The 125,106-nt window shown below is 32.9% G+C and overlaps 3 protein-coding genes and 1 pseudogene across 19 annotated transcripts; 3 read left to right on the forward strand and 1 right to left on the reverse strand.

Annotated features, from left to right (window-relative positions):
- The first annotated feature begins 17,275 nt into the window (after positions 1-17,275).
- On the forward strand, positions 17,276-34,730 carry LOC143234014 (hypoxanthine-guanine phosphoribosyltransferase-like; annotated as a pseudogene). The gene is made up of 8 exons (XR_013018472.1): positions 17,276-17,441; positions 18,655-18,761; positions 19,359-19,541; positions 20,082-20,147; positions 21,020-21,120; positions 26,652-26,698; positions 29,789-29,865; positions 32,833-34,730. The product of XR_013018472.1 is annotated as a hypoxanthine-guanine phosphoribosyltransferase-like (transcript).
- Positions 34,731-44,225: 9,495 nt separating this feature from the next.
- Rassf (Ras association family member) lies at positions 44,226-83,477 on the forward strand. Of its 5 annotated transcripts, none has more exons than XM_076471027.1 (10): positions 44,226-44,277; positions 45,324-45,418; positions 49,294-49,430; positions 50,563-50,638; positions 52,894-53,043; positions 58,133-58,534; positions 62,978-63,131; positions 71,225-71,346; positions 75,203-75,300; positions 77,987-83,477. In XM_076471027.1, exons 1-10 carry the CDS (start codon positions 44,241-44,243, stop codon positions 78,051-78,053), a joined length of 1,338 nt encoding a protein of 445 aa, XP_076327142.1. In that variant the 5' UTR covers positions 44,226-44,240; the 3' UTR covers positions 78,054-83,477. The 5 variants fall into 5 exon arrangements, with proteins under 5 accessions (XP_076327142.1, XP_076327141.1, XP_076327144.1 ...); XM_076471026.1 differs by lacking the exon at positions 44,226-44,277 and adding an exon at positions 44,324-44,624; XM_076471029.1 differs by lacking the exon at positions 44,226-44,277 and adding an exon at positions 44,587-44,714 and having other exon boundaries at positions 45,324-45,438.
- Positions 83,478-84,503: 1,026 nt separating this feature from the next.
- Positions 84,504-97,638, forward strand: LOC143234028 (general transcription factor II-I repeat domain-containing protein 2-like). 5 transcript variants are annotated; one of them, XR_013018478.1, is made up of 4 exons: positions 84,505-84,543; positions 97,040-97,106; positions 97,204-97,438; positions 97,479-97,638. XR_013018478.1 is itself a non-coding variant. In XM_076471042.1 (2 exons), the coding sequence occupies exon 2, from the start codon at positions 88,179-88,181 to the stop codon at positions 88,755-88,757; it is 579 nt and encodes a 192-aa protein (XP_076327157.1). In that variant the 5' UTR covers positions 84,504-84,543; positions 87,826-88,178; the 3' UTR covers positions 88,758-91,005. The 5 variants fall into 5 exon arrangements, 1 of the variants encoding a protein (XP_076327157.1); XR_013018475.1 differs by having other exon boundaries at positions 97,204-97,638; XR_013018477.1 differs by having other exon boundaries at positions 84,510-84,543; positions 97,427-97,638.
- LOC143234024 (uncharacterized) lies at positions 90,978-119,593 on the reverse strand. Of its 8 annotated transcripts, none has more exons than XM_076471032.1 (5): positions 119,421-119,593; positions 118,007-118,067; positions 107,805-109,214; positions 95,002-96,352; positions 90,978-91,356 (listed from the first exon to the last, which is right to left on the reverse strand). In XM_076471032.1, the coding sequence occupies exons 3-5, from the start codon at positions 109,194-109,196 to the stop codon at positions 90,995-90,997; spliced, it is 3,105 nt and encodes a 1,034-aa protein (XP_076327147.1). In that variant the 5' UTR covers positions 109,197-109,214; positions 118,007-118,067; positions 119,421-119,593; the 3' UTR covers positions 90,978-90,994. The 8 variants fall into 8 exon arrangements, with proteins under 8 accessions (XP_076327147.1, XP_076327149.1, XP_076327148.1 ...); XM_076471034.1 differs by lacking the exon at positions 119,421-119,593 and adding an exon at positions 118,971-119,387; XM_076471033.1 differs by lacking the exon at positions 119,421-119,593 and adding an exon at positions 118,938-119,387.
- Between the last annotated feature and the right edge of the window lie 5,513 nt (positions 119,594-125,106).

Here is a 125,106-nt window from a genome sequence, read left to right on the forward strand (position 1 = left end):
ACTTACCACAGTATAAATTAAAGTTACCATTTCCCTGATTTTAAAAACAGGAGGCTTTAAGAAGTTGCACAGAAATGTTTGAGAGAAGATTTGGGCACTAATTCAAATAAGATTGAATACTAACGAAGATTTCTTTTGATGGGTGAAGAAGTATTCTCGATTATAATATTTTTTAAGCATGCAGGTCCGGCATGGCCAAGTGGGTTAAGGCGTTCGACTCGTAATGTCAGGGTTGCGGGTTTGAATCCCCGTCGCACCAAACATGCTCGCCCTTTCAGCCGTGGAGGCGTTAAAATGACAGTCAATCCCACTATTTGATGGTATAAGAGTAGCCGAAGAGTTGGCGGTGAGTGGTAATGACTAGCTGTCTTCCCTCTAGTCTTACACTACTAAATTAAGGATGGCTAGCGCAGAATCCCTCGTGTAGCTTTGCGCGATATTTCAAAAAAGGAAACAAATAAACTCAAGCGTGTATTGAGTACTAAAATTATTTTATGATTCTTATGAAGTTGTATGTGTTAGAAAAAGAAAAGAGAAAAATTACACACGTTTTTGAGAAACGAAATGCTTACATTAATAACATTTTATATAGGAAAGTATATAAAATGCATAAAAGAAATGTATTTTCACTCCTGTTACTCTAAATTAATGTAAAGAAATTTAAATCGATTCTCAAGTACATTTCTTGCATAATAATTCTATATACGTTCTCTTATATGTTTTAGTTACATTTTAAAAGAAGGAACAATTATAATCGTAAATATTACATGTTAAAATGAGGCTTACATAGAGGGTATTATAGGTCATTTTCTAAACTCTAGAAGCAATTATAAACTTAAGTCACTTTCTCATAACAGTTATGTCCCTAGATGCTTAAATCATTGATAGTTCTACACAAATAATAAGTTATATTGTTTTTGAAATATTTACAATTGAAAAAATTAATCTTATTTCACAAGTGAGTTAATTTTCTAAACTTATTTTTAGTTTAATGGAACATTAATTAATTCTGTCGCTTCTTGGAAACACAGTAGTTTGGGCACTTGACTCGCAATCTGGAATCGAAACCCCATCCATCAAACACGCTTGTCCTTTCAGCCATGAGGACGTTATAATATTACGGTGAATTACACTATTCATTAATAAAAAATTAGCTCAAGAGTTTGCATTAGATAGTGGTGAGCAGTAGTCTTTCACCGCTAAATTAGGAACGGTTAGCGCAGATTGTCCTCGTATAGCTTTAAGCGAAATTCAAAACCAGCTAATTTCTTGGATATATATATATACATTATTTCAAAATTATTTACAAAAAATATAATAAATTTCAACCATTAAACAAATGCTTTAATTCTAAATACGTTTCTTAAGCACGAAACAAGTAAAAAACACACACATAACAAACATCATAACAAAAGAAAGCGAAAATCGTGAATGTTCAATACTGAAGAAAATAGTTATGAGGAAGATCCAGCAAACCGAGAATTTCCTGAGATAAACACACACTGGAGGATATCCAGCTCTGATTCGTTTAAAATAAACATCTAAGAGGATTAACCTCAAAGAGCATAGCTACTTCCAACACAAAAACAACGATAAGAGAGAGCACTGTCGACATCAATTTTTTTAATCGGTAAATTTATGTAGTAATTAATACACATTATTCTCCAAGTTATCCATTTAGTTTTTACAATCACATTTTCTCACTTCTATTGCTTTTAACATACTGCATCATTTCTATGCAGTCAAGTGTAAGGAATATTAGTTGGAATCGGGAAAGGTGAGAAAACAGCCTGTCTTTCGTCAATTTCTAAGAAATTATGGGATTACAGTACTCTAAGTCATTAGCAGATAATTTTAATGAGAGAACATAGTGATCATCTTTCCTAATTCAATTGGTATGGAGACTACAATACTTTTTTATGGTTACAAAATGTTATAATCTAACACGTGGAAAGCAGTACAGGGCCTGAAAAGAAAAAGCCAACATAGCATCAATTGGAAAAAGGAATTCAAAGAGAAAAAGAAGACCCGGAGATGTAAGAGAGAGAACAAATAAACTGAGAGAGGTGAATGAATGAAGTAACGTGCTGACAGTAAAAAGCAAACGCTACTTTTGAATCTAAGTATTAGTGAGCGTCGGTAATAAAGAGTAATTTATCATGTTTATATTGGTATGAACCAATTCCTGATAGGAATAAATATAATCTAAATAAATTTGATTGGCATAAAAAAGGAAAGCGAAGTTCAAGTATAGCACGATCATTACATTCTTTAGTAAAATTGGAGTAAAAGAATCTGTGCAGCTACGTTTATAAGATGTCGTTTTCCTGTGTTTTATGAATAATATTCCACTCTTGTAATGTTGAAACACAAGGCTTTAGCAACAACAATTTATCTCGCTCCATTTTTCCCTGATTTACAACGCTAAAATCAGGGGTTCGATTCCCCTCGGTGAGCTCAGTAGATAATCCGATGTGGCTTTGCTATAAAAAAAAAAAACACACACCCCCCTATTTCCCAGTAAATTCGTTTCTTTTTCCATGTTTATATAGAAAAAGGAATGAAACAATGTGAAACTCTCACCTGAGATATACACTGCTGGCCAAAATCTTAAAGCCAATGAACATAAAGAAAAAATATGTATTTTGCGTTGTTAGACTCAACCACTTATTTGAGTAGAGCTTCGAGAGATGAAAATAAGAAAAGGGGAAATAAAAATTAAAAACTTTTCAGCATTTAATGAGAAAAATGTGAACACTATAAAATTAGCCTAAATACTAGCTGGTCAAAAGCTTAAGACCATACCAAAAAGAAGTCCTAAACAGGGTAGGAAATGCCCAACAAGAGGTTTCAGTAATGAGTTGCACGACCGTCATTGTGAATAACTTTAAACATTCGCTGTGTCATGGTTGATATAAACGTTTGCAGAAGGCCGGCTGGAATGTTATTCCAAGTGGTAAAGATGGCTTCACGAAGATCATGCACTGTTTGGAATTGACGTCAACTTCTATAGACTTCCCTTGCCATCCACCCCCAAACATTTTCAATGGGGTTCAGTTCGGGCGAACACGCTGGATGGTCCAAAAGAATCACGTTATTCGCCATGAAAAAGTTCTTTGTCCTGCAGGCATTGTGGATTGCAGCGTTGTCCTGCTGAAAGATCCAGTAATTTCCACACAATCGAGGGCCTTCAGTCAATAAGAATGCTCTCTCCAAAATGCCAATGTAGCCAGCTGCTGTTTGACACCCCTGTATAACCTGAAGCTCCATTGTTCCATGGAAGGAAAAAGCACCTCAGATCATGATGGAACCTCCTCCACTGTGTCGTGTAGAAAATGTCTCCGGTGGAATATCCTTATCGTGCCAGTAACGCTGGAAGCCATCTGGACTATCCAGGTTAAATGTTTTCTCATCAGAGAACAAAACCTTCGTCCACTTTTCTATGTCTCATATTTTGTGCTTCTCAGCAACGTTTAACCAAGCTGTTTCGTGGTGTGGAAGGAGGCGTGGTCTTTGAAGACGTTTACGGTTTTTAAAGCCTTTCTCTTGTAGATACCGTCTTATTGTTCTTGAGGTGCATTCTGCGTTCGTAAGGGCCTTAACCTGGTTCGACGATCGGCTGGTATCTTGTCTGACACCCCGTCGAATTCTCTTGCTCAACGCCGGCGAAAGTTTCTTGGTCCGACTACTTGAAATTCACTTTCCAAATCCCTCAGGATCTTTTAAGAAATTTGCAAAAACAGTTTTACTACGCCCGATCATACCAGCGATGGCACGTTGAGAGAGGCCTTGCTTTTGCAGCTCAACAATTCTGCCACGTAAAATTCTGTCATCCTTTTAGCTTTTGCCATGTTTTTACCCAATGTAACACTCAGTGGAAGATGTTGACAACGTTAATGCTTGAACACAAATTACTAAATTTCGTTACGTGTTTACTGATTAACGTTTCGTTTCAGTATGGTCTTAAACTTTTGACCAGCTAGTATTTAGGCCAATTTCATATTGTTCACATCTTCCATATTAAATACTAAAATGTTTTTAATTTTTATTTTCCCTTTTTTTATTTTCATCTTTCGAAGCCCTACTCAAATAAGTGGTTGAGTCTAGCAACGCAAAATGCATATTTTTTCTTTATGTTCATTGGCCTTAAGTTTTTGCCAGCAATGTATGTGACTATTTCTATATTTTCAAGATATCTATCAATTTACACTTGACTGTGAATATAATTATATATATAGTTTAATATAGTCAAATGAAGCATATATAAGTATATTCGTGCTTTCTTATTAAATTGCATTTTCTCTAGATTTCTCTATGTAAATAGATCATAACTAGTCAATGACAAAATCCTTATATTCTGATAACAACTCATATATTTGTTCATTTGTTTTGAATGAGTTTTAGTTATTGTAAACAGAGAACGATTTGGCATTCGAAGATTTTGGGTTTTGGTTTCCTTTAAAAGCAAACGCCATAAGGCATCAAAGGTTTATACTGACTTGTGACGAATATCAGATTCATCACAGGGAGCATTTGAACAAAAGCAAAGATACAAATTTAAAAGCATATGGCAAGTTAGACAAAAGCCTATGAATCCAAAGATGAATTTACATTGTTTTCTGAATATTTCTTATCGTTTCTGTGTATTAGAAGAACAAAAAGTGAGTGAACGATAATAGCAAAAATCCAAAAAATGTATATACGCAATGAAACGAATAAAGTTAATTTAAACGTGATATTTTGTATACCAATCATACGATAGTTGTCAAGTTCAGCACAAAGTAAAGTCCTCGCTGTAGGTGTGATGTAGGAAGCGTATTATATCACTCATTGATTAACGACTCGGCTGAATAGCTAATTGTGAAGGGGAGGCAGGCATGGGAGTTTCCTCACAGCAAAGAGAAACCGATATTTCTAGCCATATTTATTTTCCCTTAGTCTTGCAACAGATTTTAGTAAACAAATGAAACGCATATTAGAGGCGAGAAGCAAAAATCACAAAGCATGTCCAGTTTCATTCTTGATCTAAATGTGTACCTGTATTGAGGTTAGTTCTACTGATTCATGGAACAAACATTGACCAATAACGAAGTCTAGATTGTTGCAGATTTGTTTAAGCCATACGTCGTTATTACTTTGGCTTGTCAAGTTGTGGGTAAGTCGATAGGACTGATCTTCGAGAAATGCTTCTCAATGGCAGCTAAGAGTGCGTTATGAAAGTGACAGTCAATCCAATTATGTATTAGGGTTCAAGAAACAATTAAAGATTTTGCAGAGGCGGGTGCTGCTGGCTAACAACTTACCCTGATTAAAATTATGAACAGCTGTTTCAAAATCGCTCCCAGTACCACAGAAGCACGTCTGCCGACTCCCACCACTACAATCCAGGTTTCGATACCCGTGGTGGGCAAAGCACAGACAGACCATCGTGTAGTTTTGTGCTTAATTCCAAACAAACCAAAAATGCTAAGGTTTTCACAAAGCAGCGAGGCTATCTGCGCCAAACGTCCGGTAAAAAAGGTAAAAATAAAGTAAACGTAGTAAAATTCATAAAAGGAGATGAAGGTAAAACAAAACAGCGTTTAAAAAACATAAGTAGCATAAAACCAATGTTGACATCTAGTCTACAAAGTTAAGAGAGAAAACACAGCAAGAGAAGTTGTAAAGGACTTTCTGTAGCACAATGGTAATTATCATAACCCGCCAGGTGGGATGCTTTGGTAAGGAACGAAGTTACGAAGAATATATCTTTAGCATAGAACATCGATCCGCTCGCCAACTGGTGGTAAAGAGGACATGGAGGATGTTCAGTGCTCTTGTACATTTGACCCATAGCTGCTTAATGTGCGGTATAAAGGTCAGCTTACGGTCAAAGATAAGCCCCAAGAACTTAGTCTCAGAAACCACAGGCAGCACAACTTCACCAATACGGAGTTCAGGATCAGGGTGAATACCCCGTTGGCGGCAAAAGTGCATGCAAATGGTTTTAGAGAGAGAGAAGGTAAAGCCGTTTGCTGTGGTCCACTTCATTAAACAATTGAGGACATTCTGTAGCTGCCGCTCAATATACCTCATGTTTGACGATTGACATAAGATGTGAAAGTCGTCGACATGAAGCCCATTTGCAACGGCGAGAGGAAGTTGTTCAGTGATGGCATTAATTTTTAAACTGAAAAGTGTGACACTCACAGTACAGCCCTGAGGGACTCCAAGTTCCTGTAGAAAAGAACGGGAAAGTGTCGAACCCACACGAACTTGGAATATCCTGTCCATTAAAAAATTTAATAAAAATGGGTAAATGGCCACGTAACCCATATATATGGAGGTCTTGCAAAATGCCATACCTCCATGTTGTGTCATAAACCTTCTCAATGTCAAAGAATATTGATACAAGATGTTGTCGTTTGAGAAGGGCGTCTCTGATTGATGTTTCAAGTCGAATCAGGTGGTCCATGGTGGAGTGCTGTCGTCGGAATCCACATTGGGTGGGCGAGAGGAGGTTGCTTGATTCGAGGAACAAAACAAAATGAGCATTAACCATCCTCTCTAAGGATGGACAGAGACAGCTTGTCAAAATAATTGGACGGTAGTTTGAAGGAATCTTGGGATCTTTCCCAGGCTTAGATAAAGGTAAGATAATAGCCTGGAGGCAGGCATTAGGAAAAACATTCTCCTGCCAGATCCAGTTAAAAACAATTAGAAGAATATCAAGAGAAGCAAGATATAGATGGCACAGCATGTTATAGTGGACATCATCTGGTCCAACAGATGCACCGCCAGACCAATGAAGGGCCAGTTTCAGTTCCACCAGTGTAAAGGGACGATTATAGTCATAGAGAAAATCAGTTCGAAAGGAAAGAGGTGATCGCTCTGTCCGAGTCTTGATGGCCAAGAAGGTGGAGGAGCAAGCAGAAGTGCTAGATGCCCGGCAAAAGCTTTCACATAGTGTATCGGGGATGCTCCGGATGTCAGCTACTTCTTGGCCATCAGAGAGTAAGATCGAGAGAGGGACAGAAGTGTAGTGCCCACTGACCTTTCGAACCATGTCTCATATTACTTTGGAACTGGTGGTAAAAGATATGCCAGTTGTGAACTTAATTCAAGATTCCTTCTGGCTTTGACGTCTTACCCACCTAGCATGAGCACGGGCTCGCTGGAAAGCGATGCGGTTTGAAAGTGTGGGATATCTACGGAAAGTATCCCAGTCCCGTTTTTGAGCCTTCCGTGCCATGTGGCAAATAGGATTCCACCACGGACGAGGATATAGTGGAAAATGTGTTGAGGTTTTAGGAATACATTGAGCAGCTGCTTGTATAATACAATCAGTTACTTCTGCCGCATAGTCGTCTATGAATGGCTGACAGATGATGGCAGGATCAAGTTCTAGGAGAGCAGTGAAAGTGGACCAGTCTGCCTGATCCAGCTTCCACCGGGGCACGTGGGTTGGGTAGCATCGACCACGACCAGTCTCTCTCAAAAGTATAAAAATGATCACTGCCTCGTGGATTATTGTCATCTGTCCATGGAAAATGGGAGAATAATGAAGAGGAGCAAACTAAGAGATCAATAGCAGTAAAGGACTGACTAGGTGTGTGGAAATAAGTAGAAAAACCACTATTGAAAAGAGAAAGATTGTGATCAGAGAGCATATGCTCTACAGAGCGACCCTTCCTATCAATATCAGCACTTCTCCAGAGGGGATGATGTCCATTAAAGTCCCTCAGGATTAGAAAGGGAGAAAGAGAGACGACAACTGTTCAATGAAAGCATCAAGGTCTGTTGATCAAATGTCTCTCCAGGTGGCAGGTAGAGAGAACAAAGAATGATGGTATAACCCAAGGAAACACGGATGGCTACGGTCTCCAAGGGTGTGCTGAGTGACAAAGACAGGGTGGGCACATGCTGATCAACCAACAGTGCCACCCTCCATGTACTCATCCATCACACAGCCTGTTATTTCTGTACAGAGAAAACTGCCGAAAGGTGACTGTATTTGCAGGTTTCAGAAATGTTTCCTGTAAGGAAAGACAAACAGGATTGTAGGAATCAATCAGTGTTTTGATGTCATCCAGATTAGATCGTAAACCTCAACAGTTCCATTGTATCAAGGTGGCCATTTTTAATGACGTGTCGGTGATTTGGCTGGAGAACCCTTCTGTTTATGACCACGTCTTTTTTCCTTACTGTCCTTATTCGAGGGAGGTCTATCAATCTCCATGGATCCTGCCCTGGGTCGTTTGGGTAGGTCTTTGTTGTTTGAAGGGGATTCCAGTGATTGAGGTCGCGAACGAATGACTGTTTTGCATCTTGGGGTGAGAGAAAAAGATGTATTCGAAGAAATGTCTGTGCCTGGAACCAAAGGATGTGGATCTTGGGGTTTGTTGGAATGTGTGGGAGGAACAGAGATGGGTGTAGAAGTTGATTCATCAACTTTTTAACCATGGAGGTCAAAAGACTTTTCATTTGTTTTGAGAACGATTCTCTTGGAGGCATCGAGAAATTTGTTTACATTCCCACTGGAGTTGTGGAACGAAGTGCAGCAGCATATGTTCGAGTAGAAGTGGAGTGGAGTAGAGTGTAACTCCACCTTTGCGAGTGGAGATGCGCCTCACTGCAAAAACTCCTTGAGGGGAGAAACCAGCGAGAATCTCTGACTCGAGGATGTTCTTCAAATCCCTCTCAACAATAACTCATCGTGATGAATTCGAAGTAGCATGAGGTGTAACCTCAATAGGAATATCCCCAATTGCCTTTGAATTCAAGAGGAGTTCACTGTGTTGGGATGTGATGTTTCATTTAATATGTCTTTAGATCAAAGCTTCTTTACTGACTTTGAAGAACCAACAAGTCCCTTCAGTTCCTTCTAAATAAAAAAGGGGGACATTTGCCCTAAAAATTTTCTGAAAGAGAATTTAGGATGAGAAAATGAGGTACAACTGGTGGTGCAGACGTTGAAGATTGCTGATCCGAGTCTTCAAGACGTGGTTGTTTACCTAGTGACTGCTTTTTCACTATTTTATTCAAATTGTTAGTAGGAGGATCCATAGGAAAAAATGAAAATTCCGGTGCCCACTGACCCCACCCACCATGGAGCCCTACGAGAGGACGCGCTACAATGTTAATCAAGGACACTGCAGCAACGCCAGGGTTTTGTGAGCACTATATCCAAAATTCAGCATCAGATACAATGTCCACAACACCCGTTGAGAACTTCCAACACTGGTACTTGGTTGATCCTAGCCCGAGTGGACCAGTCGATTGACCCAAGGGGGGCCACTCAAAGGCCGCCCGTGTATAGGAATTCAAGGCCAAAGTGGTGTGTTAGGGTTGGATCCCTCAACCACCAGGATCCTCTAGACCCCTTCACGGGTCGCCACGCACGGCAAACACGTGTGTGGATGTTTAGATCCAAGAGGAGGTAACCTGAAAGAACAGAACCTTCCCTGGGAGGTCCCCTCACCACGTACAGGAATCCACACCGAGGGGCCTATAGAAGGAAGCCAATAATGAGAAACCATTCGTTGGGAAAATATTGTATTAATAACAGCTTAATTATGAACTTAAATGGTTTAAAATATTGGTATAGGCTGAGCTGTCATTTGATACCGTTTCCAAAAAAAATTGTTTTACTATTTTACATGTTTGTGTAAATTTCTTTGTCTCTTTTCCATTGATTTTTTTACTAATTTGTTTATTTCCCATATTTCCAAGAAACACACCTATGATGTTAATATTTGTGAAGTATTAGAATTAAAATGCTTAAATGTTCATAAGAATATTGTAATAATTGGATAGCATTACGGAATCGTGACGCTGTAGAATAAGGATCATAAGTTCATGTACGAATATACTTTGTCGGTCCTGCATATCCAGGTAGTTAAGGCACTCGAGTCGTAATTTGAGGGTCACAGGTTCGAACATCCCCATCGCACCAGACATGCTCGCCCTTTCAGCCGAGGGGACGTTATAATGTGACGCCAATCTCACTATTCGTTGGTAAAAGAGTAGCCCAAGAGCTGGCGGAGGGTGGTGATATTGAGAAATTTTGAAGGTGGTATTAAACGAGCGATTTTTATGGCCGCTATTTGTTTTTCATCACGATCCCTATTCTTGAGTACTACCGTTCTTAATGACTACATCTTACGATCAAAAGTATGCTGAAAACTAGTTGTAACTGTAAATAAAGTTGCATTAGCTTCACATACTGTCCTAAAAACTTAAGATATGGTTTATCCGACTAAAAAGTAAAATTCGCTTCTCGTATTTTCAATAATCTGTGAACTGAAAATGAATTAGATAATAATAACTGACAAAAATCTATATTTCAAGCTATTTAACAGAAATATTAAGAAAAGATGAGTTTCTTTTAAATAATCAAGAGCTTTTTCATTAATTTTGCATGCGAGCAGTAGATTCATATCTTGTGCTACGTTCTTATCTGAGCATACTATAATCCCTAGTTCGAAACTATAAAATATCACAAAGCGTTTTAATACCTTATGTTAGACAATTTCAGAGATAACTATTAGCTGCCAACACTCCAGACTTGAAAGGTTTATTTCACACACTCACAAAATCAAACATATCTGCTATGAATCTGTATTTTGATAAAATCTGTTATTTTATTTTTCATAAAAAAGCAATTTTGATGAATTTACATTTCCCAAGACAGATTTAACGAATGTTTTAAAAACGTAAACGTAGATAAACGCTGTTTCATACAAGTACACGTATCTATCTTTTCATCATTCTGTTTAATAACGTCGTGTATTAAAGCAACTGAAATATTACGCGTGATAATCACCCAAAAATTCATAAATAGTATAATAGGTGTTTTAACAGGTGTAAGGATTGGTGTACGTTTATTATTGGTATTCCGTTTAGCAGGGGCGTAGATTTTTTTACACTCGATGGGGCGGATGATTTTTGCAACCACATATGTGGACTGTTCAATTTGCAAATTGGTAATCTCTGATTACGTGAACCTGAAAGCTGTAAACATGCAGTCACAGAGTAATCTTGTTGCCACAATACTTCAAGGTTTCCATGTAGGTTTGTAGAAGTGAGGTGTTGTGAACAGTTTTCAAAATGTTAATAGAATAAAGACAAAGCGTCACAAATTAACTGCCACATGAATTTATTCCTGCACACTACACAGTATAAAAGATGGCCATTATACTTGACAAGGTTACTAATAACTTTCATTGCATGAATTACGTTTTCAAATATTAATAAAATTAGTAATTATCCTTGGTAAGTTTATATCTACTGAAAAAACTGTTTATGTTGTTTGATAAAAATAATTAAAATGTCTTTGCAAACTCTTGAAAATTACACATCAATACAATGTAGCGCATAATTATTCATACTTTTCATTGAAGTAAGATTCATTTAGTTCTCTAGTCTCCATGTTTCCAAACGTAGACCTCCTTTGTGATGATCTGTTTATGAATTCTTTCATAAATTCTTCTATATTTATCTTGTCGACCTCATCTTTGTGCGTGTGACAAACTGTCACATGGTTGAGGCGGCACTGATACATAGTTGACCTTAACCACGTTTTCAACCGTCTTAATGCCGAAAAGCTGCGTTCACATTCGCAGCTGGATACTGGACATAAAAGCAAAATTTTCATGAGAAGAAACACTTCACTAAACATCTGCTGGCTTGTTTCATGCATTTTACAGTAAGCATCCTTCACATCTTTCAGAGATACTGCTTTTGTTGTTCCTTTGAACATGGGCAACTGAAACTCGAGCCTTTGTGCAGAGATTTCTGGATAGAAGTTTATAACCGAGTTGTCAATCTTGCCAGATGTGATAATGTTCTCAAGTGCCAGATATTTCCTCAAGTCATTGTTGTCTGCATTGAATCTAGTGGTCAGATGTTATATGACTGTGTCCACAAATTCAAAATATTGGCTTCTGTAGTAATCTCTAGCTGTTGCAGAATGGTATGCTGAGCCATCACCTGTGATTCTTCTGGGGGGTCTGCGAATGCGTGGTAGTTCAATAGGCACTAGATCAAGGGAAGTTACCTTTTTTTCAGTTTCATCAAATATCTTGTTGTAATTTTCCTCTGTTCGCAATACCCGCAATTGTTCAACTGTCATTGCAGATGTTTCACTCATGCCAGATACTGTCGCTGATTTTGCTTGGAATGCCCGGTTTAGTTCCTCTAATGCAGCTAATGGATGCTGAGCCATCAACAATCCTAAAACTGTCTTTTCTTTGTCAAATCTGTCCAGCAGACCTCGTGCTTTCACTGCTACATGTGATTTTTATTTGCTAATTCAGACAAAGAATCAACAATGTCACTGTAGTGATCATTAGCACATGCAATTGCAGTTAGATGGCACGATCAGCGTGTTGGACACAGTGGGCGGATGTATTTAACTGGACCATTGTTGTTGTCTGATGATACAATATTTTCAAAAATTGTCTTGTATTTGCCTGGCCTCTGAAACAAGACACCAATCAATGTACCCACTGGATAGAATCTCGAACACATTCACAAGCTTCAACTGCATGTTTCATTATTAAATTAGCCTTGTGTGCTCCGAAGTGAACAAACAAAGCTGACAGTTGCTTCACTTTTATATTTGCCTGGCATCCACTGTACGCACCATTCATGTTAGCGGCTCAATCATAAGTTTGTGCTCTTAATCCTGACAGTGGTAAATTGAGTCTAGTCAGTACATCGAGTATAATCGAGAATATTGTTTCACCAGTTGTATTGGAAACACTGTACAAACCAAGAAATGTCTCAAGGACGTCAAGGTTCTCATCTACTTATCGCACACATATTTCTTCCTGTTCGGCACCTGTAACATCTTGAGTGCCATCAACCATTAATGCAAAGATTTTACTTTACTGCACTTCGTGTGCTGTGTTCCTTAGTATTTGATGGCTGATCATCTCCATTATTTCATTCTGAGCCTGGGGTGATGTGAATGTGGTTTTATTTGACAAGGAGTCCGTCAAATCAAGATCTTCCTCTTCCAGGAGCTTCATTAACTGCAGGAAGATCCCCTCCGTATCAGTATGTCCATGTAATGCTAAACCTTGACGCATTAAGAAACGTAAACTTCTGAATATTTTGGCTAGACTTCTTTTGCATTCTTTCTGCTGCTTCTTTTTTACATCATGTAGCTGGACAGTCACTGGAGTTACATCAAGTGAACCTTCTGGAGATATAGTGAATCTGTGCTGAGAGGAGGATTGGTGTTCGTTGAATTTCTGTTTTCCAGTTGCAAAAACCGGTGGATTTGAAGGTATACCCCGCTGGTGTCTCCAATTTCCCTGTAAAAAGACATCTATTTTTCGCCCTGGCACAATGAAAGCATATGACTTTTTGAGTCTGATTGTCGAAGTGCAGCCATGGAAACTCATTAAACCACTTGCCCTGAAAGTTGATATTTTGATATTTTGCTTTCTGTCGTGGTATTAGTTGTGCGTCTGGATGATATGGCTTTCCACACTGTATCTGTGGAGTGTCAAATTTTCCATTACTGCACAAACTTGTTTCACAACTATCTGGTGGTTCATGATGTGCAATAGTTGCACAAGCACTTTCAAACTCGTTCTCTGATGAACATGGTATTTCCTCTGTATGGCAATTTTCTATTCCTTTGCTTGAGGTTGTTGGGTTATCTGCATCTGCATTGTCACTTGTAGTACTAGTAACTGGCTTGCAGAACTGTCTAATATCGGAAAGTTTTAGATGCTTGCTTGTCATAATTGGAATCTGTTTCCCAGATGACTCAAAAGGCTAAAATACAGTCTTTATTGAAAAACTCTAACGTACAACGAACGAAGATAGAACATAATGGAAGTTGGACTGAACTGTACAATATATTTAAGTCGAACGCGCGAACCTCACAGTGACTACCGAGCCGACTGACCGCCTGGGCATCGCTAGGACAATAATGTGTGCCAGTTACAACACAAGTAATTGCAAGTTTCTCGAAAAATACTTAAACAATACCAAATATATTATATTCCTTTAAAAGCTTATCAAAAGGCAAACACGTTGTAATATAATGTCTATAAGCACATCTATTAAATAAAAACACCTAAACAAAAACTAGCAATACACTTCGAGTAAAGGCTTCAGGCCGTTGAAATCGCTCCTTTTGTGTTCTAATTATACAAGAAAATATAATATTTTTACTATCTATGATAAGAGAATATATTGTTCTTTTACCATAAAGCTCCAGCACTTTATTAGAGAGTGGTGATAATCTGATATTTCATGGATTAATGAGGGCCACAAACACAGGTTTAATGAGCCCTGTTGTAAAATCGAGGCTCAGACTAAAGGGAGCGGAGGGGGGTGATGTGGGGCGCGTCTGGATCCGAGCGGCCCGAACCTGTCGTTAACTGTACACTAAACGTACACTGTGGTCAGCGGCTTCGACAGTTAAGGAGAGTAAGGCGTTCGATAATAAAACCGGCTAGACATGCATAAGAACAAATGGCGTAGGAAAACCGCACAATATACACATAAGATTGATGCAGCTACAAGCTACAAATGGCCTGCCAGATCTAGATCACAGGAGTTTACGCTTGGGAGTAATATTTTCGAATTTCATGCTCTGTTCAATCTGTTGTGATGAAAATTTTACTTTATCTTACACTACGTACAAGACAAAGGTAGATTCTGTGATAGTGCTTGCAAGCCTTGCATGTATACTTAGGCCTACTGACTGATACTTACGAACTATCGCTTAGACCGAAAAGCTTAGAAGCACGCCTATATTAAAGATGTACATTTCTGCTACTAAAAAAAGCCTACATCTAGGCCTAATTATGTAATTCGATTGGTAAGAACACGAGAATCACAAGAACAAACACACAATTTGTAGGCCTGTGATGCAATAAAACAATTCAACAGATTAAACTGTAGGGGGGATGATTGTATGCACCACAACTCCCACCTAAAATGAAGGGGAATGTATCCCCCATCCACCCAGGATCTACGCCCCTGCAGTGTTTAGTCTGTTTTCGTGAAATCCATTGACAATTTTCGGATAGGTCGTCGTTTATAGGGAAAACTTCCTCACTTCGGCCCAACATGGCCAAGTGGTTAAAGCGAATCCTTATTGCACCAAATATGTTCGCTCTTTTAGCTTACATTACAAAGTGTTACCTTTTTGCCTTGAAAAATAAGTTGTTTTTTTACATTGTTAAACTAATTAAATAATGCATATAGAGTTCAAACTATACTTGTTGCAATAAAGCAACAGATAGGTCAAGGTTTCGTGACGAACCTACATCCGGAGAGCTAAGGATAAACGATTTTATCAGTGGAGCATAATCACAGCTTCGGTGATGATTCGGTTAGGGTGTAGGAAGGTGTCCATCTGAACGAGGATGCTAATACTTAATGGCATACTAATGTGCAATTAAACAAAGTTGCAGAATATTTCATGCTTGCAACGAAACCGAATGTTATTCTTCTGAAGGTTGATACCCAGTGTCATGATACAAGGATTGTGAAGGGTTACCTTGGACAAAACACCACGTAGATTATAGACTGATCATCAAAACGACTTGACTTATATCACATACAACACTCTTATGACATTCTTCGGTGAAAAGCACGTTAATGTCTTAAATTACTGAAGAATGCGACGTCAATTCAAATTCGTCAAAAAATATGATCCACGGGCAGAAACTTTATCAATATAGGAATGGTATATTCCTTATCAAATACATATTCTGCCAAATACGACTCTTGAAGTTCAGCTGATTCAGCCGCGTTCTAACTCTAACAACTTTCAGTTTGAGAGTTATAAATATTATCAATGAAACTGGTTCATTAAATATGTTTAGTGTAACATACCATGGTTTTTTATTCAAGTGTTTATTTAGCTGTCGCAAGAAATAAGCTTCAAAGTGATGCTCGGTTAATGTTTTCGAATAGTTTATTTATTATAAGTTACAAAACTAAGAACAAATTAGTGGTGGGTTGTAATGACTACTTGTCTTCCCTCTAGTCTTACACTGCTAATTTAGGGACGGCTAGCGCAGATATCCCTTGAGTAGCTTTGCGCGAAATTCAAAAAACAAAGCAAACAAACAAAGTCATAGTGAAAAGCCGAATTTTTTTTTGCGTCTATGGGCCTGATACCCGAATCTTTAAAGCACCGGCAACGTCTCTGTAAATAATTTTGTTATAAATCCTTGTTTTACTTCTTTTTCGGAACAAAAGCTTAAAGTGATTTATGTTGGTATTAAATTAATAGATAATACTAAATATTTAATCATAAAAAGTCGTGTTAGGCTTTATTTGTGCAAAATGGCCAATTTTACGCTTTCTTCGTAAAAGACAATTCACACAAAGTTAAGTATCTGCAAAAATGTTTAACATGATTAGTATATTTTGAATAGTATGTTTAGGGTAAACTAGGATAGGACATACTTGAAGTAAATCGTAATAAACGTGAACAAAGTTTTCGGACGCTTGGAGTTGTTCGCTATTGCATTTCGTTTAAAATCATTTTCATATTCTGGCACGCCCTTGATTAACAGTTGATTTATTGCATTACCCAATTTTGAAGAAACTTTAAGAGAATAAATCAAGATTTTTTTTGTTCATCCTTTGTATAAGTCTAATGATAAAAATAATTTATTCTAATGAAAGATTACTATTATTATGTAAATAACCACATCGTTTTGTCAGAATTTATGACTGACTTGCCTTCCTTTTTAAATTGTAATTATACAAGCATTAAACAAACTTTTATTAAATATTTAAATAAAACTGTATATGACTGTTGTTTAAGGCGGGCCGGCATGGCCAGGTGGTTAAGGCACTCGACTCATAATCTAAATTAGGGACGGCTAGCGCAGAAAGCCCTCGAGTAGCTTTGCGCAAAATAAGAAAACAACAACAAACAACTGTTACATAGGAATACTCAAATTTCAGAAAGGAATTATTTTGTTGGAGGTGTCCAAAATGTTTATTCATTACTTGGTACAACAAATATGCAACACGCAAAGACGCTTCATAACACTGACAGAGCTTTATTATGCAAAGTCAGTTAAAATGACTCCGTTAAAATAAAATTTTGCACTTGCGACTAAACTGAGAAAATCCTCATAAAATTAAATTATTTTTTTTCACCTGAAGTAAAATAAATCTTACTGTGGACAGTTATAGCTTGTAATACTAGAGCGTAAAATGAGCCCACGCTTTATTGTGTCAGTGGCGCTGTTATCGGAGAAAATTTCACCGGAAAAATGAAATGTTGGTGATGAGTGAGAGCCGTTGTCGTGGTAAACTAATAATTGAGTCGTTTTTATAACTTTCACTGGGTTTCAGGAATTTGTGGAAGTTATCATCCAGTCAGTATACATAATACTGGACAAGTGTGGGTTTGATAAACTGTCAATTTCAAGCACGTGGTCGAGATGTCGAAAGAAACATTCATCGTGGTAAGAACTTAAGAAGTTTGTTAAAAAGTTAAAGCCAATAAAATTAATTACATACGCAATTTTTTTCTGTTGTATTTCTTACATATATACAAGGCGTAAGGTCTTGGTTGAATAACGGCGGTCTAATGGTATTTTTATAGTTTTACATAGTTACTGCTGATTTTAGAAACTGTGTGTTAAATAATAAGAGCAATTCTCGGTTATCCAAATCCCATTTGGCAATGTTATAAAATTACCGATAACACAACTGGATTCATACACACCCGCACACACACCAGTAAGGCAGAGTCCACGTCTGCATTGGTCATACTTATTTATTTTGCTGACTATATTTCGCTGCTATGGAATTGATGCAATTGATCGAGCAAATTAAATTGCCACGAATGAAAGTGTTTATGAGTTTCCGAAACAACTCGTATCTCACGCAGCGTTGCTTCAACATGCCCTAGGTGCAACCGCGTTCATGTGACGCCAGTACCCGGCAAAAGACGCACTTGACGTTTGATGCACTACTGCAACAAATTTTATAATGGTACATTGTACCACATTAATAATAATAAATATTTTCAATATGGAGGTTAGTTATCTGGTTTCTACCACTAAAGAACAAGAAAGAGCAGTTTTTAATCGAGTTCTCTAACGATAAGGCCGTGAACCGTGATAAATTTAGGGATCTTGATAACCGGGGATTGCTATAATAGTCACCATAGCAACAATTAGCACGTCGCGTTAACTTTATGTGGAAATTTTTATTGGATATTAGTTTTAAGATGCAAAACACATTTTTATAGAAAGTGAATGACTACTTGATTACCTCCACGAGAACGTGAAAAAAGGAAAATTATTATTGCTAGTAATGACTAAAACCAGTGGTTTATTCAAAAGAAGTTACTTATTGAAATACACAAATCTTATTGAAAATACAATTTCTTTTTCAATTTTTTAAGCTAGTTAATAAAACAAGTACGTATAAATTATTTAAAAACCATAAAAATGTGTCGCATACACTTGAAGAAAACGAAAAACTTGTTACACATGGATTTAACATTTGTTTATATTATTAAAATTAAGTGTATTAATCTTCAAGTTATGTAACACATTTTTGTGGCTTGTGAATTCCTTACATTTTACATACTTAAACAGTAACGACTTTTATATCATTCATCACTGAAACTTTGGAAACATTTATAAATTCTTTTTTTTTTTTACATAGATTCCTGATGACTTTAATGGATTTAATCTTCATTCTTTCTGTATCCCAAAACATTATGAAGATTCTCTAGAGACAGTGATAATACCGCATGGAATCATTCATGACAGGTATGCTTATCAGTATGTTTGTTTTGTTTTCACTTTCATAAATAATGATCATCTATAGCTTTAAAATTTCCATAAAATATTTTTAAAATTGAAAACTTAGGCTATCACAAACTGTGACAGGTGCTCATTCAATTATAAAAAAATTAGAAAAGTATAGTATTGGAACCTGTGGAAAAAAAACTACAACTTGTAGAAGGAGGAGACTATTTATATTTAGTTTTGTTCTGTGTCAAGATCTTTAAGCTTTTGATGCATGTAAATAAACACTTTCAAGTCCCTTTCAGTTCACTTAGTAAATTTCAGTATGTTACAAGATAACCTCTGAAGCAGACTTGAAACTTTCAGATTATAAGTTTGCATACAACAAGTGAAAATCAGAAGCATGATTAACAATCCAAAACATAACACTTCATTGTAATGTCAAAACTCTGATGTATTTTTGCTATTACTTATTTTTTTCCCTAAGTGTATTTTTATACCTAGAGATCTATCCTGAAGTTGTGCAATGAGTAATAAATATCTACACAAGAACTAGTGGCAAGTGTAATCAGAATGCTGTTTTCAGAAATCATTTGTTGTTGTTTTTGTCTTTTTTAGAATTGAACGACTGGCAAAAGATATTTCTTTTGAAATTGGGCAAGAGCCTTTAGTAGCCCTTTGTGTTCTTAAAGGTGGTTACAAGTTTTTACTGACTTGTTAGACAAAGTGAATCTATACAACCAATATTCTTCATGTTCAGTCCCAATTGCTCTGGATTTTATTCAGCTTAAAAGTTATGAGGTAACTTGTGTTTGATGTTGTATTTGTACATTATCTGTTTGTTATTTGATTTAAAGGAAACACAGTTATATGTTATTAGATTAAGAGTATTGATCAAATAAATATTGCTATATATTTGACCCCTATTTGAACATTTTAAATTAATGCATTGTGATTGTAATAAATTTATTGTAGTTAAAATGGATCCACTTAAATTAAATTTAAATTATGTATTCTTGAGTTAAACTTGGTTCATGTAGATTTATATGCTGGCATATGTGTTGATATGCAGTTTTTTCTAATCTGGATTTTTTTTTTTAACTTTTAAAAATTTTATATAGAAGTATACAGTCTAGAAAACATGTCTTTTTATATCTGTGTATCTATATATGTTTGCTTTTTTAGTGTTTTGAGTAACCTTAATGATGCAATAATGTGTTGATTTCCATACAAAATCAGCTAAAATATACTTGAGAAATCATATACAAGCTGTAGCATCTTTTTTTTTTTTTACATTTATGTCATCAGTTTTTTTTATTTTGACTGCTAATGGATATATAGGATGACAAGTCTACTGGTGTAGTTCAAGTTATTGGAATTCAAGATTTATGGACATTGAAAGGAAAGGTTAGTTTAATATTTTGTATTTGTCTTAATAAATTTAATGTTTTAGGATAATGTTTTTAATATAAAAATTTAGAATACATGATGAGCAGATTAATTAACTAGTTGCACTTGTGGGATCAGTTCAGTAAGAATATGGAAATTATTGGAATGGATGGTTTACACTGAAGTAGGAATGGGCCTGGTATGTTTACAGCTATTAACTCAGCTGTGAGGGAAGTTTTAAACTACAAGTAGATAATGGTGAGAGTAAGGAAAAATGAAACAAAATTGAGATGTAGATTAAAGTTTAACATAGGAAATCAGTATAAGAATAGGCTTAATTTTTACAATTACAGTGCTAGAAATATAAGAAATAAAATAGATGACTTCAGGGAACTGGTAAGTATCCAAGATTTTGATATAATGGGAATAACTGAACTGTGGTTAAATGTAGACAATTTTGATGACAGAAATTTCTTTGAAGTACATGGTTATAGGTTATTTATTACGGACAGGGTAGTAAATAGTTTTAGTTTGGCTTAGAGGATGGGACAGCCAAGATGGTTTCTTGTTGTCCCTAAACTTTAGGTTGCTATTAATTTGAGCTGTGTTGATGTTTAAACAGCTTAATATATATATATATTTTTTGCATCTTTTTAATAAATCTCAGTGGAATGTATGAAATTGTACATGTTTGTCTAAGAAACATTTCTAATTGTCTTAAGTTAGTAACTAAGTTTAGTTCCTTAGTTTTTAAATTGTGCATGTTGTATATATTCATGAGAGGTTTAATTGTCTGTATTACTTTTTTGGTGTTAATTATATAAACTACAACTGGAGATGTAGAACATGTTTAAAAAACAGTTGCAAAAAATTGTTAATTTTATTTATAGAATGTGTTGGTAGTAGAAGACATTATAGATACTGGCCAAACCATGATGAAACTCCTTAAACTGCTTGAAACTTACCAACCCAAAACTGTGAAGGTAGCCAGGTAAAGGCTAGATTTTTTTAACACTAAATTGCTGTAGAAAAAAAAAAGAGCAATGGGTTATATTTACCAAATTTTAAATCAATGTTGGGCCATACCATTATAAATATATTACTGTAATGGCTTTCATGATAATGCAATATCTTAACTTTTCCAGAAATTTAAACATGTTTGATTGTGAAAAACTTTTATATTTCCATTATTAAGATATATGTGTATCTGTCTGTCTGTTTGTGTGTATTTGAAGTACCATTTCATACTTAGAACATTACCACATCTATTTTTTTTCAATTTATTTGGCATTTGTATTTATTGAAAATCTGGTGGTTGAAATACCTGTGCTAGAAATCAGTGTTAAAAGTTAATAGTAATACTGTATTATTGGTTTCAATAGTTAGTCCTACCATATGAAGAAAAAAAACACACACACACACACACACACACACACATATATATACAGCAATGTATATATTGCTGAATTTTTAAAAAAAAATATAGCCAAGGAAAAACTTGTAAAGATGCAGACCCATCATTTTAAGTCCACATTTGGCAATTAGGCATAGTATGTGATGTGATAATGTAATATTGCATGACACATTATATCATTATGATGAAGTGTGCAGTTGTTTGGTGAGTCATCTCAGTATGACATTAACCCAAAGATAGTATAAGATGAAATGAGGAACTGTTTGACATCAAGTTGCATTATTATTATTGTGCATGTAATCATATGCAGTCATTCCAATACGATCTTAGCCCAAGGACGCTGTATATTATGTCATTAAGTTGGTACTATTACATATTATAATTTATCTCGGACGAGTCACTGATTTGTTTTGTCATGTACAATATGTATTATGATTTTAAATAGCAAGAAATTTTAATTTAAAAGTTAACTAAATGTTAATATGTATCAAATTTATGACACTTGCCAACAAGATTGATATACAGTTTTCTTTTTTAACATGAATATATTTTAATATATGAATAACAACACAGCTTATAGTAATTGTTATTACAAATAGTTATTATAAACAATGGTTTATATGCAAGAGTTTTACAAACTTAGAAACAATACTGTGTCTTATATCTGGTCTGGAATTGGATCTTTTATCGACATTTACAGAGAGTGAATCAGTTCTTTGTTGATACACCTGCACACTTCTCTTGACAGCTAGCTAGCGTGAAGCACACATAAGCTTTCACCAATGACAGTATCTAATGTCCTTGTAAAAATGCTAACATCTAAAGTTAATTCACTGAAGTCAAACAGTTTGTAATGTTCAAAACCTATAATTGTTCTTGCCAAACCCTGTAGTGTTCCAATTATTAAGTGTTAATTCCAATTATAGCTTCTGAGGCTTGTAGCATACTAACTGTAGTAACCAACAATATTAATACTATAACTATCTCTTTGTCCATAAATTTATAAACTTTCAGGCAAGATTCTACAAAGTTCACCTGGCGACAATACTTACAATCACTAGTATTTTACATACATCATACAGTATTGATTCTTATGTTCAAAAATCTTCTACAAATTTAGAGAATAAGTGAGACTTGTACAATACACATTTAACAATATATGTTTCATGCAATTAAACTGAAGCAAATGTAGATATTAAAATAAATGTATAACAGTAAATTTGTTACAGTACATCTAACCATGTAATAATGCATTCCACTCTAATCTTAGTCAAATGACTCTGTACAATATAATGAGGTCATTAAGGTAGTGTGTGTTCTCTTGTAACAAACCATTCCCCTATATCTTTAGCCCAGGGACATTGTACTCTTAAGGTGGTGCATGTCTTAGCTTTCAAAAGAAAATGAAGTCTTTCTGCAAATGTGTTTATAATTGTATAATAACTGATAACAAGCTGAACCCATTAATTTAATTTATATTGGTAATTGAAATCTTTGTATGTAATGTGACTTAGTCTTGAAAGTTAAAAATCATTACATAATCATCAATTGGCCATTCAAAATGTAAGTAAGCATAATGTACATATTGTTTTTAAGCAGTTTTGATTCAGAAATACGTTTTGTATTGAATTATTTTCAGACATTTTATGTGTTACAGAATGTTTAGTCTGCATATCGTTTCTAAACAAGGTGGACGTAATTCGTGACTCTGTAAAATGTGGCATGTAAACTACTTCTGCTTCTAGCTGACCCCTTTATAAGAAGGGATCAGGTCATGGCTTGATTGATGATGACATATTAACCTTATGTTCCTGAGTGAACCTCTGACCTGTCACAGGTTGGATTAATTAGGAATTTGTAAATTTAACTTTTTCATTGCCCATAGTCTTCTGAATTTCCTAACATTATAGCACCCTCAGGATTATCGTGAACTGCACGTCTGACCTAACGACTGCAGCCCAAGGTGTCTAAAACTCAGTGTGTAAGATTGAAGATATGTACATCTTCTGTACCATCTGCTGATGATTTAAAGTGCACTTACCATAGTGATAGAAATTAAATTCTGGAAGAATCCTGAAGAAATACCTTTTCAAACACCTAAACAGCCTGCACATTATGCAAGATTACCAGACTGTAAATATTGTACATATCCTTCAATATTATATAAACTGTGCCTTTTTATTTAAATTTTTTTTTCTTACTTATCAATTTCTTTGCATTTAGTTCCAAATTGTAATTAGTTTAATCTGTGTTTCATTTTTGTCTGTATTGTTTAAATTTTGTTTGTATGTTATACATATGGTACATTTTAATATATGTAACTTTTGTAGGTTGTGGAATATCAGTTGTGTCACCAGTTTTAATTTTGATTGTTTATAACAACTCTGTTTGTACTGAATATTTAAATTTAATTAAATGTTAATATGTATCAAATTTATAATAATTGCCAACAAGGTTTATATACAGTTTTATTTTTTAACATAAATATATTTTAATATACAAACAAAAAATAATTTATAATAACAGTTAAACCATAATTTGTAATAACTACTAGTAATATGTATAAGAGTTATACAAACTTGCAAACAAAACTGAGTTTTATATCCAGTCTAGAACTGAATATTTTATTGACAATCCAGGTTCATTAAAAGCAAATTAATTCTGAGTTGATATTGTCACACACTTAAGCTGACTTTTAACCAAAGATGAAATTTAATTTTCTCATAGAAATGCTGATGTCTGAAGTAATTTACTGAAGTTGAATAGTTTGTAATGTTCAAAATTTATAAATATTCTACAAATTCTGTAGATTTTCTGATTAATTGGAGTTAATCACAATTATGTCTTTCTTGGTCTACAGCTTACCAATAATAATACTCATATACTTGTCTCTTGGTGCATCAGTTTTTATATACCAATAACGCAAGTTTCTTGAATTTTCAACAATGATTGATCACACTAGCATTTTCTTAAAACAAGTATTGTTGATTCTTACAGTTAAAAATTTACAAATTTCAAGAACAACTGGGACTTGTGCAATACATAGTCAAGAATATATGTCACATGCGAAAAAAGAAAACTATACAGAAACAAGCATAGGCACCAAAATAAATGTACAATGATAAATCCATTACATATACCATTGGTTTTTGGTATACAACAATTTAGTTTTTTGTCTGAATTTAAATTAAAAATTGGAATTATCTTTGTAATGTGCAGACATAAATTTAAAATATTATTAATTATTCTCCTAACCCTACAGGCCTGTTAGTTTAGATACTTTTGAATAAACTTATGGTGTCCTTGTTAATTTTGTTTGTGCTTTTCTTTGCTGTCTGTGTTTGATTTATTCTGTGTTATCTGGCTGCAAACAGTGAAAGATGATAAAAATGTGTGATATCTTGAGCTCATGTACTCACATTTCTCCTTCTTTCTTTTCTTTTTAACCATGTGAAGTTGGAAAAATTAAGGTTAACCTGAACAGACAAGTATACCCCAATGTAATTTATGTCTTATTTCTGCTAGTACCTCAGAAAAACCTGGGCATGTTACATTCTGACCCACCATATAATTTCTTCCCTGATGATGAATATGTGTTTTATGTCTGCTTTTATTTAAAGTATATTTTTTAATGTATTTATATACATGTATTATTTTGTTTCCTTCCATACAAAAATTAAACCTAAACATATACATACACACAAGTTCTGGTTTTCAGTCATGCTAAACATAACTAGTTCTAAAACCGTGTTGTATAGAAAATGAATGTTAAAATAAATTTTATACTTAGCAAATAACAGCCACCTTTAAAGTTTAGTGCCTACTCCATTTTCAGTGATTTTTCATGTTAATATTTGTTAGAAAGTTAAAAATTAAGTCAAATAGGTATATGTTTGACATTAGTTATGATAAGTTTATGGATGTTTTTGTTGTGTTATCTATAAATTTTGAACAATATTTCATTAGTATGGTATTTTCTTAATATTTCTTGAGTATAAACATATTGTCTAAATTTATTACTTTTCCATACAGTTGACTTAAGTCAGGGAAGCAGCATTGACTTTTTTCTTACATTACTCATCTCCCAATATAAATTGATTAAATTGAAAGAGCTAATACATTGTAGCTTAAACCATAATGAAAAACTTCATTTTGGATTTGCTTTTGTGTGGATTACTGGGAATTAGAGGATTTGGTTCAGATATTTAAAATTTTGTACTTAATGTGAATTATTTTAGAAATTTCTTGGATAGATATATAAATGTGTATATGAAGGACTATATCAAAGATTATGAGAAGAAGTGATATCATTTGGCTGATCTGCCTTTTTTTAACATCTTATTTTTCTTAAGTGAGTACAAGGTTAGAAAAATGAGCCATGAATTTAGACTCATTACGTCAGTTATTGCAAATTTAAATCACCAGAAAACTCAGCTTAGCAGAGCAGTATTAGATTTGTGTAAAACTATTCATTCTTTTTGTGAGAAGAATATTGCTTTCAAATATGTGTTTACAAGATGTATGTCATTTGGAAAAATGTTCTCTCATAAATTTAAAGTTGTTTCATTTGTGAGTGATATAAATTCTTAGTCTGTGTGATAGAAGGGTTTCTTTCATGGATAAAGAGTTTTGATTTGAGTAAAATTTTCAACTTGTTATACAAAATATACTGCATGCTGTGATAAAAATATTTTGTTCAACATGTTATCATCAGATAGGTGTGTTTGGTTATGGGCAGCATGAATTATTTGCACAAGTTGTATCTGTGTTCAACTATTTAGTATGTTTATAGAATTAAAGCTCTCATGGACATTAAAAAATTAATAAAAGTTAAGTATAATATATACAGGTGAATGTTATATTAACAAGTAAAAAAAGTAATATGCAAACATATAGCATATAAGTTTTATATTATAGAAACCTTATCCACTGGTGCACATGCATCTAATTTCCAATCTGTTAAGTATTTCTACCATAAATGTTCATAATGATTTAAAGTTTCATTTGAAATATAGTATATATATATATATATATATATATGTGTGTGTGTGTGTGTGTGTGTGTGTATGTATGGATGTACACTGGTCCTTATTAGGTTTTTTTTTTAGTTTAGTGGTTAAGAGAACAGAGCACTCATCAGGATATAGACCTGACTGTGAGTAATTGCTTTTCTTTATCATTTCTGAAAATATTCTAATTCATATTAATTTTCTTCTCCTTTGTTTGAATGTTTTTTAATTATACCTAATTTTTGTATATGTTGCTCCTTCCAAATAGGAAGCCCCCCAGTAGCACAGTGGCATGCCTATGGACTTGCATGCTAGAACCTAGGTTTTGATACCTATAGTGGGCAGAGCCCAGCTAGCATATTGTGTAGCTTTGTGCTTAATTTCAAACAAATAAACAATCCAAAGAAAGCTAAAGACAAAACATTGAACAAGTATTAAAATAAGCTTTTCTGGACATATTGATTCTTATTTTTTATTACCAAAAACGTATGGCTGTTTTCTTGTATACTCCTATTAATTAGTGATCAAAAATATAATTTTTTTCAGTTCTTATGTGATCTTAATACTTTGTCATTGTAAATTTTAGTATTAGCATATCTATCAACCAACTAATTGCTTATAAAGATTTTTTATAATCTATTGAAATAAAGAACTATTGGGCATTAGTTCAATTAATCATTTTTTAACTGATCATTTTCATTTCTCCAGTACTGGTATTTGTGACACTGAAGTCACAATTGTGTACATTTTACTGTTGTGTCATCATTACGATTGTGAGTAACAGCACAGTTTTAGAAATTTGTTTTCTAAGAGTTTATCCCTGCCATTGGATGGTGTCTCAGGTGATGGTGACACTGTCCAACTTGATTATGTTTTCAGCTTTTTAAGGGGTATAGGCCCTTTTAATTCTATTTAAGTTTCTTTTCTATCTGATTATCATTTAGGTTTTAGCTTGATATTCTTTAATTTTTTATAGTCTTTAACTTCTGATGTTTTTGCTGATTGTTTGGTTCAAATAGCCCAGTCGCTTTATGCCAACAAAATTCCAAACAATAATTCAATTAATCATAATTGAGAAAAATGAAAATTATTACACCCTGTATTCAACAGTAATTAAAAACATTATCTTTTTCTATAACTGAGAAAAATAAGTATTATAACTTATTTGTGTGAATTTATTGAACTGTGCTTTATTCGTCTTTTAACACTGACCCACCAGTTGTGTTTGTACATTAAGTTTCAATTTATGCACAAGTTACCCAAGCAGAAAATTTCCAAATTATTTTTCCCATACTGTAAATTAATATTTACTCCAAGAAACACATAGCAATTGCTCTAAGACTGAAATCAAAGCTAATATACATTTTTTTTTGCACACTTCTAAAGAAAGGTACAATTTAAAATAAAATAAAAATTGGTATATTGATAAACATTTTATTTGGTATATGCAGCACAGATATTTTTATTAGAATGGTGAGAGTTAACCACATTTTTGAGATACATTTGTGAGCACATTTTTCCTCCAAGTAGTGAAGTCAAAAGTTAAGTTCTGTACAGGTCCATTTTTTACTACTATTTGTCAATGAATGAAATAAAATGTACTGGATTGCAGTAAGATCAAATTCAATTCATAAGGAAATCTGTCATCCCTTTATAAGATAAGCTTTAAAACAAATGAATGGTCTTTAGATGGGAAAAATATTTCTAAGCATTTCAACAAATATAATTAATAAACCTCTGAAAAATAAGTAGAAATCTTAATTTTTTGATGTTAAAATTTTGAAATCCATACAGGAAATAAAATTTTAACTGTTAATTTTCAGCTAAAATATAAAGTACATGTGTACACATGTATGTGTGTGTGTGTGTGTGTGTGTATATATTAATGTATCTTAGGACGGCTGGTTTGGGCATAAACACTTACTAATAAAGCAGAGAACAACATTTCAACCCTCTTAAGTGACCTAAGAAGGTTGTAATGTTGTTCTCTGCTTTATTAGTAAGTGTTAATGCCCATACCAGCCATCCTGAGATACATGTTTATATATATATTAGTATTTTCATTATACCTGTTGTCTAGATGGTATTTAAATAGAACAAAATGTATTTGAAATACATTTATGTAATGAAGCGTAGTTGCAATGATAAAATTTCTATACTACAAACATTTTTATTGCATTCAAGTTTAAGCTTCTAAAGAGTGATAATATTTTAATAAACACTGATAATCACTTGTAATTTGTAGTGATAATTTAATTTTGCAGCCTACAGAAATGCTTTACAAGTAATTACAGTGTATCGTTCCTGTAGAAATCACATTGTAACTTCAAGAGTTAATGTACAAGTTAGTTTAAAGCAATCTTTTCTAATGTGTGTATCACATGTTAATGTGCAGTGTGCTGCAAAATAATTCCATTTTCCTGTATCCATTTAAAAAAACAAACAATGACAATAAAATATGTTAGAATGTAATAATACAATTGTATGTCATTTTATATACTATAGGCTGCTTTTCATGTGTTTGTGTGTGAGGCTTCATTTTCACTTTACTGTGGGCATTGCAGTTAGTGGTGTGCTACAGTTTCTTTTTTTTGTAGTTTCCACATGTGCCTTTGAAGAAAAATATTTGGGAAGCACTCATTTAGGGAATAGTAGTATATAATTTAGTTTTTTTTTTACTTTTATAAGATTCCAATCTGCACAGACATTAGATATGCTCAGTCATACTTATGAAAACAGTTTACAGCACACAACACTTTCTGACAAGTTTTAAGCATTTCTGTATGTTTGATGTAATGAAATATAACAAGTAGAAAAAAACAATTGTAACCACAAATGCTATATGAAACACTTGTCCTTGCTTCTGTGTGGGATGAAAGAGTTGAAAGAGTCAAGTATAAGCCAGATGAACTGACTAGATAATCTAAGAATTGTATCATCACTTTTCCTTTCATTAGCACTTGATACTTAAGTAATAAACAGAAACCCCCAAATTGTAAGTGAACTGGCAAAGGAACATCCCTAAACATTTATTATAAAGACCTAAATAAACTCTATTTGTCTTAGCATTATACCCATTACTTTTGATATAAAAAAAACAAACAAAAAACTTAGCCTACACATATATAGAGGAATAACCAACCATATGATCTTAATTATATTGTTTCTTTGAAAAGTAAAGTAACTTTTACTGTATATATATATTTTGTTGTCTTTTTTTTTTTTTTTTCTAATAGACTGTGGGTTTGAAGTCCCAGCCAAGTTTATTGTGGGATATTCTATTGACTATAATGAGCATTTTAGGGACCTCAATGTAAGTATAATGTCTTTTTGTTGTTTTTTTTATGTAAATTGTTTTTGGGATGAAGTTAAATGAATATTGATGAATGCAGTTGTGTTGTGAACTGTACTTTTATCATTGTAAGTATTGTTTTGAACTAAAATGCAATTTGTGTAATAATTTTACAAGTGTTGACCATGAGCTTGGATTTAAGATAATGGTCAAATGGCAGACTTTCCATAGAAGTGGACTTTTACTGAAAATCATGATTTTAATTTTTTTTAGGAAATGTTCCTCGTGTTCAGTCATACTAGAAGCATTTTGAATTTCCGTATGATATGTCATCTACGTTAAAAATGCAAGACATTTTAGCTTCTGGATTGGTTTGTCATCCATTTTAAAAAAAAGGGAATAAATAGATTGATTTGTACACATGAATAACTAATCCACATTGCAGGTTTACAGATGACAACTATCAGAAAATTAGCTTCAAATTATATAAATGCTTTACATTAATATTACTTTCAAGAAGATTTGTCAGGCCACTGTAACAAAATGTCTTCTTTTGATAATGATAAAGACTCAAAAAATGGTTTTTGATAATTTCAGTCTTTAGACATTGTTCTAGTATAAAGGAGTAATCATGATATGTTAGGTAAATTTACCAGTGTAGTGGTTTGTCATTACATCTATGAGTCATGGTTCAACTTGGAACATGTTTAGGAAGTGTATATTTAGTTGTTTGTGAATTCCTAGCCATTTTACATTGTAATGCAATCATATGACCTTAAGGATTTATGGCATTTTCAAAAGAAGCACATTCATATAGTAACATTATCAAATAATGTTGAGCTAAAAGACATAACATCTTTAGAAAAGAGACAAAGAAGTGAAGAAAAAACATAGTGCTTAGGGCAGTAACAAGCCCAAAATCCCACACACACCAATCTGAGACAAAGTGTAGGTTCTGGTTACAAATAAAAAACCCTCCATCTCAGTAAGCCATGTGATAAAGCTATTCATACTCACTGGTCCTGTTAAAAACATAATAAATTACAATTTAAATAACTGAAGACTGACAATGCCAAAACTTTCCAGCCTGCAGCTGTACTTTAAACTCAATGGATGTCTTTATAAGAGAGGCAGGTAATAAATTTGGAATGCAAGAAATCCTCTGTTGTATTACTGATATGAAATTCCTTGATAAAACTGTGATGGCCTTTTGTGCTTTTGGTCTGTTTAAGCATGATCTTGAAATGCTATGGTCATGTAAAGTGTCTAGGGTCTATGGAAACTTCATATTCCTTTGGAAAAGCTTAAGATAGCAAACAGCAGTGTTCAGTACAGTTTTCTGATAACTATATGTAATCATATATCTTGATTTATAATGTCTGTTAACATTTAACTTGTTCTTATTAATTCATATCATTTAAATTAAGTATAACTTAATCAAGCAGTTGAAAGTGTAAATATAACTTTCAAAACACAAAGCCTATAAAGAAGTATTTTGCAGTAACAAAAGCACTTTTCAAGTAAACTATGTTTTGCCATATTATCGTCTATTCCATGAGACTTAGAGCTTACCACCTAACAAGACATTTTTTGTTGCTAATGAATTACCTCAACTAGAATGAATTGATTTTTCAGAAAAAAATGAAATAGAAAGTCTATAATCTGAGTGCTTTCAAAAGGTGGACCTTTCTTCTTCAGGAGCAAACTGAGAGTCTTCAGAATTATCTTTATATCTTAATGGTTCTTAGTAGTCTTATGGTTAAGTAATGTTAATGGTTCTTAGTAATTTTATGGTTAATTAATGTTGATGGTTCCTAGTAGTTTTATGGTTAATTAATGTTAATGGTTCTTAGTAGTTTTATGGTTAATTAATGCATTATCTCCCTCTGCATTTTACTTTGCCTTAAATTTTGTTCATTCAGAAATTTAAAATCATTGGATTGTTTCTATCATTATCTGTATACTTCCCACCATTTGGTGCATTTTTAACCAAGTAATTAACAAATAAAGAACATTTTTCTTGAGGTAATTAAGGATTCATTTGGTAAGTATTTAATTGACTATGTTGTTCTTTTAGACCTCCAGAACATCAATATTAATTTTGTGCTGTTTCTAGACATGTTTAAAAAGTATTTATGTTTTTGCCCTACTGCGTGTGCTCTCTAGCCAGCTTAATTTCCTTTTCTAACTTGCTCGAAAAGTTGGTTATGTAATGGGTTACTTCATCTCTCCCCTTTCCTCCTACTAGACTACTGAACAGAGAACTTTCTACTTCTAAAACTATTCCACTTGGAAGATGTGGACAGATTTATGAATGAAAATCTTAAAAACATTTTCTATGTTATGCACTTCTATTACATTATAAACTTCTATTTATACTGATTCCATCTTACTGTGATATCTCTCTGCGATGGCCTTAGTTCATTGTCCAGCCAGAGGTACATTAGTACATTTCAAATGTACATTTTTAAAGTAAAAAGGAAAAGAAAATGTTAATTATCATTGAACAAATCAAGTTCATTTCTTCATTTCCTCCACTCCCGGGTAGGCTTGGCATGGCCAGGTGGGTTAAGGTGTTCGACTCATAATCCTATGGTCATGGGTTTGAATCCCTGCTGCACCAACCATGCCTGCCCTTTCAGCCATGGGGGCATTATAATGTGATGATCAATCCCACTATTCATTGGTAAAAGAGTATCCCAAGAGTTGGCGGTGGGTGGTGATGACTAGCTGCCTTCCCTTTCTGGTCTTACACTGCAAAATTAGGGATGGCTAGTGCAGATAACCCTCGTGTAGCTTTGGGTGAAATTTAAAAAAAAAAAAAAATCATTCTTTGGCATGTTTTTCATATCTTGTACATTGATATTGTAATATTCTTTTGAACATGAATACAAGTCTTTATTTAATTATATTATTTTTGTGTTTCACAAAAGATTTGTTTGAGGTAAACATGCTTATGAAATAGATCATTTGTTTTTTCTTTTACAGCATATTTGTGTAATTAATGATTATGGAAAAAAGAAATATGGATCAGCAGCTGTCAAGAACAATCTAAGATACAGTGTTTGAAGATAAAACCAGTGATGCTATAAATGTATTAGATGAATAATAGTATTACATAATTATGGCTTTGTGAATTGTTTTAAAATTTAAATATGTAAGTGAGCATTCTAGATATTCAGGAGCAAAAACAGTATACTGGTAAAAATGTTGATCTTTGTTTCATTTTTAGAAGCAGATCAGCAAAAAGTGGAAAAAAATAATATGTTGCATCTTGAATATTTGCAAAACACCAAAATCAAAAAATAATAATGCATTTTGATAAATGTGTGGCAAAGAATTAGTCAAATTTGCTTTTCTGCATCCATATTAATTTAAGTTATATATAGAAATGCTTATGTCAGAAAGTAAGATATTGTATATAAGAACACTTACAGAGCACTTGTAAATCATTAGAATGTGTATCTGTTTCAGTTTACACTTTGAAACATACCAAACTACTAAGCAAAATGCTAATGTACACCAAAGGAGTTAGGCTAAAATGTCTTCTGTTTTTTGTTGTTTTTTTCATGTTAACGAATAAAGCTAAATTTAAACTCTTGCATGTATATAATGATTGCAGGCAAGTACTTTTTATTAGCTTCATTCTCATTTGAATATAAATTGCAAATCATAAAATGGAATGTTTTTCTCATAAATGAAGGAACATGGTTTTTTGCAACATAAACTTAGCATTTTCAAGTGCAAGACTGAGAAAATTATGTGTATCACACACATATTACAACTTGCTTGTAAGAATCAATCAGTGAGAAGTGATTATTTGATGGGACACAGTCATTCACTTCATCTGTGTGTAGATCCAGTTTTTAAACATGTTAGAAATCTAGGATATTTATTGATGTTGAAGTTTTCATATTCTATTTGAAGTCGCTTATGATTTTTCTGATTGCAGGGTTTATTATTATGTAAGTTTGTGTTTTCATAAAATTTCCATGATTAAAAAATGTCTAGGAACAAGGAATGGTTTTTAACAAGTGATCACCTAAATTTCATGTTGACATCTAGTTTGTATTTTTTACACAATGAACCCAAGATTTATTTTATCCAAAAAAGCAAGACCCATATAAAGAAACAAAGTGCAAGGTACAGTGCCACTGAAATCTATGTCACATATGTTGTTCTTTTTTTTTCACAAGTGTTAAGAATATGTTTTACATGTCACAATGATTGTTTTAACTATTAAGTATGGACTTATTTAATAGTAGAGATTAACAAGTCCATCCATGATGATGAGAAACCCACTTTGAGTAAAAATGTTTTCTAAAGATGGTTGGTTGGATATTAAAACTTTAGTTAAAATGAAGTACAAAACAACATTTTGATCTTCTTAGGTTAACAAAGAGAGTTTGCAACAGAATACAGAGATCAATAAGGTTTCCAAATAATTTATACATTAAAGAAAAACAAGAAAAAACTCCCTATTAAATACCTAAGTAGAAACTGACCATTCAAAGTTTTGGTTACAAGATAGTAAGTGGATATATACTAATAATATGCTAAACAGATTGCAACATTTTGGTATAATGAATCAATAATTTATAAATCAGTAACTTTTTCATTTGTTGTCTACCTGTTCATATCAGTAGGGCTTAGATGGTTTGGACCATCAGTACAAGATTTCTCCAATGAACTTGACTGGTTCATGGGCATCCATATTTTATATTCCAATTAATATGACTCCAGGGGCTCGGGAGTATCTCTGCAGACTTACAATGTTAGAAACCTGGTTTCAATACCTGTGGTGGGCAGAGCACAGATAGCCTATTATTTAGTTTTGTACTCAATTGCAAACAACAATCAATAAATGTATAAAGATTTTTTACAAATGGTAAACATCCTGCATATACTTAAGTATCTTTCAACACAACAGATGATGCTACATATTGAATATACATGCATAGTTTCTAAAGATAAAGTATATATTTTATAAAGGTATAACCAAAAAAAGTAGACAAACAAAAGTGTTATAAAGTTATATATTTTAAAATGTAGGGATCCTGCTACAAAATTAATAAAACAAGAATTAAAATCATAATCACAGATTTCTAAAATTTAATATTTACTTTGGCAGCTTTATAACTTATCTGTAGAACAAAATAAAGATTACATTTTATGAATTTGTAATTGTGGTTTTAATTATTGTAAAAGTTATAGCTATCAGGATTATATGGCTACACCAAAAGTTTATAGATGTTGCGTTTGATCCATGAACGTGTAAAAACTGAACAAATAAATTGGAAAAAAAAAATTTTAACAGAAGGTAGGGATTATCTGTAGAATTGGTTTAAGTACTATCCAAAACAAAATAAATGCTGCAATAGAAAAGTAGACAAATAAAGTTTTACTAGTTGGATAAATTTTAAAGTAGGGATTGAAAGAACTATTACATATTATTGTTATCAGAAAATAAAATGCAAACATCATAGTATTATGACTAAAACAAACTGAGATATAAGAGTTCTTATTTTAATGTAATATTTGTACACCAAGTGAATATATCTGTGTAATGTAACACCATTAGTATGGCTATTGTATTAGATTTGAAATATATGAATGGGTGTATTGTATGGCTAGTTTCCTGAAAAGTTATTTCAAAAGCACAATTGACAAATGTCACAAATTTTGATACATCCTGGGAAAAGTTTGTATTAATTCCGTCCAATAATGTGCTTAAATATTTTTTATAAAAATAAGAATTTAATTGTTGTTTAATAATGCAAACAAGTTTACTAGTATCAGTAAGATTTTAATACATAAGTGTCATCTGTTACATGTAAAGAGTGCATGATGATACACTGTGGTTTTTAATTTTTCTTCATTGATAAAGATATTAGAATAGTTATTTAGCAGTCTTGAGTCAATACCTTTACAGTATCTCTATAAATACTCTTTTTAGTATTAATATTAAGAATTTGTAAGTTGTTTTTTTTAGATCTTAACATGACTTCAACATTTCATTAGGTTGAATAAAGTTGTTAATAAGAAATAGAGTGATATTTGAGCAAAATGTGTTGAAAGATAAATATTTTGCTGAGTATATAAAAACTTTACTTGCATTGCTTAACATAGAACTGAAACCATATGAATTAAAAATTAAGGCAATTGTATACACTCTAACAAAACAGCAATGGTCACTTGTAGGATAAATAAAACCATAATACATGTTGCACATTGGAAACAGCAAAAGGTATTTAGAATTATACAGCAAAAATAATAATAATAAACCATGTATCAGATTTAAACTTGTTGGAAGTATAGTATGTGTTAAAACTGGAGATTAAGACTAGTTGTAATTTTTTCAATCCACAGTATTTTACATCTAAGTTGAGAATTATTACTTGTAGTTGTGAAAAGATGAAACTTTTTTTCTTCAAAGTTGGAAATAAATTATGTTAAGAGCATTTTCCCAAGTGTGTTACAAGTTATTTTAAATCTCTCATTTAATTTGGAGTGACCTAAAAGTGGTAGGCTGTTGAATGGCTGTCTTCTTTCTTCTCTCTCTAATCAAAACAAGGACAGCTATTGAAGATAGTCCTTGTGTAGCTCTGTTCAAATATGATATGAAATATATTATCAATCTTAAATACTTGTTTAACTGTCAATTTAGTTAATGAAGAAATTAAAGTAATCTATCTGTTAAAACATAAACTGTGTGAAGTAACAGAATATAAAACCATCTGTGAGTTAATGTTATCAGTTTATTTCCCTAAAATCTCCAGTTAGTATCAACAGTCCCACATCATTAGTAATGTCAGGTAATCAAATGATATTTGAAAATTGACTTTACATTTATATCTGTAAGAGGATAGTGTATACTTATGGTCTGGTTTTACATGTTAGCATATTATTTTTTGAACCTTGGTGTTGAATTTAACACTAGATGTGTCCCTCAAATGCAGGAAAAAAACGGGTGTTTTGGATGGTGAGACAAGAAATGTCTACATTTGGTAATTTAAAAATACATTTACAGGTAAAGCAGATGTGTCTCATGAAACATATTGTGATTCAGAATATATATTGCACTTGACTACAAATGTTTTCTACATGGAGTTAGAATCAAAGATGGAAGACTTTATGAATGGTCTATGCAACCTTAAAAGTCTTGCAGGATCAGCAGCCTTCAGGATCTGACCTAATATTTGTGAGCAATATGTTCTTATGAAAATATTCTGTTCAAATTTTCCATACCAAATATTCTAACTAAATCACCATAGCTTGTTATTGTGACTGTCACCTCAGGAGATGATTCTTTACCAAAGGCTTAGCTATTAGCCATTCTTGTCGTATTCATCGTTTCTTTTTTACATTCGGGTTTGTATGCACTTCTGCCACTTTTTCACTGTAGATGAGGCTTCTGCCTCTTTTGTAAGTTAAATAACTAGCAGCTGATACTCCATCATGAAATATCCATATACACTGCACTTACTGCAGATGGAACATTTAGCAATATTTTACTTGCAAATCAGTTTTGGACTAAGTTTTATGTCATATTTTTGTAGGCTATCAGGACTTATGCAGCATCTGCATGAATTACATCGGTGGTTCCCAAACAGTGTACTGCAAAGTCATTCTAGGTGTGCCACACAATTTTGTAAATGTATGGCATCAAATATGCTTTTTCATGACTGTGTAAAATAATCAAGTTTAATATAGGCCAATGTGACATTATTAAATTAACACAGGGCACCAAAGAATAGTAAATGGGAATTTGTATATGTGCAGTGACACTCTCATGGCCTTTTTTTGGGTGAGCGGCCAGACTAGTGTGCCATGAAGTTAACATTACTTTTTTTGTGTGCTGTGAGGACAAAAGTTTGAAACCCACTGTGTTAGATATAATGTTGCTGTGATATACAACTTAGAGAAGTAAAAATCATTTTCCAGTTGTTAGGTAAATGTTGGTTGGAAGAGATGTACAAAAGTTTCATAACTCAATCAGTTTTTAACAGATACTATATCTGTAAACTGAAATCATTTTCAGTAGAAATAAATTATATTCTGTGTACAAAACCAGAATCTAAATGCTTATTTGCGATTTTCTACAAAATTATTCCCTGTCAAACATCCAAATTGGTATTTATTGGAAATCATGCATTTGGAATGTGTGAAAATCCAATGTTTTACTGCAAAGTCATGCATATTTTACATACATTTTACTTTTATATTTTTACACAGTTGTGAAGGTTGTGCATGTTGACATAGGTTTTCCACGTTCTTTATTACATATCTGTATGTCTCACGTTCCCCCTTAATATCAATAACTTTGATGAAATTGCATGAGCTTACAAGTCTGAATTTTTTTTGAAATATTTGAAATAGGGTTTTTATTTTTGTACTTGATTCATTACATAATGAAAAATGTATGAACCTGCAATGTTGTTTTAATTTTACATGAATTTAAAATGTAATGGTAGTTGTAAAGTATGGTACATACATTTTTCAGTATAAATGTAGATTGTATGACTTACATTATTACATTAAATAACAGTTATAAATGTGCTTGTTTTGCAGTTTTTAATTCATTGTATGTCAGTGTTTATGTTATTCAAAACCATCACAATTTTCAAATGAATAAGTTATTTTATATGGATTTGAGAAAGCTTATGTCAAATTGTTTATGGACTCATTTTATGTGCCCTAAGTTTGTGATGAATGACATTTTAATCATGCTGAAGCTGTGTACAATGATGAACTCAGCACAGAACCTAAAATGTCATCTACATCAGAATCCCACTGTCATAATTAGATTCAATTTCAATAAAACATAATTTGCCAAAAGTGAAAACATGTTTTACTGCAGCAAAAGAATGGTTTTTGAACAACGCACTTTAATATCTTTTTTTTTTCTTCTGTGGTGACATGTGATACCTAAATAAATAATTCTGTTTGTTTTGTTATGTTAAAAGTTTATTTAATTTAGACTTGATAATTTTAATGTGTCTGCATGTCATGGGTAGGTCTCTGTGTTTGCTGGGAATTCTCCATAATTGTTGAGATATATATTAGCCTTTAACAAATGTAAAAACCTCTAGACCCATGGTGTGCAAACTGAAAGTAAACATTTAAAGTAAAGTTAAAAGTTATTGTTTGAACGTTATGACTATTAAGTAATGTGATAGTAACAATTAAAATGGGAATATGACATGTATGATATATACACAAGGAGAAGGGAGGGGTCATTAAAAAAGTTTGGATTTTAATGAAAGAAAGCCCATGTTTTCTTAACTCATTCACTCCAAATATCCCACACATTTCCCAGCCACAGTGAGAAGGTTAAATAGGACAGATGCATATAAAAAAACTCAGTTTTTATATGAAAAGAATTTTAATTTTTTAGTATGCTGGTCATAAGCTTTTGTAACAACTATAATTTGAAATTCTCAAACTCTAAATACTGCTAGAAATAAATAAGAAATATGACATCACAAAAATTAAGTGTTAGCCCCTCTTCCTCCAGTTATACTTCTTAGTATATACATTCAGTTTCAAGGTCTGCAAAATAAATGTTCAATGTTATATTAACACAGAAGAACATCAAGATATAATTACCATTTTTTGGCACACCCTCTAATACTGGATATAGATAACTGTACTATACACTGTATTGTCTATTTTGTGAATATAATTCATACATATATTATATATGTAATTCTTTACTCCATACTGTATGCTGATTTTTATTTATAATGTTAGATTTTGTTTCAGTTTATTTTTTCTGCAAATAATAAAAAAATATGAAGTTATCTTCATACATGAAACTTGTTTGCATTTTAGCTTTTGATTAAAATTCTAGTATCACAACTTCCTGCTTTTGCAAGTAATATTTATATATGTTTATTTACCAATTATTTGATTTTTTATCATTAAATCTACTTTTTGTTTCTTTTATTTCTTAAAAGTTTAATATGTAGTGCAGTGTTTGAAACTTGCATCGTATGTTCTTAGTAAATTGAAGATAGTAATTATTTTTCATACTAGAATGTAATAAATGTATGTATGTAACTGACAGTTTGGAAAATATAGATTAAAATATTGGAACTTACTGAAAGTGTGTATAAAGCTGCTAAGAAACACCATATCCAGTAATGTTACTTAGTTATGTTAAAAGTGGATATCTGAAAACCAAAGAAATTCCTTTGAAGCAAAATTAATTAGTCATTGGTTAAAATGCCTGCTTATACTAACCAAAACACAAAAATGTTAATTTTGATATATTTTTCTTTTCTTTTCTTTACATTTAACACTTTTAATTCACTGTTATAAATATGCTAAAAGTGTATGAAAGCATTTGACTTTGAATAATACAACAGTCATTAACTACTGTGATAATATGAGAAGCTTGGTGATTAATTTCTCTTATATTTGTAAACCAAATTTTTATTATGTTTTTAATGAGTTTAATAAATTGCTCTTTCAGTAAAGAAAACTACAATAATATATAGTTTTTATAATTACAAGTTGCAGAAAATCTAACTGGAATTCACACATCCCATGAAAAGGAAGTCTGGTAATACAGATACACTAAATTGTCAAAAGTATGTGGACACCCATTGATAAAAGGTGTATAAAATTAAGCATGCAGCCATGCAATCTCCATAGACAAACATTGGCAGTAGAATCGGTTGTACTGAAGAGCTCAGTGATTTTCAATGTGGCACTGTCATAGGATGCCCCATTTTCAACAAGTCGGTTCATCAAATTTCTGCCCTCGTCAACTGTAAATGCTGTTATTATAAAGTGGAAATGTTTGGGAGCAACAACAGCTCAGCCATGAAGCAGTAGGCCACACAAGATCACTGAATAGGACAGGCAAATGCTGAAGCTTATAGTGTATAAAAATTGTTTGTCAACAGTTGCGACTCTCACTACCAAGTTTCAAACTGCCTCTGGAAGCAATGTCACTGTTCATTGGGAGCTTCATAAAATGGGTTTCCATGGCCAAGTGTCCGCACACATGCCTAAGATCTCCATGCTCAATACCACATGTTAGCTGGAGTGGTGTAAAGCACATTGCCATTGGACTCTGGAGCAGTGGAAATGTGTTTTCTGGAGTGATGAATCATGCTTCACCATCTGGCAGTCTGACAGATGAATCTGGGTTTGACAGATGCCAGAAGAATGCTACCTGCCTGAATGCGTAGTGCCAACTGTAAAGTTTTGTGGTGGAGGAATAATGGTCTGGGACTGTTTTTAATGGCTTGGGCTAGGCTCTTTAGTTCCATTCAAGGGAAATCTTAATGCTGCAGCATACAATGAGATTTTAGACAATTGTGTGCTTCCAACTTTGTAGCAACAGTTTGGGGAAGGCACTTTTCGTTTCAGCATGACAAAACCCCTGTGCACAAAGCAAAATCTGTAAAGACATGGTTTCCTGAGGTTGGTGTAGAAGAACTTGATTGACTTGCACTGAGCCCTGACCTTAACCTCATCAAACACCTTTGGGATGAATTGGAACACCGACTGCAAGCCAGGCATTCTCGCTCAACCTCACTAATGCTCTTGTGGCTGAATAGGAGCAAATCCTCACAAGTGTGTTCCAACATCTAGTGAAAAGCCTTTCCAGAAGAGTGGATGCTGTTATAGCAGCTAAGGGGGGACTAACTCTATATTAGTGGCTGCAGTTTTGAATGAGATGTTCAACAAGCACATATGGGTTTGATGGTTGGGTGTCAACATACTTTTGGTCATGTAGTGTAGTTCTGAGCACAGAAAACAAAGTTAATGGAAATTTTTCATTCAGTCTTGTTTACACTTGCACATGAAGAAAAAAAAGAAACACATTTAATTCTTTATTAACTTTGAATATACTCTTAGTTTATTATTTAACAATTAATACTGTGAGTATATCATAAAATTTATTTGTACACATTTAAGTTACACTATAAGAAATTAACTTTTTCTTTGCCTTTCAGTACATGTAAGTTGCGTCTTAAGAGTCAAAGACATTTGCGGTGCATTGCACCTTCATTAGTTCTGGAAATAAACTGATATTATTAAGTCCTTAAATCAAAGCAGCTTGAATGAGGGGTATAATTACATGTTATCTTTGTTATTACTATTATGGCTGAAAGAAAAATGCTTCAGATTATCATTGGAAAATCCTTTTGACGTAATAGATAAACTTTATCTGACACAACATACTGTTTCATTATATAAATATTGGCTTGTTTTACAAAAAATGGATATCTATAATAACTTCTCTCACTCAAAAAGCATACATTGTTCATGTAACGAAACTGGAGTTTCTAGTTTAGAGAAGAATGATATGAAACTGATAATAAAACTGCCTATGACCTTTATACAATAATATTAAATAACTTGCAAAACTGAAAATAAAACTCGAGTATTTATAGTTTAATATAATGCATGGATTTACTTAAAGGAAGAACAATAGAACTTGAAATATGACACAGTGACAAGCCCAAAAAACTTTTAAAAAATGAGTAAGTAAGTTCCTGGTAACTCAACTGTAAATCTATTTACTTATCATACTAAAATTCTTACTTAAATCTCTGCAGGGGGCAGATAATCGTTTATTTAACTTTGTGCTTAAACCAACAAAATATAAATAATATAATTAACAATGTGCATATATATATATATGTGTGTATATATATAGAGAGATACATTTATTTAATATAAACAAATTACAAAATCGTAAAAGTTCCAATTAGTATGAATTATTTTACAAGATAATTGGAAAGCATTTATCTTGGTTTTAAAAACTGCCAAATATGGCCTGGTGGTTATTGATCAGACCTATTGTACTCATAACAGACACAGGAATATGTGAAAGCGTGTTAAAGTTATGGTAGGCATAAGGGCCTCTGTTGTTATGCAGCATTGTCCAACAGGTCAAGGTAAGGTACTTGCACTCTCCTTCTCTGCTGTGAAAAACAGTACCTTGTAATGTGTAGTGAAGAATAACCTCATGTCTAGTATTAAATGCATCACTCAAGAAGTTAATGAACAAGCTGAATACCACTCAACTCTATATCGTATAATCTTGATAAAAGCTGAGATTATATAACTGTTGCACACTTTTGTAAAGCATACGGTGCTTTTTAATGTAAGTGACATTTTAAATACATGTTGGAAGGGTTTGCTCCATGTTTGGATGTGTTTGCCCAATACTTTTAGTAATAAGCATTTGTAAAGCTAAAGTATTTCTGGTTCACCTATATAATAACATTTTCCAAAATCGTTTTCATACATAGACATTTCTTCTCGCAAGAAGTTGAGAAACTGCATCATTTTTCTTTAACGGAAGAATGTGATGACGTACTCATTGCTCCTAAGGTGAACTTTCACCAACATGTTTTTCAGTTTGTCCAACTTTCACATGTCCTATACGCAGATACCAGTAATTCAACAATAGAACTTATTGGCTACTTCAGGAAAATCATTTTAGCAAATAGTAACTCACAATGATCCTCAGACCAAAATATATTGTCTCATTGAGATTCATTTAACCTGTTCACCAGTATTGCCAAAGAAGTTACAAAAGACTTGGAAAAGATAACTGATATTATATTTGATGACAGGAAACCCACTTTTAGAAAATTGAACTTAGAGGCAGCTGAAAAGGGTATTGTGTGTTTGTTTTGGAATTTCGCGCAAAGCTACACTAGGGTTATCTCCGCTAGCCGTCCCTAATTTAGCAGGGTAAAACTAAAGGGAAGAAAGCTAGTCATCACCACCCACCGCTAACTCTTAGGCTATTCTTTTATCAACAAATAGTGGGATTGACCGTCACATTATAATGCCCCCACGGCCGAAAGGGTGAACATGTTTGGTGCAACAGGAATTCGAACCCGCTACCCTCAGAATACGAGTCGAACGCCTTAACCCATCTGGCCACGCCGGGCCATGAAATGGGTAATGAAATGTACTATTGCAAACAACTAATATACAACGTTTGGACAACCTTATTATGTTATGATCGATATTATTAAAATCGCTGTAATCACATGGGTAACTTGATGTTAAAACTATTTTGCAGAGAGATTCTACTATCTAACAAAAGATTGATTTGATGAAGGAAATATGTGCAGTATTTAACACTGAAATTCATTGTAATACTTTATACATATGTTTCCTTTAAAAATAAAAATTTAATATAGTGTTTCCCATCAGAAATATATCTAATATAATGAAATAACGTGATTTAAGAAGTGCATTTCAATTTTATAGTATTTGTTTACTTTTCTCGCAAAGGATGTTGGGTTACTAACAAAACAAATAGTTTAGTTTCACGCGTTAAATGACGGAATTTACTGTTGCAATAACATACAAAACAAACATATTTCATGTTAAATAGCAAATAAATGTAAAACATGTACGTTTTATATGTAACTTTTGTCGACAGATCCGGTAAACATTTTACTATATATCTTTTAAACAACTCGTATCCCAGCAACCACTGCTATGGGAGGGGTTAGGAAGTTTTTGGTTTTTATAAATTGTGTGTTTTTTTGGATTGGCGTTATACAATGGTGCTTATGTTCCGATAGTAACAAAAAATTAACATTAAATATTAAGTCTATCGTGTTTTGAAGTGAACTGAAATTTGAATAGGAAATAAAGAACAGGATTATAGTTTTGTAATAAGTACATGTAATAAGGAAACCGGAAGAAACAGCGATAACAGTGTGATCTGATACAATAGTGTGAATGTAGAATGTGGAATTGTCATAAGTGCGGAAAGCCAGTGTTCTTTGGTATATATTTGAATTTGCGATGCCATATCAATACTAATAAATACTAGTAATAATTAATAATATTTTAATAATAATGTTACATTAATTACAGTAAGTATATGTATTCAAAGTAAATACTGTCACTAAGATATATTACTTATGTAATTAATAGTATTTAGTGTAAGAAAGTTTGTGTTGATTAATTTAACTTAAAGAAATTATTATTAGCTCAGGAGTTATCTTGGTCACGTTAGTATCCTGATAATATAAAAGTGATAGTAATGGTATTAGTAGTACTAGAAGTATTACTATTGTCTGTACTTCAGTAGCACTAACACAATGACACTACATTACAATAGTATTAATATCTACTTAAGCTACTATTATTACTAATATTGTAATAGCGAGTACTCAAGTAGACTGTTTTATAATACTTTATCAAATGATAGCAAAAATCTCAGCTTAAACTTAACGAATTTAAATTATTTAACTTAGATAGTCAGTCCTTAGTGACTTAACTGTAGGCTGTAGTAACAACATTAACATTCTGATTTGATACTAATGCAGTAGTCAGAAGTAACAAGGCTTAACTTTGAAGATTTGGCCATTGAAAGGGTGAAATTTGGTAATTTTTGCAATTAATAGCATAAAAGTGTGTAATGCTGTATAAAATGTGTGCTTTATATGATTTAAAATTCAAGATGAAGACCATTTTTTCAGCTGAAAGACTGATATCAGTGGGTTACGACTGGCATCCAGAGTGCCTAAGGTGTGAAGAGTGTGGAAAAAGATTGAGACCAGGACAGCATCTGGAGGTCAGTATGAAAAGCAGAAGGTACTTTGAGATGGATGTTTAGTATTTGAATCTTGTTTACAACATTAGTATACATATGATAGAAACAGTTATATGTAATGAAATGTATTCTTTGTGTTACAAAGATTTGAACCTGTGATGCTGAGTATGTATTTGTGTTTTGAAATTAATATTATTTTGCTTGAATTTGCAAGATAAGAGTCAGACAACTCTTCTTGTAGACATAGACAACACAGTATTCCCCTAAATCAGAACACGTGCCACTTGTCTGTGAACTTACAACCTCACTGTTATTCTTAGGTTCTAAAATTTAAGTTATCATTGTATGAGAATTAAGGGTACACAGTAGGAATTTTTAAGGACACCCTGGAGATGTGTTGTTTTCCTTATTAAAAAGTGCTACTAATAATGAACAGTTATACCTAGTTGATGGAACATAATTGTGTCAGAAATGTTTTTCAAGTTGCTTTCACATTAAACAAGCTATTATTATAATTCTACAAAACGTTTTAAGTTACTTATATATATGTAAATTATCTGTGCTTACCCTGGAACATAACGAGTAACTACTTTCACTGGCTTATTAATATTAATACCATAAGAAGTAGTTTGGAGGTTATGTTACATTGGTAAAGTAATCTTGAGAATATTTTATTACCCATCAATTATTAAAATGAAACTGTAAATGGCTTTTTTTTTTTTAATTCCCTTTTATCCATAGACTTACAACAGTGACCCATGAGCAACGTGAAGAAATGTAAAAATAGTCATTCACTGGGTTATAATAAGTGTGGCTGGCACTTCATTAGCTATCCATGGATGGAAGGTGTATTAATGTGATAGATAAATTCCATGCTAGTACTAGTAACCCAGTGTATTGTTTTTAAAGGAATGCACAACTGAAATAATTGGGATTTTTGTAATTCTCCATTCTTGACACATCAGGATAACAATGCAACAGTTAAGGTAACAGGCAATCATAGACTTATAACAGCTATAAAACTAGTTGTTGGGAAAGGAAATGTAGTGTATACTTTAAACAACATATTACCTAATGATTAGCTCAGAAGTGATTGAAACATTGTTATAAAGGTCAGAGAAACCCAAAATAATCAACTCAAAGAGCTGCATCTATGGGCTTTTATGTAAAAGATATAAAACTAGGTTATATTAAGATTACTTAAAGGAGTGAGGTAATCACTAGAAAGATATTAATGTAATGAATATAATAGGAGTGTAATGTAACATTTAGAATGTTAAGAAATTTGCCCAAACCAGCTCTTGAACTTGTAATTATTAATCAGTACTAATGTTTTAAGACCAGTCTTATACTAACTGAATTGGTTTGGTTCAAGTTCCAAAGCAGCCAGTGTTTTAGTGTGACTGGTGGCATTTTAATTATATGTATTTTATATATGTAATTTGATTTGTAAATACATACTTAAAATTATTTTGAGGTTAATTTTACATAGGATTTTTTTTCACTCTTGTTACACATATGTAAAACTATTTTCTGCAAGTTTCATTAATAAAATTGATACATATTGAAGACAGTTTTGTGCTGAGAAATTAAAACAAGTCTTACATTTCTTAACTTTGTATTGTTTCATACTTTATATTTCTATTGATGTTTAGGTATAAAAACTGAGAAAGAATCACTTTTTCAACATATGATAATTCAGTTGCTACTGTGAAATTAGGTTTTGGGATAGTTTGTAGACTTACTAGTTTAGTTAACCCTTACTGACCTAGGTTGTTGATATCCTATGATTTATAAAATATCAATTCTAAAATATTTTTGAGTAAACATTGTTGAAGTGGAGTTAATTTTTTTTCTTTTCTTACTAAACTGTTGAGTGCATACTTCACACCTGAAAAATGATCACATGCCTGAAAAAAAGGTTAATGGAACCTAAGGAAATTGGTATGAATTGAGAGATCTGATTCAAACTTAATTCAGATGAGATTTACTAACCTTCTTATTTTTTACATCATTGTATAGTTAATAGTAGCTTCACCTTTGGAGGCTATTAGATGTGATAGAATGAAAAATCATTTGTTACATGTCTCCCAGGAGAGTTTCCATGATACTGTTTTTGTTGACTTAGTGAAATGTTGGTTCAGTGATGAATTTTCGTTGTAGGAGATTCTGTGTTGATTGGTTGAGATAGTTGCTGCTTTTGGAGTCTGGTGTTCTTGGTGCTTTTTTTCTGAAAAAAAGATAACAAAATATGATTTGGAGCATGAAGTTTAGTAATTTTTACCTTATCGATTACATGTGTGTTCTGTATTATAACCATCATATTTAACATAACATTAAAATGCCAATAAAATCTTAAACACTAACAACAAGCATCTTTTTATCAGGTTCTAGTGTTCTTAAAGCAAGTTGTATGGGTTAACTAGTTTAAAGTGTAACTGTACACATTTGTTTTATAATTTCATGTCTATATTTTATAATATATGCTACAATGGACTTGCATAACCCATACTCTCATTGAGTATCACTACACATGAAGTTTGTCCTGTAGCATAAGAAACAAATATCTAAACACTTATTTCACAACATAGGCTGTTGTAGAGAATAATCCATCCAAGTAGTACAGTATCATCTGGTCTGGTCTGTTTATAACATCATTGTGGTAAGCAGTACAGTATTATCTGGTCTATTTGTTTATAACATCATTGTGGTAAGCTTTTAAGCACATCTCAGCCATAAACAAGTGTTCTCTGTGATGACTGCTTGTAATGTCCTATTTTATAGAAACCTAAATTTGTAATTGTTGTAAATAATCAGTTTTCTGGGATTTTAATACAAAACTTCCTATAGGATTTGTGTTGGGATCTGTTGCACCCATGGTGACTCACAATGTACATTTTCAGTTTTCTTTACATTGAATTTGAGGTATATTTATCATATATTGATAAGGATAATGACTTGAATATAAGAGTATAAGAAAAATTTTGGCATTTGTCTGATACACTGTTTGTATAAGGAATAGTATAATACTAGTTATTTGTATACTGATGAACAATGTAATCTTTAGATTTCTCAACATATGTAATGTTATTCACATTACATGTTAACCCTAACAAAAGTTATAATGCATTTGGCTTTTGGAAATTTTCAATTCAGAGCTTACTATAATGGTAATTCTGTACTGTGGTCCAGTAGGACTCCAAGTGTTTACAACATAACCTTTCAAAGGTGTGTTGGTGTGGGTGAATGTTAAGTGTAATTTCTTTCACTCTATAACTACATGTACTGAAAACTAATTGTTTTGTATAATGTAGCATTTTCTTATTTAAACTCAACTGGTTATTTTCTATCTGTTATTAAAATTTTTAACAGTTTTATTGAAGTCCTTGTAGATTTTGCTATTAAATGGTCATTATACTTATTAAAGAATTGAATAAGCCTTATGAAGTTTTTATTGTAGGAAATATGTAAGTAACTGGAATATACTACAGATTTTAGAGATAGATAAGAATGCTCACTTTATGATAAATACAAGTGCATATAGTTTTGTGATGTTTTTGTAGATTTTGAATAATGAAATTTTCATTTAAAATTATTTACTGTTTCCTGGACTAAATAAACATGATTTAAGTATAGTCTGAGCATACAACATTATTAATATGTTGTTACAATTTTGCCAGAATGTTATACATGTAGAAAGTGGCTATTGAATTTGAGGGGGGAAGTGTTACATTGTTTAATAATCAAATGAAGTTGTTACCAAAGTTTTTATTGTGGTGAGTTATTAGTTGAAGTTGAACTTTTTATAAACAACAAAAACATTTAGTATATACAAACACAACATAATCATATAGATGTTGTTGAAATGTATATTCAGTCCCTTTTTTGTATTTCAGCATAAAGGTGTTCCTTACTGTCACATTCCTTGCTATAGTGCTTTATTTGGACCAGCTCTGTTTGGTCATGGATCTCGGGTAGAGTCTCACTCTAGTTTTGGACAAGTAGAAAATAAACAAGGAATGTGTGTTTCGAGGTAAACCATGACTGCTATATATTACGTAAATAATGTTTCAAATGCGATCATTAACTTTAGAACTTTGATCTTAGTGATATTGGTAAAAGATAGTTACTGTGTTTGAATTAACAGTATTTGGATATTATTTTACTGTTTGAATTGTAAAGTATGTTTGTGTGTGTGAACATTATCGTTATTTCATATGTACGTATATACATTCACTAGTCTAAGTTGTTGTTTTTTCCTGACAGAAAATTACTTTTTTCCTGTTTTTAATTTTTAAATAACTAATAATGATTAATTGTCACTTGAAAATTAAAAAATTACCAGAGATTTCTAAGATTATTGACTAAAGAGAAAAATAGGTGATTTTCAAAGGTTTTAGTAGTTTACTTAAATACCGATGATATTGTTTTAAAACAATTCTTCTCTGAAAATAAACTGATTCATTAAACACAAAGTATCATTCCATCACTTTTTTATCTTTTAATATCATATTTTGTAGTGCATCTGATATCTAACCCATTTACTGCAGCTGTTCTAAATGCACTGAATTTTTGCCAACTATATAAAGTATACAACACATGCACATCTAACTGTTGAAGGTGGCCCTTACCTTGTACAGTCAAACAATCAGCAATGCATTAAGTACTATTACAGAAATTAAGATTAAATACACTTTTGTTTCATATTTTTTAAGGTTATAGATGTTTTGATAAAATTACAAATTACCACCGTTTAATACTTAGTGAGACTCTATAGCCACTAAAATATTATCTTCAAAACAAAATAAATAAAGGTTGTCACTGAAGTGTACAATGGGTAAAAGAATGAATACATCTTCTTTCTGTCTTAAAATAAGAATTCCAGTGTGTATTCTGTCATGTAGTGTAATATTTGATTACAAAGAGAAACATTACATATAAAATGGAAGATAAAAGATAACTAGTAAGTTTTTTATTGAGTTAGGGAAAATGAGTAAATTTAAAGTATAGTAATATTTTTGAGTGAAACTTTAAACAATTTGGATATATTTTTGTGTGTGAAATGTGACAGATTTTGTTGTTTTTCTTTTCAATATAAATAAATTGTTTTATATATTAATTTGTAATTGTACCCTTTTAAGTTAAAATGCAAATTTTCTTTCTAGGACACACTTGCAGGCAAAGTTAAGAGTTTACAATAATGTTTATGAAGGGAGAAGTGGAGAAATTAGAAGTAGAGAAGTAAGGAATTTTTAAATCATTGGAACACTTGTATAAAATAGTGATACAAATTAAACTGTCTGAAAATTAAATATGCCAGAACTAAAATTTTACAGAAATATCTTATGTGAAATGAATGTGACTCTTAGATATTTGAGAATTATCAGAAAAAAACCATAATCAGTATTTAATAAAAGATCTAGAAGTTGGTTTCAAAATTAAACAATTTTAAACTAATTATATTGAACATTGCTCAATTGGTATCTAAGAGAGAGAGTGCCCTCAATACTTGAGATGGGTGGTTAGGGTTATGTGTGTTAATTAATTACATTCAGTTAATCATTTTGTGCAATGTTCCTTAAACAATGATACATACAAGCCAAAAAAGAAAAGTTGGTGGTGGGTGCTGCCAGTCAGTTTCCTTCCCTTTAATTAGTATTTCAAAATTAATGATAGTGGCAGATAGCATCAATTAATGTGTAAATAACCTAGTCCAAGGTCATACAGGGTCTCTCTGGCTACTCAAATAAAAAATATTATGGTTCTTAAAACTAGCAGAATAGAGACAAGAATTCTTTCCAAATATTATTTAGGCTTAGGGCCCCACTATACTTTAACCTTGCCCTGGTAGCTTTACCATATTAAAGTCAGGATGAGTAAGCTTCATGAAAATAAAGCCCAAGAATTCCCCAATGAACCTTTCCGTCACATAATACCGCTGAACAAAGACTAACTTATAAAGTCTAAAATTGGACAGCCCATTATGTAGCTTTGTGCTTAACAACAAATAAACATGATGGCAATATTCTGATTTCTTAGATAGTTGGAATAATTGAAAATAGGAATGATTGAAAAGTGTTATTTCAATTAATTATTTTTGTGATAGTCCATTTCACTGTAATTTTGATTTATTGATTACTTTTGTAAAAAATTAATTGGTAGTTAGAATAACTGAAAACAGTAATAATTTGAAACATTAACCTCAATTAATTGAGGAGTTGATGTAACCACTGCTCATAAGTAGTCAACTGTATAACACAGTTCTGCTTGGAACACTACAGACATCTATATATAATCCAAAAATAAAATAAAAAACATTTCATTCCAAAGTTATATACAATTTGAAAATTAGGCTTCTGAACATTCACGACACTGTTTGTGTTTTGTTTTGTTAATATTAATGACTTTAATATTTATAATAAGGAACTAAGAAAACTTAAATCCTAGATTCAGACTATTTATAGTATTGTCAAAATTACAATATCATTATGGTGTGAATGCCTTTCAGAAGCTTGGGAAGTATGATGTAATTAATTATATTTGTCATAAGATATTATGTTAGGCTTATTGTATTTTAATGCTACTTTCCTAATCTAGTCCTTTATGGATTTTCAAGAATTATAAGAGTATAAAATAATTGTATTTCAACTATACCATATCCATCATATCTATTACCGATGATGCATTCCACTCAATGCTGAGCCCTGCAGCCAGCTTGGATGCAATGAGCACAGTAATAGTCTAAATATTATTTGCATAGGCCGTTTCTTACAATAACCTTTATGGTGTGAATGTCTTTTAGAAGTTGGTGATGCATGACATAATTAATTACTTGTCATAAGTCATTATGTTAGACCTGTTATATTATGCTTCTAAAAATGCATTCACACTATGTGTTTATTGTATCGCAGTCAGCCAGAAAAGCTCTGGATTACGTGAAATGTATTGTCAATGATGGCTATGATGAACATAGTGTGATTGAAATGCTATTATTATATACTGTTCTAATTCTTGAACTAGATTAAGAAGGTTGTGTTAAAATATAATGGGCCTAACATAGTGTTATATAATTAATTACATCACTTTTATGAAACTGTTTGTTGTTCAAGTGTCTGATTATTAAAAGTTCAAAATATAGTTGGTGAAGCTCAGGTTTTAGTTATCTAGAGATTTGATAAAATATTGTTTGTATGGAAAGGGCATTCACTGAATATAATGTATGGCAACTTACAAAAATTCTGGGTTGCATTGTAAACTATGATCTGTATTTTCATGAAGTAAATATGTTAACAATTTTTATTGTAAGATAAATATATATTAACCGAATTTAAGTAAGAAATTTTTTAATTAGAATGATGCATGTACAATACTATAGAAAGAATTTGTTTCTTATATCCAGTTAAGTATAATGTGTGTGTTAAAAATTATAGTGTTCTAGCTAAGATAATCCTAAATGTTGAACAGTTATGGTATCAGTGTTTTGTTCATTATTTCAGAGAAATGGTCGTCTTATCTTGGAAGGTATTCTTCGAATATCATGGGGAGTTAGTAAAGCCATACATCTAAAAGAAGACCATGATGATAGGATGCCTGTGAGAAAGAGGAATAGTTTCCGTCATTCAGGTGGAAATGAGAATCTTTCACAGGTAATTTTATATCTTCAGTAATCTTGTAATTAAACATTCATGAGATTTAGTTGTTCAGTTATGTTAGAAATTGGGTATGTATCATTTTTTAAGCCACAAATATGTGGCTCTACCTGAGAATGTTGTAAGATACATACGGGTATTCAAAACAGTTTATTTCAGTGTAACGTGGTGTTAGTTTAAGGATAGAAAAAAACACTAGTGTAAGTTCTCTGTGATGTGAAAAAGTACATTAGAACCTTCTTTTAATATTTATCCAAGTTGTTTAAAAAATTAAATATTTGCTTTTTTCTTTTAAATGTATATTATTAGTTGTTCTGTGACCAGTGTTGTTAATTCAGTGGTTGAAGTAAAAATAAACCATAATAAATATTCTTTTCATAAATATCAATGTTTTTGGTTTTTTCACAACCAATTATAAACATGAAATAAATAAATTTGAATTTTATCACCAGAATGATTGACACATTATTGTGGGAGAAGATGGAATGTAATCAGTTTTCTAACATCTGAATTTAGTATTTTTATTTCAATAAAAGGCATAATAAACCATTGCCAGCTCATTTTCTCATTACCAAATCTTCAAAAGCAGTTTTTAAATAAAAAAATTCTGTATTATTTTTTGCACTGCAGTGTTATGTTGTATGAGAACAACTAGTCATCAGAGTGACAAATACTTGAAACAAGCAATACTGATGCTATAATTGGGACATGTATTATTTTGAAGTACAAATATGTGGGACAGTCAGTTTAATTTATTACTTCTGGTTTTTTGTTAATAAACAATATTCATATACCAAATCCATTAGCTTGTAGCTTTCTGTTGTACAAATAATTATGTGAATTTTATTCTAATTTAAAGTGTCTGAATGTCAAATCTTATATTAATACCCATATAAAGTTGGTCTTAATAAAGAGGAGCTGCATATTTTGTTCATAAGTGATCAAATAAATATTTCTACAGAAATATGATTCAAAAGTGATGATGAAACAAGGAGAAATGTATTTGCACATGTTCTGAAAGATATATATTTTTAAGCTTCAGAACAACTGAAATTAATTTTTTTTTTTTTTTCAATTTACAGTATTTTTTGAAGAGAGACACTAAATGTATAAATTTTAGCATTTATCTTGGCTCTTTTTGCTACAATATTTTTAACAAGATTTAAAATGTTTTGAAGTTTGGCGTACACATAAGTGAATGTTTTTACTGTTAAAACAAATATTGCTAACATTAGTTGCATCCACCAAGTTGGAATTACCAGCATTAAATCCTGAGGAACATATGAAAATGTTAAACTGGTAGAGATCTAGCTATTTATATTTACTAATATTAAATTTTTAGCTTACTAATTGCCTTTGACACACCCATTCTATGGCTGAGAGTGAAATTTTAAATATAGTGTCATATGTTGGTCACCTATAAGCTTGAACTATGTATCTCATCAAGTTTAATGCTAACTATACCACTTGATACCTTGTGTGTTTTTTTTACATTTCAAGAATACTACTTTAAATTATTTCCAAGTGTTTGTAGGTATGTTGCTCACTAGTAATGATAACTCTAGTCTCTAGCTTAACCCTTTCATCTGTGCCAAAATTTAAGTAAAAATTATAATTCTAACTATTATCATAATTGCTTATTCAAAAATATTTTAGAATTAATATTCTGTCATTTTTCTAACATTTATTTAATATAATTCATAAAATGAAATGAAAAATTCTTCCTAAGTTACATTTCTGCACAGCTTTGAGAAGTCTTGGTTGTGAAAAGTGCACTTACAGGGTTTTTGTTAATTTTTTCTGTCCATTTTAAGTCATAAATGTGTAATTTGCTAGAAGCTACCATCCCTTAAGAATAGAATTATACATGTTTTTGTTTCTCACATGGTTTTCCTTCTCTTTTTTCTGCTCTTATTTCTGCTACACTTTTTTATGATTTTACATCATGTCAGTTAAACCGCTAATAAATCAGTCTCTGCATTGATAATAGTTACAGGCAAATGTTTAGTACCAATTGGTGGAGCACATAATCAACTTTTTGTGTCAATGTATGTAAAGTGAATAAAATGATGCAAGAGTATTTATGCTTTAATAGGACAGTATTTGTTTTGTTTGTAGTTAGACACAAAGCTGCACAATGGGCTATCTGTGCTCTGCTCACCATGGGTATCAGAACCAAGGTTCAAGCAGTATAATTTTTGTGTCAATGTAAAGTGAGTAAAATGATGCAAGAAGTATTTATGCTTTTGTAGGACAGTATTTGTATTGTTTGTAGTTAGACACAAAGCTGCACAATGGGCTATCTGTGCTCTGCTCACCGTGGGTATCAGAACCCAGGTTCAAGCACTATAATTTGGAGACATACAGCTGTGCCACTGAGTAACATGGGAAAGTGATAATTTGTAGGTCCTGCTGAGAAGAAAAATGAATTCTTATGGGAATTTTTAGAAGATTTTGTAACAAACCACAGACCTTGGAAATTTGTATTTTTTTTTCAAATGTACTTTTCTGCTAAAAATGTCATTATGTTGCTTTGTACTTGTTTGTAAACTATAGCTTGACAAAAATTAAACACATAATTTCAACTAAATTTCTTATTTGAATGAGTTAACTTAGTAGTAATTAGAAACTTTAATTATATTGATTATATAAAAATAATCAACTAATCATAATTTCAGTTAACAGTAACAATTGGAATTGGTAATTGTAATTAGTTGATTTTATTATAATTTTGATTAATTGGTTAGTTTGTGTGATACTAATTTGTATAATTAATGTTTATAGGTAATTTATTAAGTTGCACTGCTCTAGACCTGATCGTATTTTGAAAGGTCAAGTCTTAGCCACTGATAAATCTTTGTACGTTGTTTTTTTCCATATTTAAATGGGAGTGATGACTACTGCAATCAGCAAAATAAATGTGTTAATGAAAATCAATCAAATTGATTGGATATATCAAATGGAACATTTTGACAAACTATGGAAATATTTAAATTCTTAGATGACATATTTTTAATATGTAAAAAACAAAAAGGAACTTGCAACAAAATTTTGGAAATTTCAAGAATTGATAATTGAAAATTATCAAATTATAATTATTTAGTAAATAATATCCAAGTTTTATATAACTTGGTTAAATTTATATTTCTATTGTGAGAAGGAAAAAATCAAAGGATATTAATGATGTATGCTTGGTCCAAAAATGTGTTTGCTTAACAACTGCATGCACTTACTGCATTGTCTTTAGACACCTAAGTATGAAAATTTACTTTGAATTTTAAACATTATTGAAGTTAAGGCTTTTAGTATCACACTCATATTTCTTACATTTAGTTCCCTTGGTTTAATCTGTTATAGTATTTGATGTAATATCAATAATAATAATAGCTTGAGAATGAACACCTAATAAAACATGAGGCCAGTAATAAATAAGTTAAGACCTAAGATCTACTTCATTGTCTGTAACTGGCAGCATTATAGCAGTAAATAAAATCTACTGTTACACTTCATATCTGGATCCACCATTTTTATCATCAATTGTGAGGCTTGTAGATCATTTTTAGCATTTAGTTGAACCAGCTCCAAAACAGTACCTAGGATTTACAGCTCTACTTTGTTTTATTGGTTCAGCTGTATTCTGGTAGAACATGAGATATAAAATTAAATTTTATTGATATTGGTTATCATTAATGAAATAAAACTTGTAGCCTGTTTGCTCTGTTTTTACTCTATGCCATTTTATCAAAATCTATTGATATTGAGATGTGAATTAGGTTTTTAACACATTTTAATACTTTTTTTTTCCATTTTACGTGTAGTTTATAGTTTTATTACACTTGTAAAGGTTTCATGAAATATTGTACACTGTATTTACTGTATCCTGTTAATCATTCAGATAAGCTGGTACTGAAATTGACACAAAATTGTTTCTAAAATTCAAAAATATCAAAATAAAATTCAAAAAAAAAAAAAAGGAAAAGAAAGAAAAATCAAATTTCAACTACAACCAGTTCAAATATACAAGTTGAAATATCCTTAGGATTATACATGTAATGACATATTTCTACTAGTGTACACTCTAAACAGTGTAAAATGGAACATACACAGAATTAGGTTTAAAACTAGCAATTATACACCACGTGATCTTTTATATCAGGGTGATGCTTAGATTTTTGTTTAATTATTAGTTAATGCAAAGAGTTAAGGAAATGGTGTTTTAACTTGAATGTCTTTTTTCTCATTATTTAAAGTGTGTCGTTCTTTTTTACATATTTAAAAAAAAATTGTATGCCTGTGTATATATATTTAAAATTGAATTATTGGTCGAGATGGATGATGTGAAAACATTTTTCTCACAAATATTTATCAAATAAGTACTGCTAGTATTTTACTGTGATACAACAATAGTATTTTTAACTAATGTTATTAATCTTTAAAGAGAGACCACTTTAGTAACATACGAATATCACTATTTCAAGTTTCATGGTTTGCATATCTATAGGAATATGTCCTATAATTATTTTTGCATAGCAGTAGTAGTAGAACTCACAATAAAACTAATCAATACATTTATCAGTATTATAGTAATGTTCATCAATATTTATCAGTTCACTAGGACTTAAGGGATTAGCACAAGTTTGGGAAATGTATTGGTCATTTGAAATATCATTGGAAATGCTTTAATATGCTCATTTCTTTTGAGTTATTGATAGTTACACTGGTTAGAATCAAATGCTGTGGAATCAGTTATATTGAAAAAGTGCTTAAATGTTCAGACACTTTATTAGGTATATGCAACTGGCTTTAAGTTCATATGATAATATAGGTTTTCCATTAGGATCAGTAAAGACGCTGACACGTGGTATTTCATTAACTTTTTATCAGTGCCTAATTTCATTATTTTGAGACTTTGCTTGCTAAACCTTTATTTATAAATAAAATGATGTACAATAATTTCTGGTTTGTTTGTTTGTTTGTCATGAATTTCAATAATACTATGTTTCATTGAAAATTTTTTATGTTACTTTGTTAATGTGCATTAACTTGTGATAATGTATGAAATGATGCTGTGTTTTTCCTTCTTCAGAAGATGGATGACCTTCTTGACTTAGTAGGAAGTGACAGTTTTGACTGGTTGAATAACACAAGTGATAAAGTGAGCTGTGATTTTAGTGAAGTGTTGAAAAATCTTCCTCACAAGATATCTTTTCAGTTCTCCAACATGAGCAATAATGACGAAGAAAGTTCTTCACATGAGATTGGAAGAGTTTACAAAACCCTTCCAGCAGGATTAATGAAAGAAACGAAACTGAATTGTTGTTCTGGAGAAAGTGATGGAAGCACTGAGTCTAATAATTTGAGGACAGATCTAAATGACCTTTTATTAGATACAGAACTTGAAAATGTACCTCTGAGAAGGAACTTGAAGTCATCACGAGCTAAGATTAGACGTCGTTGCTCAATTAATGGTCATTTTTATAATCGAGAGGTAAATCACTACATTTACTTGTAAATTATAGATATGTAAAAAAAAATTGTTTTTGTTACTGATGTTTACTATACAAAAACTACATGTTTTTGTTTAGAAAATAGTTGTACATGAATGTAGCCTAGTGTTTCTTTACAATGAAATTGTTCTCTACCATTTGTATACATTAGGTGAATTTTCACCTAGAGATGAACACTGCTTAATAAATCACACTAGATGCACAACTTTATTATGCACACATTTATTTACAAGTATGTGGCATAAAAGTCCAGATTCAAGTCAACCAGTTGAGTCGTGGTTTACTCACAAAAGATTCATTTATAACAATGTGATTCTATACCTTAATTGATTAGTAATTAACTTGAAGATATCCCAGGAGTGGATATTCTAAATGTTAGAATCAGCATGTCATTAAAACTAACAAATATGCCATTATAAAGTGTATTAGTTCATATTTAATTACTTTATAGACTGTTGAAATAATCAAAATAAAATATTCATACAACATTAAATGTTACTTATTTGTAACATGTGGGTATGTCACACACACACACACACACACAAAGAGCTTATTATCACATATTTATAAATGTATATTTCCACACACAATAAACATGATAAATATAACAGATACTGTAAAAGATGGTGATCTGTGCTCACTAATGGTATATTTGAAAATAACAAGTGTGGTGGCTAGGCACTCTTTCTTTATTTGTGAAGGAGCAGTTTTTTTGTTTGCATAGTAATAGCTTATTCAGTTGGATGGCTTATATTTTCATATAATTTCTGAGTGCTGTAACAATTTCAGTCTTACTAGCAGGATACACAGAATTTGTCAGAACTGTGTTACTTAAGTATATGCTCTTTAATTAACTAAATTCTTCATCACATTGTTTAATTTGAAGTGAGCCTTGTTGGTGTCTTTTGTTTGCCAATCTGATAAGAGATACTGCAGTGGTGGAATATTTAAGTTTTTTTTTCCTGGGATTAAACTTGCCCATCTTCTACAACATGGCCCAAAATTATAACTTTAGTATATTCAATTTTCCAGTTATTTGATCTTATTGTCATTCATATTTCTTAGAGTGATCTTTAAACTATGTGTATCCCATGTTTTATTGAATACCGTAATGCCACCAAAATACAGTGTTGCAAGCTCTTCTGTTCCTACAAACACTTTATTTGTTAACTGAGGAAATGTAGCAAGTACCTTAGACAACTCCAAAGGCACCACTGAATATTTAAACAGGTCAAATGGTGTGGTGGAAGCTCATATTTTATGAGTGCTAGGTGTCATTGAAATTTAATCATAACCATTTTAGATCTGATCGCATTAATATTTTCCTCAAGTACTTCGTCAATAGGAGAAAAACCTCTACAAGTATTAATGCTTTTGATTTCATTTTCACTATCATCGTCTGTGATGCAGATGGATTCTGAAGAGATGTTATTTGATCCATGGCTTCCTATTCTTTCAGTTTACTCTTGGCATTTCCTTTAAGAAATGTGGTATGACTCTCATTGTGGTGAGTGTAACAATAAAAGTTTAATATCATGTGATTCCATGTTGTTTTTTCTTGAAATATCTATAAAAGTGCTCTGAAGATATAGTAGTATTTTCATAGGTTATTTTTGGCCTGGTAAGAGATTTTCTCTCAATTTAACCAGTTCCTGTTTTCATTATATTTCATACTTACTTTATCCTTTTACTGGTAATTCCATCTAATTCTTTATTCTTTGTTATCAAGTTTTCTTCTTCTTTTTTATGCCACTTTCTTAGCATATTTATACATGGATTACTTTGAATTTATATGTTCTTTCAAAAGCAGTTTCATAATCAGTTATATGATTCATGCCATTGATAGTTTAATTTATTAAAATGGACAGACAAGAGATGTGCTATTAGTTACTTTTCTTTGTTTTTATAGAGTTTGTTCTCCTTTTTCTACTGTTCTAATCTCTGAAGAAGTGGTGGTGCTCAAATATTTTGTGCTTGACATTACTGGAATAACTATGTACACAAGATCAGATTTCAAACTTTTATGGGATATTTTATCACTTCTTATAGAAACTTGATGTCTGTGAATTTTGTAATATACTACTTCTTATTTGTTATTCATTTACAATCTCTTTCATTTATTTCCTGAAAGTCTTTGGTTCTGTGTGTTTCTTGGCTTTCTATTAAAAAGATATGATTAACAGTCATACCAGTTATATCAAGAGATGTTTACTGATCAGCATCTTGCTAACTATCATTGGTTGCTAGATGATTTTTTTGTGTAGATGACTTAAGTAGCCCTTTTTTTTTTTTGCTTCTGCAAACCACTGCATTAACTTGTAACAGCTAAAAATATGTTCATGTTCACTCAAATAGTTTCTGAGCAATGCATCATATGAGAATCTGTTCATTTATAAATACATTCATCATTATTTGTCTGACTAAACAATGCTGCCAAAGGAACCTCAAAATTACAACAGTTTACATAGTTGTCAACATTTATGGAATTGTCAGTATCCAATTTTGAATCAGTAATGTTAACACTTCAACATATACTGTTAGTATAACTTTTCACAATAACTTGCAGATTTTACAGTTGCACAAACTTCTTACTGTCATGAGCAAACTGCCATTCTCTGTCCTGTTTTCCACAGTTATACTTGGTCATTGGTTTGTTTTTATGTCCTGTCTTTACATTTTGATTTTATAGCAATCTCTGTCTTTCTTTTTTGTCATTGTTGAATATATTCTTTTTTGTTTTATGTTACATATAGTAGCCACTACTTTTTTGACTTCATATTTCTTTTCAAAAGTTTGTTTTAGATTGCTATCATTGAAAATGTGGGTAAATAAGACAAGTTTGTAACTGTGTTTGCTCTTGTTTTTAAAATAAACATTTTTCATTTCAGCTGGTAGTGTATTTTTAGTGGTTTGTCCAGAAATCATAAATTGTTGAAACTGTTTGGTTTCGGTAATCTACTGTACGATTCACCCATACACAATAGTTTTCATCTTTATTTTCCTTGTTTTGTTTTTAAACCATTTTTTCTAGATTTCTGCTGCATGATTGTACTTAAAAGAAATGACTTCAGAAATTTCTGGTCTCTAATGACTATTACAGTTAGGCCTTTGCAATCATTTATGAATTATCCTGTTATACTCCCAGTTAATCAGACAGCTCAAATCTGAGTTTTTTTCTCTTAAAACTTTTAATGTATTTATTGTTTTTATCAAATGTTTCAACTGTATTGGTTCTTAGAATTTTGAGTTACTTCTCTTCTTGATGTATGTATATATTTACTTCAGCTTGCAGTGTAAACCTTTCAAACTTACATTAGAACTAATGATTCAAAATTTTCAGAAGAAACTGTTTTGGATCTACAGTACTTGCTATTGCTGTATCCTTTCTTGTCTTTATTTTTAACTGACTTTGAGAGTTGAACTCGAACACTCTGTTATTTGGTATCTGTGGCTTATTGATGATCCCACCACTGCCTCAAGATTCTGATTACTGAATAGTTTGTTCCTGATAAAGCTTTTATTAAGCTATTTCCCTTTGTAAAATTATTATAAAAACAAAACAATTACATTTATTAGTGGATAATCTCCCTCATAGATGAAGAGGTCCATACATGAGTTATTTATGGTCCATTGGAACTATTTTTCTTTGAGATTGATGTATCCCTCTTTGATAAAAATTCTTAGTTAAAACTACTGCTTAATTCTCCCAAGAGTTCCTGACATTTTTTTAGTTTCTTAGATGACCTTACTGACTAATGTGTAGACCTCTCTTGGACATTTTACCAGCTTTTTAGGGAAGTAAAAAATTTGAGCTAGTTTCACATTTACATATAGTGTTGTGACATGGTTTTTGTAGTGTTATTTATTATAAGAGGAAGCTGGAATGTCTAAACATTATCAATGCCAGAACCTTCTTATTAAAGGGCTTCTCTTCATTTTGATTGAGTTAACTGTTGACTAGTTTTCTTTTTGCCATTAAAATGAAATAAAAAAATCACTTATAAAAGGATCTGACGTTATCCAAGTGGCTAAGTTGCTCGAATGAAGAAAGTTAATGTGTAGATTGAGGTTATTACATGATCTGTTTATTCACTTCAGATGTATATGTTTGCTACAAACAAGCCAAAGAATAATCAACAGCAAGAACTGATGCATGAAGTGACTTCCTATTGAGAACTCTCAATAGAAACTGTTTTGAGAGTTTTTTATGTCTACATAAACATTAGCCACTAAGTATTATCTAAGATATCAAGATTTTTAATTATATTACAAACATTTTGAATAATTGTGACTTGACTGGTACTAGGGCATAATTCATAAATAACAAAATATATGGAGTTATAAAATTATTGTGTGAATAGTTTAATTTTGGTCTGTGTTGAAGGGAATATGAAAAAGTTGTTAATTTCTTTGCACTTTTACAGACTAGTGTGTTTAAGCCTAGTTATGGAACTGTGACGACAGTTTGGGTAACCAGTTTAGTCACAACTCCTGAAGTTATTAACATGCTCTTGGACAAATTTAAAGTAGAAAATAGTAGTGATGATTTTGCACTGTTTATCGTGAGAGACACAGGAGGTAAGAATGCGAGGATATTCTTTTGTCTATTTCTTTTTCAGTAATTTGCAATTTTGTTACATTTTAATTATATATTGTTTCACTCATGTATTATTAAAATATAACTGTTTTTGTGCTATAACTGTACAGTACTTTTAAAAAATTGGTGAATTTAAATTTGTTTACTCTTTGTTAGTCTTAAATGTAAGGTTTAAAAATAATTTAGAAATCTGCTAAAATAGGAATAAACAAATATTTATGAAAATTATTGATTGCCAAATTTTAAACTTATCACATTTTTGTTGGAAATTTACTATTTAAATAATCCATGTGCTAGTTATGTAATGCCTCAGGTGTTTTTGTAATTTGCAGTAAAATAACTTTTCTGTGATGGGTAACATTTAATTAATGTGCTTTTTCTGTTATTATACTTTTGAGTAAATTTTTTCAGCTTTGAAATTTAATATATGCTCATGGTGTATTAATAATGTTGGGTATTTGAGTTTTACCCTTTTTTATAACTCTGAACTGGGCAGTTTATCTTAAAATATATTTGTTTATGGATCATGTTTTAATTTTGTTGAATCACAGCCAATGATTAACTGTAAAAGAAGTCACAAGTTTCAGTATTATAACCAAGGCAGAAATTTTCAACAACAAAGAAAAAATCAACTGAGTGAATTAGACCTGGTTAGTAAATCTACTTGTAAACATAACAAAAAGTCAAAACGAGTCATAAATCCCAGTGCTACCCAATGAATATCTTATGACTTCACCTCTGATTGTAACAGACCTAAATTAATGACTTCTGTTGTATAGATAGATGTGTGGATTTTTTAAATGTCTAAAATATGCTGATTAAAACACAAGTGTAAAGCTTACATTTTTAACGTAACACAACGTTTTGCAACAACTTGGGATATATTGTCTATCTCAGCTGTTCCATCACATAAGTAAGCTAAAACTATTAACAAATAAATTTTTTTAAAAATCTTAAAGTTATCCCATGACATTACAAACTTGATGGATTTGCTGTTAAGAAAATAAAACTGTCTCAGTTGAAGATGACTCCTACCCTGCCAAAGTTTATAATTGTATTTCCTTGTTCTACTATTCTGAGATTTCCCTTAACTCTTTTTTTTCTCAAGAGAAAACAATTTGAGAGGTTTCACCCCCCCCTCCTTCATATGACAATCCCCTCCATCTCAGGCATCATTCTGGTTAACCTTCTCCAAACAACCCTTTCCAACAATTCATTGTTTTTCCTAAGGTAAGGAGCCAAAGACTGGACACAAGTGTTCCAAATGTGGCATAATCAGTGACCTATGCAAAAAAAATTATAACCTCTTTAAACCCCTTGGTGTGGATTCCTGTACGTGGTGAGGGGACCTCCCAGGGAAGGTTCTGTTCTTTCAGTTTACCTCCTCTGGGATCTAAACGTCCACCCACTTGTTTGCCGTGCATGGCAACCCATGAAGGGGAGGAGATGATCCTGTTGGTTGAGGGGTCCAACCCTAACACACCACTTTGGTCTTGAATTCCTGTAGATGGGCAGCCTTGAGGTAGCCCCTTCCTTGGATCAATTGGCTGGTCCACTCAGGCTAGGGTCAACCAAGTTCCAGTGTTGGATGTTCTCAACAGGTGTTGTGGACATTGTATCTGATGCTGGTGTTTGGGTATAGTGCTCACAAAACCCTGGTGTTGCTGCAGTGTCCTTGTTTGACATTGTAGTGTGTCTCCTCGTAGGGCTTCATGGCAGGTATGGTCAGTGGCACCAAAATTTTCCTTTCTTTATTATGGATACTTCAGTTAAAAATCTTAATAAAATAGTGAAAAACAGTCTATAGGTAAACGACCACATCTTGATGATTCTGAGCAGCAATCCTCACCATCTGTACCACCTGTTATGCCTCATTTTCTTATATTGCACTCACTTTCAGACAAACCTTTAGGGCAAATGCCTCCCTTTTTCATTCAGAAAGGACTAGAGGGACATGCTGGCTCTCCAAAGTCAGTAAAAAAGCTTTGATCAGGTGACATATTGGTGGAAACATCCACACCTCAGCACAGTGAACTCCTGTTGCATTCAAAGGCAATTGGGGATATACCTATAGAGGTTACACCTCATGCTACTTTAAATTCATCACGGGGAGTTATTGTTGAGAGGGATTTGAAGAACATCCCAGAGTCGGAGATTCCCGCTGGTTTCTCTGCCCAAGGTGTTTCTGCAGTGAGGTGTATCTCCACTTGCAAAGATGTAATTATGGTGCCAACCAATGCCCTCATTCTGACATTTACATCACCACATCCGCCTGTCACCATTAAAGTAGGTTATCTTAACTGCATAGTATGGCCATACATTCCAAACTCTCTCAGATGTTTCCAGTGTCAACGGTTCGGTCACTTGAAAACGTCATGTCGTGGTTCTTTGACGTGTGCTTGAATCAACTTTGACACCTATCTCTGTCCCTTCTATACATTCCACCAAACCCCAAGATCCACATCTTTTGGTTCCAGGTACAGGCATTTCCTTGGATCCATCTTCCTTTTTCACCCCAAGATGCAAAACAAACCATTCATTCACATCCTCAGTCTCTGGAATCCCCTTCCAACAGCAAAGACCTGCCCAATCGACCCAGGGAAGGATCCATGGAGGTCAATAGACCTCCCTCGAATAAGAAAAGTAAGGAAAAAATACGTGGTTGTAAACCAAAAGGTTCTCCGCCTAATTATCCTACACGTAAATAAAAATAGCCACCCTGATACAATGGAACTGTTGAGGTTTACGTTCTAATCTGGATGACATCAAAACACAGATTGCTTCCTACCATCCTGTTTGTCTCTTCTTATAGGAAACATTTCTGAAACCTGCCGATACAGTCACCTTTCGGTGGTTTTCTTTATACAGAAATGACAGGCTGTGTGATGGATGAGTGCAATGAAGGGTGGCACTGTTGGTTGATCAGCATGTGCCCACCCTGTCTTTGCCACTCGACACACACTTGGAGGCCGTAGCTATCTGTGTTTCCTTGGGTCATACCATTACTGTTTGCTCTCTCTATCTGTTATCTGGAGAGACATATGATCAATCAGACCTTGATGCTCTCATTGAACGGTTGCCGTCTCCCTTCTGTAGAGTGTATGCTCTCTGATCACAACCTTTCTCTTTTTAATATTGGTTCTTCTACTTGTTTCCATGTGCCTAGCCAGTCCTTTACTGCTATTGATCTCTCAATTTGTTCCCTTCATTATTTTCTCATTTTTCATGGAGGGCAGACAATAATCTATGAGGCAGTGATCATTTTCCTCTAATATTGAGAGAGACTGGCCGTGGTCGATGCCACCCGACTCATGTGCCCCAAGGGAGGAAGCTGGATCAGGGAAGCTGGCCCTCTTTCACTGCTCTCGTAGAACTTGATCCTGCTATTGTTTGTAAGCCATCAGTAGACGACTGTGTGGCAGCAGTAACTGACTGTATTGTACAAGCAGCTGCTCAATGTATCCCTAAAACCTTGACACGTTTTCCACTATATCCTTATCCTTGGTGGACTCCTGCCTACCACATGGCATGGAAGGCTCAAAAATGAGTCTGGGATACTTTCTGTAGATATTTCACACACTCGAACTGTATAGCTTTCCAGAGGGCCCGTGCACATGCACGATGGGTAAGACGTCAAAGCCAGAAGGAATCTTGGATTAAGTTCACAACCAGCATATCCTCTACCACTAGTTCCAAAGTCATTTGGGACAAGATTTGAAAGGTCAGTGGGAATATCATTCTGTTGCCCCTCTCAATGTTGCTCTCTGATGGCCAAGAAGTAGCTGATACCCAGAGCATTGCCAATACTCTAGGTGAAAGCTTTTGCTGGGTATCTTGCACTTCTGCCTCTTCTTCCACCTTCTTGGTCACCAAGACTCAGGCAGAGCAATCACTTCTTTCCTTTTGAGCTGATTGTCTCTATGACTAAATCATCCCTTTACCTTAACACTGGTGGAACTCAAACTGGCTCTTCACCAGTCAGGCAATGCATCAGTTGGACCTGATGATATACACTATGACATGATGTGCCATCTATCTCCTGCTTCTCTTGCTATTCTTCTGATTGTTTTTAACTGGATCTGGCAGGAGAATGTTTTTCCTGATGCTTGGTGCCAGGCTATTGTCCTGCCTTTCTCCAAGCCTGGGAAGGATCCCAAGATTCCTTCAAACTAAAGTCCAATTGCTTTAACGAGCCGTCTCTGTAAGACCTTAGAGAGGATGGTTAATGCTCGTCTTGTTTGGTTTCTCGAATCAAACAACTTCCTCACACCCACCCAGTGTGAGTTCCAACAACAGTGCTCCACAATGGACCACCTGATTCGACTTGAAACGTCAATCAGAGAAGCCTTTTTTCAAATGACATCTTGTGTCAATATTCTTTGACATTGAGAAGGTGTGTGATACAACGTGGAGATTTGGCATTTTGTGAGACCTCCATATATATGGGTTATGTGGCCATTTGCCCATTTTTATTAAAAAATATTTAATGGGCAGGAGATTCCAAGTTTGTGTGGGTTTGACACTTTCCCGTTCTTTTCTACAGAAACTTGGTGTCCCTCAGGGCTGTGTTCTGAGTGTCACACTTTTCAGTATAAAAATTAATGCCATCACTAAACAACTCCCTCTCACTGTTGCAAACGGGCTTTACATTGATGACTTTCACATCTCATGTCAGTCGTCAAACATGAGGTATATTGAGCGGCAGCTACAGAATGCCCTCAGTTGTTTACTGAAGTGGACCACAGCAAACATCTTTACATTCTCTCTCTCTAAAACCATTTGCATGCACTTTTGCTGCCAACGGGGGTATTCACCCTGATCCTGAACTCCGTATCGGTGAAGTTGTGCTGCCTGTGGTTTCTGAGACTAAGTTCTTGGGGCTTATCTTTGACCATAAGCTAACATTTATACCACACATCAAGCAGCTATGGGTCAAATGTGTAAGAGCACTGAACATCCTCCATGTCCTCTCTACCACCACTTGGGGAGCTGATCGACGTTCTATGCTAATGATATATTGTGCTTTTATTTGATTGAAACTCGACTATGGATCACTGGTCTATGGCTCTGCCAGATCATTGGCCTTAAAGATGCTAGACCCTATTCATCATTAAGGATTTCGGCTCTGCACTGGGGCTTTTCTCACTTCCTCAGTTCAGAGCTTATACATAGTCTCATAAACCTTTTTTGCACCTTTGCCGTTTACAACTGTCTATACTATATACTTCAAAAATTCGTTCCTTACCAAAGCATCCCACCTGAGATTGTGTTTTCCTTCCTTGATGAGACATGCTTTTTCAAACCAACGGTCTGTCATTGCTCCTTTTGGCCCTCGTATCCAGATGCAGTTAGATGAATTGGGTCTGTACTTGTATAACATTGCTGTATCCACTGGTCAGCCCATCTCACCATGGCTTCTTACAGTCCCCAATTGTGACCTATTTCTAAGTCATCTGAGAAAAGTAGACACTCCTGATTGGAAATACTGTCTGCTATTTGCTGAACATCTTTCAAACTATCCTTCTATTCATCTTTATACAGATGGTTCGAAATCAGGTGCCTGTGTGGGCTCTGCCATGGTTTGTTGTAGTTTGGTGGTTGCATGTAGAATCCACTCTACAGCTTCTGTGTTCACTGCTGAACTGTACGACATTTCTTTTGCCTTGGATCACATAGAAGCTAAGCAGTACTGAAACTGCACGATTTATACTGACTTGCTTAGTTCTCTACTGGCTTTGGAATTGTTTCACTTTTGTTCACACCCTTTTTATGCCAATATTCAAAACTGATTGGCCCATTTCTCTTTAACATCTACTTCTATCCATTTTTTCTGGATACTGGGCCATGTTGGTATTCGCGGGAACGAGCTCGCCAACACTGCAGCTAAGTCTATTTGCTCTGGCACTATCACCCCTGACCCAGCTGGCAGTCGACTTGGAGTAAGCAATGCTAAAACAAGCTTTTACAAATAAGACTTTATATTGAACTTTGGACATCTTGTTCCCGTCAAGATCAGAAAGAGGAAGTTGTTCTAACTAGACTACGCATTGGTCACAGTTTTTTAACTCATCATTTTGTTTTATCTGTAACTGATGCACCAGTGTGTAGTTTGTGTGATACTCAGATTACAATAAGCCATGTTGTACTTTCTTGTCATTGTTATGATTCACAACAATGGCACCATTTTAAGCATGTTCTTTTCCAAGGTTTGTCCATAAGTTAGACAGTGTTATTGGTGATGGTGACACTGTCCACCTTGGAAATGTTTTTAGTTTTTTAAAGGCCATTAATCTTTTTAATGCCATTTAAGTTTTTTTAATTTGTACATTACACCTTTTTAATGTGGCTCCCTTTTAAAAAATCACAGTTCATCTAGTTGAATTTGAAATTAAAAATTGACCGTAACATTAAGTAACTTGAAACTAGGACTGGAAAGGCCAACTTCAGGTGACTGAGGGTGGTTTTTGTACTTACCTGTTAGTCTTCCTGGCAAGTTATGAGTATTGCAGTCATGCTACAGAAAGTTCTTTACAACTTGAATTACTGTAGTTTTCTCTTGACATTATAGACTAAATGTAAACATTGGTTTTATGCTATTTATTTATTTTTTAACTTTGTTTTGTTTTACCTTAATATCCTTTTATGAATTTTACTGAATTTACTTTTACCTTTTACAAGATGTTTGGAACTGATAGCCTAGTTGCTTTTTGCTATAAAATACTAAATCAACCAACCAACCTCTTTAAACTTTTATTCAATTTTTCTCTAAGCACAACTTAAAATCCTATCTTTCTACAACTAGCAACTGCACACTACTTGGATGGCTTTCGAGACTGATTGGCTAATATACCAAAATCCTTTCTGTCATGATACTGCTGAGGTTATTCCCATTCAAATTATACTTATTATTCAAATTATGATAATCTGTTTGCTCAACCCACTAAATGATGTAAATCTTTTTGTAAATCAGCAGCATTCTCTTCACAGCTAGCAACACCCAAGGTTTTAATATAATTTGCAAATTTTAGTGTTTTTTTAACCATTCTTTCTTTTATCATTGATGTAAATCATAAAGAATAAGGGGTTAAGACTGAGCCTTGAGGTACCTCAATTGTAGTGTTAATCCACTTTGATTAAACTATTTATAACAACACTATGCTTTCTTCCATTCAGCCAATCTTCTATTCAATTTGCTAACATATTCTTCACACTAATAGATAATTTTATTACAAGCTTTTTATGTGGCACTTTGTCAAATGCTTTTTGAAAATCCAGGTACACCAAATGGGCACTCTTGCACTCTATTACTTAAGCAGTAACCTTTCCAAATAATGCCAAAATGTTTGTAAAGTAATATTTTCCCTTAGTGGAACAATATTGACAACCAATAAAATTCTCAAATTTGTTTGATGGTTTTGCAACATATCTTTTGTGAAACATTCCAAGAAGTAACCTTTCCAAATAATGTCAGAATGTTTGTAAAGTAATATTTTCCCTTAGTGGAACAATATTGACAACCAATAAAATTCTCAACTTTGTTTAATGGCTTTGCAACATATCTTTTGTGAAACATTCCAAAACTTTTCCCACAACTAATGGGTCTATAACCTCTGGGACAATTTTTATCACCTCCCTTAAAAAGAGAAATTACATTAGTTAACTTCCAATTCTCTGGTACCTGCCAAATATCAAAAGACTGACAAGTAATTTACATATCCAGCCTCAGTCAAAATCCTTGTGGAAATTTTATCTGTCCCAGACTGTTCTCTAAACTTTCCAATGTTTTCTTAACCAGCTCAAAATTAATGCAGTCATCCTGTTTGATCTCATTAGGTCTGTACTTAGCAAATGTTGTATTGTGAGTTATGCCATCTACTTGTAGACATTAATATGAAATAGGACTCTTCCTGACATATCCTACTTTTTTATTGTATTTCAACGAGGCATTTTTATGATCTCTTAGAATACACATTTCATAAAATTGTCTAGCAAAGCATTAGTTCCTATCTGTATTGTAGGTATGTGATTATAAAAAAAAAAAAAAAGAAGTGTTTTCTAATTTTTTACTTTCCAGAATGTCGACAAATTCAAGATCAGGAATATCCGTTACTTACAAGGGTTATGCTAGGTCCTAATGAAGATGTTGCAAAGATTTTTATCATGAATAAAAGTCAAACAAAAGAGATTTCATGTGAGGTAAGTGCAAGTTTGAAACATGAGTTGAACATACCTCTTTAATTAAATATGTTTTCATAAAGGGATCATTTGGGCTGAATGTTTTGCATTTTTTAAAAAAGTAAACTTTGACATTGGTTGTGAAAACATGAGGTATTCATAGCAGATTAGTGAACAGTATTTAATTCAAATGTATATACATTTCTTGTTTGCTTAGTTCATAGAATGTTACTTTTATTAAAATTTGGAATTTTTTATTTTACTAAAAAAATTATAATGACCATTTAATCATTTCTGGACCAGTTGAATGTCACTGATGTTCCTCCAGATTTTTCCTTCTTGCAGTGGAAATACATTTTTTACCTTCCAAAATTTCTGAAATTTTGTTCTGAGACATTATTTTGAGAGAACTTTCAAAGTTATGGTGATGATGAATAGAGGGGTATCGATTAAGTCAGAACCACTAACTTAACACTCCTACGAAAAGACGTTTCTAGTCCTGATTTCTTCAAGCCCGTTTCCCTGGCTGTGGTTTCGCTAGATAGTAGATAGGGACAGTGGGAATCTCGTTAATCCATTCATTAATTGATTTAAATGGCAATTTCATTTAAATACAAAATTATTAGCCTAATATTAATAACCTTTCAAGTTGCTCTGGGGCCTATTAGGCCCCACTTTTCGTAGGAGTGTTAATTATATATATATGTTAGAAGCAGAGAAATTTTGATAAGCTGAAGAGGAAGTTGACATAAAGTAATCTCTCTCTCTTTTTTATTAATTCGTGTACTAGTTTACATCAAACTCATGAGGGGGAGTAACATATACAAATAAATAAAACTGTTAGATTCAGAAAATTAGTAGCATCACAGTTTCACCTATATTTAATAACTGTGCATTGCTATTTGTGTACTTATTTTAATTGAGATTCTGGGCTATATTATTCAGATGGATTTACTGAGGATTTTTGTGGAGATGTTTATTTGGATGGGGCTAAAAATGTATTATATCATTAATTAATGATCAGAATCTGACATGAAGTTCAGCTTTTGGTTTTCTTTACAAAATTACTACAATACTTCCATACATATAAAACCTGAAATTCATTATACTTCTATTTAAGACAGTCATATCATTTGTCTCTACCTTAATGAGTAGCTTATGTTTAGTGAAAAAGGAAAAAATTTGTATTAAGGATTTTAACCTTAAGGCAAGTGGATGTGTGTTCTTGACTAATTAAACAAGAAATGAAAATTTGAATCTATATCTTTCAAGTTTGTAATTGCATAAAACTTGTAAGATATGTTAGTTAAGATTTTTATTACTTGTATTTTTGTCTTGCTGTTCAGTTGGCATGACTTAAACTACTTTTAGGAAGCTCTGTAAGTAACTAAAGCTTTGTTATTGATATTCTCAAGTCCCATAGTGCCTACAACAGTTGTAAATTAATGTTGCTGTTTTTTAAATATATTAATACTTATAGATTCTTCCTATAATTAAGGTTGGCTAATAGATTTCTTTTTGTATTGTTAGGAAAATACTTCTTTTTTTTTTGTAAAGTACAACCTATTTACAGAAAATATTACATATTCAAAAGTCAAGAGAGTTGTAAAAGGGTCAATAGCACTTTGGTGAATTGGAATAACTGTTCGTGGTTGTTATTAGTGTAATAAAACAGTATGTCATGCTACTGTTTCATTGATTATATATTTGTTAATTTAATTTAGAGTTTACATTAAGAGTAAGATTTTGAGATGATTTTTTTTTTGTTGAAAGCAACTTGTTTTACTGATTGAAGTTAGTTAAAGAGGTGGGATTGTATATAGTCGATTGATCCACATTAATTTTGTGAAGAAATTAAGTTTGACAATTTTAAATTATGAAATGGTTGAATTGCTACACTTCAGTTTTTTGTCTAACTCTGATTAATTGTCTGATTGCTACACTTTAGTTTTTGTTTAACTCTGATTAATTATCTGGCAATAAATCTGAGTTGTCCATCAATTTTATAATTAATTGAAAACCTGGTTCTTAACAATATTATTCATACTTGTCTAATCTGTATTTGATTATGATAAAAAAAATTAAATTAATCAGTTTATTTCATACTATAATTGAGAATAATTATTTTTCTGTACTTGACATTTTTCGCAAAATACTTTTTCACTTAGGCTTGTAATCATCGTATATCTGTATAAAACATGCTGATCATGATTCATGTTTGTGGATGGCACATAAAAGATTTCAAGCACATGTAATGAATACACACATGAAAGGATTACATCATTTCATAACCTTACAATATTTGCATGAATTAAGTGATAGTATGTATGAGTGAAAGTGATGTTTTTTTCTGCAGTCTATTCTTTTTTTGGTTTAAATATGATTAGTCCATTGTTGATTGGTTGGCTGTGTTAGAATTAATTGTGACATCAGCACAACAAAAAGTTACTTGTGTAATGATAGATATAGTCATAAGTTTTATCTTTTGATAACTAGTGTAGAATGTATCTTTATTTATGTATATTCCTGTAATGATTTTTTTCCCTAAAACAGGCAATACGAAAACCTTTAAATCTGATTTATAAGACGGATGTATCTTTATTCAGTCATGGTTACACAACAGGAAAATCAGAGGAAATAATAAATAGATACCAGAGAATTCGTTTATTATTAAAAGTAGCAAAAGTAACAAATTAGGAATTATAAGTTAATATGTACAAGCAGGTGAAAAAGAGAAGACACGTCTGTAGAATTAATGAATATACATCGTGCTGGATGCTTGTAAGTTTTGTAAGAGTTATGATTAACATACTCTATAAAAACATTAAGGTACTGCTCATTCTTAGCTATGGATATGAAAACTTTACATCATTTTAACCCTTAATTTGATGTGAGTCAATAAAATTTGGGTTTTTACTTCTTTTCAAATATTAAACTGGTTACTTTTATATTAACATGCTTAGTCTGCTTAACAGTGTTGTGAAATCTGTTGATGATTGAGATATATTATGAAATATTTGATTGTTGTTGTTTATGGTTCCAATGATATTAGTTTATTGGTTTCAAGGTGTACACCTCTTTTAGTTTTAACAAAGAGAATGAACTTTTTTTCATTTTTTGCAGTAGGTAAAAATAAGTAGTGCATGTAGGACCTAAATATATTTTGTAACATGATTAGATTTTGGATGATATTTTGAGACAGATGAGAAATATTGAAATAAAATTTTCAGTTTTATTTCTTCTTCACTACAAGGAATCTTCAGTTACTTTACATTATTCACTGTATTATCATTAAGCTCTTATCCTATTTTATTAACATTGAAACAGTTTTTGGCAACTCCTAAGACATTGACTTGCATAAGATAAGTAAGATTTAAACAACACAGAACCATGTTATTTAATTGTTCTTTGTGAAAGGCTGAATAAATGCATAGTGATAAATGTTTGTTTAGCTACTTCAATATGAGTTGTAAATAGTGTTTACTTAATAATTTTTAAAATATTTTTGAATAATTTCTGTATACATTTAAACTTATGAAATACAAAAATGAAAGTCTATGTCAATTGAAAAGCTTTGTATTAATCTTTAAACATTTTATAGTATAAGTACCTAAATAAATTCTCTGTGTATCAGTTTTTACAAGGAAAGTTATGCACCAAAGGTTGTTGTTTATTAACTTGTTTATATGGCAGCTTATTTGTATATATTTCTCACTAAACTGTTTTTCCAAACATACATACATCTAACTACTACTTTGAACCTGGGATTGTCTTTTTTTAGATACATGTTGATCATTACAGTGCCATAACTTACTGTTATGAACACTTGCAAGTGTGAGTAGATCTTACACAATACCGTTTGGTAATTTTTATTTAGGTTGCTCAGTACTTGAATTTATCTGAAGTGGAACTAAAAGCATTTATACAAAAATTTAATGAAGAAGAAGAAAGGGGAATTCAAAGGATAAAAAAGAAGTGAGTTTGTCTTTAGATTTTAGAAGAGTCTTGTATGAGTGTAAGACTTTCAATCTATCAGTTGATTGCTGTAACATTCAGGTTTTGATAGAAATATGTTTTGGTTTGCACACTTATAAGTTTGTTGCTAATGTCTTAGTATATGCTGATTGTTTCGTTTCGTATTAAGATGCTATATAAATGTTTGTCATTTACAATTATTAACATTTGATTAAGTTCTATAATACACCTGCAATGAGTGACTTAAATTCATTGAAAGTTTGTAAGTTTTTATATCTTAGACTGAGAGTGGTGGTGTATGGTTAATCACAAAAACTTATTATTAAACAGAATGTATGTGTCTGAAATCTTTAATGTTTGTTTGTCCATGTCTGTCTGATTTTTGTGATTTGCCTTTCTTTGATGTATATACTTTTGTTATCTTTGCCCATGCTATAAGTTCTGACATACAAGTGAGGCCTCCCACTTCCCAGTAACTTTTATATAGAGGTATTTCTCAGCCATCATCAGTTTATTACTATTTATATTCTGTTTAATTTATGAGATATCTTCTGCATCTGAAAATTTGTATCTGTTAAGGTATTTGTTCAGCTGATTATGCCCCTTATCCAAAACTGGCTGTTCAGATACTTCTGAATGACTTATCTATTTGTCCTTTACCAAGACTCAAAAGGGACATTTGTGTTTTTTTTATGTATCTCTGGCTTTGTTTTGCTCAAAATTCTTCAATGAGTTAATTGTTTGTACCTAAACTGACACTATAATTTTACCTAGAACGAATTCAATTTAGTGGTAATACGAAACGAAACAATCCATAATTTTCTGTTTTCAAGTATCATAAATATTGAATTGTTATTTCATTGTACTTTGTTTCAAGATGGAGAGCTTTTGTATCAAGATGACATAAATGGATGGATAGGTCATATGCTAATCTTTGTGGATTGGGAATGTTATTTGAACTTTTTATATAACGGTTACAGTTTCTGTGCCCTTTGATTTGATTTAGCAGTGATTTCTTTTTTTGTTTACTTTAGGTCTTTGTGAACATTTGGTTGTATTTTTCTTTAAAGCTGAAATTGTCTGCCACAAACCTTAATTTAAAAAAATATATATTTTTATTGCATGTGAAACATTTCTAGCCCCATGGGAACAAAGAAAAGTACTGGAAATGTATAATATTACTCCCACAGACCTTAAATATCATTTCAGTGCTGTAAAACTGTAAAAAATTATAATCAAGACAGGTAAGAATAAATAAGAAGTTATGCTTCAAGTATGTATTGGCATTTCACATGCTCTTATTGACTCTTTATTAGTTGCAGATGAATTAATGAGTAAACACATATAAGACTGGTTAATTTTTGAGAAAAATACTAAGTTTTTATTGGTTAGATTGAAACAAAACATACAATTGGTTTGGAATAATTTTCCAAATTCTGGTCAGATTCAACATTTTTATGATCTCTCTCTGACTGATTTGGTTAGATTAGTCAGTGTGTCAAGGGACAGCTATAAGTCTATGAACTTAGTGTTAAAAGCTGGGGTTAAATTCCCCATGGTGAACACAAGAGAAAGCTCAGTGTGGCTTTGCTCTGAAAGCAAACAAAATGTGCAGAGGGAAAAGTGTTGTTTTGCTGTGACATGCTGTTCTTGTTAAATTTTTATCATGATTTAATTACTGTTAACAGCACCAGGTGGTGATGTTATCTTTAAGTTTAGAACCATTTGTACTGTTGAAAGAAAGTTGAAGTCAATTTTCAACCATAAACATTTTCATGTGGAGCTGGAGTTTAGTGTTTTAAACATTTAGCATTAAGCATATACAGGAGTGGTCCTGCTGATATATAGTAATCGTTATTCTTTTAAGTGTGAATGAAAGCAGAGAAGAGTAATTTACAATATATCAACCATTTGCCACATCCAACAAAGACAAGATAACCTATGTCATCAGTGAAGTAACAGATAAATCTGATTTGAGCAGTTAGTCAGAAATTATTTTTATGGTGATTTTAATTTGAAGGAACATTTTTTCTTGAAAGCCCATTAAACTACTTATTCAAGATTCCATATATTTATAGTATTTCTTATTTCAAAATTATAATTTTTCAAAGATACTTATAGTCCCCCATCCCAGTGCCGCAGCTGTATGTCTACAGACTTTTGATGCAGAGCACATTGTGTTTAATTTCAAAAGATACTTGTGGAAAGAATATTAAAATGTAGTAGACTGTTATGTTTGTTATATATGTATATAATATACCTTCACTAGTTTCATACATAACTAAAGATACTCAATATCAGTCAGTGAAGAGTAAAGTTAAAGAAAAACAAAATTTACATTAGTTTAATATGTGTTTTTTTTCCATTTGATTGATAGTATTATTTATAACTCTACTTTCAATTCTTTTCTGTAAATAATATTTTTTTTAGAATGGCTTTTAAATTTCAGTTTTTCTATTGTATAATTAATGAAGAATATTATGAGTCAGTACTGTGTGTGCCATGTGGATTCCAAAGTAGCATTTTATGCATTCGATGATAAGAAAGAGAGAAACTGAGAAGGAAAACAGTACAAGAGTTTTGCTTCTAAAAATTCAAGTATCAAGGTATGAACAATTTTTGGATCTGTTTTTTTGGTTTTTAAGAAAATGATATTCATTACCATTTTCTTATTCTTTATTTTCAGGTATGAAGAAATCCAAAGATATATTAAGTTGCGTTTGAAAGAATTGGAAAAGTTTTCATTAGGTTAAAAAGGAAAGTGTGTTAATGCACAAGTTTTTAACTTTTTCAAACAATGTTTTTGAACTTTCAACAAAATAGAAATTTAAGAATTAGGTTTAAGTAGATCTAAACAGTATACTTGTAATAATAAGATACAATAATTTATTATCATATATATATTCTAATACCACTATATATCAATGAGTCACATATTTCACAATTGTATTTCAAAACTGTAATTTCTTAATTTATATTACATCACTAGTTTAGCCATGTGTGTACCATACATATAAAACCAGGCTGGTTTTTAAAATGTGTTCTTACAATTACTGCATTTTCTTCACGATTCATGTGCCATAGTTTTAAAAATAGTGTTTACTAAAACAGTGGATTTAAAGAAAAATCTTGACATAATAAATTCCCAGGGAGTTCAAAAAAGTCTCTAAGCATAAAAAATATAAGTTATTTTTAAGTGTATTTACCTGTTTTTACCTAGTAATAAAATGACTGATAACCTAAATAACAAGTGGTATAATATTTTTTTGTGAACAACTGTTATCAAAATATAAATTGTGGGTTTATTCATTCATAAGTTTAAGCTTATTGTCCAAGAAAATAAACAACTACAAGAAACTGTAACCCACACAGAACTTTGATGAGGTAAAACAAGCTTAAGAGACTTAGTCCTTTTTGGGACAGTTCATTTTAATTATTTATAGCTTGAATTATTTTTTCAAAACCTGTATTGTTTATATTGCAACTTAGAACTCTATGGCAGCTAGTTAAACTACAATAAATGAGATATGATTTGATATTTAACTACTTTACAGTTGAAATCGGAAAGGGCTATGTATAATAATATGTTAGCTACAACACTTCAAGTTAGCCTAGTAAAATTTTAATTTTCTCTCATTTAATCATTTGTGACAGGCTTGTGTTTTTCTGAGTGTTCATCACAACTATTTACACACAGTTTAGCCTATAAACTGTCACATTCATTTGAAATAATTCATTCAATGTGATTATGCAGTGAAAATGAATTTGTATGGCATTTTACTTTTATGAAATACACTGCCGTCTTATACTTTTGTGTATAAAAAAGAGTGCACACACACCACATTTTGTTATCCTTACCACTGTGTTTTTGAATGCTGTTCAATTTTTAGTAAGTTGTAAAGTACTTATAACAGTTCCTTGTTTAGAGAAAGCTTTTATAAGTACATCTGTTGAATACTTATGTTTTTAGGCTCTTTATTTCCATTCTGTTTGCTTCTCACCTGGTAAAATAAGTATTACCCTAATAATAAATCTTCCTCTAGAGTTGTTAATTTCACTTGTCATGAAGAAGATTAGAAACTTGTATTAGAAAATGCTTCAAGTGGCTGATTTTCAGTTTTACCTTTCTATTCTACCACCCATTATCTTCCAGTTAAGATTGTCAGTTAAGATATTTTAGTCTATCATGATTCCTTAGTTGTTTTTTTATGTATTTAAGTTCTGTATTACACTATGATCAATTCATACAATAAAAAATATGTAAATGTGTTCACTCCCACACAAACATTGATATGTTTATAGTTTCCTTTTTTCTTGATAGTTTCTAAGTTACTCACAAATAACTTTCTCTACTAATTTTTAAGTATATCTGATGGTGTATTTGTATAATTTACAAGTATATCAGTTTATGTAACAAAGGTAACTGGTTTTTCTTCTTTCTGAATACTAGTCTAAAAAGGTTTTTACCTTAGTTTTGTGCATGCATAAATTTCTTTCCAATGCTAAAGTAGTCCTATGTCTTATTTCAGAAAAGTTTATTTAAGGTTTGTTCAATCTAATGGCTAAAAGTAAAATAGAAATGCATTATATAAATAAATCAAAACACAAGATTATGTAATTTATTTTTAAGATTTTCTCAGTATTCTTTCAAAGTCAAGTTGTATGACATTAGGACTTTTTGTAATTACAGAAGAAAAAAATATTTTATCAAAATAGATTTTCACCAACATATTACTTCCTGCCTTTTTAAAATCATAAACCTTTGACATACCAGACAGGTACAATTCTTAATGATTTCTAGATTCACACCTAACCTGCTTAGGGCAATTTGAAAAGAAAAAATTTTGTAAGTGATTTTAGCTGTTAATTAGAAATATGCATAATGATATCCTTACTTAAACACACACATGACAACACTCTTGGAGGTTCAGCTACAGCTTCTACACACATGACAACACTCTTGGAGGTTCAGCTACAGCTTCTACACACATGACAACACTCTTGGAGGTTCAGCTACAGCTTCTACACACATGACAACACTCTTGGAGGTTCAGCTACAGCTTCTACACACATGACAACACTCTTGGAGGTTCAGCTACAGCTTCTACACACATGACAACACTCTTGGAGGTTCAGCTACAGCTTCTACCTACATTTACCAGTCATCCTCTGTTGACCAATCACTTCATCAAAATCAGTATTATTGTAACAAATGATAGTTTTTTGGTTTTATTTTGTTTATACAGACAGTCAAGATTATTTATTGTACTAACTTTTTCATCATTAAAATATATTTATTGCTCCCTGGGATGTACTCAAAGATTATACAATAACTACACAATAAATAGCCAGCCACACAATAAACCTAAAATAAAACAGTTTTGTGTTGTAATTTCACATACTAGATTCTTTCTGAAAGGAGAGAAAGCATTTGTTTCTGTTTTCATGATTTTAGTTTTAAGATACATAATGTATTGGTGTTTTTCACCTTTTTTTTCATTACCGAAAGACAGTATTATATATTGTATGAGATTTTAGATCAAATATAATGTATTTATAGTTTTGTATTATGATGAATCTTGACATCTATTAGATTTGAATATTTTTTTAATAAAGCACTGAATTTCTAGTGATTATTCATTGTATTATTTTTGCATGACAAATTAGAAATTGCATAAATTACATAAATAGGTTTAGCCAATTTTAAAGTTTAAGACAAACTGATTTTAATTTTGTCTTCATCTTTTTATTTATTACTTGTTTGATTGAAATATATATTTCAGATGACAGTAATTTTACACAAATAAAAATGTATTGAGCTGAATTAATAGATTTCTAACAACTATGCTCAAAATTAACTGTTTGTTTGCATATCCTTGCTGACAACCAACAATGACTTCAACTGTTAAAATTATTAACCACTGATGTGACTTATTATGGCATGGGACCAATCCTATTGTTGTATTTACATATTACAAATGTATTTTGATACTGAAACACATACCGAAAAGCAGTCTTTTGGAAAGACTGGAATTTGTGGAAGTGGAAGGTTTATTAAATTGAAAATTCAAGCTTGTCTTATATTTTCATCAGTATAACATTCATGTGGTTTGCTAGTTTAATCTTACCTTAATTACTTTTACTGTTAATGAGTGTAGTTGGAAAGAAATTGTGTCTTGTATTTGAACTCTACAAACTTAGTCAAAAACTGTATAGTTAAACTTTGTATTCCTATTTTTTCATTATTGGTAATGTAATTATCTAGTTGATAAAAATATGTGTGTAGAGGATACTTTGTCACATTTTAAACTCGAAATAATAATTTGCATTATGAATAGAGATAGATGATGAAGGTGAGGTTGGTTTTACTATTGAAAGATAATTAGTAAGCTTTATTATGGGCATTATTACACAAGAAGTTGTGGTGGAAAAAGAAAGTGTGAATATACAATTATGTTTCATATTGTAGGTAGTAAGCATTATGGGTAATAAAAACAGCCTTCTCATGCATCAGTTTTCATGAAATGACACGAATTTTTTAATCGTATGATTTTTTATGAGCTATTAATAAGAGCTTTCTTCCATTTATCGTTTATGGTTCTCCGAAAAAAACTTGATTTAGTACAGTGTTGAAAGCTATATAAAAGGGTATAGTTCTAGCTAATTTTCAATTTCTTTAGCAATTAAGTAAAAAAACAAAAATTGCATAGTGAAGGGATTTAGACGTTGTAACAATAAATTTAGAGAGAAAAAAACGACCTTTATTTTTTAGATAATAATAATAAATTGTTTTAGCTAACGTTTCGCTGTTTTGACTTCATCAAGGTTACTTAGTTGTACAAACAGTTTTTACTACTAGCCCTGACAAAACTGCTGTGGTGAACGGTTGTATGGAATAATTTTTTATTATTATATGGAGAATAAAACTTTTTCTCCTCAAACTTTATAACCAAAAACTGGTACTATACTTTTTTTTTTCTTGCACATTCGGTATCACAAGTAAATCGTGGAAACTGCCTTTCCTAGAGATCTGTTTCTAGACTGGTATGCTTTACTTGAAGTTTTTTTATTTTATATTAAGCAAATATGTAGATGAAATGTATTAGATGTTATTTTTTCTCTGTGAATTTCCTTAATAGAATTTTACAGCGTTTTCCTGTTTTTGTCAAATGATACTGTCATTTTCACTGGAAGACAGTAACAGATTTCCTAGCCAGTAGTATTGTACGTATATAAATGTCTCTGTTCTTAATGTTTTTTCTTGCTTTTCATAATAAAGTGTTAACGCCACTGTAGGATAGGTCTTCAATACCTATGAAGTTTTCACTTATTCAGTATTAATTATAGTTTAAATATAAAATAAGATCTTAAATTTCTGCACAAAAATTATGTATTAACTGTGTGAATAGACAATAGTGATCGAAGTTTAATGCGCTGGACTATAGAGATAGGGTTCGGTGGGTCAAACTTTAAAAAAAACAACAAAAAAAAAAACAGAAAAGCTCCGTGTGGCCGTGGGTACATTACAATTAATAGTGACTATAAAATCTCACTATGTGGTCTGACAAGAGTAGCCCAGAAGTTGGCGAAGGTCTAGTCTTTTACTTCAAAATTAGGGACGGCTAGCACAGATAGCCCTCGTGTAGCTTTACGCCACATCTAAAACTATGAAGTTTGAGTGTTAATTTTTCATTGTTCGGTGTTCAATGATTTGTTCATGTAATATAATTTAAAGATTGTTGTTGTAACCATCAATCTTTCATTTTTATGTATTTAGGTTGTGGTTTAGGGCATTGATTTTGGAATCCTTTACCAATGTGTTAAACTCATTTTGTAAAACCAATTATTTAATGAAGGTAGTGTTGAACTCTTTCGGTGCAAATAAAAACCTTGTAGTAGTATTTTTTTAACGAATAGAATGGTTAGATATGGGTATGACTTGTATAAAAATACAAATTGGTTGTCTAAGTACGTTTGTCAACACAGTTGTGATTTTTGACATTTTGTTCTGCACGTATTGTTGTATACAATTATGTATATAACAAGAAAGTCACGTCGTGTTCAAAGCATGCTATAGAGACTTTTAAAATTATCACAATTTTGGTTTAATAAAATGTTTCATACACATTTTAATTCTTTGTATTGAAACTAATAAAAGTATTTTCTGTAATAAATAATGTGCATGTATCCTTTTCAGATTCTTGAATAAATTGTAACCACACAAAAATATGAATATAAAATTTACATGAATATAAAAGTAGCAGCTAATAAGTAACATGTTGCAACTAATTTAATTTGATGTTTGAAGTGTACTGCTTGAAATAAACATCTTAGTGAGTACGAAGTACATTTCACCAACAATCAAATAAATCTGGGACAGTCGCGTAGTACAGAAATAACCGTGAACGTATTTTTATATTTCTTTCCAATTTATTTTTCTTGAAACATAAAATTACAATAAGAGAGCCTGAATTCAGTACGTTAAACTAATTTACGCCAAGCAAGGTATGTAAGATGTAAAACCTATGTGTAGAAATCTTGAGTTCTGTACAATGATGATAAAAGGAAAAAAAATAAAACTGACAACAGTAGATGGTACGTTACACTATTTGAACATATAATTTCAAACAGCCAATGGCTGATAAGCAGCGTAAGAAAGTAAAAACTGTTAATTTTAACAGCGTTACTATTCGCAATGATGTTGTCCAACGTTAAAAGGAAGTTAAGAATAAATACTGCCACAGAGCATTAACGCAATATGTAACGGTTGAAGGAGCGTCACAGTGCTTATTCATTGATGCTTATTTTCAAACAGATGTCGGTGGGAACTGTTATCTAACATACATTTTAGAAATAAATTGTATAGTAGAAATACTTTTATAAAACGGTTACGTCATTTTAATGTTGGGCATAACTTATCCAAGTATTATGAAATGTCTATATTCAACATAAATATTATATTTAATATTATTGCAACACTCACGCGGGGAAAACGATCGAAAGACCTACAAATAAATACTGGATCTGGGTAAATAATATTAATTTCCTTTTTTTTCATACTATGTGCAATCATAAATTTAAGGAATACACAATGTAAATAATGTAGCAGGTAACCAAAGTCGTAATCTATTTGGTGATGTAGAGAAAAATATATATGTAAAAACGGCTCGTTTGGGTTGAGTTTTTTTTTTTTTTTTTTGTAGAGGAGCGAACAACGTTTCGACCTTCTTCGGCCATCGTCAGGTGATTTATTTGTCTTACGATGTTCGTTGAGATTGTTCATTTTTGTTTTACATCAGATTTGGACATTCAAAACCATAGACAACACGACTATTTTGAACTTTTTTTTTATCAGTTTTCATTCAGAACATTATAGTTAATTCAGTGATGTCTTTTTTAGAATGGTATTGAATTATGTTAACTTAAGATGCATTTTCCTTTTATGTATGTGCTTGGTAATTCTAACTAACCTTGTAACAAAGAAACTATACATAAAAACAAAGAATTACGAGTAACTTTATCAAATTTAACAATTTTTTATAAACATTACAAGTCTGTTGTAAACACACAAGAAATAGGTTTTTTTAAATTTAGTATTTTTAGTAAGTATTTCGATTTGACATTATTTGGTGGTTAGGGCACTCAACTCGCAATATACAAGTCGTGGGTGCGAATCTCATCACCGAACATGCTCACCCTTTCAGTCGTGAAGGCGTTATAATGGAAAGGTTAATCCCAATATTTGTTGGTTACGAGTAGTCCGAAGACTTGGGAGGGAATAGTGTTGATTAGTTGCCTTCCTTCTAAGTCTCTTGCTTATATATTAGGAATAGGTAGCATAGATAACCGTCGACGAGATTTGTGTCAAAGTACAAAACAAGCAAATCGCGTACAAGGTGCTTTTCGTGGTAAGGATAAAAATACTTCAACTTTTTTCTCTTTCTACTTTAACACTATTTTCAGGCTCTTTCCATCTTGACTAAACAACCACCAGGTGAAAAATATGTGTAATAAATCTAAGTTGCCCTTTCCTTCTCTCTAGAGTTCCTTCAAATTCTAGAAAACAGTAACATATTGTTTTCAAAGCCGAAGTTGATAAAGTGTTCGTTTAGTTTTATTTCTTAAAGTTGAATTTAGTCTCTTTAAGAATACTGCGATAGCTAGTAATCTGGATCCAGTTAATAAACATGATAGTCGAATTACAAACCATTGCGCTCGTATTATGGAGGTGCTATAACATCGGCCTAATTCTTAGTCAAGATAATGTGGTCGCAGAAGTAATTTTTTTAAATTTTCAGATATGCTATTTAGATACGAAATGTTGCTCTCTATATAAAATACAAGGTTCTAAAACTAATACTTAATCTAGATTTCTTACTAAGCTGTAAATAAATTAAAGCAGAGTTACAACTTTAATAAACAACTTGAATTATTCAAAACCAGTTACCCCCATCGGCTCCAGGCTCGTTACAGTCACTAAACTGAAATAGTCTATTTCTATTGGTTAAAAATAATCCAATAACAAATGTCGTAGAGAGTTGACATTTTTGAAATACTTTTGTTTGTTTGTTTGTTTGTTTGTTTACTTTGTTTCTTTTAGAGTAAAGCCACATTGGGCTATCTGCTGTGTCAACCGCGGAGAATCGAAACTTGGATTTTAGTGTTGTAAATTCGTAAACTTATTGTTCACCCACTTAGACTTTTGAAAAGCAGGATGTGGGTTTATATTTATTTCGTATATCTTAGCAAAAGAAAGAGACTGTAAGCCTTGGAATACATATATAAATGTGTGTTAAATCTAAAATAGATAATTTGGAGAAAAAGTATCATATGATACAGAAAAAGTGAAGAGTGAAAATTTATTTAAATATTTCCTTTTGAAATTAAGAAATTAAAACTTAATTATTTAAATCTGAATTGTAAACTACATTTTTATTCGTAACATGTGCACTTGTAAACACCTCCCTCCACCCCACCCCAACGGTATGTCTGCGCTAGAAACTGTTCGAAGTGGTTCTGAATTATATTAATCTTATAAATATTCTATATCCTGACTCATTAATATTTCAGCATTTGCTCATACTTAATTCTGAATATAGAAGGGAATAAATAATGACATTTTCTAATGATAATAATTTAATGGTGTTTGAAATGTTGAGTTTTGCGAAATGTAAGTTTCAAACTAAACAAAAGGTTAAAAAAACAACACACACAACATGACAGAGGAGGTCTTAAGTTATCAATAAATGCCACCACAATGTTCCTGTGTGTATTTTTTATAGTACAACTACGTCGCACTATTTGCTGAGTCCACCGAGAGGATTCCAACTTCTAATTTTAACGTTGTAAATCCGTAGACTTACCGATGTACCAGCGGAGGATATGAGAGAGGAATACATTCTTACAGATGAAATTCAATCTCAAATTGTACGCGTGTACTGTTGTCCACCTGAACGTAGGAAATATGTCAAGGTTGATTTTCTTAAGTCAAAATCAAACTCTTGCCATATGCTAATTAAATGACAGAATAATCAAATAATAACATGAAATTTATTTTGACATATATTAAGTCAAAATGTCCTTAAAATAATGACTTAAATCAATAGATAAAAAATTATAATTAAAGGTTATAAACTACCAAACATAGTTTCTTTTCAGGTATGACTTACTAAGCAAATATTCTTGTTAAGATAAACAGATGTAGGCTTAAAGATAGAAAGAGAAACATAAAATGTACTAGTAGTTTAACAAGAGAGATATAACTATTTTAACAAGTTTACAGAACAAATATATATATTAATTTGTTTTATTGATTTTATCCTCTAAGTGACATAGAGGTATGTCTGTGGGCTTACAACGCTAGAAACCAGGTTTCGATACCCGTGGTGGACAGAGTATACATGGATAGCCCACTGTGTAGCTTTGTGCTTAATTCCAAACAAACAAACAATTTACTGAATTTCACGTAAGGCTACTCATGGACCACATTTGCTAGCCATCTCTAATTTCGAAGTGATAGACTAGAGCATGGATCACCAAACTACGGCCCTCGAGGTTATTTTGTCCGCCCGCCAGCAGCTAGCCGCTTGGAAATAAAAAGTGACATTTCATCAAATGTCCGACTGTCATAACAAAATAAATCACACCGATGGCCGCTTTAAGCTGCCAAACACAAGACGTTATGATAAAAAGAAACAAGGCTGTCACGCGCATTTTTAACCAATAGGAAAATTCTTTCGTCCTTGCTCTCCGTTTATTCATATCGAGGTACGTATCTATGAAAGCATTAGGATTTCGAAAACAAGTACAGACTTAACCCTCGTCCTATCGACTCGTCTTGTAAATTCAGCGGCCTAGGGTTACCGCTTCAGCAAGCTCATTTCTCTTAGTAGTCGGGTTATGCGCTTTTCGTAACTCGTTCTTAGGTAAGTGTCGTGGCAAACGTACGTTTCAATATATTTTGTTTGTGCGTTCTCGGACCAGTACAATACTTTTCTCACAGCGTTCTGTGTTTTTCATTTTCAGATCCTATTTCTTTTCACCCATCGTTATGGCTGCTTTTAAAAGAAGAAAAATGGACTTTGAGTGTCTTGCTTTCAGTGAAGAATGGGGAGAAAAGTACTTCTTTATGGAAACAAAAAACCAGAAAGCTACTTGTGTGATATGCACCGAAAGTGTTGCCGTTTTGAAAGAGCACAATCTTCGGCGTTACTATGAAACAAAACATCTATCAACGTATTTGAAATTTTCAGGAAAGTTCCGTTCTGAGAAATTTGAATCCATGAAACGTGTTTTTTGAATCTCAAAAGAATCTCTTCACGAGAAAGTTTGCTGAAAATGAATTTGTCACTCGTACAAGTTACAAAATAGTGCATAGGATGGCAGAGCGAGGAAAACCTTTCACTGAGGGCAACTTCATCAAAGAGTGTATGATGGAAGCAGCAAATGAGCTGTGTCCTGAAAAAGCCAACTTCTTTGAAAGTATCAGCCTTTCAGCAACTTCAGTTGTACGAAGAGCAGAAGAACTTGGAGAGAACATCGCATTACAGATACGCCATAAAGCTAGAAACTTCCTGTGGTATTCTCTGGCACTGGATGAGTCTACTGATCTCTCGAGCACGTCACAACTTCTCGTGTTCATTCGTGGAGTTAATTTGGACTTTCAGATCACAGAAGAGTTGGCATCAGTTAGCAGCATGCACGGAAGAACAACTGGAGAAGACATGTTCATGGAAGTGCATAAAACTTTGCAAGACTATAACCTTCAGTGGAAGCAGCTTAGAGGTGTAACAGTTAATGGAGGAAAAAACAATGGCTGGAGTAAAGAAGGGACTGGTGGGGCTGATCAGGAAACAGTTGGAAGATTTTCAACTCCCAAGCGCTCTGTTCATACACTGCATCTTACATCAGCAAGTACTCTGTGGAAAAGAGTTAGATATTTTTTTTTTGCGTATTGAAACCAGTCATTTCTGCAGTGAACTTCATTTGGGGTCATGCACTTAATCATCGCCAGTTCAAGGCGTTTCTTGAAGAAATTGATTAGGATTTCTCTGACTTGCCTTATCACACGGCGGTGAGGTGGCTCAGCTGCGGTAAAGTCTTATCTCGTTTTTATAAGCTGAGAAGAGAAATAGATATATTTCTTATCGAGGAATATAGGGCCGATCCACTTCTGTCGGATCCAATCTGGTTGTCAAAGTTGCCATTTTTGGTTGACATCACATCCCACATGAATGAATTGAACTTGAAAGTTCAGGGGAAGAATAACCTTGTCTATGATCTCTATAGAATCATTAAAGGATTTCGGAGAAAGCTGTCATTGTTTGAAGCACATTTGGAAGGAGGAAACCTCTCTCATTCTCAGTGTTTCAATGAGTTTCATGCTGGAATCACGGAAGATGTCAACCTGGAGTTTCAGAAAAAGATTATTGGTGATTTAAATAAGCATTTTAGAGAGATTTTCGGATCTCGACAAAATCGAAAGTGACATTCTCCTTTTTCAGAATCCTTTTGATTGTGTCATTGATGACGTGCCAGTGGAACTTCAGCTGGAGGTCATCAATTTGCAAGGAAATAACTTGTTGAAAACAAAAGACAGAGAGGGACAACTTATTGAATTTTACAGCTGCATACTTGAAGATGATTTTCCAAAGCTGAAGCAGTTTGCATCTGGTATGGCATCAGTGTTCGGAACAACTTATGTCTGTGAACAAGCATTTTCAAAAATGAAGTTTGTGAAGTCGGTACATCGATCAAGGTTGACTGATGAACATTTGAAAGCAATTCTAATGATTGGACGCAGCAATTCAAAACCGAACATTGAAGATATTTTGAAAGCCAAACGTCAACTTCATAAATCTCACTAACCTTTTTGCGGCTTAGTGAAATTCAGATATGTACTCACTGTGTGCGATGTGACAATTGTTTTTGCTAATGTCACCTTCTTTGATTACCTTTTGGTAAATAAAAATGTTGGTTGTATTTCTGTTTGTTTTTTATTATATGTGTGTATTTCATCCTACTCCCACATGACTAATGTGGCATCCTAAACTTAGTGTTAAGTCTTTTACAGAGCTTTCGTTCTAACTTATGAGTATTGAATATAATGATCATGCGGCCCGTGCTTCTCATTCCCCAAGTAATCTGGCCCCTGTGAAAAAAGTTTGGTGACCCCTGGACTAGAGGGAAAGACAGCTAATCAACACCACATTTTCGATTGCTCTGATCAAATGATAGTATTTGACTGTCACTTTTATGATGTACTGATGGACCCAAAGTGCGGAGTACGAGTTTTTTTCGGTGATAACAGGACGTAAAACGCACGACTTCGGATCCACAGTGTGGCATGTTACCATACAAAGTGTTCCGAAAACATTTGTATTTATGATAATGCTACAAAGGCTTATGTGCCAGCATCAGTAATTTGAAACTGACTTTCGAGCCCCAAAATTCAGAGCTCTAACGTAGAGAAGACTTGCGCCCTAAAACAGGATTTTATTTCTCATAACGCACACATATCACATTACAACCTATGAATGTGCAGCAACAGTTTTGAGGCCTGAGTGTAAGAAGTTATTTATTAGCATATTATTTGATAAATACGATTCATTTTCTGCGTTATTCCATTAGATCTAATGTCATTTTAGTAAAATGAAAGTGGAATTCTATCAATCTAATTGTGTGCCGCAGCTTTAAGCAGATCTAATATATGATAGTTTGTCCGTTCTAGTTTTTCTTGGGAAGTAAAAAATAAAACATAAACTAGAGGGTTTTGGTTGGTAACTGTACGATGGAGAAGAACCAATCATCCAAGTCTTGATCTGTGTACTTATATGGCGAGATATACAGGGCTCAACATTATAATGTTGAAGATGATGAATATTAATTTATTAACCCGAACATTCATATGATACAGTTTTCTCATATCTTCCATCGAATATTTCTTTCACACACTCTTATATATAGTAAAAACTCATAAGAATGAAATAGTTGATGAACCATGAAAGATTTATTAAATAAAGGGAAGAAGGAATGCGAAATTTCAATAGCTTATTAAAAATATGTTTCAAGAAATCTTTTAATTTTTTATTGAACATCAAAACACGCATCATAGTTAAAAACTGTCTGAATGGATGTTTATTTTCCAGTAAAATATGTAATTAAGTTAGAAAAGAATGGCTAGTCTGAAATCTCGTTAAAACAACTTTCTCTTTACGAACTCCTTGCATAGTAAATGTCTGTATAATCTAAGAAGACATATAACTAGATGTCGAAAGTATAATGTGGGCAATAAACATATCACCACAAACCATGGCCAAGCTAGCCAAGTCGCAAGTGATGGATAGCTCAAATAGCATCCACGAAAGGGAAACTGGAACTTTTCGTTCTTCGTATCTGACTTCTTATACTGATACAAGGACAAATTGCTGATAAGAATAGTAACCAACCATCTTACGATAGGTTGTCCATCAGAGATGACAAGTGTCTTAGTGAACAGACCTAATTCGTTTAACATCATCCCAGATACATAGAGTGAAAGGTGGAATATCAGGCCATCTAGTGAAGAAAAAAAAAAAAAAACACGTAGCCCATTGAATCACATGGTAAGGATAGTTTCTTGTATTAAATATAGGGATGGAGATTAAATGGTTTCAGTGAACAAACTCTGAGTCAGAACTGTATACAATTGGTTTGTTTAAAATTTACGATTCTAAGGATTCACAGTCATTGGTAAACGAATTATTCTAGTTAATAGATTACATTTTATGATTTTACAAAAATAAAGACTAAACTCAGTAAGAAAATGACAGCAATAATATATATGTGTATTTACTTATTCAAGTTGTAAAAACAGAGTTGTATACTTTATAATACAAACTTAAACTTTAGGTTTGTCACTCTTTTACCATATTTCTCTGGTATTTTGAATTATTGTAAAATGTACTGTTATCGGTTGGTGTGAAATACTGTAACTACTTTTATAAGTTTGATGAGGTGATGCTGGATGAGGGAGACATACTTTACGCGACTAGTTTAAGCTCATTTTCTGTCTCAGCAAAACCCGATATCTGGTTACCCTACTAACGAAATAACAAGACCCGAAGAGAGAAATGGGGAATTTTGGCGAAAATGAAAAGAGAACTTTGATTATATTTGAAATAAAATTCCTGAATATGACAACCATGAGGTACAGTAGTAAGATCCAAGATGAAATTACTAAGTAATGATCAAAGGAAAAGTATAGAGTTAACGAAACATAAAGAAAACAGGAATTAGCTGTACTGGTGAGGCAAAGTTCAGGTGGGAATATTCCGTCTATTCTAAATAAGAACTCTATTATGAGTAAAATCGTCTACGAAATGGGCTTATTGATGACACACCTTGTGTGCTGATTGATACTGGCTCTACAGTCATTAACATTTATCCCAGTTTGTAATGAAAGATGTGAAGAAAAGTGATTATTGTAAACAGCGAGCATAAAGTTCCAGCCAAAGGTAAGTTGAAAATTATCCTTACTGTAGAAAGTTTACCTGTGTTTCATAATGTGTCGGTATTTCACACTGAATAAAAACTGCATTTTAGAAAGTTATTTCGTATGAAGACATGGATGTGAATTCAGGCTAGTTTTATAGTCTACGATCATGAAGTTCCCGTGCACTACATGACAATTACTACTCCAAATATTGAACGGCTGGTGGAAACAGTGATGATGGCCATAGTACCAGCAAGAAGCGAAATACTCATATCGGGAATTAATAGCAATAACTCGTCGTTTCGTAACTGGGGAGTAGTGTAGCTAAAAACTACAACGTCATGATGGATTGTTGACTGGCAAAACTCTCCTGGATGTGAAAAATAAAAATCATTTTATCCAGGGAATGCTTGAACTGGCTTGATAAAATGAAAGGTAACTAGCTATTCTGCAAGTGCTGATGAAACTAAATTGCACAGTAGGCGACATGGTCTGACCGAACTGTTCTCGTTGCACGAAGGGTCAAACTCCAAAGTTATGTTGGTGTTTGGAGGAGAGTTGATCCAAGTCAAAGGTCACCTACTGTGATAATCTTTGACTTGGCTAATTGGGTAGCTCAGGGAAGAACCTTAACCCGCTGACTTTTAGCTCCTGTCGAGACCACTTGTATAGGATCATCAAGGTTGGAATTACCACAAAATTCACACAACCACCTAGCCATAAAAGCTGCAAATTGCCAGAAATATCAGATTTTTTATAGATAATTCTGATTATGATCCACCAAAGTGAATCGAATTATAGTTTTTTTTTTAAAATATAACTTTACTAATTGTCTCGTGCATTATTAAACATTATGAACTTTTCCGAAACCAATCTTCACCTATCAGATGTAGCCTAAGGCCAAAACTGGTCATGTATAGTTTTGGTATGAGGGTCTAAGGTAATAGTTTTTCTTTACATATTTTGTTAAATTATTACCACTTGTCAATTTCTCCAGAAGAGCACTACGCTTTAGAAATAATTGCAATGGCAATGAATAAACATTGGTATTTTCATAAATAACATTCGTAGAAGTTAATACATTTTTGTTATCAAATTGACATAATTAGATAAAGTAAGTCTGTGGACTGAATTCCCTTCGTTATTTAGATACTGTGTCCTCAATTAGGTAGCAAAAGCATAACATTTGATAAAATAAAACTAGTGGGGAATATCAAGTGTTATACAGATACCGTGGGTGTTCCAAGGCGTAACTAGTATTTACAATTCACCTGGGTATGTAATATTCCTAGCGTGATAGTGCTAAACGTATTTTAATTAATTTACGTTGTAAATTTATTTTGTGAAAGAACTGCGAGTTTTTTTCTTGCAAAGTTAAAATCACAACAAAACAACTTTCTTTATTTACTTCTGGTTTTATTTTATTTTTTTCTATCAACTCAAATATAATTTCTTGGGTCACACACATTATGGCACACAAGTGTAAACGGCGAGATGGTAACGTATTTAATGTATACAAGTAAAAAAATAATGTACATATATAAACTAATACTGTTGGACTAAAATGAACAAGTTTATGATATAGCTAAAATTAAATAAACTATTTCATGAGTCATTTTATTCATTAATAAAAACGTTGACTGCATCAGGTCCAATTTCTCACTCTCCCTGAGTAATAACAAAATTTAACAATTCTGTTTTTTTTTTGTGACTATCACAATCAGTCAGTGCATTTCTACATAAAAATAAAAAAGAAATTACAAAATATACTTGCTGAGGCAGACAACACAAAATAAAATATGTTCTGTGCACTGAATATGAGCATACATAAATCTAAATTAACATGATTTCTTTTTATGAATTTTAATGATTTTAGTTTATTTTTAATTTTTTTTAAAATGTTTACTGGTTGTTTGGTTAACTAGGTTATTTTTGCCAAACAACCAACCAACCCATCCTGAATTATTTTTCCTATAATTTGAAATACTTGCAGTGTTTCAGCCACAGAAAAATTTGCCATAAAATTGAATTTAAATACCTCATATGATAAATTCATTGAAACTGTAGACACATTTTTTTACATGTTCCCAAACAATTAAAAGGTAGAAAAGTAATTCTGTAAAAAAATACTTTAAAAGAAAAGTGCCTATTAGTTTTAAATTTACTCTGTAACATAAGGAATTCATCCTTGTAAAATATTCCAGTGGTTACACAAGAAACACTAGTGTGAATATTTGCTATTTCATTTTGGCACAACTTGTATCCTGATTTTTGCAGAATACTGTAATTTGTTTGTGTCAATATACCAATGTCATTGTTAATTTACTTATATTACCAAAATCCAGTCCAAGTTTCATTTATAGGTGTAAGTTATTGCAGGAACTAGCTCTACAACAAATAAATCAACTCTCCTTGCAATGTAGATTTCAATGACAATATTTTGCATTTAAGTTTAATAACAACGTTTGTGTTTCCTATCTCTCAAAATATCTTGCTTTGCTACTTTATAAGCATCATTCAGATGCTTTTAAAGGAGACACTCTTGATGTTGCCCAACACACACTATTCTAGATGTTGTTAACAATATTATGAAAATATTAAGTTGCAGAACTGTGATCAAGAAATATTTAGTTGTTGATAATACTATTATTGTGTTTTTCAAAAAAATACAAGTGAAATGGGAAGGCCGTTTATATTACGAAGATATAAATTTTTTTCATACTATTCACCTGTGTGGCAGTTGTCTCTATCTGACATAAGACCTTCCTTGGTTGCAGGCATCACATTGTTAGACCCATGCATTTTATTGTTTGGATCTAAAATGAATGAATCACCTTGTGTTATCACACTGGATGTTGGTGGGAAAACTCCAACAGCTGGAGAAATTATTGAGTAGAATGGTGAACAAAAGGACGAAGGTGAAATCAAATTATAAGAACTTATATTGTTTGTGTATGTATCCATGGGTGTTGTCACGTTCGATAAAAATGGTTGTAACTTTTCACTAACGTTGCTTTCTCTGGTTTCACTGGTTGATGTCAATGTGCTCCTAGAGGCTGGTAGCAAAGTTTCTATATGTTGATGTCTGCTGAAACGTAGTGATACTGGAGTCAATTCAGTCAACAAAGGTGGAGATGATGATGGTGATGTAGGATGAGGAGATATTACATCTGAATTTACATTATGTCCCTTATAAGGGTCAAGAAGAGTAGGTGGTTGAGTGTATAAATCTGAATGGGAGTCAGTAATTGATGTTGAGTAAGGGGATGGAAAAGAATACCTAGGAGCAAAGTTACCATCATCGACAGAATATTGAAAGTGGTCCTTAATGCCTTCTTCCTTCTTCAGTGCATTTTTTTCACTGAAGAAGATACTGTAGTTTACCTCATTTAATGGACTATACTCAGTCCCTGTGTTGCCTAAATGTGCTGCTTCATGTGTATTTTCTGTTGCACATCCTAGATTTATTTCATTTTCCTTTCTTGAAAATGATTTCTTATGAGAGTCAGTTGCTGAAAATTGAGTTACTTCATCTGATCTGGTTGCCTCACTAGTTTGTAAATGCAGAGACATTCCTCCTACTAGGAATGTTGTTTCGGAAATAGGAGGTAATTGTTCAGATGTTCCTGGATAAAACATGTATGAAGAATGACCAATTGCTCCTTCAGAATTGTTATTACTGTGCACTAGAGAAGGGGTTTTTGACTGTTTTTCTATATATGGCTGACCTCTGGGAATTCCAGAAATTCCTGATTGATATGATTCTGCATATACTGGCATTAGAATTGTCTGTTCCTTCTGATTTTCATGACTGTGGATCAGTGAATTAGGTTGGGTATTCACAAACTGATGTCTTGTCAGTTCAGTTGTTTCGTCATTCATTAGGTGTAAAAACATTGGTTTTCTCTCACTAATTTCACCTGGAGGTGAATGGTCACTATAATGAGCTACTGGCTGTGAGGATCTGTCATAAAAACTACCAAAATTGGAATTAATTTCACAAATTTGGTTGTTTCCTTCCATCGTGTGATGTTTTTGACCTCTTGCCATATTGTTACTTTGGGCTAGTTTAGGCTGCGTCTGTAAAAGAAAATATAATACTATATACATGTATATATAAAAAACAATAACATGAAAACAGAAGTCAAGCATATCTTAAAAACTTCATACTTAACTTATAAAAACATGTTGAGGAAGTTAAGAGCCAGTGAAAGAAGCAGTTTAATTTTATCATTTTAATATCAAAGTAAGGACTTGTTTTTCAATGATTATTATTATGAAGATTTTTTAAAATCTTACAAGATGCTTTTTTTAATCATTACTAATACAGACATATGTCACACAAAGTTTTTGGTAAAGATAATCTTGTAAACAGATACAGCAAATTACCAGCCCAATGTTTCTTTTTGTTTTGTTTTTGTTTACTTGAAAGCACTAATTTAAGTAATTTTAAATGACATTTGAGAATTTATAACTTTAGATATGTTGCACTAAAGTCTATCCATTTTTTTTTCTTCTTTGTAATTGCTGGTTCACTACAATAATAATTTGCTAAGATACAAATAATAGAAGTAACAACTCAGGTGTCTAGTGTGTTGCTAAATCTTATCCCATTGACTGTATTTGCATGTGCATGAGCCATAAATGAGAGTAAACATTCAACATTCTTAAAGGCTTAAAACAATTCTAATGAAGCATGTTAGCTTTACTTTATCTGTGTAGATTGACCCAAATTTATTGGTTCATTTTTTTCCCTAATGCTCTTAGAACAAGGAAGGAAAGTGATAAAATGTGCAGTACACCAGCAGTAATAGCAACAGGGAATCTGGCACAGGTAATGTTTCTGTTAATATCTGTTCCAATAAGAGTGAAAAGTAGGGAATTATTGCATAAAAATCTGAAATATACAAGTCTGCTTTTTTTATTTTTAGGGAGGGCACTTATAGTATTGCTTTCTTTTCCCACTTTACATTGTTAAATGTACTGCAGTCCAGAAAGTGCAGCAAAGAAGCCTCATCAGTGTAATGAAAGTAACAGTTATGAACAGAATGTGGTATAAAATTTGTGTTTATCAACAGTAAAACAATGATCAAGTTACAGAAACTGCAGAATGAACATCATGTGATATTTTTGCTATTAACATGGTTTCAGCAGCACTACTACAAAGTGAAGGATTCTAGCCAGCTTACAGCAGCCCTACTACAAGGTGAAGGATTCTAGCCAGCTTACAGCAGCCCTACTACAAGGTGAAGGATTCTAGCCAGCTTAATGTTACAGAGAGCAACCACAACAGTATCTCAGTTACTTTATCTACATTTGTGAAAGAAAGGACACATGAAACAGTAATAGAGAGACTGAGATCAGTTAAGTCAATAAAGCAAAAATGGATGTAGAGGAACCATGTCTACTGAGTTCAGGCATATGGCATTAATTTATAAACAATGAAGACTGGCAAGGCAGATGTAGAGGGAAAAAGTTTAGGGTTGATCAAAAGTCATGGAATTAATATACAAGCAGAGGTCAACAAAAAGCATAGTATTGCACGACTCATTCAGGAAAAAACTGTGTAGAGATGGACATTTAGTGTTTGAATAAAAAACGGCAAAAAATTGGTCACCCAGTAACAGTGGAAATGATTTCAATATCATACTCCTCACAAAATCTCTCTAATCCCCTTTACAATACTGTAGAGGTTCTGTCCAAGGAATATGGGTAAAAACTTTGAGACTTTAGGCTTCCTCTTATATTGCTCTGTATAACAGGTCACAGCAGCATAAAAGTGAATCACTTAGCTAGCAGGGTGCATCCTTGGTAAGAACTGCAAGTGATGTCATCAGTTAAGCAGCATGTAGATTGAGGGACCATAGGCCACACTGATAACCTGTAGGAGAGAGGGTAGGGAAGTGTAGCAAGTTTTAAAAGTGTGTTGAAAGGATAGATGCAACTTAAGTCAAATCAAGTTAGACATTACCTCTAGAAGAACCTTGATGACAATTTTCAAAGCACAAAATAATAGTGCAAGTAATAACAATGCAATCATCTTCACACTGGATACCTGGTATTAACTTAAAGTTGTCTAAATACCAGTATGAAACATGTAGGAAGTTACGAGATTAACATTCCAAAATATTTACAAAACTTTTTATTGACATTAATTATTTTTAGTTTGAGGTTCCAGCACTTTTTGTTTTTCACACAACAAACAGTTATAATTGCTATTATTTTTTTGCTACTGATTACTCCAATTAAAAGTTGTTAAAATAGGGTCCAAACAGAATATATCATATCTTGAGTCTTTTTATTGAAGACATCAGGGCTCACATTAGTGCCTTTATATCCATACAGCTAAAGTGGGCACCAATCCATCAGGATCTAAACGAACAATTTAACAATGTCAAAGGTTTTGAGTTATTTTGTTTCAAATTCAAACATATGATATGTTTAATGTGACACACTTCATATCATTATGTTTAATTTATTGTGTCAATTTAGTGATACAGAAAGAAAGTAATAAATTTAATTTTTATTCAGTCACGAAATAACGATTTTAATAATTATTTGTTAAAGGAGTACATTTTATGTATAACTTATGGAACGATAGTTGTTCCATTTAACACATTTTGCATAAGAGCCTGACAATCGGCATAACTTACGTGTTACCATTATTGCAGGGCTTTCCGAAAGAAATCGTGAAAGCGTTCTGTGGCAGATGAACTGTTATAAATAGGCTGTGCTCAAAACAGCTGTCAGATGACTCAGAAGAAGAGTCAAATGTTTCACTAACAGAATTAACCAAGAAAAGAACCCATACCACGAAATAACGTAACAAGGACGAATAAAATAAATAGAAAATTATTCAGAAAACTTGAAAGTGCAACATCCAGGATTGATATGCCATCTAAAATGGGATTCAGACTTTTGTTCTTTTGTGAAGTACAAAACTGACAATAAATCGCACAGCTCATTGATAAAGGTTTTTGTTTCTAGCAATGTAAGAACAAACGAATATGACTGTTTGTTTGTTTGTTTTTTGAATTTCGCGCAAAGCTACTCGAGGGCTATCTGTGTTAGTCGTCCCTAATTTAGCAGTCTAAGACTAGAGGGAAGGCAGCTAGTCATCACCACCCACCGCCACCTCTTGGGTCTACTCGTTTACCAACGAATAGTGGGATTGACCGTCACATTATAACGCCCCCACGGTTGAAAGGGCGAGCATATTTGGCGCGACGGGGATGAGAACCCGCGACCCTCAGATTACGAGTCGCACGCCTTAACATGCTTGGCCATGCCGGGCCCAAACGAATATGAATCTTACGACAAAAAGCAGTTAACACATGGTTAAAAATCCGAACAATAGTAAATAGTGCAGTTCAAACCTTGAAATTGAAACTGAATGGAAGCGTTTAGTACAAAAAAATTTTTGGAGAACTGTAGATAAGGTAGATCACACAAGAAACGGATTTTTTTTTTGTTCAAGTGGAATTGGTGGCAAAGTTCGTAAGTTTATAAATAATGACGACTCAGATTATTATTTAAGCCCCGAAGTCCAGAAAGAGCTAATACAGATGGTCTCTAAAAGGTATTGTTATTGCATTTATTCTAAAAATTATATTTACGATGAGTAGGTGGACAGGGCGCTTGATTCGCAATTTAAAGGTCGCGGATTCTAATCGCTGTTCCATCAAACACAAGTATGCTCGACTTTTTATACATGGAGACGTTATAATGCTCAGTGAATCCCCTGTCCGTTGGTGAAAGAGTAGACCAGGAAATGGTGGTGAGTGATGATGACTAACTGTCTTCCATCTAGTTTCTACTAAATAAGGGATGACTCGCCCCGATAGCTGTCTTGTAACTTTGCGCGAGATTGAAAATAATCTATAATCATGAACTGTGTCCGTGATGCGAATGACGTAAGTTGCGAGAGACCAAAACAAAGATCTAATTTCAATAAAGAAATTGCAAAGATTGTTGCAATTGAACGAAACGCAATTTTCGTTCCTCGTATGTGTTGTTGCAATCACATCATCTGGTTGAAAATAATTTTCACTTTACTTCGAAGAATGGGCAATATTATTTTCGCAAAATTAATTGAGAGAGAGGTTATTTCGAAGTGCTGTAATATCTCTGAAACATTTATCTACAACCAACTGAAAAGTGTATTAGTTACATTAATAAACTAAAGAAAACTACCACAGCTGTTGGAGGTTATTTTGAAAACTGATAATAAACGTGAGCTCGCCAGCTCCTTGTATAATTTCTAATTTCTTTTGTAATTTGGCATTGTATTTGTACAAGTCAGTGGTTTCCAACCAGAGGTGCGAGATAGCGTTTCAGGGGGTGCGAGATAACATTTGTTTTGGCCACCTTCACATTTATTCTTAAATAAATAATTACTGCGAGGGGTGTGAGAACATAAACAATTTTTAGGGGTGCGGGGCATAAAGGTTGTGAACCACTGGTACAAGTAAATCTAGCCACAAACGTAAATCTCCATTATGAGAAGGCCCGGCATGGTCAGATGGTTAAGACGCTCGATTCGTAACCTTAGGGTCGCAGGTTCGAATGTTTTAGTCACACCAAACATGCTTGTCCTTTCAGCTGTGGGGGCGCTATAAGTTATGGTATATCGCACTAGTAATTGGTAAAAGAGTAGTCCAAAAGTTGGCGGTGGGTGGGGAAAGTTAGCTGCCTTCCCTCTGGTCTTACACTGCTGAATTAGGGACAGCTAGTGCAGATAGTCCTCGTGTAGCTTTGCGCGAAATTAAAAAACAAACAAACCATTATGAGAATTGGTATTGCTGTACTTTAGTCAATGGCATACGACAAACCCGTCAATATAAAGATAAATGTATTCGTAAACAACCTGAAAAATACTAAAGAACTCCTAGTTATGGGTTTGAGGGCTTTGCTGTAATAAAATTTAAACATAAATTTGACTTTCCGCATGCAGATTTTCGTATTCCTGTATGAGGTTAAAGTAATTCAAAATGTAAAACAAGTCGTGCACAGATTTATTTGTAATTAGCCGTCCCTAATGTAGGAGTGTAAGACTAGAGGGAAGGTAGCTAGTGATTACCACCCACTGCAAACTCTTGGGCTACTCTTTTACCAACGAATAGTGAGATTGATCATAAATTATAACGCCCCTACGACTCAAAGGGGGAGCATGTTTGGTGTGACAGGGATTCGAACCCGCGACCCTCAGATTACGAGTTGAGTGCTTTAACCACCTTGCCATGCCGGGCCTTTACGAAAATAACAACGGAAGACGGGAAAGTGAACAAACACGAATGTTTATATACTCATTGTTGGAAGCAAAAGATGGTTCAAGTGTATAATATACCCGAAACTACCATCCAGAACTACACAGTCGTTTCTACCAGGTAGTATACAATAAACTCCCTTGCCACAGGTATACTTTCGAAAAAAAGCGTTAACTATAATGGTAAAAAGTTATTCTTTCGCTCTTTTACGTCAGATTTATTAACTGCACTGCGTTATCTGATCTTGTGAGACCTATCTGTTAAAATATGTCGCTTGAAGTTTACACTTGTTATTAATTATTATTTGAAATTACAACGAAAGATGTAGTAAAAATATGAACATCTCTACTATTTGAATGTTGGCTACTTTTAGTAGCTTTACAAACTAGGCTTATAATTATAGACCTAATTACAGTCGTATAACGACTGTATCAAGTTAGTTTTAGAATAGTTTAAATAAACAAAACATTGTTGTTGTTTGTTGTTTTTGGAATTTCGCACAAAGCTACTCGAGGGCTATCTGTGCTAGCCGTCTCTAATTTAGCAGTGTAAGACTAGAGGGAAGGCAGCTAGTCATCACCACCCACCGCCAACTCTTGGGCTACTTTTTTACCAACGAATAGTGGGATTGACCGTAACATTATAACGCCCCCACGGCTGGGAGGACGAGCATGTTTGGCGCGACTCGGGCGCGAACCCGCGACCCTCAGATTACGAAGCGCACGCCTTAACGCGCTAGGCCATGCCGGGCCCATAAACAAAACATCACTGAATCCCAGAGTAGACAGCGAACGGGTGCCTCAATAGTTTGAAATCGATAAATGAACATTAAAAAAAAAAGAAAGAAAAGAAGTGACTTCGGCAGTTCAAATACAAATATAAAAGTTGTACACATAAAGCAGCAGATCACCCTCTTGCGGATAAGATCTAGGGGCAAACTGAGAGTGAGCATAGTAAGCAAGCAATTTTTCAAAGAGTCGTACGTTTCAACGGCTACGCGCGCACTATACGTGGAGATCCAACCGCCATTCACGTACGAACATCTGGAGCATGCACGTGAGAAAAAATAATTTGTTTTTTTTTTTCCTCTTCAAGATATGCGTTACGACGGCCAAACCGCGGTCGAATCTTAATAGTTCGTTGTGTCACTGTCAAGCAAAACTTAAGTCATTCCTATCAGCAATGCTTATATATTTAATTTTTATATTCATTTACACTATCTGAATGTTCATATGCGATAGTGGAACACGTATTTATAAGACTATTGCTAATATTAAGGATAAATGCGTACGAATAATGATCATGGCTTGATACTATAGTAATCCACGTTTTTCCTCCAGCTACTTGAAGACGCGAAAACAGTCCGTAGGAATTCAACAAGTACAATATAATGGACAACGAAACGGGTTAACACTGAGGATATACTTTAAATTATTTTTCACTAAGTACAGGAACGTTTGTTTTAACAATAAAGGAAAGGAAGTTTATGTAGAGAAACCTCGTATACCAAACATCAACATATTAATTTTCTAACATTGTTTTCAAAGGGGTAGGAATGGGGTATATTTAACATTTACAGAATTATTTAAGACTTTTGTTTCAAATGACTGTCATTTCTCGAATTATAACTGTCTAGAGAAAATTAGTACATTATAGTCGTATATGTTTTGTTCCATTTCTTCGAATACAAGCTAAATAGTAGTTCTTTGCCATTAGTACTGAAAGCATAGTACAAAAAGTCGTGACTTTAATCCTTATGCGGCACATATCCCATAATTACTTATATTCCGCGCCTAGTTCGGTGAGTAAGCTCTTTTCAAAGCGTCATGGTTTTCCTTCTGTTGTTATCTCAACCCTGCGTTTTAAAATGGTATATTCCTGCTATGAAGAGAACAGGAACGGATGCTGTCTTTTCTGAGCAGATGCATTCTGTATTGATTTTTACATTGGAATCTTAAATTTAATTTTTAACAAGGACTATTTAAACGGCTACAGCTAACTTTCAGTTATTAATAACTTTAGATATTTTGTTGTGTTAAGCAAAATAATAATAAAAGTACCGAAGTTCAACAGCGTAAACATTTTTTAAACATCTAACCATTTTAATTCATTTGCGCACAACGGATAAAAATATTCATACTACGCAAAGAGACGACACGAGAGAAGAAAGTTAACCCAATAATTAGTTTTTTTTTTTTTTTTTTGGAATTTCGCACAAAGCTACACGAGGGCTATCTGCGCTAGCCGTCCCAAATTTTGCAGTGTAAGACTAGAGGGAATGCAGCTAGTTGTCACCACCCACCGCCAACTTTTGGGCTACTTTTTTGCCAACGAATAGAGGGATTGACCGTCACATTATAACGCCCCTACGGCTGAAAGGGGGACTATGTTTGGTGCGACGGGGTTTCGAACCCGCGACCCTCAGATTACGAGTCGAACGCCTTAACCCATCTAGCCATGCCAATTATTTAGGAAGTATTCTTAATACAAAATAATATTTATATAGGTGCTGACTTATGGACAAGAACTTGTTTCAATATTTTTAATGCATGGCATGCATACAAAATCAACACCAAATTAAACACGATTCTCTTAAACACAATCACCGTATTTTATGCCTTGTAAGACGCTACATCGTGGAAGACGCACCCTAATTTTAAAACGACAATTCTGGGAAAAAATATTTTGACTCAGCAACCTTGACGTTTTTTCAACCTACCGAGTAAATAGTCAAATACATCACATTTTTCACAGTATATCGACAATATTAGTTAAATTGAATATTTTTATGCTATTGAAAATACTAGTAATTAGTAAGTAATAAGATTACGATATGTATAAGAGGCTGTTTTGTTTGTTTGCTTTATTATAGCAAAGCCACATCGGGCTATCTGCTAAGTTCACCGAGGGGAATCGAACCCCTGATTTTAGCGTTTTAAATCCGTAGACTCATCTTTGTACCAGCGTAGGGCAGCCGTTTTGAGTAGACCCTAAGCTGGCCTCTCTTGCTTCCCATTACTTTTGTCTTGGACGACGCATGGGGATTTTAAGGTATTTTTAAAGAAAAAAAATGCGTCTTACGAGGCATAAAATACGGTATAACCTACACCATTCCTTACAGTTATGTTGACCCAAAATAAAACTAAAGTAATTTAAATCAACACCACAACAAAAAGAAATCGCATGTAAATCACATTAGAAGTAGAACGTTAAGTCATTTATAATGATGTGTTTTGTTTGATTTAGATGCAAGATAAGTAGCACATGACATTCAGATAAAGCAAGCCCTAGAAATAGCTAGAAACTACATTCTCTGAAACTTTGTCAGTTGTAAAGACAGTCGATGATATAGTTGTTTCAAGATACAGAGCTGAAGAAGCAAGTACGTTTTCATGAAGTATTTCGATCTGCGATTCCTGTCACTCTTATTGAGCTACTTTGCACGAGATTTGTTTGGCGTCATTTGTAACGTAGGCCTGTAATAATGTACAGCAGTGTACAAGTGCAATAGCTCGTAGAGACATTAAAGGAGGATTTTGTTTGGTTTGTTTTGAATTTTGCGCAAAGCTACATGAGGGCTATCTGCGCTAGCCGTTCTTAATTTAGCAGTATAAGATCAGAGGTAAGACAGCTAGTCATCACATCAGTTGCCAACTCTTGTGCTAATCTTTTACCAACTAATAATGGAATTGATCATCACATTATAACCCTGAGAGATCGAGCATGTTTGGGTTTGGTGTGATGGGGATTTGTACCCGCGACCTTCTGATTACGAGTCGAGTGCCTTAACCACGTGGCCATGCCGAGCCTTAAAGGAGGAAATAATCTCAATTGTTATAGTTTACTCTCTACTTGGAAATATTTTCACTATTACAACAATGAACATCACTTTAAATAAGACAAACTTAATCATGTTTTTAAGCGAAACGAATTATCGTCGAGACTGACGAGTTAATGAACTTATCCAGTTAATGCGCAACTCATGAATAACTTAATTTTAAATAAATAAATTATAAAAATGAATGAATAAATCCATTAAGTAAAATTCAGTATAAAAATGAGATCGTTAACCATGTTCTCTTCGTAGGATAAATTCTTATTAAAAAATCACATGATTACACTACAAACTCAAAATGAAGACAACTTATAATACCATTCCTATGAGGATGTAATACAAATTACATTTACTTATTAAAAAAATCACATGATTACACTACAAACTCAAAATGAAGACAACTTACAATACCATTCCTATGAGGATGTAATACAAATTACATTTACTTATTAAAAAATCACATGATTACACTACAAACTCAAAATGAAGACAACTTATAATACCATTCCTATGAGGATGTAATACAAATTACATTTACTTATTAAAAAATCACATGATTACACTACAAACTCAAAATGAAGACAACTTACAATACCATTCCTATGAGGATGTAATACAAATTACATTTACTTATTAAAAAATCACATGATTACACTACAAACTCAAAATGAAGACAACTTACAATACCATTCCTATGAGGATGTAATAAAATTACATTTACTTATTAAAAAATCACATGATTACACTACAAACTCAAAATGAAGACAACTTATAATACCATTCCTATGAGGATGTAATACAAATTACATTTACTTATTAAAAAATCACATGATTACACTACAAACTCAAAATGAAGACAACTTATAATACCATTCCTATGAGGATGTAATACAAATTACATTTACTTATTAAAAAAATCACATGATTACACTACAAACTCAAAATGAAGACAACTTACAATACCATTCCTATGAGGATGTAATACAAATTACATTTACTTTTTTTAGTCTTAAAACTTACTCTTTCTTTTCAGTTTTTATATTAAGCAAAAATAATTATTTTTGAAAAGTTCCCTTTTTATATGATATATTAAATCTTTAACTTCTTTCTTGTTTTTAAAAGAAGTTAAAGAATGAACTGTCTGCGCCATGGCAAACGCAGGGATAGAATCCCTGAATATTAGCTTTATAAGCTCCAAAGGTTTCCGTAGAGCCACCTGAAAATGGACTAAGGAAGTCAAAACGTTGTTCACTGCTTTATTTTGTTAAAAGTGTTAATAGCCATACCGTTCCGAGATATATTCTGTACGCTTCTCCCTTTGTCGGCAATTCTTAAGTTTGTCAAGCCCCTCGGGCCTCTTTTTGTCTCCCCACCAATTGCGGAGTAACCGGGGACATACGCCACTGATCACAATGCTATTGGTAAAATATAGGCAGTAATGGAAGAGGCTCTGTCGTTTAATTCATAACAAGTACCACAAATAAATAATAGTGTTAGAACAGAAACAAAATTTAAAATAAAATGTTTAATTTAGGCCAATGTTTCGACGTTTAAGCGTCATCATGGGGAAGGTAATTCATATAATACTAAATCATTAAGTTACAACAAAAAGAAATGTATACATTTTAAATGGATTTGAATTTTACGAAATACAAGAAACACAGAATTACTGCATTCTAATAATATGGTTTAAGCAAGAGGAAACTGCGTTAGACATGTTTTCAAAAAATATAAGTAAAGAGCTGGAAATTTATGTAGCTACAAGTATTTAAAGTGTTACAAGAACGACAGATAGGATTATTTAAACTAAACATTGGTCACAGTTTAGAAAAAAATTGTACAAGATCGTAACAGTTTGTGAAAGACCCGCTGTTAATTTACCAACAGCTTTAGCATGACAAGAAAAACATAAAAACTAGGTCATTTGTATTTACCTACTGTAAAAACACCACCACCAACACCAAGTGGAAGAAAAAAACACTACAGTAGAATCACCAAATGCAGAGGATCATCTTAGGCCTAAAGCAATGGCTAGACCTTAATTACCGATTTCCAGATTTTATGGTCCCGGACAAAGGAAGTCGTCGGTATAAATTTGCTTGACGTTTTGAAATTAAAGTTTTTGTTACTAGATTGTTAGAGAAATTACTGATCAACTGTGATTCCATATCCAGGAATCGATAAATATACATTTCACTCAGTGAATGCAGTTTTCACGCTTGATACCCATTTTCAAAAAGTAAACACCATAATTGTATGTATAGCGTTTACTTTCTCTCTCGAAAACCCCAAGAAGACTGAGAAAAATGCCTAAAAATCATTACAAGCTCAAGGAACGATTAAACGTTTTATATGAACTTTGGTTAAAACAAACTTAAGTGGAGAACGTATTTATAATTTACTTTAAATAGGTTGTGATAAAAGGACTTACTTTTACTTTCTTCGTTTTTAGCTGGTCACATTTTCTAAGTTTACAAATTTGGTGACTTTTAACACTTTTGCATGGTCCACACTCGCCACAGTTATCTTTCCTGAAACATCCAGGACATTCGCCACAACGTTTTCTCTTTTTTTTTTGTTTCTCTGGGGTTTCAAGAACTGGAGGTGGATTATCAACCATACATTTTTTCCTACATTGCTCTGCTTCTGGTAGAGATTGATTTGAGGTGTCTGATATAACAGGGGGCAAGGGGAAAGAATTTTCAAGAGATCTTGTAACATTAAAAATGGAAGAATCCGGTTTCAACCGTTTTGGGACTGGAAACACAGATCTGGTGTCAGATTGAGACATTTGTTGTTGTTGTTGTTCTGGACACGCCACCATGTTTACAGGTAAAGTGTACTGGTGCGAATTTGGATTTCCAAAATGAGGATTGGCTATATTATGCAGTGATGGGTTGCCATATGAAAAATCGGGTTCTGACAAACTCGAATGTTGGCCTCGAAGAAGGGGATTACACATGTTTTCTTTCACTAAACCACTCTGAATATTTTTATTCTGTACCCACGATTCTTGCAAACACCTACTGTTTGGCCTAGGGGAGGTTGAAAAGTGCGAGGAGGGTGAAGTTAAAGGAGAGTTACTTTGTTCGGCGGAACCATCAGACATTTTTTCTCCTTGTTTGGAATGTTCTAGTGAAGTTCTGTTATCCGATTCTCTGTTTTTTAATAACTTCGTTTCTTTATTCGTTATCAAAGACTCTCTGTTAAATTCCTCTGGACTCTCGCTTTGCTGTTGCCCTTGTTCATTTCTTTGCTCCCAAGGCCTGTAGCCAATGTTTTCTGTTCCTCCAGCCAAAGAAGTTTCTGGACTTAACGTCCCGTTGGCAGTGGAAACAGGATAAGAACATTGTTCGAAATGCCCATCTTTTACTCCTTCTACGTGTAATTGTTCTCTTGTCACTGAAACTGTGCTTCCAGAAGTTTGAACTTTACGTGTAGACTCGTTGCCAGAAGTGCAATATGCTTTTGTTGACATTGCTGGTACGTTTGTGTGGAACTGAGGTGCAACACCATCTGAATTGCTTGAAACAAATTTGTTTAACAACTCCTGCTCGTGAAGATCCAGTTGTGGAAATGGTTGACTAAATGAATGAGTAGCTACTGAAGAGTAAGATGACGTCCCGGCAGGTTCAACACATAAATATTCTAAAGGTCCACTCATCACAGAATTTTGGATTGAAGGCTTGCGAGATTGTTCTTTTACACAAGTTTCCTGGTTGCTGAGTGCTTTTTGTCGTGACTTTTTTTCCCTAGGCTGAGGGTGACGGACCTTATTTCCGGGCAAGGCTAACGACACAGCGACCTTCCTGCTGCTACTCATTCTTTAAGAAGCTATAATCTGTGAGAATAAACAAATACAATGTATATATTTCTAACTAAATAAACATATGCCTTCTGTTCATTTAAAAGCTAAGCAGCTCGAATGCAAAATATTTCAATGTAAATATATATTATAACAAAATTAAAAATGTCCTTAATCCTTCACAAATATATTAGAATCTTATCAGATTCTAACCTTTTTGAATTTTGCAACTGCGAAACGGCATACTTTAGTATTATGGATGAAACTTGATGCCACGCGGTAAGTTCCTTACAATGTAATTTACAATATAATTGCAGTTCCTGATTTACAGCAGGAGTTGCGTTTTTACAAAATAAGTGATATTTATGCTAATATAACCCCATCTTGTGGAATAGAATAATTACAGTCACACTAATTTCTAAATAATTATTTCTCTTTACGTAAAAGAAGACACAATTTGTATTTTAATGACTTGTTTCGTTAACTTTAAGAGATATTTAACCACAAATAAACATTCAAGTAACTAACTAATATGCATTTCTTTTGTTCGAATTTTCCACCTAACCTGGTTTCTATACGTCCAAATAGGCCATGCTTGTTAGTCTCCTATTTATTATACTTAGTGCTTTCTAAACATTTGTGAGTAGACAGCATGTAGTTAAGTCCAACACATCTGCTTTTGTGGAAGTTGCGCATTAGTTTGCCAAACCAATAATGTGTAATTTTCCCCCTGGCAAACTCAACGAGACACTCAGATAAAAACAACATAGGTAATGGTTAGTGGGAAAATACGTTCTCGTTCTCAGAACTATCATAAAAGTCGCATGTAGTTGCTTTTACTACAACAACGATTATGGCATTTAACTCGACGCCTCGAACCTTTAACCTTTTTAAGCGTTCGCCGTTTGGCAACGAGCTGTAAAATATAAGCACATCACAAAAAAACAACAACAAAACACAATGAAATACCCCAGCAAAATCTATACACATCATTTATACCAGAGATGACGCTAATATACTCGCACCATGTTCAAGCAATCAAAACAGTTAACAAGTAATCACAGAAGAATGGTTTTATGATATTTAAAATGCAAATTTTTATTACTTAACTACATTTTACCAATATTCCAAGAACGATGCATAATATATTATTATTTTGTTTTTGAACTTTCTCGCAAAACTACACAGAGCTGTTATTAAGTTTGAACTGAAAAAGAAGGGGGGTCCGAATTTTAAGGCTATGGGTTCGTTGTAAGAGATGGCCCAAGTTCTACTGTACTGTTGAGGTAACCCACGAGTTAATTGGTACTGTTGACTATCTACCTTTCCTCTAGTTTACCACTTTAAAACTACAGACGGCTAGCGCAGTTAATTCTTGTGTAGCTTTACGCGAATATCATAAACTACTCAAACCAAAAGACTAGAGGGAAGGCAGCTAAAGTAAACATTTGCCTAACCAAATACTGGGACTTGAATATCATTCTTCTAGCGCATACAGAATTCTCCAAAAATGTGGAACGCTTTTATTCTTTCGGAAACGGGATACAAAATACGAACCCAGAGTATCTCTCTTGTACTAACTGGATCACGTCAAGTCAAAAGTATTGAGCTCACATTTTCCACACATTATTAAGTAAAAAATCCAACACAAATACAATTCATTTTTAATACAAGAAATATTTTCTGATAGTATTTATGAAAAAATTTTTGCTTTTATTTCGTGAATATATTGCTTGTGAACATATTGTATATACAATATAAATTATTATTTTTTTAATTCAACACAGCAGTTGTAATACTTGTCACAGTTTCAAAGTTTCATACGTCTAACACACTGACATGCAAAAGTAGGACCTGCCCATTTTGAGTCTCTATAAGTGGGTAAGAAATAGCCAGAAAACAACAAAATTTGGGGATTTCTGATCAGTTACTCCATTGTATTTAATATTGTACAGGTTCCAAACAGGTATATTCACCCTTACCAATTATGTCACATCTTGATGAAACACAAATAATGTAAAAAAATATTTTTAATTATATTGTTTTTATTCAAAACCCTTAATGATGAACTAAGTCAGTACTTGGTGAAAGCCTTGAGTGGCACAGAGGTACATATTTGTGGACTTGCGACACTAGAAACCTTGTTTCTATACCCGTGATGGGTAGCTTTGTGCCTGACTACAAACGAAATTGGTGGAAGCATTTTTGACAATAATTACCGTGTGGCAAGTCTTTCGATAATTTTCTACCAGCTTTGCACAATAGGATAGTGTAATTTTTTTTCCCATTCGTCCTGGTAAAATTGCTCCAATTCTGATAGGTTGATGGACTGCAACATCAAATTTTCGCCCTAAATTTTCAAATGTATTCAAGTTAGGACTTTGGCTGGGTCATCCAGGATATTCACTTTCTTCTTTTGAAACCACTTCAGTGTAGTTTTGGCCTTGTGTTTCGGGTCACTGTCTTGCCAAAATGTGAAATTTTTATCCAGTTTTATATTCTTGGCTAAGTCAAGCAGGTTTTTCTCTGGGATTCACCTATACTTTGCACCATCTATGTTCCACTCAATCCTGAAAAGTTTCCCAGTTCCAGATGATGAGAAGCATCCTCAAAACCTGATACTGCCATCATAATGACAGTGAGGATGATGTTGACTGAGCTATGTGCTGTATTTATCTCGCACCAGATGTAAAGCTTTAAATTTAGACCAAAAACAGCTCAAGTTTTATATTGTCTTACTACAAAACTTTCTGTCATACGTCTGCAGTATCATTTATGTTTTTCTCTGCAAATACGTACGAAGTTTAGGTTATTCTTTTTCCAGCAATGGCTTCTTTCTTTCCATTCGCCCATAGAGGTCAGCTTTCCGTAGAACCGGGAAACTGTCGAATTATGAACACTGACTCCCATCTAAGAGATGGAACTTTGTAAATCTTTAAAAGTCGCTGTTGGCTTCACAATGGCATCCCTAACCAGTTTTCATGCTGATTCGACTGGTTAGTTTGAAAGAGTTGCCCGATCTTGGTAGTGACTGGGTGGCATTAAGCATATTACACTTATTGATGGGCTTACCATACTCAAAAGGATAATTATCGACTTTTAGATTTTCCTGCAACCGTCTTCTTATCCGTGTTTCTCTACTACGTTTGGAAAGCTCCTTGGTCTTCATAATTGATTTGTAGAATTACTTTCTAAGTTGTTGCTTAAACAGATGCATTTACTTTGAAATTAAGTTAACTCTTAAACAGCGGGAATGTTGTAGGTAGCAGCATCAATTGATGATGGCTGCTGTTTAAGTGTTAAAGCGCTTTGATTACAAACAGAGAGAGATCATTACACTAATTTTGTGACCTTTCAAACTGATCTTTTGCATCTGAACTGATTTAGGGTTGCCAAGCAAAGAGGATGAATACTTATGCAATTGAAAATATTCTAATTTTCTTTGAAAATATAATTTGCATAATATCAATTTGTTTTTAGCTTTCTAAATTTGGAGTAGATTGTGTATATTATAAGTGTATCATTCCTAAATTCAAAAGCAATAATTTAAACTCGGAGACACAAGGGCTCAAGTAAAGGTAATACAAAAATTTAGCAATAATATCTGCTGGTCATTATACCAAAATTTCTCCTTCCTATGGTATTTTGAGGCGAAACAGATTTTATTACAGAGTTTTATGTAGGTTTGTTCTATATATATATATATATGTATATAACTGTCTCCAGGTGGGGCAGCGGTAAGTCTTCGGATTTACAATATTAAAATCATGGGTTCGATTCTCCTCGGTGAAAACAGCAGGTAGCCCAATAACTATACTTGATAGTATATGTCACTTGCGTTCAGCTAAAACCAACTTTGAGCAAAGAAATAAGCAGACTTTACACAATATATAATACACTAAAAACAAATTTCTGCTTACTAACCTTGTTTGTTATTAAGAGCAAAGCCACACAATGATCTCTCTTTTCCGAGTCAACCATGGGTATCGAAATCCAGTTTTTGGCGTCATAAAACCTCAAACTTAGAAAATAATCTTTAAACCCAGTTTGCATACTTGATTGGAAATTGACTAGACTGCGATTCTTCCATTGTAATGTATTTCCGTTAAATAATTCACTCAAAAGACAAGATAAAATCAACCAGTTGGGAAACGTGTTTGGAGGAAGAGGTCTTGTGCACCTGACCCTCCTGGGTATTCAAAAATTAAACATATCCAAATACCCACAAAGAAGAAGCGGAAGCAGGAAACGTGATATTTACACTTAGCGACTATCCACGTGCGTTGGGTAATTATTTAGTATAAGGAAATCATATCCTCGAGATACTGCCTGACCTGTCATCGGAGGTCACAGCTGTAGATCTTGGTACGCAACGTACAGAATTACAATCACCTCCCATGGTGTGCATCAATACAATAACAGATAACAAAGGCAGCTAACATATCGTCAGCTTAATGACTTTCTTGACTACACGTGATGAGAAAACTGTATAGATACAGAATAAACGAAAGATTTGCATTGTTGTAGGAAGGTAAAAAACACACGCCATAAATAAAGACACAGTTACTTGTTTTCTCGAAAGTAAATATCTGAATTTTGTTGAAATAATGAAATGCACACTCGCACCCAGTTTATAAAACGAAATACCATTTATTATAAACACTACTGTGAATTAATTATACGAAAAGTTGAAAACACTGGCTACAAAGTTTTAAAATATTATTTTTTATCTAATTTCTTTCAGTATCTTTTTTCTTTGGAGGAGGAGTTGTTTGTTTGATGTCAAACAAAATGCTATACAAATCTGTGATCTTCCCACCATGGGTATCGAAACACGGCCTGGCATGGCCAAGCGCGTAAGGCGTGCGACTCGTAATTCGAGGGTATGTCGCGCAGCGCTAAACATGGTCGCCCTCCCAGCCGTGGGGGCGTATAATGTTACGGTCAATCCCACTATTCGTTGGTAAAAGAGTAGCCCAAGAGTTGGCGGTGGGTGGTGATGACTAGCTGCCTTCCCTCTAGTCTTACACTGCTAAATTAGGGACGGCTAGCACAGATAGCCCTCGAGTAGCTTTGTGCGAAATCCCAAAACAAACAAACAAACAAAAGGGTATCGAAACTCGGTTTTTAGCAACCTAAGCCCGCAGACATACCACTGGGGGGGGGCGTTGAAGGAGCAAAACTAACATTATGTTTGTTAGATGCATCTACTGATAAAATTAGATAATACGTTTAAATTTTTTGTTTCTTGGTCTATCTTTTGCATACCACTAGAGTATTTCTTCCAGAGAGGCATTTATCCTATAATTTGTAGTTCGAATTATGTATGCAAAAACAGCTCGTTTGGGTTGAGAAAATAGTTTACGTAGAAGAGCGAACGTTTCGACCTTCTTCGGACATCGTCAGGTTCACAAAGAAAGAAAGAGGTAACTGACTGGAAGCTGACTACGTTTGGAAGGGGTAGTTCGAATTATTGTTTAAAATGAAGTTAAAAATGAAATTTGTCAAGTTTTTATGAATAATTTTGTGCTACTTTATTATAAGTTACTTTGTATCTTGGAACCTTACCTAGCTGAGTGATAGGCCATGTGTGATGTCAAAAACATGAACTTATTCCACAGGTTATACCTTTATCGGATATTAACTTTGAAGGTTTAATACTTTTGGTCACCATTATTCCAACACGGGATTTAAGTTTGTTTTTGTTTATTTTTGAATTTAGCGTTAGTAGTTCTTAATTTAGCAGTGTAAGACTAGAGGGAAGGCAGTTAGTCATCACCACCCACCGCCAACTCTTGGGCTACTCTTTTACCAACGAATAATGGGATTGGTCGCCCATTATAACACCACTACGTTTGGCATGACGGGGATTCAAACCCTTATATTACGAGTCGAGTACTTTAACCACCAGGCCACGCCGGGCCACAAAATGTATTCTAAAGACGGCTGGTATGGGTATTAAAACTTTATTTTAATTAAAGCTGTTAACACTCATTTCAATTGTCTTCAGAATACATTTGTACTTTAAGTAGATATAGGTATACTGTAGCTATAGCTCAAAATACAATCACAACAGTTTTTTTTTTGTTTAGGGTGATATAACATTTATATCACAATATTTTCATACAATTTTGAAAAAAACAATTTTATAACATACCAAGTTTGTTTATGTAATAATGTTGCTTGATTTAGCTAAAACTAAACTGTCAGTTGACTTTTTTGTGCCAAAAAATCATTTAGGTTTTCTATATTACATATTTTTAAAAATACTTTTCACTTGGATAAGTTCAGAACATGCAACATAAAATAACGCACAGAGCATGAATATCTGTATGTGTGTGTTTTCTTTTTAGTAAAGCCACATCGGGCTATCTGCTGAGCCTACCGAGGGGAACCGAACCCCTAATTTTAGCGTTGTAAATCCATAGACTTACCGCTGTACTAGAGGGGGACATATCTGTATATAACACGATTACGTCCGAACAACATGTAACATAGTTTTACTATAACATTTGGTTTGATAACTCAGTCTTACTTGCACGTAACTTCTAAAATCAGTTACTCGTATCCCCAATTTCCGTTTCGCTAGTTACTTTTCGAAATGTATTGAACACAAACATTAAAAATGTAGGTCTGCATATGTTAATCTCGTGACGAACAACCTTACATAGACATATCTGATTAATATTTTTAATACCAACCCTTGTTAGCTAGGAAAACTGTTTGTTTTCTTCTGATTAGTAATACAACCTTTATTAAAATACTTGTAAACCATTATTTTATCTTACATTGAACACTTAAATTAACGATTCCACTGTATCTGATGAAACAACAACAAACGAACACGGTCGTTATTCACTGTTTTGTTTCCTTCAGTCTTCATATAGTTAGTTAACAGTAACAAAATTCACGCTACCGAACTTGGCAACTCTAGAATCAGTGCAGTGATAGTGTCTGCCAGTTACTATTCATCACTTTTGTGTTTATTTATCGGTCGATTTAAGGCACAGACATGCTCTCTCTATATAATTTAAAAAACAGACATAAACACCCCATAATTTTAAACCAAATACGTTTTTAGAGGGCTGAAGTACGTCAGGAAATAAGTGTTAATTTCATTTAATTTTAAATTCAACTGTAACCTTTGAGATAAAAGTTTAGTAAAATATTCAAAGGAGAATAGTTCACATACGCTGATGTAGATTCAAATACTTTTGATGGTGCATGTAGGAGCAAATGATGTTGGAATTTGTGGATCACAAGAGGTTCTTACGTAGAATACACAATAAACAATTAATCCTTTGAAGAGTCCTTCCTCGTATTAGATGTGGGAATGAATTACTTATCAGAATTCAATGGTTACATGAAAAGCTATTAAACTATGCTTAGAACAACAGATAAGCTCAAAGGAATTTCATTAATAGTTTTCAGAGTAGGGGTAAATTATACGTTAGAGATGGGCTCTACCTTCAGGAGATTGGGTAGTAGTATGTGGGGAAGTTCTACAAATATTCGTTAAATATAACTGACACCAAATATGCATACTGGTGATAGGGTTTAGGGACAAGCTGATAGAATAAGAAGGTGAGGAAGAGTTTTGGAAAAGAAAATTTTAGAGTATAACAAGTTAACTGATAGTTAGATTTAAAGATAAATACAGTACAATCACGAACAATGTTGGTTTATATTAGTCTGATGTTAGAAGTATAAGGAACAAATTGTTTGACTTCAAGGTTCAAATTGAAATTGAAAATTATGATAAAATGAGAATTATTTTGAAATTCCAAGTTATATGTTATTTAATAGTGATAGGCCTTTTAAGAAAACAAGATGTGGTGTTTCTTTATATCGAAGAAGGCCTGCAGCCTGCTACGAGTGAAGACAAAATAGGTTAGTCAAGAGACTGAATCTGATGGATTACCATAATAAGTTTCAAGGACTAAAAGTTTTTATTAACAGTTATTATAGATCACATGATCAGACAGAAGGGATGACGTATTTTATAATGAAGTCAGAGTTGCTAGTAAGAATTAAAAACTTTAGAAACTTATTTAATTAAATATAAAATGAAAACCATCACAGATTTGCCAAATATAAATTTTGTCATTCTCAATTTTCTCTCCTTTCTAGACTTACGAGAAAGGGAAAGATGTGGCCTTACATTATTCAAAAATACTTTAACGATGTATGATTGTGTATGATTAGCTAAAAAATATCCTGTCAATGTGGTTGTGGAAATACTTGTTAGTTAGATCACAAGGTGGTTGGGCAGGAATGATTCTAGACTGAGGGGAGTGCTCCCTCAGCTATTATGTAGGGGTCAGACTCACTAAAATAAAGTATATTTCCAAGGAAGGGACTTTAGTAAAACGTTGTTATTAATATAATCTAGTGATACTGCACCCTTTTTATTAATATGGCACTTTAGGCGTGTGTGCTTGGCCTTTTTATGATTATTTACATTAATCACACAGATAAGGGCAATATTACTAAATTAGTAAATGCTGTTAGTGACATTGTATTTCTAGCTGTATTTATGATAATTTATTATAGAACAGCTTTAATCATTTCGTGAGTGGGACAGAATATTAGGGTGTATTAAAACATGGTGATTACATATCAAAGGAAGTAAATAGCTCTCTGCACAAGTCATAGTACTGTGTACAGCTTTTTCTTCTCTATCTATGATATCAATTTACTGAAAATGGTTCTAAGGAGGATTGTTAGGATGATCATTCTACGAGTAGGAGAAATATTTTACAGAGATAGTTTAATACATCTCAATTTGTTTCTTAAAAAGATGGTTAAGTGATCTTGTTAGAGTTTACCTGATTATCCTGGTGATTACAGTACGAGAGGACACGAGATTCACATTTGGAAAATGGGTTGCTGTAAAGAATTATTCTTTTAGAAATTGCTTTCCGGATAAACTATATTCCAAAATTTTATGACACTAGGTTTACCTAACATCATCAAATGGTCATTTTAAAACAGATATTTAAACATATTCACGTATTTATTGATAAATAAATACAAATTTAGATTGGCAGGTTCTTCCTACAAATTATTCCGGTCAGTTGTTTCATTTGTATAAGAGGATGATTGATTCATAACCAAAAAAAATAAACTAAAAAAGATCCAAGTATATAACACACCACAAAGCAAAGTTATTTGTTTGAAAATGAAATGGAAAAAAACACTAAATTTGTTTTGAAATTGTGGTATTGAGAGCCGAGACCCTTCATTAAGCAGCGCCTCGCACTGTTATAAAAACTATGAAACAAAGTTGAACTGCCATATTAGAACAAAGAAATAGTATGTATATGTATATATACGTCATATCGCGTGTACTTTAGTTGTTACACAAATATGTTTGAGAAGGTGAAATAAACAATAAAGTGCAAAGAGAAAATAAGTCTTAGTTGGTAATGCAGTCAGTAAGTAATAGCTCGAGAAAGAAATATATTTCACAGCAATTTTTTCTTACTTTTGTTTTCCCAAAGGTGCATACGAAGGGATGGCCTTAACCAACAAATACCAAATAATTATTTTTGTTCCTTATGTTATGTTAATAGCTGAGTTTTATATATCATTTTGATACTTTATTTAAAATATATTTAAAGTTAATTAAAACTCTTTAAAGTTAAAAAAAACCAAAAAACAGAAAATTTCTAAGTATGTTTTAAGCAACATTATGATTCACCGTCAACGTACGTATACACAATAGTAGATCTGAGATAAAACAATAGTAATATTTACGTCATCATATCCGACACAAGTTACTTTCCTTACAGTTAAGCACGTGCGCTTAGCAGCTGTCATGGCTGTCATTAGGAGCACAGTCAACCGACCCCGAAGGCGACAGGGCTTGCCCTTGCCTTGCTGCCGAGGTGAGCGATGTCTTCCTTCTCACAAAAACAAAACCTTCATCCTGCAAAACACGTGCTACTAAGACAACAGTGTTATTACGTTATTGGAGAGCAAATTGCGTGAGATTAGCCTATATGTTTTTTTCTTGGTTTCACTTTTCTTACACGCCGCTCGGGCTTGAAGAAAGAAAGAAAAAAAAAAAGAGGCCCTACCGCACGGTGTTTGAACAACAAAAACGTAAAGAAGCTATTTCATTTCCAAGCATGGACGTAGTATGGCATACTATTCTTTTTTGTTGTTTTTCTTTACAGAATACACAGCATATTTTTATGTAGAGTAACATTTCGTAGAATTAAAACTAATGAAACATACCATTACTGTGATTTCTTCGCAGTTAGCGTTTTCTAATGCACATATCCGTATGTCCACTTCCCTTTGTCTCGAATGCGTTCTTGAGCAACTTTGTCCGAGGGCCGTATGTAGATTAGCCCGCTCTCGAGATCACGTGACTTAACAACCTATTTTTCCGGTTCCTTCACCCACAGGATTTGTATAGCTGACCTTGGATAAATGAACATGATTAATAACAAAGAAACAGAACAGTTTGAAGGGTTAAAGACTAGATCTTCCTTTGGTAGCTACTGCCAATAGAATAAAATATTACATGCTCTTGTATTCTCATCCAATAAGATCATTTAACAGTATATATATTATGAACTTTAAAGCAAAATAGAAACATTTCACTGTACTCAGCTTGTATTTGTTCATTTATTGAAATAATACAAGATTATCCGGATGATCTGTAGTCGAATGAGTGACTGAGATTTCTTTGTGCTATATTATGAAGATGATAAAACGAGAGATCACATATATAAAATTTGGGAAGTTTTGTAACAAAAACAACAACAACGAAACAAACACAAAGTACATATATCTTGCCCCTTGATATTCTTTGAGTAAATTGGTGCATGATATAAAATGAAGGCAACTGAACTGTAGCTTTTATGTTTTCTTAAATATAATATTCTGATATACATTAAGTTTTTTCTTCTTTTAAATATCAGCTGTATTATTCAACGCAATTTTGAAAAATCTTTATATATATATTATCTATGTATATATTTGTTTAGTTTTTACTTGTAGCAATAGTTTATAAATTTCTTATCGAAATGAGTAAAATGTAACATTATGCTACCTCGATCTATTTTTACTTAACACATCACTACATGAAAATGCTCATTTTTGTTTGTTTCAAAGTGTCAAGAAATTTCATCATATCTACTGCATTTAAAATTACGTTAAACTTTAATGGGAATTCTAAAAATACATAAAACAGTACATGAGACAAAAATAGAGAGATATTTGAGCTTACATTTCTCTCTTGATTATACTTACCATAGTCGCGCGCCATCTGCTGGATTAATTTCAAAACGTTACTTTCTACACTTAAAGTTGGCGTTTAAGAAAATAATTTACAATTAATTTCCTTAGTTATTGTTCATTTCATGATTTACAAATGATAACAGAAAACAGAAAAACCGTCAAATTATTATCTTTCAGTTAAGGCTCGTAAAGACATATAACACTATGTAACACAAATTTTGTTCCTGGATAGTATGTGTTGTTTCTTAATTGTTTATGTTGTAAAAGTACAGAAAATGGCCATTATTCCCTTCAAATTTTGTTTTTTTTTGGGCTGGATAACGAAATTTAGAAATTAACCTATTTTCTATGTAAAAACGGGCAAATTTGCACATTTTCATTTACATAAGGTCTGAATAAAACAACACATGAATCAAGATTTACATGCATTTATACTAAAGTTATACAAAAATGAACAAAAATGATTAGAAATGAGTAGTTTCTCGAGATTTGTGACTGTAATGTAAATCACTTTTACGTATCAGCCCACAAATATTGTCTCGAGATTCGACTTTATGAGACCAAGATATCTGATAAACCATTGAGGTCTACTTGGTTGGAGTAGTATGGGTTTCTCTCAACAGCTGCACCTCTGAAATTGTAATTTGGATCTTCAACGACTACCTCCTTTTCTGATTTGTTGCTCTCTTCTGAGGATGGCTGCTTTCTCTCTGGCAGACTGGGTACAGAGAACTCATGGAAGTGTGGCTTTGGGGCAATGGATGATGGAAGGTCCGGATATATGATAGCAGATGCATTCTTGCTAGCCCGACGTTTGGAAGAGTCCACCATGCAGAAGAAACAATTGCTTGAATGGTCAGTGGGTTCACGCCAAATTCTTGGAATAGCGAACTTCATGGCTCACTTTTCCCCTCTGTACTATCCTGTAAAAGAGCAAAATAAAATTGTTATTATGAAGAATGAATTTATTTCATCCATAACTAATGTGTAAGAGGTTCATGCAAAACATTTTATATGTGATACTTTTTCTATACTATTGAAAGTTAAAAAATTAAAATTAAAAGATATTTAAAATTTAAAAGGTCCAAAATTTGTATAATATAAAATTTTATTATTCAAGCAAGTAAAAATTGTCCGTCTTACCTTCTAGATTTTTTTGCAGTACTTACAGATAAATTGAGGTGCCCAGAGGGTGTCTTCATCCCCAACAGGCATGTTGAAATACGCCTTGTAGGCTTCACACATTTTAACACATGTTGTCAGAGTACTTTTAGAGTACTCTTTCGCTCGTTTGTTTGATAATTTGACCACATACATAGCACAATGCGTCTGGAGAATGCTTGAAGCTTCTTGATACCATCTTTGATAAAATCAGATAGGTCTATATGTTTACTTAGGCAACTAGAACTAAACTGAAGTGGTGAGTGGGAAGCCTCTGTATATATATTACTATGGAAGTTCTAGAAAATTCTGAAAGGTTCTTGACAATTCTCTTAAGTTCTGCAACATTCTAGAAGTTCTTGAAAATTCTTGTAAGTTCGAGAAAATTCTCTATCAGCTACTCAGCACTGAATCTACCTGAAACGTTCTGGAAGATGGTTAAATTTGAAAATTTCATTACACAGGTCACAAAAGCAAAGTTTGAAGAGAAAAATAGGTCTTTTCCATTTACTTTAGGCCTAGGCAATTGAGAAATAATACATTCTGCCCAGGAACAAGAAAATGTAAAAATTTTATTACATGGTGTAAGTAATATTACAACGCCATATGAGGTTCTCCCTTGAATATTACTTTTGAGAAATAAATATGATATCTTTTTAAACTGACATTTAAAATGATTATCATTTTATTATATTTTTTATTCAACGCCTATATAGTTTGTTTTGAATTTCGCGCAAAGCTATTCGACGACTATCTGCACTAGCCTTCCCTAATTTAGCAGTGTAAGATTAAAGGGAAGGCAGCTAGTCATCACCACCCACCGCCAACTCTTGGGCTACTCTTTTACCAACGAATAGTGGGATTGACTGTCACATTATAACGCCTCAACGGCAAAAAAAGGCGAGCATATTTGGTGCGACAGGGATTCGAATCCGCGACCCTCGGATTACGAGTCGAACTCCTTAACACGCTTGGTCATGCTGGGTCTTATTCAACGCAGAAGCAAGATTTTAATGAGAATTCTCCCTTAATTAAAACTGTATTGCGAAATATAAAATATAAAACTTTAAAATTGAAAATATTGAGCGGAGTAAACGATTCGTTGAATTAATTTTAAACTTATAAATGAAAATGCCGTCATTTAAATTAATATTTTTCATCTCTATTTTCAAGTAAATATAAATCATTACATAATTAATATTACAAAATGGTTACAGATGTATCTTACAAAGAGAATTGCTGTTACTTTAGCATTCTCCAATTTAAGCATACAATTATCATGACAAAGTAATACAATAATCAATTGTTCTGGGTAGAAAATTTTGAAAAATAAGAAGTGTCTCTACTAAACCTACAATCAATACTTTTCACTAAAAATTCTTAAAAGCTCACGATAGTAAATAAGAATGTAAAAATATGTCAACCATACTATACTTGCCATACCTAGTGCTAACGAGTATTATGGAGTATTACAATGGAACTCTTGCCTATATGATATTGGAAAAACGTTTTTATTACACGATGTGCAACCCAAACTTCGTGAAATTTTTATTCTGTGTGCATATAGATTTGCGATATGGGTCACGATTTTCCCCTTTCCATCTGTTTTCCGTCACTGGGAACAGATATGATGTCATGAATACGTCATACGCGAATGTAATGGTCTGGCGTCATTTGTATAAATATAATAATTGTGCCTGTTTTATATTCATGTAAATACTTCGCAGGGAGTGGATGGATCTTCACCAAAATTGGTGTGGAGGTTCATTAGGTCTATGGGGAAATAAACAAAAATTTTCAGTTTTGCATTTTGCGGATTTTACGAGCGTTTTTGAGTGTTTTTTATACTGTTACTTCGCCTCTGTTAATAGATTCAGCACCAAATTGCGCATGAGGATTTGTTGGATCCATGAGGAGATACATGTAAACTTACGGTTTCATATTTTATGTTTTCCTGTTTTTATGCACGTTTTGGTTTTTGAAAAGTTATGTATAAAGGAAACAACTTTGACAATCTTTCATTAATCATGAATTTACATAACTTCTGTCTGAGGTGTGGGTACTCCAGCTAATTATTACATTGTTAGTTAACAGTGGAAATAACAGGCGTAATATTTATGACAAAAGCCACGTTAACTGGAGACATTGTGTTAATATTCCTATAATTTGTGCAGATATTTTAGTTAAAATTAGGTGGGTTTAAAAATATTATTTCAGTTCAGTCTTTTGTCTCCCACGAGGCCTTTTGGAGAGAATCAAAACTTTTTAAGACGAGTGAATGATGAGAGACAAAGTTTATTTGATTGTATGCATGAAAGCTACAAATAGGCCTTATATATATATATATATATATGTGTGTGTGTGTGTGTGTGTGTTTTCTTATAGTAAAGCCACATCGGGCTATCTGCTGAGTCCACCAAGAGGAATCGTACCCCTAATTTTAGCGTTGTAAATCCGTAGACTTACCACTGCACCAGCAGGAGACACCTAATATTTTAAATAAAAATCACGTAAGGTGCACTCTTTTTCCCTTAAGTGGTATTGCGTAATAATTGCTAATATAAATATACAGCAATGAATATCAATGTATATAAACGATCAACTTCTAAAAACAGTTTTACTCGAAGAGTGCAAACTTTTATTTTTTAGAACGCAGTATTAATGTGTTTTATTGATCTAATTTGCGTAACATCATCTTATGTAATTTAACTAGAAACAAAGAGAGAATCATAACAATCACAACTGTATTTTGATCTAAAATCGGTCAAGAGATGGAGCTATGAGCTAAAAGTTTGTTCTTGAAAAATAGCATGGATTCCTCAATGTCCGCAGCTCTAATTAGATCTCAAATAGTCCAAAGGTATGAGTTATAAGTTAAAATTTTGTACTTGAATGAACATTCGGAACTATTCTATGAGTCACTATGCCACATGAAAAAATAAAACTTGATTATACATTTTTTTAATTTCATGCAAAACAACACAGTGGTTATCTGTGTCCCAGTTGTCCCTCTTGTACCAACGAATAGTGGGATTTACTGTCATTATGACGCTCTCGCGACTGAAAGGGCGTGCATTTTTGGTGTTACGAACTCGCGACCGTCAGATTAGGAGTCGAGCGCTCTAACCACCTCGCCATGCTGGGCCGCTTATGTACGTAATTTAATTGCAAAGGCAATACAATGCTGTTAACCCAACGTTTAGTTCTCATCATAGAATTAATATACATTATGTATACTGAATATATGGTTCTCATTTCATAAAGAAATACGACTGTAATTAATGCTGAATCCATGTGGTTCTTAAAATACGAAACAAATTTAATTTCACATATTAAGTGTGAACACTGTTTGATAACTCACAAAATCTAAAATAAATACTTGTGAATGAAATTTCTATTTCCCACGTAAATGAAAAAACAAACAAAGCCAAAACAAGCACCATTATAGCATTGTTAACATGTCACAGCCGTGAAACCACATCACTGCCACGATCGAGGTGGTCCGAAAACAACC

The sequence above is a fragment of the Tachypleus tridentatus genome, chromosome 12, assembly GCF_004210375.1.
Source record: "Tachypleus tridentatus isolate NWPU-2018 chromosome 12, ASM421037v1, whole genome shotgun sequence".
Lineage (NCBI taxonomy): Eukaryota > Metazoa > Arthropoda > Merostomata > Xiphosura > Limulidae > Tachypleus > Tachypleus tridentatus.

Bases quoted from the DNA above. Each gene is read 5' to 3' on its own strand.
- Rassf (XM_076471026.1), top strand. From the start codon at position 44,585: ATGTGGAATTGTCATAAGTGCGGAAAGCCAGTGTTCTTTG. The intron at 44,625-45,323 runs GTATATATTTGA...CCATTTTTTCAG, and splicing joins CGGAAAGCCAGTGTTCTTTG to CTGAAAGACTGATATCAGTG. The intron at 71,347-75,202 runs GTAAGTGCAAGT...ATTTTTATTTAG, and splicing joins CAAAAGAGATTTCATGTGAG to GTTGCTCAGTACTTGAATTT.
- LOC143234024 (XM_076471031.1), bottom strand. From the start codon at position 109,196: ATGAGTAGCAGCAGGAAGGTCGCTGTGTCGTTAGCCTTGCCCGGAAAT. The intron at 96,353-107,804 runs GTAAGTCCTTTT...TTTCTTTTACAG, and splicing joins TAAAAACGAAGAAAGTAAAA to ACGCAGCCTAAACTAGCCCA. The intron at 91,357-95,001 runs GTGAATAGTATG...TTTCTTCACTAG, and splicing joins TAGAGACAACTGCCACACAG to ATGGCCTGATATTCCACCTT.
- LOC143234028 (XM_076471042.1), top strand. From the start codon at position 88,179: ATGGCAGAGCGAGGAAAACCTTTCACTGAGGGCAACTTCATCAAAGAG.